This window comes from Dipodomys merriami, unplaced genomic scaffold (genome assembly GCF_024711535.1).
Source record: "Dipodomys merriami isolate MVZ:Mamm:240054 unplaced genomic scaffold, mDipMer1.0.p SCAF_1, whole genome shotgun sequence".
NCBI classification, from domain to species: Eukaryota; Metazoa; Chordata; class Mammalia; order Rodentia; family Heteromyidae; genus Dipodomys; species Dipodomys merriami.
In genome coordinates this window covers 135,563,458-135,698,962 of record NW_027202270.1, presented here as the reverse complement: position 1 = coordinate 135,698,962, position 135,505 = coordinate 135,563,458, and the positions used below count along the sequence as shown (strand labels likewise).

At 43.5% G+C, this 135,505-nt stretch overlaps 4 protein-coding genes across 8 annotated transcripts; 3 read left to right on the top strand and 1 right to left on the bottom strand.

Annotated features, from left to right (window-relative positions):
- Positions 1 to 15,027: 15,027 nt before the first annotated feature.
- Zbtb25 (zinc finger and BTB domain containing 25) lies at positions 15,028 to 39,364 on the bottom strand. Its single transcript, XM_070031977.1, has 3 exons — positions 39,184 to 39,364; positions 21,471 to 21,650; positions 15,028 to 18,416 (listed from the first exon to the last, which is right to left on the bottom strand). The coding sequence occupies exons 2-3, from the start codon at positions 21,641 to 21,643 to the stop codon at positions 17,282 to 17,284; spliced, it is 1,308 nt and encodes a 435-aa protein (XP_069888078.1). The 5' UTR covers positions 21,644 to 21,650; positions 39,184 to 39,364; the 3' UTR covers positions 15,028 to 17,281.
- Positions 39,365 to 39,971: 607 nt separating this feature from the next.
- On the top strand, positions 39,972 to 72,475 carry Zbtb1 (zinc finger and BTB domain containing 1). Of its 4 annotated transcripts, XM_070031966.1 has the most exons (5): positions 39,972 to 40,438; positions 55,841 to 56,007; positions 56,381 to 56,438; positions 59,309 to 61,224; positions 70,860 to 72,475. In XM_070031966.1, the coding sequence occupies exons 4-5, from the start codon at positions 59,327 to 59,329 to the stop codon at positions 70,894 to 70,896; spliced, it is 1,935 nt and encodes a 644-aa protein (XP_069888067.1). In that variant the 5' UTR covers positions 39,972 to 40,438; positions 55,841 to 56,007; positions 56,381 to 56,438; positions 59,309 to 59,326; the 3' UTR covers positions 70,897 to 72,475. The 4 variants fall into 4 exon arrangements, with proteins under 4 accessions (XP_069888067.1, XP_069888042.1, XP_069888050.1 ...); XM_070031941.1 differs by lacking the exon at positions 70,860 to 72,475 and having other exon boundaries at positions 59,309 to 65,691; XM_070031949.1 differs by lacking the exons at positions 55,841 to 56,007; positions 70,860 to 72,475 and having other exon boundaries at positions 59,309 to 65,691.
- Positions 72,476 to 80,627: 8,152 nt separating this feature from the next.
- Hspa2 (heat shock protein family A (Hsp70) member 2) lies at positions 80,628 to 83,889 on the top strand. The gene is made up of 2 exons (XM_070031893.1): positions 80,628 to 80,729; positions 81,039 to 83,889. Exon 2 carries the CDS (start codon positions 81,044 to 81,046, stop codon positions 82,946 to 82,948), a length of 1,905 nt encoding a protein of 634 aa, XP_069887994.1. The 5' UTR covers positions 80,628 to 80,729; positions 81,039 to 81,043; the 3' UTR covers positions 82,949 to 83,889.
- Positions 83,890 to 88,550: 4,661 nt separating this feature from the next.
- Ppp1r36 (protein phosphatase 1 regulatory subunit 36) lies at positions 88,551 to 107,042 on the top strand. 2 transcript variants are annotated; one of them, XM_070031874.1, is made up of 11 exons: positions 88,554 to 88,866; positions 89,405 to 89,469; positions 91,666 to 91,752; positions 92,833 to 92,930; positions 93,033 to 93,099; positions 95,847 to 95,945; positions 100,635 to 100,769; positions 103,944 to 103,986; positions 104,828 to 105,006; positions 105,465 to 105,653; positions 106,748 to 107,042. In XM_070031874.1, the coding sequence occupies exons 1-11, from the start codon at positions 88,807 to 88,809 to the stop codon at positions 106,926 to 106,928; spliced, it is 1,203 nt and encodes a 400-aa protein (XP_069887975.1). In that variant the 5' UTR covers positions 88,554 to 88,806; the 3' UTR covers positions 106,929 to 107,042. The 2 variants fall into 2 exon arrangements, with proteins under 2 accessions (XP_069887983.1, XP_069887975.1); XM_070031882.1 differs by lacking the exon at positions 100,635 to 100,769 and having other exon boundaries at positions 88,551 to 88,866.
- Positions 107,043 to 135,505: the final 28,463 nt, after the last annotated feature.

Sequence of the window (135,505 nt, the reverse complement as noted above, 5' to 3'; positions counted from 1 at the left end):
TTGCATGCCTTTTCTCCTGCACTTTCAAAATGCTCGCTCAAGAAAAGGGCACAGGAATCTGGGAGCTCATGGCTGTAAGGTATATTAAATAGGTAGGTTTCATTAGGTAGCCAATGAAGAGAACACCATGCGCTATTCAGGCAGGAGAAGTTTATTTACCGAACGGCTGCCCTCGCCATGCATGATGGAGAAACATGGCTGAAAAAGTAAGGGGGTGGGGGGTAGGGGGGCAACCTACTCCTGGGCCAGGACTTATCTAGGCCAGGGACAGAAAGAGGTGTGGCCACACTGGATCTGGATGTGACCTCAGGGTCTAGGACCCTCCTAAGGTCAGATGGGAGGTGCATGATCAGAGGTGGCCCAGGTTGTGACCTAGCAGGAGGGGAAGGTGACTGCTTCCAGGTCTGCCAGTTACCTAGGTAACAGATCTGGGCGGAGACTTAGCCAAGATGGAGGGAGGTGTCCCTGTTCACACCTTATAATAGCCCTACACTCTGTACATCTGTGAGAAACGAGCAGTGTTGGGAAATGGGAACTGGCCCTATAAGAAAATAATTTGAGGTTCAGCCCCCTGGAATCTTTAGGCTACATTTAAAAACTTTTCCCTTGCCTTTGCAAGTTCTGCATTTTTTCCTTCAAAAAGTTAAGATGTGGGCTGGGAAGGTGGCTCAGTGGTAGAGTGCTTGCCTTGCATGCCTGAGGCCCTGGGTTCGATTCCTCAGCACCACATAAGAAAAAAGCCGGAAGTGGCACTGTGGCTCAAGTGGTAGAGCACTAGCCTTGAACTGAAGAGCTGAGGGACAACGCCCAGTCCCAGAGTACCGGCCCCACGATTGCCCCCCCCAAAAAAAAGAGTCTCACGGGGTGACACAATGCAAAAAGAAATGCATGCATTACCTGACTTAAGTAATTGTAACCCCTCTATACATCACCTTTATAAAAACAATAAAAAAAAATAGCAAGCGGCGCTGTAGCTCAAGTGGTAGAGCGCTAGCCTTGAGCACAAAGCAGCTCAAGGACAGTGCGTAGGCCCTGAGCTCAATCTTCAGGACTGGCAAATACATAAGTAAATAAATAAGCAAATAAATGTCTCACAGACTTTCTGTCTGGGCTGTCTTGGAACCCTGATCTTCACACCTCTGATTCCAGAGTAGCTAGGATTGTAGGCATGAGCCACTTGACTTGGCTGGGCCTCTCCTTTCCCAGAAGAGCCAGGGTAGTACAGTGGGAAAGTATCCTCCCATAACACTTATCATTCCTTCAGACTGACAGGACAGATCCAGCTGTTCTTATAGCCCGAGGGACACTTATTTCTGCTGTAGTGGGGAGGGGCAGTGAGACCACTCAGTCCGCAGTGAAGATGTAAAGATTTTATTGAGTGAAAGTGCTGACGCGCTAGGACCGCACCTGGAGTCAGGATCCCAGGAAACAGCCCGAGTGCCAGCCCACATGGGCTTTTAAGTAATTTGGACTAGTGTGGGGAAATGGGGACGCTGGGTATTGGTTTTAGCCAATGATTGTTACAAGAAATACACACCTTAAGTTTAAATTTCTCGCCAAGGTTTTGCTGGTGGGAAGCAGGGGAAGAGAACAAAAAGGGTGGTGATGGCCCTCTGGGTTAGGGCTGGCATTGCTCAGAACACAGCAAAAGAAGAGTTACAGAGTTACAGGGTTAGGGAGTTACAGAGTTACAATTACAGTTACTAGCTAAAGCAATGAGTTACCAGGGAAGTCTTATCCACAGCACACTTACATTTACATCTTAAAAATCATTCATTATCCATTTTATACAATCCAAGTCAAATATCATATTCCATCTTTACATCCTCCACCATATCACTGCTATTTTGATATAACACTAAATTGTTTCAATAGGAAGAGTTTTAATACTGTATAACCATTAGAAAAATGGACTATTTCCCAAATTGGTTGTCAGCTATAAAATACACCTATGAAAGGCAATTGATGATTAGGTACTAAGTACTTGGGAAGTAGGTACTAAGTACTCAGAACAGGAAGACAAGAACTCTGTAAGAGAACTCTTACAGTGGTGGCTGTGGCGAAAAGAAAAGAAAAAGCAAGAAACAGCAGATTTGGTATTTGATTCTAAGAGTTTGTAGGATTGGATTAAGACTTCATGACATTAATGACTTGTAAAAATCCTCAGAAATGCTCCTCAGTGCTATAAATGTAATAAATATCTTCAAAAGTTATCTGAAATGTTTACAAGTAAATCAGAGGCAATCGTTAAAATTTAGGTAATCATTAAAATTTAGTGTGTTAAGAGTAACACTAAATTTGGATATAATGTACATCATTAAAAGGTACATTGGTGCCACCTTTTGGCCAGATTAAAATATACACAAACTATAACTCCAAAATCTCATTTTATCTAGGCACCAGTTGGGCACACATTTGGAATCCTAGTTCCTAAGGCGGCTGAAATCTGGAGGATGGAGGTTCCAGGCTAGCCCAGACAGAAAAGTTAGCTAGGCTCCATTTCCAAAATAACCAGCAAAAAAAGCAGAGCTGGAGGTATAGATCAAGTGGTAAAGTGTCAGCAAGCACAAGGCCCTGATTTCAAATTCTAGTACTCTAATTTGTGTGTGTGTGTGTGTGTGTGTGTGTGTGAAAATACCATACAGAGGGGTTACAATTATATGGGAAAGGTAATGAGTGCATTTCTTATCAAGCACTGTTGCCTTCTCCTTTGTTTCCCCTTACCAACCCTTCCCCCTTCCCATCTCTTCCCCAACCCCCCACCAAAGTTGTAAAGTTCGTTTTTCAACATAATGTCTTGTACATCTCATTAGTTTTTCCCTTCCCCTCCACAAATTATACCAACATCAAGTACAGTGAAAACAGGGGTTATACAGAGGGGGAGGGACATACAAAGCAACAAAGAAATATCTTATAAATATATTAGAAACAATAGCAAGAAAGAAAAACCATTTGAATCCTTATCTTGGGGTTCATTTTGCCTAATAGCAACTTATCTGACCATTTCTGCTTGTCTCAGACATATGCTAGTTATTGCAAATAAGGGAAACCATGGGACCTGTTTCTTTGGGCCTGGCTTACTTCACTTAATATAATTTTTTCCAAGTCTTTCCATTTCCTAACAAATGGGGCAATGTCATTCTTTCAAATGGAGGGATAGAACTCTAAATTAAAAAAATAATGATTTTAAGCCATCACATTAAAATTTGTGTATGTGTGTGTGTGTGTGTGTGTGTGTGCTGGTTCTGGGGCTTGAACTTAGGCTTTGGCACCATCCCTGAGCTTCCTCCTCCCCCTCCCCCAAGCCTTCCCTCCCCCACAAAGTTAGCACTCTACCACTGAGCCACCAGCTCCACTTTCAGCTTCTTGGTAGTTTATTGGAGATAACGATTGTTAGGTTTTTAAAAAGAGGTAGCCGAGTAAGAACAGCACTACGCGCGTGGTATTCAGGTAAGGGATAGATTTATTCATCGTTCTGGCTGGCACCGGGCCCTGTTGTCCCTCCATGCCGCTGGGAAAGACCTAGGAAAGAGCTGGGAAAGAGAACTGGGAAAGAGAGCTGGGAAAGAGCTGGGAGAGAGCTGGGAAAGAGCTTCTGGGCCTGGGCTAGGCCTTATCTAGGGTATGGGCGGAGAAAGGTGTGGCCACATCAAATTCAGATGTGACCTCTTCCAGGTGTGCCAGCTGCCTAAGTAACACAGGTACTGGGAGAAGACTTTGCTGTGAGAAGGGTGGAATCTGCTCACCATCCAGGAGCGGACCTTACAAGGTCTCACACACTTTCCTGCTGACTGACTTTGAACCACAATCCTCAGATCTGTCTCCCGGGGAGCTAGGACTACAGGTATAAGCCACCAGTCCCTGGATCACTTTTTAATCTTTTTTTTTTTTTTTTTTTGGTCATGGGGCTTGGGCCATGTCTCTGTGCTCTTCAGCTCAAGGCGAACACTCTACCACTTGAGCAACAGTGCCACTTCCAGTTTTCTGGTGGCTTATTGGAGATAAGAGTCTCACAGGACTTTCCTGCTTGGGCTGGCTTTGAACCGTGACTCTGAGCAACTAGGATTACAGGTGTGAGCCACCAGTGCCCAGCTTTTTTAAACTTTAAAAAGCTGAAATATGAGCCTTTCTTTACTCTCATTTCATTAATGGAGAACATGAACATGAAGTATTTCTTTCTTTGTCCCTTTCCCCATTTCTTCCTGCTTTTATCCTGTTATATTAAAATAAATCTGTAAGGTATATTAAGTAGGTATAGGTTTCATTAGTTAGCCCATGAAGAGAACACCATGTGATATTCAGGCAGGAAAAGAAATTTATTTACCAAACTGCTGATCGCACCTTGTATGGTGGAGAGGCATGGCTGAAAAGGGAGACCCACCCCAGGCCAGGACTTATCTAGGCCAGGGACAGGAAGAGGTATGGCCAGGCGAGGGAAAGGTGTGGCCACACTGGATCCAGATGTGACCTCAAGACCTAGGACTCTCATGTAGTCAAATGGGAGGCATGTGAGCAGAGGTGGCCCAGGATGTGACCTAGCAGGAGGGGAAGGAAGGTGACTGCTTCCAGGTGTGCCAGTTACCTAGGTAACAGATACTGGGTGGAAATTTAGCCAAGAGGTAGGGAGGTGTTCCTGTGCAGACCTTACAAAATCCACGCTAAAACTTATACATTCTGTGGCTTTTTTATGTATGACATTCCTGGAGCTTGGGGCCTGGGTGCTGTCCCTGAGCCTTTTCACATAAGGTTAACACTCTATCACTAGAGCCATAGCTCCTCTTCTGGCTTTTTGGAGGTGAATAATTGGAGATAAGAGTCTCATGGAGAGCTGGGCACTGGTTGCTTACATCTGTAATTCTAGCTACTCAGGAAGCTGAGATCTGAGGATTGCAGTTCAAAACTAGTAGGGGCAGGAAAGTCTTTGAGACTCTTACTTCCAATTAACCACCAGAAAACCAGAAGTAGAGCTGTGACTCAAAGTGATAGAGTACTAGCCTTAAGCAAAAGAGCTCAGGGACACAGCCCAGGGCCTGAATTCAAGCCCCACAACCCACCAATAGAAAAAAAGTCTCATGGACTTTCCTGCCCAGGCTTTGAAATGTAATCCCCAGATCTCAGTCTCCCAAGTAGCTAGGATTACAGGCATAATCACCAGCACTCAGCTTTGAGACTCTTATGAGACATCTTGAAATGCTTTTCAGATGTGGATTCAAGTTCTTGTGATTGTGGATAGAAACAGGGAAGCTGAAGAAACCCTTTTCCCTCATATGGTAAAAGAAGATTGGTGAACCAGGGCCAGAGCTCAAGTCTCACAAATAAAAGAACAATATTGTCTTCTGGGGCTAATCACAGCAGCCTGTCAACTGAATTTCCTGCCAACCAAATTCCCCTGAAATTTTTGCTAGGTAGGCCCAGCACTCAATTTCAGCTCAGAAACAGCTACAGAAAATGAACCATCAACCCTCTGAACCCCTTCAAGATTAAAAGGGACAAAAGTTGTTCAGGATAAATTAAATTATTTTTAACAAAGATTAAAGGCACTAGACTCAGAAATTAAGAAATAGAAAGTAAACTGAAAAAAGAAAGGAAAATGCAGTTGTTTTTTCACCACTTCCTTTTAGGTTAACTCACAAGAATAAGGATAGAGAAGCTGCTCTTCTTATCCTAGTCTTTGCTAATTTAGTTTGGAAAGAAGATATCACATATTCCATTATATCAACATTAATTCCAGAATGATGAGCTAGAAATTCCCAAATTACTGTCAATCACCATAAAGTATATTTGAGTTTTCAGATCAGGTTAAACCCCTGCCACTACTGGTATTTTAGGTTGAACAATTCATTGTGGGACTGTCCTCTGCATTGTAAGATGTTTAACAGTACCATTGACCTCTATCCACTAGATACCAGTAGCAACCTCCTTGTGCTTCATCCAACAATCAAAAACAGCTCACCCAATTTAAATAATTGTTGATGTGTGTGTGTGTGTGTGTGTGTGTGTGTGTGTGTGTGTGTGTGTGTGTGTGTGCACGCTGGTCCACGGACTTGAACTCAGGGCCTAGGCACTGTCCTGAGCTTTTTTGTTTATGGCTAGCACTCTACTGCTTCAGCCACAGCTTCACTTCTGGTTTTTTGGTGATTAATTGGCGATGTCTCATAGACTTTGCTGCCCCAGTTGAGATCAGATCTCAGCCTCCTGAGTAACTAGGATTATAGGGATGAGCCACCAGTGCCTAGCTCTGTTCCTTTATTTGTCTGGCACTGCAACTTGAACTCAGGGGCTCATGCTCTCATGCTTGACTTTATGGCAGAAGGCTGACACTCTACCATTGAGCACACTTCCATTTCTGGTTGTGTGTGTGTGTGGCGGGGGAGGGTACCCAACCTGGGGCTTGAACTCAGGGAGTGGGCACTGTCCCTGAGCGCTGTGGTCAAGGCTAACACTTTACCACTTTAGCTACAGTTCCACATCTGGTTTTTTTGATAGTTTATTTGTGAGAAGATTTTACCAGCCGGGGCTGGCTTCCAACTGCAATCCTCAGATCTCAGTCTCTTCTGAGTTGTTAGGATTAGAGGTATGAGCCACTAGGACCCAGCCACTTCTGACGTTTGGGTGGTTAAGGGGAGTTAATAATCTCATTGACTTGCTCAAGTTGGCTTCAAACTGCAATCCTCTGATCTCAGTCTCCTGATGCTGGTTCTTTTTTCCTGGAGACCTCTGGCTAATATACCCTGGTTAGGGACCACTGCAATAGATTGTTGCTGGAGGCAGGAGATGCAGTAGAGTATAAACAGGTAAAACAAAAGAACAAAGCAAAAAACTTCTAGGAAATGACATCACTTTTCTTTCCAGAGAAGTTGGTTGGAAAACATTTACTACGATACTACTCTTGTATCACTGCAGATTATGGTTGTCAAGAATTGCCCACTGATGCTTTTTTGTTGTTGTTGTTGTGGGGCTTGAACTTAGGGCCTGAGTGCTGTCCCTGAGCTCTTTTTGCTCAAGGCTAGTGCTCTACCACTTTGAGCCACAGCTCTACTTTCTGTTTTCTGATGGTTCATTGAAGTTAAGAGTCTCACAGACTTTCCTGACTGGGCTAGCTTTGAACCATGATCCTCAGATGTCAGCTTCCTTAGGGCTAGGATTACAGGCATGAGCCACCAGCACCAGGCTCATCACTGATGCTCTTCCTCCTCCTTTTTTTTTTTTTTTTAGTCGGTTGTAGGGCTTGAACTCTGGGTTTGGGCACAGTCCTTGAGCTCTTCAGCTCAAGGCTGGCGCTCCACCACTTGAGCCAGAACACCACTTCCTGTTTTCTGGTGTTTAATTGGAGATAAGAGTCTCATGAACTTTCCCTGCCCAGGTTGGCTTTGAACCGTGATCCTCAGATCTCAGCCTTCTGAGCAGCTAGGACTACAGGCGGGAGCCACTGGGGCCGCCTCATTGATGCTTTCTTGCATCACACCTCCAAAATATTATCCAACAGATTCCTTACTGTAACACGAGAAAGACAATATTTGGCAGACATTGTTGTAAAATAAGAACACAATCTATAAGTTGAGCTACTAAAAAGATTTTGTTTTGCTTAAATCACATTTTATTTGACTTGATAAAATACATGAACTCCACTGTTTCCATTTCAACTAGAGGATACAAAATTTCTAAATTCACAAAGCAGTGTATCATACATTTGGTGGAAAAGCTCAACCATACAGAGTATTATTGATTTCTGTCTCTACTTTTTGTTATGTATTATTTTGAAATTTAAAGATTGCTTCATTGAGTCATTTATATTATACAAGATTTTGTAATACAAGTTCTTTTAAAGCATTTTTAGTTTATACTTTGATCTATTCTGACATTAAGTGACTTTATTTGGCACAGAAGAATTGATGACTTGGATGTCAATTGCACTGGAACAATATCTACTAAGTAATTAAATGTGGCACAGACACATATTGAAACACAATGATTTTTTCCAAGTCTGGAAAGTAACAATCACAATTTGGGATTACTTGTATTTCAGACATATAGGCTTGGGATTGTGTAACTTTACCGTAGTTTTCAAAAGACCACTATATAAGGACAGTTCAGCAGAGAATAGTCATTTACAGCAATATTACTCTTACACATTATGATAAAACACCATAGACACATTTGGTGTTAAACACACAAGGACACCAATTACATTATGAAAACTTTAAATGACCTGTTTTTATCTTAATTACTATAAAAAATGATACTTATTAGCAAAGATCCAAGTTTCAACATTGAAGATTTTTCTATACAAGCTGAGGCATCACTCAAGTAGTAGAACTCCAGCCTACCAAGCATGAGGCCTGAGTTCAAATCCTAGTACCATAAAAAATAATAAAAATGAATGTCTATATAAACAAATTTTAATAGAGTTATATATTTTATATATTTTTCAATTATTTATTTTGGTGGTACTGAAGTTTGAACTCAGGGCCTCAATTTTGCTTGGTCTGCTTTCTTGAATGGAGCTCTAGCACTTGAGCCAAGACTCCAGTTCTATTTGCTAGGGTTCTTTTGGAGACAGAGCTTCATGGACTTTTCTGTCCTCACTATCATCTTCTTAGATCCTCTAGTTCTCAGTCTCTTTAATAGCTAGTGTGAGCCACTGGCACTTGGCTTGAATATATATATATATATATATATATATATATATATATATTCATATTTCTAGTTTATCTTTTTAAACCACTGTGGGGCTTGAACTCAGGGTCTGGGCACTGTCTCTGCACTCTTCTGCTCAAGGTTAGTGCTCTACCACTTTGAGCCACAGATCCACTTCCAGCTTTTGAGTGATTAATTGGAGATAAGAGTCTCACTATGGGCTGGGAAGTTGGCTCAGTGGTAGAGCGCTTGCCTTGCATGCCTGAGGCCCTGGGTTCCATTCCTCAGTACCACATAAGCAAAAAAAGAAAAAACCTGGAAGTGGCACTATGACTCAAGTGGTAAAGCGCTAGCCTTGATCTAAAGAGCCGAGGGACAGCGCCCAGGCCTAGAGTTCAGGCCCCATGACCGAAACCCCCCCCCCCCAAAAAAAAAGAGTCTCACAGGGACTTTTCTGTCCAGGATGGCCTTGAACCTTGATCCTCAGGTCTCAGCCTCATGAGTAGCTAGGATTATGGGCGTGAGCCACCAGCACCTGGCTATTTCTAGATTATCTTTTACCATGACTCATAGGCATTTCCTTCAGCTTTCAGTGAAAACATATCTAATACTATTTTAAAAGAACATTGTGGGTCTGGGAATGTGGTTTAGTGTTAGAGTGTTTGCCTAACATGCATGAAGCCCCGAGTTTGATTCCTCAGTACAACATACACAGAAAGATCTGGAAGTGGTGCTGTGGCTCAATTGGTAGTGTGTTAGCCTTGAGCAAAAGCAGCTCAGGGACAATGCCCTGAGTTCTAGCAAAAAGAAAAAAGAAAGAAAAAACATTATGTATTATACTTGCTCCATTTCCTGTCCCTACTATTTATCTTCAGCAAATAAATAAAATGATATTGATTCATTGCCTTTTCTTTTTTCTTTTTTTTTGGGGGGGAGGGGGATATAGTCATAGGGCCTGAACTCTGGGCCTGGGCGCTGTCCCTCAGCTCTTCAGCTCAAGGCTAGCACTCTACCACTTGAGCCACAGCGCCACTTCTGGCTTTCTTTTTGCTTATGTGGTGCTGAGGAATCGAACCCAGGGCCTCATGCATGCAAGGCAAGCGCTCTACCAATGAGCCACCTTCCCAGCCCCTCATTGCCTTTTCTTTTTTGGTGCTGGTAACAGGATTTGAACTCAGGGTTTAGGTGTTGTCCCTTAGCTTTTTCACTCAAGTCTGGTACTTTACCATTTGAGCCACAGTGCCACTTCCAGATTTTTGTTGATTCATTGGAAATAAAGAGTCATCGATATTTCTACCTGAGGTGGCTTAGAATTGAGATCCTAAGATCGCAGCCTCCTAAGTAGGATTACAGGCATGAGCTACCAGCACCCAGCTCTCAACTGCTTTTTGTTTCTTTTGTTATATAAAAACAATTAATTTGAGAAAACTTTCAATAACACTGAAACTGGCAAGGTTTCATTTCCAAAAATGCCAAAAACCTAATATATCCTTGATAAAGGCTTAAGAGAAATAAGGATAAATTGCAGAATAGAAATAATTCAACTTCTGCTGGGCACTGGTGGCTCACGCCTGTAATCCTAGCTACTCAGGAGGCTGAGATCTGAGGATCACGGTTCAAAACCAGCCCGGGTAGGAAAGTCCATAAGACTCTTATCTCCAATAAACCACTAGAAAACTGGAAGTGGTGCTATGGCTCAAGTTGCAGAGCGCTCACCTTGAGCTGAAGAGTGCAGGGACAGTGCCCAAGCCCAGAGTTCAAGCCCCACGACCGACCAAAAAAGAAAAGGAAGAATTCAACTTCTGAAAGCTTTGTAAAAAGGAATTATTGAATTGTCATTTAGTTAAATACTGCTGCATGCCTACTTTTATGGTTTTATGTTTTGCTTTGTTTTTGCTGGTCCTCCTGTTTGAACTCAGGCCTTGCACTTGCTAAGCAGATACTCTACCACTTAAGCCACAACCTCAGTCCCTAATATTTTAAAATTTATAAAATGGAATTCTGAAGTCAATAGTTTAGCTACAGAATAAGTGTTTTCTCTCTTTTATTCTTGCCTTTTTTTTTTTTTGTGCTGGTCCTGGGGCTTGAACTCAGGACCTAGATTACTCTAACACTTGAGTCACAGCTCTACTTCTGGCTTAACTGGATGGAGATAAAGAGTCTCATGGATTTTTCTGCCCAGGCTGACTTTGAACCACAACCCTCAGATCTCAGCCTCCTGAATAGCTAGGGATTACAGATGTGAGCCACTAGCATATGGCTAATAAGTATTCTTCATATGGTTAGTTTTTGTCTTTAATGTTGACAAAAAATACTGGCTTTATCAGTATTTTCATATAAACCCTCACACCATTCTGTGATGGAGGTATTACTCATTCACTTTACAGTTAGGAAGGCAGAGCAAGATGTTACAATCACAAAAGTGATACAGTAAGACATTTCTGTTTTAAGACAGATTGTCCTGATTTCATAATGAGTTCTGATAATATAAACAAATCCTGAAACTTCCTCTAGTTTTCTCAAGCAATCAAGTATATGTAGAAACTGGACAGAAGGGAAAACCTATGAGCTGATACACTGAGAAAAATACGTATGGCAATCCCAGCTTCAAGCTTGCTAATCAATATGTGAGCCACAGTGTATTGTTAAGATTCTAGCTAAGACTATAGCTCCATTTTCCATATGAGATGGTCAGAAGTAAAGGTTTTACTTACATAAAAAGCAGGGGTTTATTTTGATTTAAAGTTAGGAATTGTATCTTAATAATAATAATACACAGAAGCTGAGTATGGTGTTATTCCTGCATATAATCCCAGCACTTGGGAGGAGAGAGAGGATCATCTTAAAAACCTAAATAAAATTAAAACTAAAAAGCTGATAGCTCACAACTATAATCCTAACTACTCAACAAGCTGAGATCTGAGTATCCAAGTTCTAAATCGGCCTGAACAGGGAAGTCCATAAGACTCCTATCTCCAATTAACCAGCAAAAGCTAAAAGTGGAGCAATGGATCAAGTGGTAAAGTGCTAGCCTTGAACAGGAAAGGTCAGGGACAATGCCCAGGCCAATTTCAGGCCCCGCTAAAGAAAAAAAACAAAAAAGACAAAAATTAATCTTACTATTTTGTATATATCTAAATCATTGTTTACCCAGAGAAAATCTTTGTTTTAGAATTCGGTGCATTACACTTTACATTCTGAGCTTGGCTGTGTTATGTTTTCAAAAGTGTGCATGGTCAAGGAGGGAGCCCAAAGATGTACATGTGGCTAAATGTCAGAAATCAAATTCATTAGATGTATTTAAACATCTCTGAGGCCAGATATGGTGTACACGCCGATAGTGCTGGTTATTCAGTAGGCTGAGGCAGGAATATTGTTTGAGGACAAGATTTTGATGCTAGCCTGGGTAATACTGTAAGACCCTTTTTGAAAAGAAAGAAAGCAGAGAAAGAGAGACAAAGAGACAGAGAGACAGAGACAGAGAGAGATATTCTTAAATGTTCTTGCTTAGAATAGGGTGGCACAGAGAAAAAAAGACTATTGTAGAAGCCTCTCCTATTTTCTTCTCCTCCTCCTTCTTCTTTTCTTCTGCTTCCTCCTCCTCTTCTTCCTCCTCCTCCTCCTTTTTTGCCAGTCCTGGAGCTTGAACTCAGGGCCTGGGTGAGCTTCTTTTTGCTCAAGGCTAGCACTCTACCACTTAAGCCACAGAACCACTTCTGGCTTTTTCTTTTTTTGTTGTTTTTGGGTCCGGTCGTGGGGCCTGAACTCTGGGCATGGGTGCTGTCCCTCAGCTCTTCAGCTCAAGGCTAGTGCTCTACCACTTGAGCCACAGCGCCACTTCTGGCTTTTTTTCTTTTTGCTTATGTGGTGCTGAGGAATTGAACCCAGGGCCTCAGCATGCAAGGCAAGCGCTCTACCACTGAGCCACCTTCCCAGCCCCACTTCTGGCTTTTTCTGTGTATGTGGTACTAAGGAATTGAACCCAGAGGTTCATGCATGCTAGGCAAGCACTCTACCACTAAGCAGCATTCCCAGACCTCTCTTATGTTATTCTTGACTATCTGTAAATGAAATTGCAATACTTCAGAAAAAATTCAGATCTATTTTTTGTGGTGAATTTTGTGGCTATTTTTAGGTACAGAGAATAAGAGAATCTGGCCCTTATTCCTTCAAATTTTTTTTTCTGGAATTTTATTTATTTATTTATTTAGTTGGTCGTGGGGCCTGAATTCTGGGCCTGGGCACTATTCCTCAGCTCTTCAGCTCAAGGTTAGCGCTCTACTACTTGAGCCACAGCACCACTTCTGGCTTTTTTTGCTTATTTGGTGCTGAGGAACTGAACCCAGGACCTCATGCATACAAGGCAAGCTCTTTACACACTGAGCCATCTTCCCAGCCCAAAGGGATTTTGGCTAAGCTAAGTATAACCATTAAAAAGCAAAGTAGGTTTATTCAGAGAGAACATTACCATCATGGATTTTAAATACATTTCTAAACACTGAATGTATCTACTCTGCTGGATTTATGGGAAAGAAAAAGTGAAAACTATGCTACTAAAAAAAAATTACATTTTCAAGTGATTTTTTTGAAAACTAATATCAACTCAAGCAGCCTGGAAAATCACTGGGGATAGAAAAGCATTTTCTTTTTTTATTTTTGGTTATGGTCTTAGGGCTTGAATGCAAGTCTTGGGTGCTATCCCTGAACTTTTTTGCTAAAGGCTGGCACTCTACCATTTAGGCCACCGCTCCACTTCCAGCCTTTTGGTTAATTAGAGGTAAGAGTCTCACTGACTTTCTTGCCTGGGCTGGCTTTAAGCAATGATCCTTAGATTTCAGCTCCTGAGTAGCTATGATTACAGGCACCTAGCTTATTTTCTTCTTTAAACTTAAGTAAACCTCAATTGAGGCCAATAGGGAGAGGGCATAGCTCAAGTGGCAGAAAGACTGCCTGGCAAGTATAAGCTCCTGAATTCAAACTTCAGTACCACCCAAAAAAAAAAAAAAATCTCAAACTGTTCTTAAGGTTACTAGGAAAAAGTTCTAGATTAAGGTGATGATCCTGAGTGTTAGGCGTTAGTGAATGTAGATGATACATCTGAATCCCCATCTCTATTCATTTTAAGATCTTTTTCTATCTGACTCTTGTCAAGATTTTCTTTTTTGGTCAGTTGTTGAGCTGGAACTCAGGGTCTGGGCACTGCCCCTGAGCTCCATCAGCTCATGGCTAGTGCTCTACCACTTTGAGCCACAGATCCACTTCTGGTTTCCTGGTTGTTAATTGGAGATGATTCGCAAGGATTTTCCTGGCTTTGAACAGTGATCCTCAAAGTAGCTAGGATTATAAGCATGAGCCACTAGTGCCCAGAAAGATTTTTTTTTTTGCTAGTACTATAGCTTGAACTCTGTGCCTCAAAGGTTTTTACTAGGCTTTCTTGCTCATGGCTGTTGCTTTACCAATTGAGACATGCATCCATCATTTTTCTGGTTAAATGAAGACAGTCTTTTTTTTTTTGTCGGTCGTGGGGCTTGAACTCTGGGCCTGGGCGCTGTCCCTCAGCTCTTCAGCTCAAGGCGAGCGCTCTACCACTTGAGCTACAGCGCCACTTCCGGTTTTCTGGTGGTTTATTGGAGATAGGAGTCTCACGGTCTCTCCTGCCCGGGCTGGCTTTGAACCGCGATCCTCAGATCTCAGCCTCCTGAGTAGCTAGGATTACAGGCGTGAGCCACCAGCGCCCGGCGAAGACAGTCTTATAGACAATGATACTTGGGGTCTTAGACTTCTGAGTATGTGTGTATATGTGTGTGTGTGTGTGTGTGTGTGTGTGTGTGTGTGTGTGTGTGTGTGTGTGTGTGTGTGTGTGTGTGTGTGTGTGTGTGTGTGTGTGTGTGTGTGTGTGTGTGTGTGTGTGTGTGTGTGTGTGTGTGTGATAGAAATAGAGAGAGAGAGAGATTAGTGGGGATTGAACTCTGAGCTGGCACTCCCTTTTCTGCTCAAAGCTGGCATTTTGCCACGTGAGCCACACCACTTCTGGCTTTTTTTTTTTTTTGTTTGTTTGTTTGTTTGTTTGGGTCCAGTCATGGGGCCTGAACTCTGGGTCTGGGTGCAGCTCAAGGCTAGCGCTCTACCTCTTGAGCCACAGCGCCACTTCTGGCTTTTTTCTTTTTGCTTATGTGGTGCTGAGGAATCGAACCCAGGGCTTCAGGCATGCAAGGCAAGCACTCTACCACTGAGCCACCTTCCCAGCCCCACTTCTGGCTTTTTGCTGGTTAACTGTATAAGAGTCTCGGGGCTGGGAAGGTGGCTCAGTGGTGGAGCGCTTGCCTTGCATGCCTGAGGCCCTGGGTTCGATTCCCTAGCACCACATAAGCAAAAAGAAAAAAGCTGGAAGTGGCACTGTAGCTCAAGTGGTGGAGCACTAGCCTTGAGCTGAAGAGCTGAGGGACAGCGTTCAGGCCCCACGACTGGACCCCCCCCAAAACAAAACAAAACAAAACAAAACAAAAACTGTATAAGAGTCTCATGGACTTTTCTACCTAGGCTGGCTTCAAACCATGATCCTCAGGTCTCAGTCTTCTGAGTAGCTAGAATTATAGTGTGAGCAACTAGAACCTAGCAGTCTTCTTCTTTTTTATTTTTTTGGTCGGACATGGGGCCTGAACTCTGGGCCTGGGCACTGTCCCTCAGCTCTAGGCTCTACCACTTGAGCCACAGTGCCACTTCCGGCTTTTTGTTTACGTGGTGCTGAGGAATGGAACACAGGGCCTCATGTATGCAAGGCAAGCACTCTACCACTAAGCCACCTTCCAAGCCCAGCAGTACTCTCTTTTAACTTAAAAAGTGGTTTTTGTTTTGCTGGTCTGAGGACTTGAACTTAGGGCCTGGGTGATGTTGCCTCCTAAGGAGCTAGGATTGTATGCATAAGCCCTGCCACCTGGCTTAAATTTTCTTCTTAAAAAGGAGATATACTCAATGCTAAGTAAATAAAAGCTAGGTAAGATGTTGCAGAGCTAGTAAATAAAAAGTTTAAACTACTTGTGATTTTGGTATAGCATAACCATGTCTTAAAATTCACTTTTTTTTTTGGTCATGGGGCTTGAACTCTGGGCCTGGGTGCTGTCCCTGAGCTCTTCAGTTCAAGAGAAGCACTCTACTACTTGAGCCATGACACCACTTCCAGTTTTCTGGTAGTTAGCTGGAGATAAGTCGCATGTCTTTCCTACCTAGGCTGGCTTTGAATCATGATCCTCAAATCTCAGCCTCCTGATTAGCTAGGATTACAGGTGTGAGCCACTGGCACCCGGCTAAAATTCACTTTTAAAAGTATAACACACACATAATAAAATAATTACCAGTCTCCTCTGACAGAACATATTTATAAATAATCCTCATAAGAACTTAATTCATGTAAAATATGTCAATGGTGATATTTAAGACATATTTATTTATTTACTTATTTATTTATTCTCCCTTCCCCCATCCTATTTGGAAAGTGGACACCGGAGAATCACAATTTGAAGCTAGGTAAAAATTATGTGAGGCTAGGCAAAAAAAAAAAAAGGTGAGAGCTTCTCACTAGTAAGTATGGTGGGACATACCTGTAACCCCAGGTATTTAGGAGGCAGAGACAAGAGGACTATGGTCTGAATTTGGCTGCATGCAAAATTTGAGATTATTCCTAAAAAACACTAAAGCAAAAAAATGTGGGAGGGTGGTTGAAATGTTGGCTAACAAGTGCAATGTACCAAGTATCAAGTACAAAACTCAGTACTGCCAAAAGAAAAAATAATATCTATGTATGGTTAATTAAAGGTTTGTTTTTTTAGTACTGGGTATTGAACTGAGGCCTCCAAACATGCTTACCAAACTACTACTGAGCTATATCCCCAGTCTCTAGAATATTCTCTAATTTTTTTCATATTTTCATCATATTCAAATTTACTGATTCTGCAACCTGGAAAACTTAATTACTCTGAAGTTTCCATATTTCTACTACTCCTGTTTTTTTCTGTTGTTTTTTTTTTTTTTGTTGTTGTTGTTGTTACTTCATCAGCCCCTTTTTGTAGTATTTTCAAGACAGAATCCCTTTATGCTTGGACTGCGATCTTCTTTTTTTTTTTGGGTCCGGTCGTGGGGCCTGAACTCTGGGCCTGGACGCTGTCCCTCTTCAGCTCAAGGCTAGCGCTCTACCACTTGAGCCATAGCGCCACTTCCGTCTTTTTTCTTTTTTCTTTTGTGGTGCTGAGGAATTGAACCCAGGGCCTCATGCATGCAAAGCAAGCGCTCTACCACTGAGCCACCTTCCCAGCCCCCTGCGATCTTCTTATTTGTACTTTCTTTTGATGCTTGGATGACAGGTATGCACCGCAGTGTCACTACAACCAGCTATTGACTGGAATGAGAATTGATATGCCCAGACTGACCTTGAACCACCATCCCCCAATCTCTATCTCCCAAGCTGTTAGGAGTAAAGGCTTCAGTTACTAGGACCAGCTTGAACCTCTGATTTCTAACATATGATTTAATTATAAGAAGTTTATAAGACTAGACTAACTGAAAGTTAGTTCTTAAAAGTCAATAGAATCTGAGGAAAATAATTTATGAATAAAAAAAATGCCTAAGTGTAAAAATTCTGAAGAAGCTGCTACTCAACTAGGATAGTGTCCACATTTTCTTGTGTGAGTTCTGACTCTAAGGCGCAAGGCAAATCTAAATGTTCTTGTGATAAGCGAGCACTTTTCAGGGGGACATCAGACCAGTTGTCCCAATATGGCTGAAATCTCTGAGCCAATGCGTTACCCAACCTTTGGCATCGGTTGTATCGGTAAGATTTACCTTTGTGTATGTACATGTGTTCTAGTAACTGACTCTTTCGAGGAAATTTGTGACCACAGATGGTACAGCTGATTTTTCTTTTCCTTGAAAATGAAAAATTACAGTTCAATTCTACTGGCTCTGTGTCTTTGGAGATCAAAGACACCTGACTGATCTGCAAAGGCTCTGCAGAACCTCGATTTGAGTGATCAGGCTGATGTTCGTTCTCCTTCACAATGAAGGAGCTGAGCCTATGGCATTCAAGAGCCTCACTGTTTTCATTTAGTGGATGGACTTCACCAAGGTCATTACTTTCCAAAATGGAAGCAGGAACACCAAATGGGAGTGATCCAGACACGTGGGTATGGAGATGTTGTCTTAAGTTATTACGGGACTCAAAACGCTCCCCACAGTAATGACATATGTGGACTTTGATACTGTTTTCTGTAAAAGAAGGGCCTGTTACCTCTGGTGAAGGGGAGGGGCGGCCCTGGGAGATCAGAGACTCTGGATCACATCTTTCCTGCTTGACGGACACTGGAGGCTTCTGGGACTCCTCTAAAGCCTGAGTGGAAGGATGGGTCCTCTGCTGGTCTGCAGTACCATCATCCAGCCCAATAGCAAGAGAGAGTTGCAGCTGGGGGTGGTCACCCTGGACAGAACCTCTGTTTCCACTGGTATTGGCAGGAGTATCTTTGACCTCCAGCCCTTGTTTGACAGCTGTTTTATGGGTTGTTGAAATCTGAATGCCATACAGATTTGAAGACTGCACCGTCTCTGGTGAGAACACTTGGTTCATTTCAGTTGCAATATGAGAAAGATAGTCTGCGTGAAGAAATCGAATCCCTTCTTCCAAACGACTATGATCCACAATCTGTTTTGGCCCTTTCCCCGTGTACATAATATGCAACAAATAGCTGAATATGTCAGGTTGGATGTCAGTTGGTTGTATTTTTATGCATTCACTGTTAAAACAAAAACAGACCCACACAATATGAATCATAACCTATTGGCTGTTTAGTTAACAGCAGAATATTAAGTTAAAGCAATTTTTTGAAACACAGTTAACAGAAGCATACTGTTTCATTTTATGCCACTTTTATGATCTACCAACAAGCCTTCATGTATTCAATTCACTGACTACAGAAAGAAACTTAGATTCCTAAGCCATATGCTTTATACTAGGTACATGGGGTAGAAAAATTATGATAAAAATAGATACCCTGCTCTTAAGGATATAATCTATTAAGTACATAATTAAAAGAACTGACCACAGGGACCCCAACAGATGACAATGTTCAGTGAAGCATTATTACTACAGCCAACAGGTAGAAACAATCTAAATTCCATCAAAAGATGAATGGGTAAGCAAGATGTGGCTTATATATGCAATAGAATATTATTCAGCCATCAAAAAGAATGAAGTATGAAGTTCTGCTGGTGTTGGTAGCTCACATCTATAATATAGCTCACATCTATAATTCTAGCAAATCAGGAGGCTGAGATCTTAGTTAGAGGATCTTAGTTGGAGAAGGTAAGTCCTGAGACTCTTATCTCCAATTAACCAGAAAAAAGCAGGAAGTGGAGGTGTGGATCAAGTGGTTAGAGCACCAGTCATGAGAAAAAAGCCAAGTAGGGGAACTAGACCCTGAATTCAAGCCTTAGAAATGGGGTATGTGTGCATGCACACAAATGTGTGCACACACAGACACAGAATAAAGTTCTGATACATATCATCCTTATTGGATGAACCCCTAGAAACATTATATTATGTAAAATCAGCCAGCCATAAAAGGAGAAATATTAAGATTCTACTTATAGCCAGGCACTGGTGGCTCAGGCCTGTAATTCTAGCTAATCAGGAGGCTGAAATCTGAGGATCATGGTTCCAAGCCAGCCTGGGAAGGAAAGTCCATGATTCTCCTATCTCCAATCAACCACTAGAAAAATAGAAGTGGCTCTGTTTCTCAAAGTTGTAGAGCACTAGCCTTGAGCGAGAGTTCAGGGACAGTACCCAGGCCTGGAGTTCAAGCCCTATGACCAACAACAACAACAACAAAAGATTCTACTTATGTAAAATATCTAGAGTACAGAAATTCTTTTTTTTTTTTTTTTTTTTTTTGGTCGGTCGTGGGGCTTGAACTCAGCCTGGCCCTGTCCCTCAGCTCTTCAGCTCAAGGCGAGCGCTCTACCACTTGAGCTACAGTGCCACTTCTGGTTTTCTGGTGGTTTATTGGAGATAGGAGTCTCACAGTCTTTCCTGCCTGGGCTGGCTTTGAACCGTGATCCTTAGATCTCAGCCTCCTGAGTAGCTAGGATTACAGGCGTGAGCCACCAGCACCCGGCTTAGAGTACAGAAATTCTAAGAGACGGGGCTGGGAAGGTGGCTCAGTGGTAGAGCGCTTGCCTTGCATGCCTGAGGCCCTGGGTTCGATTCCCCAGCACCACATAAGCAAAAAGGAAAAAGCCGGAAGTGGTGCTGTGGCTCAAGTGGTAGAGTGTTAGCCTTGAGCTGAAGAGCTGAGGGGACAGCGCCCAGGCCCAGAGTTCAGGCCCCACGACCGGACTCCCCCCCACCCCCCCCCAAAAAAAAAAAAAAGAAATTCTAAGAGACAGGAATTAGATTATAGGGTATTCAGGGAGAGCACTGCTTAATGGGTACAGAGTTTCTCAAAACTGTGAACAATAGTTGGGTGCCAGTGGCTCACGCCTGTAATCTTAGCTACTCAGGAGGCTGAGATCTGAGGATCTTGGTTCAAAGCAGAAAAGTCCGTGAGGCTCTTATCTCCAAGAAAAAGCCAGAAGTGGTGCTGTGGCTCAAGTGGCAGAGTGCTCACCTTGAGCTGAAGAGCTCAGGGAGAGTGGCCAGGATCAAAGTTCAAGCCTTACAACTGACAAAAACAACAACAAAAACTGTGAATGTAATTACTGCTATTGAATTTTGTTAAAAATGGTTGAGTCAGGTGGTGGTGGCTCATGCTTGCAAATCAGGTAGCTGAGATCTGAGGATCATAGTTCAAAGCTAGCCTGGGCAGAAAAGACTGTAAAACTCTTATCTCTAATTAACCAGTAAAAAGCCTGGAGTAGAGGTATGGGTATGGCTCAAATGGTAGATTGTCAGCCTTGAGCAAAAAATCCAAGGCCTTTGAGTTCAAACTCCAGTATGGGCACAAAAAAAAAAAAGGTTGAAGTGAGTGGGGTGCTGTAATCCTAGCTACTTTGGAAGTGGAGGTGAGAAGGATTGTGGTTCCAGGCCAGCCTAGGCATAAACAAGAGATCCTGTCTCAATTGGTAGCTGGATGCAGTACCACGTGCCTATCATCCTAGCTACATGGGAAGTATAAATAGATGAATTACAGACCAGACTGGCCAGGGCGTACATGTGAGACCCAATTCAAAAAATGATGAAGGATCTGGGCGCTGGTGGCTTATGCCTATAATCCTAGCTACTTAGAAGGCTGAGGTATGAGAACTGAGGTTCAGAGCCAGACTGACCAGGAAAGTCCAGGAGACTTATCTCCAAATAACTACCCCCAAAAGCCAGAAATAGAGCTGTTACACAAGTGGTAGAGTGTTAACCTTGAGCACAAAGGCTCAGAGACAGTACGACAGCATGTAGGTCCTAAGTACAAGCCCCAGGAGCAATGCCCAAAAAAAAGGCAGGGGGGCTGGGCGCCAGTGGCTCACATCTGTAATCCTAACTACTCAGGAGGCTGAGATCTGAGGATCATGGTTCAAAGCCAGCCCGGGCAGGAAAGTCCGTGAGACCCTTATCTCCAATAAAACTACTAGAAAACTAGAAGTGGCACTGTGGCTCAAGCGGTAGAACACGCGCCTTGAGCTGAAGAGCTGGACAGTGCCCAAGCCCAGAGTTCAAGCCCACGACCGACAAAAAGAAAAGGAGGGGGCTGGGAGTGGGGAGTGTGGTTCAAGAGGTATAAAAATATATGTGCACATGTGCACACATACGTATCACAAGATTTAAAAAATTCTTATTTACAAAAATAATATACCCTTACCTTGTTTGGTGAATAAATATCATCTTAAAATAGTTAGAAAAAGCAGCAAGCACGGCTCTGTGGGCTTTGAAGTACACATCTCCAATAGCAACAGTGCAATCACAGAGAAAACCAAATTCTCGCTGCATGTTCAACTGCTGTAGAAGGACAAGGCTATGGCTGGTATTATCCATTGTGACTCTGAAAAAAAGAGCAACATAAACATACCTATGTTTGGATATATCTATATAATTTTATATAAAATTCATTATAAACCAAGAATACCTAAGTACCATAAACCAAGGAGACCTAAATTTAAATGAAATTATTCAATAATTTTAATAGTGTTAATTTACCTCAAACTTAGCTAACATTACATTTTCCCCCTTATGACAACTGATACAAACTGCTAAGCCGTCAATTACGGACTGTTTCAGCATAGTAAGAAGGTAGCTTAATATAAGTGAAACACTAGTGAAAGGAAGGCCTGTTCTTTTTTTGGGGGGGTCCGGTCGTGGGGCCTCAACTCTGAACTCTGGGCTTGGGCGCTGTCCCTCAGCTCTTCAGCTCAAGGCAAGCGCTCTACCACTGAGCCACCTTCCCAGCCCAGGCCTGTTCTTTTTCATCTATGTAATAATGTTTCTTTTTCTTTTCCTTTCTTCCTCCTCCTTTTCTTCCTCCTTTTTTAGTGTTGGGATCAAACCCAGAGCTTTGTACACACTACCACTGAGCTACAGCCCACAGCTCAGGACCAGGCTTTTAATAATGTTTCCTAATTTAAAAAATAAAAATGAGGTAATGATTCCTGCCTCAGAGTCAAATGAGGTAACTCAGGTGGAAATCATGTTGTAATGGAAACTATGACTGAAATGTTAGCTATAAATGAGCGTAACATGACAGGGATCCTGTCCCAACTAGAGCTAGGACTAGATCCTAGTCCTCTCTAAGCTAGAGCTGTCACTGTTCTTAGGGATCCTGTTGCTGGGAGGACAGACTTCCCAACTATTAGAAAATGTTTGTGGGAGCCTGTAATCCTAGCTACTTAGGAGATTGAGATCTGAGGATCAAGGCTCAAAGCCAGCCTGAGCAAGGAGTCTGTGAGACTCATATCTCCAATTAGCCACCAGAAAACGGGAAGTGGTGCTGTGGTCAAGTGATAGAGTACTAACCTTGAGCTGAAGAGCTGAGGGAGACAACATGCAAGCCCAGAGTTCAAGCCCCATGACCGACCAAAAAAAAAAAAAAAGTTTGTGGGAACTTATCACAGGAAGTTCAGGAACCCTTAATATATGAAGCCCAGGAATCCTACAAGGGAGGATCTAAACCCTGACCTCAACTATGATACGCACATAGGTTCCTGAAAGAGAAGGCAGAAGAGGCAAATAAGGGAGGGCAGGAAAGAATTTTGCATGCGGAAGAAAATGCAGAAGGACTCTGGCCATGACGCCCATTGTGAACAGCAAGGGCATTCAGGCATTCCAGGCAGGTGAGAGGCCACACTGTACTACCTTTACTACCCTAGTTGGCAGAGAGCTTTGGATAGTTGGGAGAAGAACCTTTGGAGGGGTGAAGCTTTAAAAAGGGAATGAGGTAAAAAAAAAAAAAAGGGAATGAGGTTTCTCACTTAGCCAGACAGATCAAGGTCTAAGCATGGTGCAGGATAGGTTTAAGTGTCTGGAGACAGAAGCATGTGCAGCAGACAGATTGGCAATGGTATAATAAAAGTAGCTAATATTTAATTATACTTTTCACTTATTTTTTAAACTCAGCTTCTTCCCACCCCCATTTGCCAAGCAAACACTCCACCACTTGGTCCATGCCCCCAGTCCCACTCATTCAACCCTACAAACAAGAAGAAAGGGAATACTAACTGTCTCCCATAGCCCTCGCACAGGAGCTGAATGGACAGAGTTAGAAGTAATTTGCTTTCTGCTGGTAAAGTGGGAAAGCAAAGAATTCAAACCCAGGCTCCAGAGGCCAAACATGCTTTCTTCTTAGTACTTCCGGTTTGTTGTGGTATAATGAGCAGAGGGTTATTGACAAAATACCCCCTGGCTATGAATGCTTACTAGCAAGTCCAGAATATTACTAGTAAAGACAATAATTTTACTGAGAAAAAGTAGAATATGTTTCTATTAAAACTACATATTTATTGATATATCTCTAAGATACACTATCAAGTAAAAAACATAGTATAAAATTGAATAGGGAATACTCTGTACATAAAAGGACAGAGGGCTGGGAATGTGGCTTAGCTGGTAGAGTGCTCACCTAGCATGCATGAAGCCCTGGGTTTGATTCCTCCGTACCACATAAACAGAAAAAGCTGGAAGTGTCTCTGAAGCTCAAGGGGTAGAGTGCTAGCCTTGAGCAAAAGAAGCTCAGGGACAGGGCCCAGGTCCTGAGGTCAAGCCTCAAAACTGGCAAAAAAAGAAAGAAAGAGCCGGGTGCTGGTGGCTCACGCCTATAATCCTAGCTACTCAGGAGGCTGAGATCTGAGGATCGGGGTTCAAAGCCAGCCCGGGCAGGAGAGACTGTGAGACTCCTATCTCCAATAAAAACCACCAGAAAACCGGAAGTGGTGCTGTAGCTCAAGTGGTAGAGCGTTCACCTTGAGCTGAAGAGCTGAGGGACAGCGCCCAGGCCCAGAGTTCAAGCCCCACGACCGACAAAAAAAAAAAGAAAGAAAGGAAGGAAGGAAGGAAGAATTTATTTACTTAGTCCTGGTACTGGGGCTTGAACTCAGGGCCTGAGTGCTATTCTTTAGCTATTTTGCTCAATGCTGGCACTCTGCCACCTGAGCTACACCTCCATTTCTGGCTTTTTGGTGGTTAATTGGTGTTGAGAATCTCATGTACTCATGTACTTTCCTGCCTGGGCTGGCTCTAAACTGAGATCCTCAGATCTCAGCCTCCTGAGTAGTTAGGATTATAGGCAGGAGCTATCAGCAAAAGGCTGGTTATTTTTACATTTGTCTATTCTTTTTTTTTTGGTCGGTTGTGGGGCTTGAACTCTGGGCCTGAGCACTGACCCTGTGCTCTTCAGCTCAAGGCGAGCACTCTAACTCTTGAGCCACAGTGCCACTTCTGATTTTCTGGTGGTTTATTGGAGATCAGAGTCTCACGGACTTTTTTTTTTTTTTTTTTTTTGTCGGTCGTGGGGCTTGAACTCTGGGCCTGGGCGTTGTCCCTTAGCTCTTCAGCTCAAGGCGAGCGCTCTACCACTTGAGCTACTGCGCCACTTCCGGTTTTCTGGTGGTTTTATTGGAGATAGGAGTCTCACGGTCTCTCCTGCCCGGGCTGGCTTTGAACCGCGATCCTCAGATCTCAGCCTCCTGAGTAGCTAGGATTACAGGCGTGAGCCACCAGCGCCCGGCTCGGACTTTTTTTTTTTTGTCAGTCATGGGGCTTGAACTCTGGGCCTGGGTGCTGTCCCTCAGCTCTTCAGCTCAAGGCAAGCGCTCTACCACTTGAGCTACAGTGCCACTTCCGGTTTTCTGGTGGTTTATTGGAAATAGGAGTCTCATGTTCTTTCCTGCCCTGGCTGGCTTTGAACCACGATCCTCAGATCTCAGCCTCCTGAATAGCTATGATTACAGGTGTGAGCCACCAGCGCCTGGCTCTCATGGACTTTTCTGCCCGGGTTGGCTTTGAGCTGTGATCCTCAGATCTCAGCCTCCTGAGTAGCTAGGATTACAGGCATGAGCCATTGGCGCCCAGCTTTGTCTATTCTTATTTAATAGCTGTACCAAGGAGTTTCAATTTCAGAAGTCAGGATGACTATAATGTATTTGATCAATGTCACCCCCTTCCTTGTTCTCCCCATCTCTTCTTGTCCCATAGTTCTATTTTTATATAATAAAGGACTTCATTTGTTCACCCTTCCTCCCTCCATTCATGTTCTTCCTCTTAGCCCCAGAACATGTTTCAACTTCTGGTATTCATTGTGATACAGTTTGTTACTTGAACAGAGCAGTTACATAATTGGATTCCTCCCTTAAGTCTAACATTTTTTAGTCAAGTTGTGTATATATACATATGATGACATAAATGTCATCATGTATGTTTGTATTCCACATATGAGAGAAACTGTGGTTTTGTCTCTCAGAATTTGACTTACTTCATTTAACGTTTTCTAGGTCCATCTATTTTCCTGCAAATGACATATTATTTTTTCTGATAGATGAGTAAAATTCCATTGAATACATTCATGTTCCATATTTTGATTTATTTTATTTTAAAAGAGGGATAATTTATAAATAAGCATGTTGGGGCTGGGAAGGTGGCTCAGTGGTAGAGCACTTGCCTTGCATGCATGAGGCCCTGGGTTCGATTCCTCAGCACCACATAAGCAGAAGAAAAAAAAAAGCCAGAATTGGCACTGTGGCTCAAGTGGTGAGTGCTAGCCTTGAGCTGAAGAGCTGAGGGAGAGCGCCCAGGCCCAGAGTTCAGGCCTCATAACCGGACCCCCCCCCCCTCAAAAAAAAGAAGTAGATACTGAAAGCAATGAAAAATCCCCAAATCCCTACTACTTGGAGCAGAAAACAAACATCACAAACTTGGTGGTTACTCTTTAGCGTCTCTCCATTTTATTCCCTGATCTACGCGTTACCCTCAAAGGTAGCCACGTGCCAAACTTGGTGTTTATGATTTTTATATAATATATCAAAATGCTCTTATTGGTTACATATATTTGTGTGTGTGATATATATATATATATATAAATATATATAGATTTACATATATAGATTTCTGGTTTTTTCTGAGTAGTTTATTGGAGATTAGAGTCTCATGGGATGCCTTTGAACTGTGATCCTCAGATCTCAGGTGTAAGCCACTGGCGCCAGGCAAGCATTTTTTCTTTTTTTTGTTGGTCATGGGGCCTGAACTCTAGGCCTGGATGCTCTCCCTCAGCTCTTCAGCTCACAGCAAGTACGCTACCACTTGAGCCAAAGTGTTACTTCTGGCTTTTTCTGCTATGTGGTGCTGAGGAATCAAACCCAGGGCTTCATGCATGCAAGGCAAGCACTCTACCACTGTGCTACCTTCCCAGCTTGAGGCAAGCATTGCTTATTTTTTTTTTTTTTTGTCGGTCATGGGGCTTGAACTCTGGGCCTGGGTGCTGTCCCTCAGCTCTTCAGCTCAAGGCGAGCGCTCTACCACTTGAGCTACAGCGCCACTTCCGGCTTTCTGATGGTTTATTGGAGATAGGAGTCTCACAGTCTCTCCTGCCCGGGCTGGCTTTGAACCGCGATCCTCAGATTTCAGCCTCCTGAGTAGCTAGGATTACAGGCGTGAGCCACCAGCACCCGGCTGAGGCAAGCATTTCTTTAATGACATGGCTCAAACTGAAATATGTTTCTTTTTTTTTTTTTTGGTTGGTCATGGGGCTTGAACTGTCGGCCTGAGCGCTGTCCCTCAGCTCTTCAGCTCAAGGCCAGCACCCTACCACTTGAGCTACAGCACCACTTCTGGTTTTCTGGTGGTTTTTATTGGAGATAAGAGTTTCGCGGACTTTCCTGCCTGGACTGGCTTTGAACCGTGATCCTCAGATCCCAGCCTCCTGAGTAGCTAGGATTACAGGCATGAGCCACCGGCACCTAGCTGAAGTATGTTTCTATAGTACTGAGAATTGAACCCAAGGCCTCATATCATGCTAATTATTCTACCATTGAGCCCTAATCCTAACCCTCAAACCCAGTTTTACAATCAAACAACCAACCATGTATCATGAACGTTTTCACCAGTACTTCCTGTCTAAATTGTGAGTTGGTATAATGAACCACTGAATAATATGGGAAAAAGTGCCACAAAACAAAAAAATCTTGTAGTTAATGGTCTGAGTAACAGTTACTTTTTTTTTTTTTTTCTGGGTCAGTTCTGGGGCTTGAATTCTGGACAGCACTGGGTGCTGACCCTGAACTTTTGTGCTCAAGTACTTTAGTGCTCCACTTGAGCAACAGCTCCACTTTTTGTGGTTAATTGGAGATCAGTGTCTCATGAGTGACACTCCAGCTTTTCCTGGTTAATTGAAGATAAGCCTCATAGATTTTCTTGCCTGGGATGGTTTCAAACCTCGATCCATAGATCTCAGCCACTTGAGTAGCAAAGATTACAGGCGTGAACCACTGGTGCCTGGCGCAGCTACTTTGTATGAGTGTGTATGCTGGTACTAAAGACTGAACACAGGGCCTTGAGCTCTGGCTTAGCTTTGTCATTAAAGGCTGGCACTCTACTACTTGAGTCACACCTTCACTTCTGGCTTTTTTGTAGTTAACTGAAGATAAGAATGTCATGGACTTTTCTGCCCAGACTGGTTGGAACCGAGATACTCAGATTTCAGCCTAACAGTTTTTGTTTTGTTTTGCTTTTTAATTTACTCAACAAATACTCCTGAAAACAAATGTAACAAAAATATTGAATGTATAACACTGTACAAGGCTTGTAGCAAGGAAAAAAATGACACAGATGCTAAAGTCAAGAAGATTACAGATAATGGAGATAAAACTTATTAAGGAATATGAAACAATAGTCAATAGGAAATAGAAGTGTTCTATGCCACCCATCAGAGCAGTTCAGAGAACATGTGAAGAAGGGGAGATAAGATAACTCAGAAAGAGAATAAAACATTCAAACTAATCTTACTTGAACAGACAAAAATTAATAAAATGAATGGAAGGAATGTGATTATTTAGGTAACAGAAGAATTCAGTTCGGCACAGAAAAACCAGTAAACAAAAGCTAGGTTTAGCTCAAGGGGATACTGAGTTAAGACTAAAATGTAATTGTTTGCAATGAGAACAGCAGATGTTTGTATAAAAACAGCATCAGTTACTTATTCTGTACAAAGGTGAAAATCACAGTAGTGAAAGCTTGGACCTTGCAATCTAAACAGCTTAAAATTTCCAGCTCTGCAACTTATTAGCTGTGTGATCCAGGCAGGACATTCACTATACCGTCTGAGCCTGTTTCATTTACAAAACATGCGTAGTGACAGTAGCTACCTTAAGGTGTTATGAGTGTAATCAGATGATGCATATAATAACTTAGAAACAGTGGAGCCCTTGTCAAAACCAGCTTTACAATGTCGGTGTGTGGGGGGGGTATGATTGGGTGGGGGGAGGGGGGAGGCTGGGAAGGGAGGTGAAGGGTAAACAAAGGAGGAGGCTGCAATGCTTGGTAAGAAATGTATACATTATCCTGCCCATGTAATTGTAACCCCTCTGTACAGTATGTTCTCAAATAAAATAAAATTAAATTAAAAAAAAAAAAGAAACAGTGGAGCCCTTATTAGTAGTATTCAGTATGCTATCATCCAAAAGCCAATGAATTGATATTGCTCTAGTGGCAACACATAAAAGATTAGCGAAGTAAACCATTTGCCTTTTCCTCAAATTTCTGTCTTCAGTAAAGTCTGAAACACACACACACACACACACACACACGCATGCAGGCAGGCACGCGCGCACACACACACACATCACACACCACTGGTGGCTCTTGCCTGTTATTCTAGCTTCTGGGGAGGCCAAAACATAGAGGATCAAAGTTCAAAGTCAGTGAAGGGAGGGAGGGAATCTGGAAGACTCTATCTCCAATTAACCAGCCAAAGACACAGACTAGAGGTATAGTTCTAGTGTACAGCACAAGCTATAAGCAAAAAAGGCCCAACTGAGGAACTTGAGGCCAAAAAAAAAAAGAATAATCAGGAGCCTACTACAATAGCCAAGTGAAAGCAGTTGGGAATGAAGGAATACATAATACAAGAGGTATACTTGACAGCAGACTAGATGAGGTCAGCCAGAAACTGAGTTGAAGGCAGGGTAAATGGGAGAATTCATCCATTTCTTCAGAATGTATTTCCAGAGTAGCTGTCATTTTGTTGACATAAAGGCGAAGCCCCACCAGAGCTAAGGCACAGAAACTGACTTTAGTAAAGGTTTCATTTTGGATACAGTGAGTTCAAAGTGTATACTCCAGGACATAGAAGTAGAAACGCCTGATGATCAGTAGAAGGAATAGGTGGGACAAAGCTCATGTGAGAAAAACTAGACGGAATGACACAATAACACACAATGAAATTAAGAGGGGAAAAAAATGGAAGCCAGTGCTGGGGTGGCTCATGCCTATAATCCTAGCTGCTCAGGAACTGAGATCTGAGGATCTCGGTTCAAAAGCCAGCCCTGGCAGGAAAGTTTGTGAGACTCTCCAATTAACCACCAAAAAGTTGGAAGAGGCACTGTGGCTCAAATGGTAGAGTGCTAGCCTTGAGCACAAAGAAGCTCAGGAACAATGTCCAGGCCCTGGGTTCAAGCCCCATGGTGGGAAAAAAAAAAATTAAATCTAAGTAGGAATCTTTGCATAGAAAAGATACAATAAAACAGAAGGAGAATTAAGAAAACACTATCACTGAGGGAAGGTAAGGAAGGTGAGAAAAGGCAAGAACTTCAGAGGCAAGAGGTGCAATGAAACAAAATATTGAAGAAAAATGTGGGTGAGGCTCACTAAAAACACCTCTAAGTGTGGGGACACAGAGATAACTGGTAGCCTCTGACAAGTTCAGGAAAGCAGCAAAGACAAACTACTTGACTCAAGGGACTTTAGAAAGCAGATGGGCACAGATAGGATGGGATGTTGAAGGAGCTGCAGATCTAAGGAAGACCTGTGGGCTGGAGAAAGCAGTCTAAGAGCCACAAGTGAGGAGACCTAGTGCCGTAGTTATCTGTGGAGAAAAGAAGCATCTATTTCTTATTGAAGAAAAGGACTAGGGTGAGTACAGCATGTAACAGGAAGAGTCTAAGACTTTAGGAAACCTGGAATAACAAACTTGACACCCATATAAAGCACTGATCTTTAGAGTTAATAAAAATTTCAGATTAATTTCTATTAATCTACCCTTAAATTCATACTCTTTGACTAAAGCTAATAACTGACTAAAGTAATACTTTATGATTTCAGATATTCTAATTTCAGGCCTAAAATTTTCATTTCATTTCCTTTTTGAGATTTTACTTCTATGCTACAACTTCTTATTTATTCATGTTTACTTTGCTTTCTCTTTTTTTTTTTTTTTTTGGGTCCGGTCATGGGGCCTGAACTCTGGGCCTGGCACTGTCTCTCAGCTCTTCAGCTCAAGGCTAGTGCTCTACCACTTGAGTCACAGCACCACTTCTGGCTTTTTTCTTTTTTGCTTATGTGGTGCTGAGGAATTGAACCCAGGACCTCAGGCATGCAAGACAAGCGCTCTACCACTGAGCCACCTTCCCAGCCCTTGCTTTCTCTTCTTATGCATTGCCATAATAACTGTTTTAAATCTTCTGTGTTAACCTTTTGGTCACTGTGGCATTAATCTCTATAATAGGTGATTTTTTATTTTTGTCATGTCTAGTCATTTTAGATTAAATCCTAAAAAGTGTGATTATGGACTGTGGACATTGTAAGATTCCTCCAAAGAGTACTATTTTCATTTTTGTTAACTAACTTAGGCTGGATTTATACTCTGTTATGTGCCCTTCATGTGGGCAGCAGCTAGCATCTCTGTTCAGCTTTTTTAGCCTTAGATGTGCTATGTGGACACTGATCTACAGTATACATATAGGATGTCCCCTTCACTTCCCAAATGGTATTCTGAATTCTGGTCCCTTTTCAAGCAAGAGTCTATTAGCTCTATTTTAGCCATTTCATGCCACCAACTGAGGGACTTTCCCTCAGACTAGAAGCCATAGAAATTGAAACATCTATGGCTAGCCAGTCCTGGAATTTGAACTCAGGGCCTGAACTTTTTTGGACATGGCTAGCACTCTACCACTTGAGCCACAGCTCTACTTCTAGCTTTATGGTGGTTAACTGGAGAGTCTCACAGACTTTCCTGCCAGGGCTAGATTTGAACCATGATCCTCAGATCTCAGCTTCCTGAGTAGGTAGGATTACAGGCATGAGCCATTAGCACCTAGCTCATGTATTCATTTTTTAAAAAAATCTTTTCTTCAAGTTTATTGTTTTAGTCTGTGGAACTACTTCAATAGAAATTAATCATCTATCATTCTTTATCAGCTGTCCTAAAAAGTTTTAGTCTCAGGATCCATTCACATTGTAATAAAAAGTATTGCCTAGTTGGTGGGAGGTAGCTCAGTAGTAGAGTACTTGCATAACATGAGCAAGGTCCTGGGTTTGATACTAAGCATTATTAAAAAAAGATTATGAAAATCTGAGTAGCTGGATTACAGGCTAAGCATATTGAGAAGTTGGATTTACAAAAGGTAGATCCTAGTCAGGCACCAGCAGCTCACACCTGTAATTCTAGCTACTCAAGACACTGGTATCAAGATTGAGAAGTGAGCCTGGGCAGGAAAGTCCATGAGACTCTTATCTCCAATTAACCAACAAGCTAAAAATGGTGGTGTGGCTCAAGTGGTAGCATACCAGCCTTAGAGAAAAAGTTAAAAACAGCTCCCAGGCCAAGTTCAAGCTCCAGTAATGGCTCAACAAAAACAAAAAACCTTTTGCCATTTTAACACATAATCATTTTGTCTCAGCCTACAGTTTCGATCCACTGCAAAGCTATTGGACTTTTGTTTTCTTTTTTTGTACCAGGACTTGAAGCCTCATATTCTCGTTTGGCTTGCTTGCTCACTCAGATGGCACTCTACCACTTGAGCAATGCTTCCAACCTGGCTTTTTGTTGGTTAATTGGAATGAAATCTCTCCAACTTCTCTGCTGGAGTAAAAACCACAGGGGCTTTGAACCTGGTCCTTCTAGGTCTCAGTCTTCTGGGTAGTTAGAATTATAGGCATGTGCCACTACTGCCTAGCTTAGAATATTTTCTAATAAACCTATTTTGCAAATTATTAGCTAAGCTTTTTCTTCCTCTCTTTTCCTTCCCCTCCTTTCTTTCTGCTGGGATTAACCCAAGCCTTTATGGTGCATGTACTCTACTACTGAAAAAACTTCTAGGGGCTGGGAAGGTGGCTCAGTGGTAGAGTGCTTGCCTTGCATGCATGAGGACTTGGGTTTGATTCCTCAGCACCACATAAGCAAAAAGAAAAAAAAAGCCGGAAGTGGTGCTGTGGCTCAAGTGGTAGAGCGCTAGCCTTGAGCTGAAGAGCTGAGGGACAGTGTCCAAGCCCAGAGCTCAGGCCCCACGACTGGACCCAAAAAAAAAAAAAACAAAAAAACCTTCTAGCCCTATCTAGGATTTTTATATAACCTTTGCTAATCATTTGACCATGCATGTTTTTTTTTTTGGTCCGGTCCTCTGGGCCTGGGCACTGTCCCTCAGCTCTTCAGCTCAAGGCTAGCCCTCTACCACTTGAGACACATCACTTCTGGGTTTTTTCTTTTTGCTTATGTGGTCCTGAGGAATCGAACCCAGGGCCTCATGCATGCAAGGCAAGCACTCTACCATGTTAGTTTTTGTGCCATGTGGAATGGCCAAAATTTCCCACACATATAGAAAGATCTTAAAAATTACATTTAAGAAATTTTGGTAGAAATTCTAAGATGCGAGAGAGATTACAGGAAAACTTAAAAGAAACAAAACTTATTTAAAAAATTTATCTGTCATCAAAGCAACATTAATAACAACAGGCTTAGTACTAGTATTTAAAAGACAACAAAAACCTTTACCTTTTTTTTTTTGGTCATGGGGCTTGAACTCTGGGCCTGGGTGCTGTTGCAGAGCTCTTCGCCTCAAAGAGAGAACTCTACAACTTGATCCACAGCACCACTTCTGATTTTCTGAGTGGTTTATTGGAGATAAGAGTCTCACTGACTTCCCTGCCTGGGCTGGCTTTGAACCGGGATCCTCAGATCTCAGCCTCCTGAGTAACTTGGATTACAGGCCTGAGCCACTAGTACCTGGCTTTATTTACTTTCTAAAGTCTAGTAACTCTTGATCAGTTCAAACTAAGTAAGATGAAACAAGCTTATAATAATCTTTATGTTTAATTGGTTATTTGCTTGACAATCAACATCATTGGTTTTGTTTAAAAAAATCCACTGCAGGGGGCTGGGAAGGTGGCTCAGTGGTAGAGCGCTTGCCTTGCATGCTCAAGGCCCTGGGTTCGATTCCTCAGCACCACATAAGCAAAAAGAAAAAAAGCCGGAAGTGGCGCTTTGGCTCAAGTGGTAGAGCGCTAGCCCTGAGCTGAAGAGCTGAGGGACAGCGCTCAGGCCCAGAGTTCAGGCCCCACGACCGGACCCAAAAAAAAAAAAAAAATCCACTGCATTGGACTGTGCTCTCAGATCTAAGTAGCCAGAATGATATTCTGGATCACACTGCTTTTCATTCTGTCAGGATGTTAAGAATCCTTGTAAAAAATAAACAAAAAAGAATAAAGGGATTAAAGTGCTCTTTTTGAGGAAAAACTTATTTTCTCTGTGTCACTGAGATTTGATGCTTGCTTAAGATGAGAAAATTGTCAGAGAAATGTTTATGATTTCTAACCTACTTACTATGGCTATAAAATAAAAACTATTCTAAGTGCTATATTATAAAAGACATAATTTGCCAGGCGTTGGTGGCTCACACCTGTAATCCTAGCTACTCAGGAAGGCTGAGATCTGAGGATCACAGTTCAAAGCCAGCCCAGGCAAAAAAGTCCATGAGACTTTTATCTCCAATAAACCACTAGAAAAAACAGAAAGTGGTTCTCTGGCTCAAGTGGTAGAGCACTCGCCTTGAGCTGAAAAGTGCAGGGACAGAACCCAACCCCAGAGTTCAAAGGCCCACGACCAATCAAATAAAAAAAAAGACCTAATTTTTTTTGTCAGTCCTGGTGCTTGAACTGGAGGCCTTGCCACTGCCTCTGAGCTTTTTTGCTCAATGTTAGTGCTCTACCACTTTGAGCCTCAGCACCGCTTCTGGTTTTCTGGTGGGTAATTGTAGATAAGAGTCTCACAGACTTTTCTACTTTGGCTGGCTTTGAACCATGATCCTCAGATCTCAGCCTTCTGACTAGCTAGGATTACAGGCGTGAGCCACCCACACCCAGCTACACATATATTTTTTTGTGAGTGCTGGTTTTAGGGCTTGAACTCAGGGCCTAAGTGTTGTCTTTGAACTTTTTTTCTTTCTTTTTTTTCAAGGCTAGCACTCTACCACTTGGGCCACAGCTCCCCTTCCAACTCTTCTGAAGTTCACTGGAAGTAAAAGTCTCATGGATTTTCCTGCCTGGGCTGGCTTTGAACCTTAATCCTTATATCTCAGCCGCCTACATAGTGAAAATTATAGGCATGAGCAACTGGCATCTGGCTGAAAAAAAATTAAGAATTATGTCCATATTCCTTTATACTTACTTCCATAATATCTAAAAATGATATAGCTACCCCATATCTGAAACTAGGACCTGAGGTAGAATTGGTCCTATATCCTAGACATATATTTATGAAAATGTACAGATGTTAGAGAAGTAGTGTAGATGATACAGGAAGAGCAGTTACGCTCTAGCAACTTTTAACTGTTAGTATGGGCCTCCTGTCTGTTGACAGACACCAACAGCCTTCTCTGTCTCCAACCCTGCTGTGGAAAGCCTGATAAAGCCATAGCACCAGGTCAACAAAGGGTAACACAGAGTGTACACTGTAAGAACTTAAAGCAAAACAAAACAAAAAATACAGAACCCTGTGAGGAAGATTCTTCTTAGCCCATAGATAGATAGATAGATAGATAGATAGATAGATAGATAGATAGATAGACAGACAGACGGATGGATGTAGGTATTTCTGACAGAAAAAAAAATCAGGTACTCACGCTAGTAGAACTGGAGAGCACAGTGAGCAAGAGCAATGATAATTTATGGGAGTAAGTCAAACACTTCTTTTGGCAGAGAATCACAGTTCCATGAACATATTACCCACGAGGACTAATGAAACCCTTTGCTTAAAGGGCCTACCTTTTTCAGAAGAAATGAAACATCTATGTATAACTTATTTATAACCAGGGAAGAAATGAATTAGAAAAATTTAAAAAACTTAACACTATGAATACTTTTCCTCCAAATTGGAAAAAATATTTTTCAAAATGGGGGGGTGGGGAGAGCTAGGAGCCAGTGGCTCACACCTATAATCCTAGCTACTCAGGAGGCTACTCAGATTTGAGAATCATAGTTCAAAACCAGCCTGGGCAGGAAGGTCTGTGAGAACCCCCCCCCTCCTTTTTTTTTGGTCGGTCGTGGGGCTTGAACTCTGAGCTTGGGCGCTGTCCCTGTGCTCTTCAGCTCAAGGCAAGCGCTCTACCGCTTGAGCCACAGTGCTACTACCAGTTTTCTAGTGGTTTTTATTGGAGGTAAGAGTCTCACAGACTTTCCTACCCGGGCTGGCTTTGAACTGTGATCCTCAGATCTCAGACTCCTGAGTATCTAGGATTACAGGCATGAGCCACCCAGCGCCCAGCTTCTGTGAGACTCTTTTCTCCAATTAACCACCAGAAAACCAGAAGTGGCACTATGGCTGGCACTATGGCTCAAAGTTATTGAGCACTAACCTTGAGCAAAAAAGCTCAGGGACAGGGTCCAGATCTTAAGTTCAAGCCCCAAGACCAGAGGGCAGTGTATATGGGAGAAACAAGTAAAAATAAAACCAAGTAATAATCCTCAAATTTATGATTGCTTTACTTCTTCCACTTTTTTTCAAAAGTTCAAGTAGCAGTATCTTTCCTATGGTAGGGGAATATAGTACTATTTTCAATATCTACTATTATGAAGAGTAATACTATATCCAAAGCCTTGTGATAAATGCCTTACATACAATCTTTTTTTTGCCAGTCCTAGGCCTTGAACTCAGGGTCTAGACACTGATCCTGAGCTTCTTTTGCTTAAGGATAATACTCTACCACTTGATCCACAGCACCACTTACAGCCTTTTCTCTTTATGTGGCACTAAGGAATTGAACCAATGGCTTCATGCATGCTAGGCAAGCACTCTACCACTGAGCCATATTCCCAGCCCATACAATTTCTTTCAAACCTCATGGTACTAATGTATTATTTTCACTATTTGTATTTTGCAGATAAGGACGAAATTTATATTTAGGACACACAACTAAAAATGCCATGAAGCAGAGATCAAAAAACCCCATCTAGCCGGGCGCTGGTGGCTCACGCCTGTAATCCTAGCTACTCAGGAGGCTGAGATCTGAGGATCGCGGTTCAAAGCCAGCCCGGGCAAGACAGACCGTGAGACTCTTATCTCCAATAAACCACCAGAAAACCGGAAGTGGTGCTGTAGCTCAAGTGGTAGAGCGCTTGCCTTGAGCTGAAGAGCTGAGGGACAACGCCCAGGCCCCAGAGTTCAAGCCCCACGACCGACAAAAAAAAAAAAAAAAAAAAAAAAAACCCATCTAACTCCATTGCTTGTGCTGGTAACTAGCAAAAAGAACACCTTTTCCTCTCAAAGGGCTGGACTTTGCAAGTTCTGTGGATTAAATAAACAGAAATGAGTGGTGTAAAAGTATTTTACATTTTCAAGGTCAAAGCACCTTGCATTGTTTTTTGTTTGGTTGTGAGGCTTTAACTCTGGGCCTGGGCACTGTCCCTGAGCTCTTTCAGCTCAAGGCTAGTGCTCTACCACTTGAGCTACAGCGCCACTACCAGTTTTCTGGTGGTTAATTGGAGATAAGAGTCTCATGGACTTTCCTGCTCAGACTCCTTAGTAGCTAGGATTACAGGCATGAGCCACCAGCGCCAGGCTTGCACTTTAACTTTAAAAAAAGGGAGGGAGGGGGAATCTACAATATGAAATTTCCAACTCTTTTCTGGCCATTACTACTGAAATGGACAAGTTGGTGAAACACTACCTACAGATTATAGCGAATAAATCACTTTGGTTCAGTAGTAGGAGGGCATTATGCAATACTTCCCAGCACTGCCCTGGCTAGAATATTTTATGGCCAAGGCCCTTGGGCCCCTCCTCCCCAGCTAGACAGCCTGGCTCCTTAGCATTCCCCTCAGGAGATAGGGTGGAAGCACATAGCTCCACTTTCTAAACGTAGAGGGCAGCTGAAAGTCCTAGTTGGCCTCTCTGGGCAACCACAGGCGCCAATAAATCAGCCACAGGCGATTCTCTCACTCCCTTCCTGGTTTGAAGTGGGAGCTCGATATAATGCATAAGGGCACTGACTAGACTTGAAAGATAAGTGATCTAGGCTTAAATTCCTCTGCAAATGATTACATCAGCACAGTCAGGTAAATCTCTCTGACCTCATTTCCTCAGGCTCCTAACATTATTTGTAACACAGAGACAACAAGACCTTCTCTTTTTAGTAAGGCTTCAAAATTCACCCATGAAAGCAGCGGGAATGGAAGTTGGCCTACTGATGGTACTTAATAAATATGAACCAAACTTGAGAAATCATCTTTACTATGTCCAAAAAGACGTCTAGGGTGGGTCTGGGCAAAAAAGGTAGGGTGGGTCTTGTGGACTCCCTTCTTGTTTTCTTGCTATCCCATTATGTATTATGATTTCCTGATGGCATCTCTAGCCATCAAACTGAATTTATGTCTAGCACACCAGCAGCACTCCATAATGGGTAAAGGCCTTTGCCTTTAAGTCAAACACATCCAGACTGCTAAGAGAATGTGATGCCTTAACCTAAAGGAACAACCAACTGTCTGTGACAACTGTCTATGATTCTTGCAGACACCAGGAATGAAGAGATGTGTGGTATGGGCTCCAAAATCATTACAGTCTATCCTAGACACTGGGCCACTTCAACTGGCCGAGCCTGATTTCTCAATGAACTTGAGAAATTTTCAAGGCAACTGTAATCACCGCTGGTGGATACACTGCCCAGAGCAGGTTAAACTGGCAGCTTCATTCTTGGTTCAGAGGTGAATGACACGACAAAAGTGACTGCAGATGTCAGGTTCAGCTATTGAGAGGTAAGACCCAGAGTAAGCAACGAAGTGCTCATCAGGTCTGAAAAGGAAAAGGATGAACTGGATTTTATATGAGGTCTAATGTTTGGCGAGATTCTAAAGTTGACAGAATATATGAGAGAATCAACAGCCCCTTCAAAAGCACTTGAGTTTCAAAGGAAAGAATGCCAAGTTGGATCCCTTTGCAATGGAGGAAGAACACCGGTGTTAATTTATAAAACACGTTTGTTAGCTGCGGTCAGTTCCCAGATACTTTGCTAGGCGTTGCCAAAGCAACTGATAACAGCTTGATTTCTTCAAATAATGACGGCGATGATAAGATGGTTCAGGCTTCAAAACGAAACACTGGGTTTGCATGAGAGCTAAACATTTAAAAAAGAAAGAAAGAAGAGAATAGTCGGAGTAGGTGGGCCTCCTCCCCTAGAATCTGGGAGCTCACACACTGGAGGGGGAGGAAGGGCAGTGGGCGCTCCGTCCCCGAAGCCCAGCCAGCAAATCCGCGCAGGCCCGGGCGCCCAGGGGAAGCAGCCTCGGGCCTCGCCCGTGCGGGGGCGCAGCAGGCCCCGCAGCCAACAGGACTCCATGCCTCTGCGAAGGCCCCGCGCGCCATCCCCGCCAGCGTCAGGCCCCGGCGGCCCGCAGCGAAGGTAGGTCAGGGCATCCATTGCGCCCCGAGCTCTGCCGCGGTTGCCATTTTCCTCCTGCGCCCAGACTGACATCTCAAACGGACCAGAAACACCCTTCACCCCGGCTACTTGCATCGGTCCCCGCGACCCGTGCAGCAGCCGCCGCCCCGGGTGATTCGCGGCGGGAGGGACTGAGCCCGGAGCAGCCCACAGGGGCTGGGCCGGGACGCTTACCCAGACTCCGCCGCGGCGGCGGGCCGGCTCCTCCGTGCGGGAGGGGCGGGCTCCCGCGCGGCGCACAGCACGCAAAGGCGCCGTTCACGCACCCCGGGGCCCGCTCTCGCGCGGCTTCCCGCGCCAGCCGCCGTGCGGTGGAACCACGTGACCGTGCGCCTGGTAGCCGAAGAACCCGCGGCGCCGGAGCTGGTGTGCGTGCGTACGTGCGTGCGTACGTGCGCGCCAGCCCGCCGGAGTGGCCGGGCGGGGGTCGGCCCGCGCGCAGAGTACCGCCGCCACAAGTCCCCTGTCGTGACTCTGGGCGGAAGCGTGGGGACGAGTCTGAGCGTCACGGGCTCCCCACACACCGCCGCGTGACCCGGGGACTTTCCCCGGGGTGTGCAAAAACACGGGCGCCCCTTCAGTCCGGGCGGGGGCGGGGAGAATGCGCCCGCGTGTTCGGCGGGACCGGGGTGAGGGCGCGGGGCCAGCGAGGCCGAGCGGCGGGGTGGGGAGGCGGGCTGGGCGGGGTGGGGCATGGCGGGGGAAGTGACTCAGGCCCCGAGGCGGACGGGCCCACGGAAGGCGGGGTGGGGGGGGGGAGCGTGGGGCATGGGCGGCCCGGGGCGGGCGAGGGTGCCGGCGCCCCCAGAACACCCGGGGAGGCGGGGGTACGGCGGGGGCGGGCCCAGCTGCGGAGCGGTGCGGGGCCGGGGTCCGACATCTGGGCGGGGTGGGGCCGCGGCTTCGAGCCCTTGGGGAGTCGGGAGGAGCCCCGCGCTTTCCAGCTGTGCAAACAGGAGGAGGTCCCCAGCCTAGCCTCGGGAGAGGGGAGAGAGGGGTGGTCAGGCCGCCCCGCGCCGGCCCCCGCCGTGCGGGCCGTGCCAGCCTCCCCCGCGCCCGACGCTGAAACTTGTTGCAACAAACAGGCGGCTGCGGGTGCCCCTAGCCGCCAGCGGCGGAGTGGGTGGGCGGGCGAGAGGGAGGGGAAGGCTGGCGGACGCCGCGGCGAGCTGGTGGGCAGACCCGGAGTCGCCGCGTAAGCGGGGCCGGCTCAGTGCGGTGCGGCAGGCGCGGCTGTGCGGCAGCGGAAGTCCTTTGTTGCAGCGCAGTCCCTGGCAGAGCCGGAGCGTCTCCGCGCCGCCCAGCCCGAGCGCCGCGCGCCGCCGCCGCCTCGGCCGCTCGCCGTCCCCGCGCCGCCGCCCGCCTCGCCCGCGGCCGAGTTGCCTTAAACTCCCCAAAATCTCCACAGCCCTGGTTCCTGCTGCGGCCGGTGAGTATTTGCCCGCTGTGGTGTTCATTTGCGCAACTTTAGCCCGGTCGGGAAGACGACGGGGCCGCGCGGGCCTGACAGGAGTGCGGAGCCGGAGCGGCGCCGGACCCGTGCGGGGAGCCGGAGCGCGGCAGCGGACGCCTGGTGGGGACCCGGCGTCGGGCCGGCTGAGGGCCGCCTGCTCCACCGCGGCGTCCGGGTCCTGAGCGCGCGGCCCCCGCGGGTCGGAGGCGAAGCCCCGGTACCGACGACTTGGCAAATTAGTTACTGTCCTCCCCCACCCCCGCTCCCACCGCCGGTATTTTATTTTTTTGGAGGGGGGGAGGGGAGGTGTAGCCGGGAGGCGGGAGGACTCGGGTGATTGACGGGCCCGGAGCCCGCTTCTCTCAACTTACAGCTGCGGCGGGTGGGAGGGGAAGCGTCCCGGAGCCCGAGGCCGCAGACTTGGGCGAGCTCCGAGGGTGGAGGCGTCCGAGCCGCGCGAATTCTGGCGACGCGCTTTCCCACCCTCTTCCTCCCCCTCCCCCCCTCTTCTGGCCGGCACACTTGGGGTTTTGTTCCGTTAAAAAGTCGTAGGTCTGGGCAAGTTCGGGGGCTTCTCTCTGTGGGAAGAAAGTGTGCTGGCTTCCTCCAGCGGTGGCGCTCACTAGAGTTGAGCTGGTGTGTCGGGGAGCGCGGCGGTGGCTGCGGATCCGGAGTCGGTGGCGCTCCCGTGTGCGGGCTGGAGTCGGGCGCAGCCCCTTCCCGGCCTCAGTCCGCCCCACCGAGTGTGCACGCGGTCTGAGGCCTTGACAGCCCCCTCATTGCAAGATAGGAAGAGGTTAATGGCAGTCCTGGACGGCTGGGGGTAGGGCGTGTGTACGTGTGAGGGTGTTCCCTTAGTGCGGAAGGAAGGTGCGCGCGGGTCTCCACGGGTTGCCATCCCTACGTTAAGCCTCGAGACAGGAACAACTTTTCCTTCCGACTTTCGAACCCGCACAGTGTTCCGAGTCCCTCCCCCACTACTTACGTTATCCACACCCCCCCCCCCCCCCCGCCTCCGTATTGCTGTGTAGCCCAGGCTTCGAACTCGTCATCCTCTTCCCTGCCTGAGCGCCCCTCTCCAATCCCTCTTCCTAGGGTTACAGGCGTGCACCATGACACCCCGATTTGTATTCGGATGACACGTGATACATTGAGAATTTTGGGGGGCGACCTCGAGGCACTTTGAAGCAGATTGGGGGAAAGAGTGCAAATCGGATGACAGCTTTAACTACAGTCGTCTTTGGAGAACGGAGAAATTTATATTCTATAAAATTTTGTCAGTGTAAACGACATGATGAAGAGCATTCACGCAAACTTCATTTTTGAGTCACTTTCTGAAACTTAATGTCTCAGTAATAACTGAATGGCTTTGGGAACTACAGGTCACATCCTCCTCTTAAAGAAACAGTAAACAAGCATAGTTTGAGGTAAAAGGCTATTCTGAAGCTTTTTAATAATCAGCTGTTTAACAGCAGAGTTTCTCATTAAGACTAAATTGCCACCAGGTGTAATCCCAGTACTTGGGAGGCCAAAGTAGGATTGCAAGTTCCTAGTCAAGCCTGAGAGCTACAGAACTGGAGACAGTATCTCAAGCAAACAAAAAGAGACCAAAATTTCATGATCTTAACTCAGATTGAACAGTCATTGCCAAAGACTTTCTGTTCTTTCCATCTCTATAACTAGTCTACTTAACACCGCTTGTGGGGGGGAGTGAAAGGAGATGGCAGATCGTTGTCAGAGAAAAAAGAGAAATCATGTTTTAACAAGACAATGTGAACGACCACATGCTTTTGACCTTGTGTTTTCTTTTCCTGTTGATTTATTTAGGGACTAAGCTTCACTATGTAGCTCTGATTGGCCTTGAACTTGCTTCTCTTTCTGCCTCTTGTCTCCCTAGGGTTGGGATTATAGGTCTGCTGCCACCACACTCAGCTTCTGACCTTGTATTTCGATTTCATTGTAACTTCTAAATTTTTACTGCTTCCTTCTTCTTCTTCTTCTTCTTCTTCTTCTTCTTCTTCTTCTTCTTCTTCTTCTTCTTCTTCTTCTTCTTCTTCTTCTTCTTCTCCTTCTCCTTCTTCTCCTTCTTCTCCTTCTTTTTTTTTTTTGCCAAGCTCTTAAGAAGGTGCATCAAAGGGATCTTTTTCAAAATGTGTCTGTTCTTTGCAATCCTGTTTCTCTGTCTAAAGTGCCTACTTTCACACTTGTCCTCTGGTTGGGAGAGGCATGAAGCCTTTGTTGTTCACCTGCCTAGAGGGAAGGATACTATGTGTGATAGAAATTCACAAAAAAGTCAATACATTTATATTCTTAAGCTATAATCTGTTGGTATCAATGCATATTTGTGAAATTTCTGCTTGAGAGTTCACTTTGGTCTCTATAGAATGTTTCTTGCTGACATTTCTTAATGCTAGAATTTCTGGTGATAAAGTAATGAGATTAGCTTTCTTTGTTCTTAAAGTCTACTGGAACCAAATTAAGTTACTTATGCCTATTCTCAAAGTAGAAACACTTTTAAAATAATAAAATCCATGCTTATTGTAAAAATTCAACTACACTAATACATGAAATACAAAAAATGAAGCCTGACACGAGTGGCTCACCCCAGTAATCCTAGTTATTCAGGAAGTTGAGGTCTGAGGATTGTGGTTCAAAGCCAGCTTGGGCAGGAAGGCCTGTGAGAGTCTTCTCTCCAATTAACTCCCCAAAAGCCAGAAGAGGAGCACAGGTGGTAGAGTACTAACCTTGAGCAAAAAAGCTCTGGGACTAGCTGGGTGTCAGTTGCTCATGCCTGTTCATGGTAGCAACTCAGGAGGCTGAGCTTTGAGGATAGCAGTTCAAAGCCAGCCTAGGCAGGAACATCTGTGAGACTCCTATCTCCAATTTAAAAAAAAAGTTGTAAGTGAAGCTGTGGCTCAAGGGGTAGAATACTAGCCTTGAGCAACAAAGCTGTGAGTTCAAGCCCCAGATCTGTGCACACAGGCACACATACAAAAATGAAAGTCATTCTAACTCCCACTCCCCAGAGCTAATCACTGAACAGTTAGTTCCTTGTTTTAAGAGAGAAGCACCACTTGAACATAGCTGTGCTGCGTTGTGCCTACTCTTGGACTGACATGTTTCTAGGCTGATGTTTTTTTTTGGGGGGGGGGTCCGGTCGCGGGGCCTGAACTCTGGCCCAGGGCGCTGTCCCTCAGCTCTTCAGCTCAAGGCTAGCGCCCTACCACTTGAGCCATAGCTCCACTTCCGGCTTTTTTCTTTTTGCTTATGTGGTGCTGGGGAATCAAACCCAGGGCTTCAGGCATACAAGGCAAGCGCTCTACCACTGAGCCACCTTCCCAGCCCTCTAGGCTGATGTTCTGTATTACTACTTGGTTGGTGACAGTAGCCAGGTATTGTTTTGCACTGGGCTGATATTTCTCTTGTTAGCTAACAGACATGAGAGTTATGTGTAGTAGGGCTAATATTTTATGTTTGTTCTCATGCAGTATCCCTTGGTGGGCTGGTCCTCACATTTAGTTAATGTTAATACCCAGGCTCTAATGTATTGATTTATACCTTACATCAGCCAGACTGGCTAATAACCCCTCACATATGAAAAGTTCCCTAATTCATAATTGGGAATAAATATGAACACTTGATACAGAGACCTTGTACATGATGTCCCTGTGCTGATAACAGATGGTGGGTCTCCTCCTGATGAGTATCCATAAGTAGCAAGCTAAATGTTGTGACAAAAAAATTAGAGGAAAGAGAGGCATGATATTTCCAGATGTTGCTCAGGAATGACTGGGATTGAGGAAGAGTGCAGGGACTCTGGACTGAATGCCACTTATAATAGGCATATATTTAAGGTAGATTCTGAAAATATTAGGTATACTTACTTGTATATTAATGGCAAGAGACTAACATATAGAATTACTTATTCCTTAGGTTGTCACATTCAAGAAGAATGAACAGTGAAGTAAAGCCCCCAAATAGTCATAACATTTAGCCATAACATTATTTGAGGTGAAGATGATGTGGGTGTTGTATATACACTACTCTGTCTTTAAGTTGTTTTCAAATAAAATTTGAAGCTTAATGCCAATGCTCACATTTGTAGCTGTTCAGGAGGCTGAGATATGAGAATCTAGGTTCAAAGCCAAGCCTGTGCAGAAAAGTCTGAGATTCTTAGTCTCCAAGTAAGCACCCAAAAAGCATGAAGTAGAGCTGAGGAACAAGTGGTAGAGCACTACCCTTGAGCTTTAGAAAAGCTCAGGAACAATACCCAGAACCTGAGTCAAGTCCCAGGACTGGCATAAGTACTGAAGCCAAGTAGAACACTTGGCTACCATGTGGGAGGTCCTAGGTTCCATCCTCAATGCTGTAAGAAAAAAGCACGTGCGCTAAAAGAATGAGATCAGCTAGATCTTTCTGGTAGCTGTGTCTATGTGAGATGTATGTAATCCTTTTTAGAGATAACTGACAAGCTTTAGCTCCCCTCCCCCCCTTTTAAATCTAGTATTAGAGGCAGACGTTTTCTGGTGGGCCTTAGAAGTCAGCAAATAGAAGAGGAGATGCAAAATGGGGCATTAAGAATGCTAAGTGTTGCCAGGTGCTGGTGGCTCACGCCTGTAATCCTAGCTACTCAAGAGGCTAAGATCTAAGGATCGTGGTTCAAAGCCAACCTGGGCAATAAAGTCCATAAGATTCTTATCTCCAATAAACCACTAGAAAACTAGAAGTGGCTCAAGTGGTAGAGTGCTTGCCCTCAGCTGAAGAGCTCAGGGACAGCTCCCAAACCCAGAGTTCAAGCCCCATGACCCCCCCCTCCCACCCCCCAAACAAAGATGAGTGTTAAGATTTGTGGAAAAAGGTGACTAGACAGCTAAAAGATAGCTCAGTTCATCATCATGACCAAAAAGAGTGAATGTTATACACTTTAAAAAGCTAAAACCTAGGACTTTGAGTCAAAAGACAGAGTTTTGACTCCTATCCTCTACTTGGACTCAATGAGCAATTAACTAGTGGACCTATTTCTTCACTCACAAAATGAATATAATTTAAAAAATGCCTATCAAGGGTGATTCTGAGAGTCAGTTGAATAATGTATGAAAAATACTCTGACTTTTCAACTACTATATGAAAGTTGTAACTGAAAAAAATGCCAAAAAATTGATAAGTAAAATAAAACTTAAACCCTGATTCATTCAAAACCTATCAACTAAGGGTTAAGCAACTATTAGAGGTTCAAAGGTGACAGTAATGACTAAGACAGTGCCTTGGTCTCAAAACCTTACAGTAAAATGGAGGAGCCAAATAATTACAGTATCTGTCTTTAATGTAGCATCCCTGCTTGGATGATGCAGTCTTTGTCACCATATAGTTGCATGTATAATAGGCTACACAGAAGAAAGGCATCTGCCTCCTCTCTGGGACCAGAAAGAATTTCCCAAAGAGAATGAGTTAGATATGGAAAACATTCTAAAGAAAGGAAACAGGAAGAAGGAAAGTTTTCATTGTTAGGTAATATGGGATCAAGGGAAATCTTTTTTTTTTTTTTTAATTTTGTATTGAGATTAAGTGATTATATAAATTTCACAAATTTGGGGCTGGGAAGGTGGCTCATGGTAGAGTGCTTGCCTTGCATGCATGAGGCCCTGGGTTCGATTCCTCAGCACCACATAAGCAGAAAAAGCTGGAAGTAGCGCTTTGGCTTAAGTGGTAGGGTGCTAGCCTTGAGTTGAAGAGCTGAGGGACAGTGCTCAGGCCCAGAGTTCAGGCCCCATGACCGACAAAAAAATAAAAAAAATAAAAAAAAAATAAATTTCACAGTATTGTGAGATAGTGATACTTAAAGTCACAAACACATTTTAACTTTCACGAGGCAAATTGTCATTATCATGGTCTGAACTATGTTTGTGAATTCTATGAGCTTTGACAATACAACTGTTTCTTCCACATTGGGTGATATATACTTTTCATTCCTTTTGCTTAATGTAAGCTGTTCCTCTTTCCCTCTCATTCCCTCCCTCCCATCGCTGCCCTTGAGTTGCTTAGTTTGTTTTCATCAATGCCCAATGCAGCTCTTGGGCCCCTCTGTTGTGTTTTCCCCTGTTTCCCTTGGATTCTGTGTCCTTCTCTTAGCTTCAAGGGAAATCTTAAAGGAGATTTAAAGCTTAAACATTGAGCTAGGATTCTTAAGATGAACACATTTTATGATCTTGTTTATTGGCTTCATTTCATTAAATTTTAAATTAAAGTGAAATTTTCAAGATTTTGGTTAAGATTAAACACAAAAATTCCTGGGAGCCACAATAGTGGGCATAATACTCTTTCCTCTTTTTTTTTTTTTTTTGCCAGTCCAAGGGCTTGGGACTCAGGGCCTAGATGCTGTCCTTGTGCTTTTTTGTTCAAGCCTAGCACTCTACCACATGAGCCACAGATCCACTTCTGGCTTTTTGGTGGTTAATTGGAGATAAGATTCTCATGACTTTCCTGTCTGGACTGGCTTTGAACCAGGATCCAACTTCCTAAGGAGCTAGGCTTACAGATGTGAGCTATTGGTGCCCAGCTGCAATACAGTTTCTTTTTAAGTTTGTTATTATAAATATGTTTAGAGAGATTACTATTTCATAAGTCAGGTAATGAATGCATTTCTTTTTAGGCAATGTCATCCCTTGCAATACAGTTTTCTAAAAGATGTATAGGGTCTGCTGAAATAAGGATAGTTTGTAACCAATGACTGACTAACAAACTCAAAATACCAAGAAAAGTTTCTACCCTCTCTTAGGTAGGGATTGAAACACAAATTGGTGGAGCAACCTACTCAAGGCCACATACCTAATAAGTGGAAGAACCAAAATTTGAACCGTGGTGCTTAGTCTAGTTAGTCTGTGCTTGCCGATTTTACATTGGTGTTTTGGTTATTAAGTGAAAAAAATGAAGAGATGTTACATGTTAATTCTTAAACAGTAGGAGAGGAAGTTGCTACAGAGGCTTTTAGGAGGAGGTAGTATACTGGTTCTTAGCTGATTCCTAGGAGGTTCAGACAGAAGAACCAGTCAGCATGGGTAACACCAGAGATAAGAAAGTTTGATGCTGAAAGTAGAAGTAGCACTATAAGAATAGAAGGTGGGGAAACCAGGCACTGGTGGCTCACACCTGTAATCCTAGCTACTCAGGAGGTAGAGATCTGAGGATCACAGTTGCAAAGCCAGCCCCGGCTGGAAAAGTCTGTGAAACTTATCTCCAGTAAACCACCAGGAAGCCAGAAGTGGTGCTGTGGCTCAAGTAGTAGAGCACTCACCTTGAGCTGAAGAGCTCAGGGACAGTGCGCTGGCCCAGAGTTCAAGCCCCATGACGACAAAAAAAAGGGTGGGTTAGTAAGGTGGCTCAGTGGCAGAGTGCTTGCTTTGCATACATGAGGCCCTGGTTTCAATTCCTCTAGCACCACATAAGCAGAAAAAGCCGGAAGTGGCCTGTGGCTCATGTGGTAGAGTGCTAGCTTTGAGCTGAAGAGCTGAGGGACAGCGCCCAGGCCGAGTTCAGGCCCCATGACCGAGCAAAAAAAAAAAAAAAAAAAAAAAAAAAGATGGGCGGGCACTGCTCATCTATGTCTAGACTAAGGAGTTTATACTTTAGCTTGAAGATATATGAAAAGGGAATTGTAGCAAGGGAACTGACTTGGCCTAATTTGTTTGTGTGTGTGCATGTCAGTCTTAGGACTTCAATTTTCAGGGCCTGGGTACTATGCTGTCTCTGAGTTTTTTGCTCATGACTAGCACTCTACTACTTGAGCCACAGTTCCATTTGCAGTTTTTTTTGTGTGTGTAGGCAGGGTGGTGGTGGTGGTAGTGAATTGGAGATAAGAGTCTCATGGACTGTACTGCTGGGCCTGGCTTTAAACCATAATCCTCAGATCTCGGCCTACTGAGTTAACTAGCATTATAGATGTGAGCCACTGGTGCCAGGTCTACTTTTTTGTTCTTTATCAGTCTCCAGACAATGAGTGGTAGATTGGTTCAGTCCTGAGTTACAGGACTGATTTGAGGTTTTATAGGAGTTGGATAGGTAGGAGAGGAGAGGACAGAATAAAGAGCAAGTTTGGGAAATACTGAGTGGGAAAATTGTCAGGACTTAATAGTTATGAGGTTAAGTCCCAACCAGCCTGGGTATTTGCTGAGACAGGATGTAGAGAGCGAAGTGGTTTTCCGTGGGCCCCAGTCTGGGTACACAGAATGAGAAAGGGGTACTTTGAAATAGATAGTACTACAGAATGAACCCTAAAAATACAAATGCCACGTGCAAAAAGTCACTTCCTGGTGAACCTGCTTTTAGCTGAGAGGCCTGAGCTGTTTACAGAGTGCCCTCTGGTGGTTGAAGACACTATTCTACTTCTCTTTAGAATGTATGGCTGAAAATACTAATTTTGAGGGAAAGATTATTCCAAGATTCTTCCCTCTGCTTTTTGTGTGGATGAATTCACTTCCTAGATTATAATTCAGGCTAACTAAAGAGCCATCTTACTTATTCATAAGTTATCCGTTAGGCAACTTTAGCTATCCATTGCCCTGACATGAAGCAAAAGAGGGCAATTTGATTTCCTGCTAATGAAGTACAGGAATTAAAATCTTACGTCTTCCTCATAGAGTTCTCGCCTGAGTCCTCACAGAAAATTAAAACATGTAGATTTACCTTCAATGAGTTTTGTCTGGTTCCACAGTCCATAACATATTGAAATGGTGAGCAGCAGATTAGTACACCTTTTAGAAGTAATTTGTCAGCTTGACAGAGAGACAAAAATATCAACGAACCAGAGTCTCAAAAGCATGACAAGTTTGAGGACCTTTCATTTGGTAGCAAACAGTTCTTTGCAAGTTGGAGCAGCTTCTGCATGTCCAGCAAAAAAGCCTGATACAGAGAACAGAAACAGGTTGTACTATACAGAGGAGCTGCATTTATCCTGGAGCTGGAGAGCCCTAGGCCAGCATTAGAAAGACAAAGACTTGGGGCTGGGAAGGTGGCTCAGTGGTAGAGTGCTTGTCTCACATGCATGAGGCCCTGAGTTCAATTCCTCAGCGCCACATAAACAGAAAAAGCCTCAAGTGGCACTGTGACTCAAGTGGTAGAGTGCTAGTCTTGAACTGAAGAGCGGCGGGACAGCGCCCAGGCCCACGACTGACCAAAAAAAAAAAAAGGAAGACAAGGTCTTACTCGAGCCATTAAAATTAGATGTGACTTCAAGCATGTCACTGAACACTCAAGAGCCTCAGTTTGCTGTCTGGTTTACAAAACACCAGAACTGATGATATGGTTCAAATTGTAGCAAAAACACTAAGGGACAGCCTCAGGCTCTTAGTTCAAGCCCTACTACTAGCGTGCGCACACACACACAACAACAACAACAACAACAACGGTGGACTGAACCTGGTCATTTCATATAGTTATATAAATCATGTCACAAGGACAATATTTTTAAAAATTTTATAGTACTGGAAAAGGCAAAAAAAAAAAAGTCTTAATTTATGAAAGAATCCTTTTTTTGGGCGGGGGGTCCGGTCATGGGGCCTGAACTCTGGGCCTGGGCGCTGTCCCTCAGCTCTTCAGCTCAAGACTAGCGCTCTACCACTTGAGCCACAGCGCCACTTCTGGCTTTTTTCTTTTTGCTTATGTGGTGCTGAGGAATTGAACCCAGGGCCTTGAGCACGCAAGGCAAGCGCTCTACCACTGAGCCACCTTCCCAGCCCCCCAGCCCTACTTTTTTAGGTTCCAACTAATTATACTCCTCAAAGGATTCTTTCAGGGAGCTGGGAAGGTGGCTCAGTGGTAGAGCGCTTGCCTTGCATGCATGAGGCCCTGGGTTCGATTCCTCAGCACCACATAAGCAAAAAGAAAAAAGCTGGAAATGGCCCTGTGGCTCAAGTGGTAGAGTGCTAGCCTTGAGCTGAAGAGCTGAGGGACAAGCGCCCAGGCCCAGAGTTCAGGCCCCATGACCAGACCCCCCCCCCAAAAAAAAAAAAAAGTAGGGCTGGGAATGTGTAGTGGTAGAGCTTGCCTAGCATGCATGAAGGCCTGGGTTTGATTCTTCAGTACTGCATAAACAGAAAAGGCCAGGAGTGGTGCTGTGGCTCAAGTGGTAGAGTGCTAGCCTTGAGCAAAAGCAGCTCAGGGACCTGAATCCAAGCCCAGGTCTGGTTCCCCCCCAAAAAAGATTAAAAAAAAAAGTTTGCTGATAAGTGGTAGAACTGGTCTTTACATCTAGCAGTGCCTGTTTCCTGTAATGGCTTTTAATTCTTTCATTTAACAAACTTGTACTAAGTGCCAACTGTGTGGGAAGAGTGTGCTAGGCACAAGGAACACTAAGGCTATTAAGCCTCATCCCTATCCCCCTGTCCTTGAAGGCTTAGTATAGTAGGCAGTACTGTACACTATTGCTCCTTAGAGTCTTGTCAGTACTAACAACACAAGTCATAATATAGCATTGTCAGGATTAATACATAGCTACAGTATGTTTTAACAGATTTAGGGTAGGAGCATGAAACTGAGCCACCATTTACAGGATTGTTTCTATGGGAATATGTATTTCAGGTTCCAAATAACTTAAAAATAAGCTTTGGAACATAATTATAATTTTAGGACTTCCTGTACTAAGTACTGAATCTGAAATCTAATAACTAGCCTGAATGCTAGGTTGAAAGTAGTGAATAAAATTTTCTACATTTTATTGAATGTCACTTATGTAGCTTACAATAGTATCTTTTTATCTTCAGGAGTCTATACAACTGGTTATTCTCAGAAATTTCAAGGAGAGAGCTGGGAAGGTGGCTCAGTGATAGAGTGCTTGCCTTGTATGCATGAGGCCCTGGGTTTGATTCCCCAGCACCACATAAGCAAAAAGGAAAAAAGCCGGAAGTGGCGCTGTGTCTCAAGTGGTAGAGCACTAGCCTTGAGCTGAAGAGCAGAGGGACAGCGCCTTGGCCCAGAGTTCAGGCCCACGACCGGACCTCCCCCAAAAAAAGAAATTTCAAGGAGAAAACCTCTGGAGAATTTAGTTTTAGTTGTTGGTGTATACTCTTGACAAATGGTATTCAAGGAAAAAAATTTTGCTGATGTGGTATCTTTATAGGTGGTAAAAGCTTGAGAAATGTTGCTTGTATTCTGATCCCAAGAATTCCTCTTTGGGGCATACATATAACACTGTATACCTCTGTTTTGGTCAGTTTTTCATTTCTACAATAAGATACCTAAGGATGAGTAACTTACAAAGCAAAGCAATGTATATCATAATTTTGGTGGCTGAAAGCCCAAGCAGCATGGTTCTGGCCTTACTGGGGGCTTCCCTGGTTGTGTTACCTTATGGCAGATAGGTTCCAACACCTCTTAAAATTGCCATGCTGAGGATGAAGTTTCTGACATATTAAACTTAAGAGAGTGCACTTAAACCATATCTAAACCAAACTCTGCTTTTCAGTCTGCAAAATGGGTCTTATAGCCAGGTCTGGTGGTGCACATCTAATCCCAACTACTCAGGAGGCTGAGATCCAGAGTATTGTGGTTCAAATCTAATTGGGAAGAAAAATCCACAAGACTCCTTTTTCCAAAAGTAATCAGCAAAAAGAGGTTTAAGTGGAAGAGTGATTGGTAGGCAAGCAGGCTGAGAAAGTGTGAAGCCTTAGTTCAAGTTCTGGCACTGGCAAAAAAAAAAAAAAAAGATCTTAGGATAGTATACACTTTGTACAGTTTATTATAAGGATTAAATGCTAACATGATAAGTAGAGTTACATGTATACATATATGAACAATTACAGATGTATATGTACATGTATTTCATTTATTTTTTTGTCGGTCGTGGGGCTTTGAACTCTGGGCTTTGGTGCTGTGCTTGCGCTTTTCAACTCAGGGCGAGTGCTCTACCGCTTGAGCCACAGTGCCATTTTCAGTTTTTTCTAGTGGTTTATTGGAGATAAGAGTCTCACAGACTTTTTTGCCTGGGCTTGCTTTGAACTGTGATCCTCAGGTCTCAGCCTTCTGAGTAGCTAGGATTATAGACATGAGCCACTGGCGCCCGGCTTGTACATGTATTTTATATATATTGTCCCTAGAATAATGCATGATATACAAGTGCTAGCTAATGTATTATAGTTGTCATTTATCCTAGTAAAGCAAAATCTACCTTTTCTTACTTTCCTTTTAAAAATCTTTTATCTATTTTTATTATTTTAGTTTGTACAAAGGGGTTTCACTTTAATATCAGTCTATGAGTACAGTGCATCTTGATCAGTGTTAGCCCTTTCCATTATTTTCTAGCCAACCTGTTGCATAGTCCTCCTTATTACTTACATATCTGTACAGATACCTGAAATGTCCTTCTCATTGCTTTCTGTTCTCTAACCCTATTATTTATTTATCCGTTCATGGGGCCTGAACTCTGGGCCTGGGCGCTGTCCCTCAGCTCTTCAACTCAAAGCTAGTGCTCTACCACTTGAGCCACAGCGCCACTTCCGGTTTTTTCCTTTTTGCTTATGTGGTGCTGAGGAATCGAATCCAGGGCCTCATGCATGCAAGGCATGTGCTCTACCACTGAGCCACCTTCCCAGCCCCGCTAACCCTATTTATTTACCAACATCTCACCATAAACCTGTTCTGTTCTGGTATATAATTCATTGTTTTCTTCCAAACTTTTACTGAGCTTCATCCAACATAAGTTAGCATCAGTTCTCAAATTGTTTCATGGTTTGAAATTTAACCCCTCATGTTTAAGTAGCTCTACTGTACTCTACCCTTGGCCTTTCACCCCACTGGTTTGTCTAGTGTTAGGATGTTCAATACATTCTTTACTCTGATTTAAAACAAGGGAAAGCTTTCATTCCATTTCAGCCTTTTCAAGAAGATTGTATCTTCAAATTAAGTCCATGCATACATTCAGTCATATAAAACATAAAAGTACTTAAAAGAAATTAGTGTATGTATACAGGTCAAATATCCTTTATCTGAAATGCTTAAGACCAGAAATATTTGAGATTTTTAGATGGAGTTTCCTTAGATTTCTGAATGTTTATATAGTCTTTAATGGTTGAGCATCCCTAATCTGAAAAAAATAAAATTCTAAATTTGAAACTTTGGGGTTTTTTTGGTGCCAGTACTAGGGCTTAAACTCAAGTCCTGAGTGTGTCCCTGATTTCTTTTGCTCAAGGCTAGTGCTCTACCACTTGAGACATAGCTCTGCTTCCAGCTTTTTGTGTCTAATTGGAGATTAAGAGTCTCTTAGACTTTTTTTGCCCAGACTGGCTTTGTACTGCAATTCTCAGATCTCAGCATCCTGAGTAGATAAGATTACAGGTGTGAGCCACGGGCACCCAGCTCAAAATTCTAAACTTGTAAAATGACATGCTGGCATTAAAAGCATTTGGGATTTTTTTTTTCTTAATGGGAGATAAGAGTCTTACTTTCCTGCCTGGACTGGCTTCAAACTGTGATCCTCAGATATCAGCTTCCTAAGTAGCTAGGATTATAGATGTAAGCCACTGGTTCCTGGTTAGATCTCCCTTTTGACAGTCCAAATTCTCAGTATACTCAGCTTGTAATCCCAGCTACTCAGCTCCTCATGTTTTTAAAAAAAATAGTGCTTTAGGGTTTTAGAGTAGTTGGAATTCAGATTTTCATGTTATTGTGCTCACCGGGGTAACTATAAATGGTGCAGAAGGGGGTACTAAATTGGGAGTTCTCTGCTAGCTCTCCTCTAGACTATACAAATTACCTTGAGCCTGAAATATAATGCAAGTCTCACACAATTTGCAATGATTATTTATTTCTCTGGAGTCTCTTGAAAATTTTGTTACTTATTCATTCACGTTACATCCTTATAGACCTTGTCATTTTTCCCAGATAGTGTTATTTCCAACTTAAAGAGATTTAGCCATAGAGGAAATTATTTCTAAAATCTTACTATGGGTAGAAATTTTCTGAAATGGCTTACTCAGTATGTTTTGGGAACATGACTATTCAGTAAGTTAACATGGATATGTACAGATGAAACCATATCCATAGTATTCAGTTGGGATAGATAACAGCACCTGGCCAGTGGCCACTGAATTAAGAACCCACACCTAGTACTTGAGTTTTCTTTGAGAACACCCACCTCACCTTACGAAAGAAGTGGTTGTTAGTACCACGTAGGTGGACATAAGTCTCTTCTGTAGTCCTAGTACCTACTTTACCACATCTAACCATCCTGATATATTGATTATACTGTCCTATGTCTTTGTTTTTATTAAATTAAGAATGTTGGATTAAGATCTAAGCTCTAAAAGTCTTATTACTAATAAATTACTTCATCTGTTGAGTGTGCTTGGCTTTGACTTTGAGATAAGCAGATAAAAGTTTTTCCAACTTTTTTTTTTTTTTTTCACAGTTGCAGGGCTTGAACTCAGGGCTGGGATGCCGTCCCTGAGCCTCTTTGTGTTCAAGGCTAGTTCTCTACCACTTGAGCAGTAGTACCACTTCAGGTTTTTGAGTGGTTAAGTGGAGATGAGTCTCATGGGGACTTTCTGCCAGGGCGAGTTTCTAACCATGATTCTCAGAACTCAGCCTCTTGGGTAGCTAGGATAATAGGCATGAGCCACCATTACGTGTTTAATAAGTTTTTAAGATTTTTTTTTGTAGTTTTATTAAGGATGTCAAGAAATTGAGAAAGCAAACTTGAAGTTTGAAATTACTTAATAAAGTAAATGAATTATAAAAATTCTCTTCAAGAGATCAGCTTTTAAAATCTCTCAAGAATTTAGATGCTTATTTTTCCATGCCTCCTGGGTGAAACGATACAGTAGCATAATGACATTGTCTAGAAGTTATAGGTTAATCTTTAAAATGAAGTCTAGCTCTTGTTTAGCTTCCTATGCTATGATGGGAAGACAGAAATACTGGTAGACATCTGGAGGATTCATATCCAGCTCCATGGGACATAGACTGTGTTCTTTACAGCATGATACTGTAGGGTGGGCACTTTGTGCATGTTGAATGAAATCACTAGTCTGGAAAAAGTATTCATGGTATCCTGGAGATTATGCCCATGCTACTGCTGATTCTCAGTAGTTTAAACAGTGGTTAAGGGGCTGGGAAGGTGGCTCAGTGGTAGAGCGCTTGCCTTGCATGCCTGAGGCCCTGGGTCGATTCCTCAGCACCACATGAGCAAAAAGAAAAAAGCCAGAAGTGGCACTGTGGCTCAAGTGGTAGAGCGCTAGCCTTGAGCTGAAGAGCTGAGGGATAGCGCCCAGGCCCAGAGTTCAAGCCCCACGACCGGACCAAAAAAAATTTTTTTTAAAAGTGTTTAATAATATTTGTTGAGGCTGGATGCTGTGGCTCATGTTGTAATCCCAGCTTCTCTTCTCTGTGTAGAGAACAGAAGGATCATGGTTCAAGGCCAACCCAGGCAAAATATGAGATTCGCAAACCAATAAGGCTTCAAAGGTGCACAGGGAATCATAGGAAGTTCACCACCCAAGGCTGATCCTAGGCATAAGCAAGAAACCCTATCTGGAAAAATAACTCAAGCCAAAAATAAGGTATGCCACCTGCTTAGCAAGTGTGTATCCCCCAAGTTCAAATCCCAGGACAGCCAATAAAAAAGTTTGTTTAGTATTCTATTTTTACTAATTTGAGTAGTGAATATAGCTTCAGATGTGCCTATATAGTTGGCATTCTATGTATTTTTGTTTAACTGTTATGTGATAAGCATTACATTTTACTCATCTGTGAAATATCATGTTTGATGTTATTTGAGGTCGTATTCTCTCCTTGAAACTTGGGGTTAGTGAGGATACTCCAGTTGCATAATTAGATTTGAACCCAGGTATGTTGGGTGTAAATGAGGCCTGTGCTCTTTGCACTGGGCTGTGTACTATACTGTTCTTAATAACATTTCCTTCTTGGCTTTAGTGTGATCATTCAGAATCTTCCAAGTTTGTTTCAGCTTTGAACAACTCATAACTAGAAAGTAAGTCTTTTCATTTCCTTTTTCTTTTCTTTCTTCTTTCTTTCTTTTTTTGGAGAGGGTTGCTGGGGGGAGCTTGAACTAAGAACCTTGAGCTCAAGCCGGGCGCTGGTGGCTCACGCCTGTAATCCTAGCTACTCAGGAGGCTGAGATCTGAGGATCACGGTTCAAAGCCAGCCCGGGCAGGAAAGACTGTGAGACTCCTATCTCCAATAATCACCAGAAAACCGAAAGTGCCTCTGTAGCTCAAGTGGTAGAGAGCTCGCCTTGAGCTGAAGAGCTGAGGGACAGCTCCCAGGCCCAGAGTTCAAGCCCCATGACCGACAAAAAAAAAAAAAAAAAAAAGAACCTTGAGCTCAATCAAGGCTTGGTGCTTAATCACTTGAACCATACCTCCACTTCTGACTTTTTCCTGGTTAACTGTAGATAAAAGTCTCATATTTGTCTGCCTGTCTGGCTTCAAACCTGGATCCTCAGATCTCAGCCTCCAGAGTACCTGGGATTAAAGGAGTGAGCCACCAGCACTCTGCTTGGTTTTATATAATTTTAATTGTAACTAGTTTGTATTTATGCTTGAACTCCATCCTGAATCATCATCTGTTGTCTTCATAAATATTTTTGAAGGTTAGTGAACGTTAAAAGATGTATTCTAGGAAGATTTACCTTAGCAGGCACTCATTATAAAAAAACATTGATGAGTATGTGTGCATACATTGTTCTGAAGTTAGATGCATGGTGAACAGACTTCTTCACAGTTTGGGTACAGATATCCAAGATACAGAGGTTTGAAAAAAATGTACCAACTTTAAGTCTTTCTTGTTGTTGAGGTCCAGGGGCTTAAACTCAGGGTCTGGATACTATTCCTGGACTTTTTTTTTTTTTGCTGGTCCTGGGGCTTGAACTGAGCCTGGGCACTATCCCTGAGCTTCTTTTGCTCAAGGCTAGCACTCTGCCACTTGATCCACAGCACCATGTCTGGCTTTTTCTGTTAATGTGGTCCTGAGGAATTGAACCCCGGGCTGCATGCATGCTAGGCAAGCATTTAAGCCACATTCCCAGCCCATTCCTGAGCTTTTTTGCTCAAGACTAGTGCTCTTCCAGATGAGCCATAGTTGCAGTTTCAACTTTTTGATGGTTAATTGGAGCTGAGTCTCCTGGACTTTCCTCAGATCTCAGCCTCCTGAGTAGCTAGGCTTACAGGTGTGAGTCATTGGCACTGGGCCAGAGTAAGAGGTGTTTTTTAGTCTGGATACTTTGCTTGAAGTTTTTCATTTGAAGTTTTTGTTGTATGCATATGTTCTTTTGTACTTTTTTCTTTTGTGAACCAGTAAGAAGTAGGGCTTTTGAATTTAAGGCCTCCTGTTTACACTTGACTTTTTCACTCAAGGCTGGCATTCTACCACTTGAGCCAGACCTCTACTTCTGTCTTTTTGCTAGTTAATTGTAGAAAAGAATCTTTGGGATTTTTTTTCTCCTCAGGCTGACTTTGAGCCATAGTCCTCAGATCTCAGCCTCCTGAGTAGCTAGTATTACAGCCCTGAGTCACCTAGCTTGTGTGTGTGTTTTTTTTAATAATTAAAAAAATAAAAGAAGCCAGGCACCAGTGGCTCACACCTGTAATTGTAGCTATTCAGGAGGCAAGATCCAAGGATCACAGTTCAAAGATAGCCCAGGCAGGAAAGTTCATGAGACACTTATCTCCAATAAACCACCAGAAAACCAGAAGTGGCGCTGTGGCTCAATAGAGCGCTAGCTTTGAGCTGAAGAGCTCAAGGAAAGTGCTCAGGCCCAGAGTTCAAGCTCTACGTCTACATCATCATCATCATCATCATCATCATCATCATCATCATCATCATCATCATCATAATAGAAAGCCAGGTGCTGGTGGCTCCCACCAGCTGAGTTCTGAGGGTTGCGGTTCAATGTCAGCCTGTGCAGGAAAGTCTATTGAGAGTCTCGTCTCCAGTTAACCAGAAAATTGCAAGTGGTGCTGTGGTGCAAAGTGGTAGAGCACTAGTTTGAGGAAAAGAGTCCAAGAACAGCTCCCAGTCCCTGAGTTCAAGTGCCACAACCAAATATATATAACAAGAAAAATAATCTAAGGATGGATACTTTCTTTCTAATAAACTCCTTTACTCCTTTATGTCTCAAGTTTAATGCTAATCAGTATAATATTTGTTCTAATTACAGGATTATTGCTTCTCTAGTAATTCAAGAAAAGCATTAATCAAACCTATTTGGTGCAGTTTTTCTTTTTTCTTTTTTTTTTTTGTCAGTCGTGGGGATTGAACTCTGGGCCTGGGCGCTGTCCCTCAGCTCTTCAGCTCAAGGCGAGCGCTCTACCACTTGAGCTACAGTGCCACTTCCGGTTTTCTGGTGGTTTATTGGAGATAGGAGTCTCACGGTCTCTCCTGCCCGGGCTGGCTTTGAACCACGATCCTCAGACCTCAGCCTCCTGAGTATTATAGGCGTGAGCCACCAGCGCCTGGCTCCGGCTTTTTTCTTTTTGCTTATGTGGTGCTGGGGAATCAAACTCAGGGCCTCATGCATGCAAGGCAAGCACTCTATCACTGAGCCACCTTCCCAACCTCTTGGTGCAGTTTTTCTAAATGGAGCTATTTACATATACTTTCTTGAGTATATGTAAAAATAGAATTCTTACCTCCCAGTTCAATAACTATCAATACAGTAATAGTTACCACCAAAATTAAAAAGAGAAAATTCAGGTACATATTACTGGGTTTACATTAGGATGGAAATCCTACCTTAATTATATAATAGTAAAGTTAAACAAGTCATAATTGCTAATAAAGTTGTTCTCTTTTAAGTGTTCTAGATATCTTGTCTGACATCAATATTTTTGTTTTATATAGGTCTCTAATTAATAGAAGATGGCAAAGCCTACTCACAGCAGCTACGTCCTTCAGCAGCTAAACAACCAAAGAGAATGGGGTTTTCTCTGTGACTGTTGTATTGCAATTGATGACATTTACTTTCAAGCACACAAAGCAGTTTTAGCTGCTTGTAGCTCCTATTTTAGAATGTTTTTCATGAACCATCAGCATAGTACTGCACAATTGAATCTCAGCAACATGAAAATTAGTGCTGAGTGTTTTGATCTCATTTTGCAGTTTATGTACCTAGGAAAGATTATGACAGCACCATCTAGTTTTGAGCAGTTCAAAGTGGCAATGAACTACCTACAGCTGTACAATGTTCCTGACTGCTTAGAAGACATACAGGATGCAGATTGTTCTAGTTCAAAATGTTCGTCTTCTGCTTCCAGCAAGCAGAACAACAAAATGATTTTTGGGGTAAGAATGTATGAAGACACTGTGGCTAGAAATGGCAGTGAAACGAACCGGTGGTATACGGAACCAAGTTCAACAGTAAATACGCCACATATTAGAGAGCCAGAGGAAGAATCTATACCATTAGGTAATTTTCCTGAACCACTATTTGATGTGTGTAAAAAGAGTTCTGTGTCCAAATTATCTACTCCAAAAGAACGTGTGTCACGACGCTTTGGACGGAGTTTTACCTGTGATAGCTGTGGCTTTGGCTTCAGCTGTGAAAAACTACTAGATGAACACGTGCTGACCTGTACTAACAGGCATTCATACCAAAACTCAAGATCCTACCACCGAATAGTAGACATTAGAGAGGGGAAAGACAGTAACATCAAAGCTGAATTTGGTGACAAGGATTCTTCTAAACCATTTTCTGCACAGACAGACAAGTATAGAGGAGACACAAGCCAGGCTCCTGATGATTCCGCTTCAACTACTGGCACCAGAAAAAGTAGCACAGTGGAGTCTGAAGTAGTCAGTGAAGAAAAAAGCAGAGCAGCTGAAAGGAAAAGAATCATTATCAAGATGGAACCTGAAGATATTCCTACTGATGAGCTGAAAGACTATAACATTATTAAAGTTAATGATAAAGACTGTAATGAATCCACTGACAATGATGAATTAGAAGATGAACCTGAGGAGCCATTTTATAGATACTATGTTGAAGAAGATGTCAGCATTAAAAAAAGTGGTAGGAAAGCCCTAAAACCTCGGATGTCTATAAATGTTGAGGAAAGAGGTGGTTTAGAAAATATGAGGCCTCCTACCAACAGCAGTCCAGCACAAGAGGATACTGAAAATGCATCTTGTGAGTTGTGTGGACTCACGATAACGGAGGAGGACTTGTCCTCTCATTACTTAGCCAAACACATTGAAAATATCTGTGCATGTGGTAAATGTGGACAAATCCTTGTAAAGGGCAGACAGCTTCAGGAACATGCTCAAAGATGTGGAGAGCCTCAAGATCTGACAATGAATGGGTTAGGAAATACTGAGGAGAAAATGGACATGGAAGAAAATCCTGATGAGCAATCTGAAATAAGAGATATGTTTGTTGAAATGTTGGATGACTTTAGGGACAATCACTACCAGATAAGCAGTATCCAAAAAAAGCAGTTGTTTAAACATTCTACCTGTCCTTTTCGATGTCCTAATTGTGGCCAGCGTTTCGAAACTGAAAATCTAGTGGTTGAACATATGTCTAGTTGCCTAGACCAAGATATGTTTAAGAGTGCCATCATGGAAGAAAATGAAAGAGATCACAGGCGAAAGCATTTTTGTAATCTGTGTGGAAAAGGATTTTACCAGCGGTGTCATTTAAGAGAACACTACACTGTTCATACTAAGGAAAAACAGTTTGTTTGTCAAACATGTGGAAAGCAGTTTTTAAGAGAACGTCAGTTGCGTCTGCACAATGATATGCACAAAGGCATGGCCAGGTATGTCTGTTCCATTTGTGATCAAGGAAACTTCCGAAAACATGACCATGTACGGCATATGATTTCTCATTTATCTGCTGGTGAGACTATATGCCAGGTCTGCTTTCAGATATTCCCAAATAATGAACAGTTGGAGCAGCACATGGATGTTCATCTGTATACATGTGGAATATGTGGAGCAAAATTTAATTTGAGGAAAGATATGAGATCACATTATAATGCCAAGCATTTGAAAAGAACCTAAGTGGTTTTCTACTGTACTAATGTCTAGTTGATAGCAGATGAAAACACCAAAGCCAACAGGATATGAGCTATTTAGAAATTGATTTTATAAGATGAATTGTTGCAAAAAAATTTCAAGGCCCTTTTACCTTCAATATTTTTGTTTAGGACCTTAAGTATCCATATTTTAGGTGTTAAATGTTTTATCACTTTTGTTGTTTCTTAATAGCATTGTTTCTAGTTTTCTTAGCTGTGATAAAATTTAAATGTAGACTGTAAGTGGCTGTTACCCCCTTCATTGACTATTAAACTTTAGGGTTTTTTTTTTATCAGTAAGGTGATAACTTCACTCTTTCTTTTCTTTTTTTTTTTTTTTAAGAGTGTCCTATGAAATTTTAAGCCCAACATCACTGGCCATTCTTATTTCAAGTTTTAGTTTAGTTTTTAGTTTTGGACAGTGGGTTAACTGCATCATTCTCCCTTATTAATGAAATTTATAGTCTTAAATTGACACACTTATTAGGCAAGTTAGGTGTACTAAATCTAACCTTTAAGGTTGACATGGGCTCTTACTTGGCCTAAGATGATTGATGGACCTGAGGAAATCCTATAAATGAATGCTTCCTATAATTGATAAAATATTTATCATTTAATAATCACATTTAAAACTTATATTAAGTGTAAATCCCAATGACTTTCCCTCACTTGAAAACTTAAGTGGGGATAAGCCATTTTGCTTTGTGATATTAAATTTAACTATGATAGTTAATTTTAATTAAAAAGACATCTTGTATTCATTAAAAGTATTTTAATTTAAAATATTCTGATTTCTAAAGTGTGTTAGTTTGTCAATTATTTTGTTTATAAATAGATTTTAATCTAGGAATATGACATCTAAAGAAAAATGATTTTTCACTTTTTAAATTACATACTTTTGGAACTTTGAGATTTGAGAAAGCTGCCATGTATATTGATAAATCTAATAAAATAATGAAATCAATTATTAATCTGGTTGTTCTATAAAAAGTAGAGTGCACAAAAATTGTGTTGTGTTTTATACTATCTATGATTTGAAGATGTGTTGTGACAAATGCAGTTTATCACTATGCTTCATTTTTTTCTGTAAAGGCTATTAAATTTGAGAACTATAAGATAATCACAGCTTATAAATGGACCAGTTTATAATTTTTAGATAAAATAGTAGTATTGCTAGTTTTTGACATAAAGTCTACAATGAGTACATGTGACTTAAAACACTGGCAAAACTACTGACCCACCAATAAACACCTACTGAATAGAATGCTTTTAATGTGAATTACTTGCAATACAATACCTTTCTCACAATGAAAGGGATTTAATTAACTCATTTAAAAACACAGTTGTGATTATGAATAGACAGTTAAGGCTTCTTTTTTATTCATTTTTTAAGATACACAAATCATTTTCTATATAATTCACATAAAAGAACAAGTTGCCAAAAGAGTTGAGAAACATTGGCTATTATAGATTAGTTGAAAATATTGCAGCACAATGAGCACAAGAGATTTATTGGGGATGAGTTAAAATGTTCAGTGAGGACAGAAAAAGTACAGCCAGTGTAAAATTAAAATAATGGGAGCAAAGAGTCCCACAGTTGATAGTCACATGGCTAACAGGAAAAGTCATTCATCTTTGTCTTGGATACAGTAATCTATCAGATAGACATAGTTAAGTCTGAAATGTAACTTGAAACCTAAGATACCTGTGTGTATACTGCTAGAAACCTGATAAAAGTTCTTAACAAAACCAGAGACCATCAGTACAGTATGAGAAAACAAATGCAAGCCAGATTTTTAAAACATATAGTATCTCCTTGTACATAATTTTCTTTGGATCATTTTATTCCACCCTCATCAAAATTTTTTTTATTTTCAGTGGCTTTTTTTTTCTTAAAAAATATTGCCACTCTTATTCCAATAGGAAGAAGATTTCATTTACATGACCTCTAAATTTACCTGAGATAATAAAGTCTCACAAAACCACACTTCATAATGTTTTCTCTGATTTTGTATTACACACAGAGATACACATTTATCTTAGAATTAACCTTAGGGTTAATGGAAGGTACAAGTGTTCTAATAGAGGCATGTTCATTTAAAGGTTACCTGGCTTTAATATTAGGGGGAATGAAAAAAATATCTAACCACTTCCTAACCAGTTTCCTTTCTCTCCTGAGATGGAGTTAGCTCTAACTTTTTTGCTGTTAGACTGGGAAGAGAATGAACCAAGACTGGAAGTTCTCTGCTGCTTCCACTTTTTTTTTCCAACCAATTAAAAAAAATATTGTTAAGTAGTTGTACAAAGTTCCAATTCTTTAAGTCAGGGTATAAGTACAGTGCATTTTGATGAATGTCACCTTCCATTCTAGTCCACACTTTTTTTTTTTTTTTTGTGCCATTTCCAGGGCTTGAATGCAGGGCATAGGTGCTGTCCCTTAGCTTTTTCTGTTAAGGCTAGCACTCTACCACTTGAGCCCCAGCTCCACTTCGTGTGTGTGTGTGTGTGTGTGTGTGTGTGTGTGTGTGTGTGTGTGTGTGTGTGTGTGTGTGTGTGTGTGTGTGTGTGTGTGTGTGTGTGTGTGTGTGTGTGTGTGTAAATTGGGAGATAAGAATCTCACAAGACTTCAAGGCTAGCACTCTACCATTCTATCACTTGAGCCCCAGCCTCACTTCCAGGTGTGTGTGTGTGTATGTGTGGTTAATTGGAGATAGAGTCTCAAGACTTTCCTGCCCCACCAGATATCAGCCTCCTGAGTAGCTAGGATTACAGGAGTGAACTTCTGGCAACTCATTCTTCCCTCACAGTTAATTCTCTCCCTCCCTCCCTCCCTCTCTTTCTTTCCTTTCTTTCTTTTCTTTCTTTCTTTCCTTTTCTTCTGGTACTAAGGTTTGAATTCAGGGCCTCCTGCTTTGCTCATGACTAGTGTTCCACCATTTGAATCACACCTCCTCCCAGCTTTTTATTCATTTTGGAGATGGAGTTTTGATTTTTCTCCCTAATCTGGCTTTGAACCTTGGTCCTCTGGATCTCAGCCTCGTAACTAGCTAAGATTACAAGCATGTGTCATCAACATCCAGCCTGTAGTATATAGCCTCCAAATCTTTAGTTTTGAAAATAATTTTGTTTGTGTTAGTGCTAGAAACCAGAGCACCTTGACATGTCAGGCAAGTGTTCCATCCCCAGCCCTCCTTTTGTTTCAAACAGAAATCCTAAGGGTATACAGTTGACTTAACAATTGCCACAGTGCAACTTTAAAGTACTTTGTTTTAGTAACTAGAACTAAGAACTTCAGAAAGTATAACCAAGGCTGCTGTAGGCTTGGACTCAGAAGTTTTGTTTTAATTTCCCATATATTCTGTTTTTGAAGCAGTCTTAACTATGGAGTCAAGGCTACACTTCCTGAGTGCTGAGATTACAGAGAGGCATTATGCTATCATGCCTGAACTCCTGTATTCAGATTCAGAGAAATGACCCATATGAGTAGCATAGTATGTGGCAAATGTTTATTAACTGTAATTAACAATTTATGGAGAGAAATTAAATTCAAAGAAAGTATTCTAGAGGGACTTGTTAAAAAAATTTTAAATAAGCATAGTTTTGCTAGGGCAGGCAGAACGCTTAATTAAAAGGAACAACGGTAGAACACTGTAGTTAAAAATATGGCTAAAGCTGCTAGGTGCTGGTGGCTCACACATGTAATCCTAGCTACTCAGGAGGCTGAGATCTAAGGATCGTGATTCAAAGCCAGTCCAGGAAGGAAAGTCTGTGAGACTCATTCCAATTAACTACCAGAAAACTAAGTGGAGCTGTGGCTCAAAATGATACAGTTCTAGCCTTAACCAAAAAGAGCTTAGGGACAGTGCCCAGGCTTTGAGTTCAAACCCCATGACCAACTCCACCTCCCCTCAAAAAATATATATATATATGTATGTATGTGTGTGTGTGTGTGTGTGTGTGTGTGTGTGTGTGTGTGTAATATGGCTGAAGCCAGGTGTCAATGGCTCATACCTCTAATCCTAGCTACTCAGGAGGCTGAGATCTGAGGATTTGGTTTGAAGCCAGCTGGGGCAGGAAAGTCCGACATTATTATCTCTCATAAACTACTCAGAAAAAGCCAGAAGTGACTCAATGGTAGAGCACTAGCCTTGAGCAGAAAGCAGCTCAAGGATAACACCCAGTCTGAGTTCAAGCCCCAGAACTGGGGGTGGGGGGGGTGGGGAACGGGGAAGGCCGGGTGCTAGTAGCTCACACCTATTCTTGCTACTCAGGAGTCTGAGATCTGAGGTTGGACATTTGAAGCAAGACTGAGCAGGCAAGCTAAGAGACATCTCTCTAGCCAGGAAAAAAGTCTGAGGTATAGGTATGACTCAAGTGGTAGAGCACCAACATGAATGAAAAAGCTGAGCAAGAGTTTAAATCTCTGAGTCTCGTCCTAGTACTGTCACCTGCATGTATGTATACACACACACACACACACACACATATACATATGTGCTGAACTAAAACATTTGAAAACTACAGGTGAGATTAGGAGGAACTAATTTTATTAAAATAATTCTAGGGGCTGGGAAGGTGGCTCAGTGGTAGAGTGCTTGCCTTGCATGCATGAGGCCCTGGGCTCGATTCCTCAGCACCACATAAGCAGAGAAAAAAAAATAAAATAATTCTAATTAATTATAGAATTCCTAATGCAACAATGGTTTTGAACATGCCAACAATATACCTAGAAAGTGGGGAAGGTTGGTGGTAGTTGGCAATTTTCTCACTGCTCACATCACCTTCCACATTATCATTAAGTAGCTTCCATATTTAATCTATAGAATTGCTTCTAAAGAATCAGTAGCAGGGAATGTGGCTTAGGTGGTAGAATGCTTGCTACGTATGCATGAAGCCCTGTGTTTGATTCCTGAGTACCACATAAACAGAAAAAGCTAGAAGTGGCTCAAGTGTTAAAGTGCTAGCCTGAATGAAAGAAGCTCAGGGACAGTGCCCAGGCCCTGAGTTCAAACCCCAGGACTGGCAAAAACAAAAACACAAACTAGTAGCAGTTGTTGTATTAAGTAACTGGGCTCTAGTGGCTCACACCTGTAATCCTAGCTACTCAGGAGGTTGAGATCTGAGGATCATGGTTTGAAGCCAACCCGGGCAGTAAAGTCTGTGAGACTCATCTCCAATTAACCATCAGAAAACTGGAAGTGGCACTGTGGCTCAAAGTGGTTGAGGGCAAAACCAGAGAAAAAGCTCAGCTCCCAAGCCCTGAGTTCAAGCTCCATGACTGACAAAAGTAAAAGAAAAAAGACAATGACTTGCTATTGTTAGTGAGAAGCTAAATGAGTAGCAAAACTAAAACAAACCACACAAAACTGTCTGGAACTGGTGGCTCATGTTTTTAATCCTAGCTACCCAGGAGTCTTAAGATCTGAGGTCATGCTTCAAAACCAGCCTGGTCAGAAAAGACAGCCTCTTATCTAAAATTAACCACCTCAAAGCAAGAAGTAGGGCTGTGACTTAAGTGAAAAAGCCAAGTAAGAGTGCCTGTCCTGCCGGGTACTGGTGGCTCACTCCTGTAATCCTAGCTACTCAGGAGGCTGAGATCTGAGGATCACAGTTCAAAGCCAGCTTGGGCAGGAAAGCCCAGGAGACTTCAATTAACCATCAGAAAACCAGAAGTGGTGCTGTGGCTTAAGTGGTAGAGTGCTAGCTTTGAGCTGATGAACAGAGCGACAGCGGCCAGGCCCAGAGTTCAAGCTATAGTTGAGAATAAAGAAATTGGCATATCTACTTTTATGATCCTCACATCTCAGCCTTCTGAGTAGATAGGATTTCAAGTGTGAGCCACTGGTGCCTGGTGAAAGGCTTACACTTAATATCACAATTGCTCCTCGTTCTTTTAGGAGCAGTTCTATAGATCTACTAAATAGGGAAGCTACTTAGTGATACAGTGGAATGAGTGTTACTCATTCCAGTGAGAAAGTTGCAGTGAGAAAGTTGCCAACCACCACCAACCTTTCCCACTTTTTAGAATATATTTAGGTATATCCTTGGCATATTGCATTAGGAATGGGTTTTATGAATTACAATTTTTGGCCATTAATCTATTTTGGTGAGTTCAACTTTTCCATCCTCTTCATTGTATGTCATTTATAGAAGCCTCCTTGTAACCTGATACTTGAGGTTAGTAATGTAGTCAGGAACCTAAGTAGAGTACACTTAGTGTTAAGTACTTGAAAGTTTGGGGGCGGGGAGGTTTTTTTTTTTTTCTTTTTCTGGCTTGAACTCAGGGTCTGGGCATTGTCCCAAAGCTACTTTTGCTTAAGGCTAGCATACCACCACTTGAGCCATGGCTCCATTTTTGGCTTTTTGCTGGTTAGCGATGAAAGTCTTACAGACTTTCCTACCCAGGCAAGCTTCAAACTGAAGTCCTCAGATCTCAGCCTCCTGAGTAACTAGGATTACAGGTGTGAACCACTGGTGCCCAGCAGCAGTTGAAGTTTATATCCAAACTTGGGAACCTGTAAGCTAACACTAGGACTCTCAGTAAGCCCTACACTCATTTTTTAGTACTCCATACTCAGAACTTTACAGGCATAATTTTAATTCCTCACAATCTGAGGTAAGTGTCATACTAACTTTCTGGATGGTGGATCTATGTTTAAAGATAATATTTTCTCTAAAATCACTCAGAAACTATATGTTAGGCCTGGATTTTGAACCTATAACTCTACTTAGCCTACATTTCTGTGCCATTAAGCTACCTGCCCCACCTACCAGTACAAAGAATGGCCTTTTCAGAATAGGGACACATGGTAAAGGTCCTGTGAGGCTGTGCTCCTAAGGCATGCCTGGTAATGTGGGTGTTAATTGTGGGTACCTAATGAACATTCTAGGCTCATGGTTCAAAGCCAACCTGGGTAGGAAAGTACATGAAACTCTTATCTCACATTAGCCGCAAAAAGTGGGAAGTAGAACTATGGCTGAAGTGGCAGAGTGCTATTGTTGAGCAAAAAAAAAGCTAAAGGACAGCACCCAGCCCCACGTTCAAATCCCAGGACCAGCACTCATTAAAAAAAAAAGATTACTTGGAATTTCCATATTTCTATGTCTGTGGCTTTTCCCTTTTATTTTCCTTTGTGTTTTTAAAATTATTTATTGTTGTATGCCAGTACTAGGGTTTGAACTCGGGCCTGGGCGCTGTCCCTCAGCTTTCTTGCTCAAAACTAGCACTCTACCACTTGAGCCACAGCTTCATTTCCAGCTTTTGGTGGTTAATTGGAGCTAAGAGTCTCACATGACTTTTCTGCCTGGGTTATATGCTACTGTGCCAAACCTACTGATTTTTGGTACCATCTGTCAGATGTTATTTTTCAAGATGGATGAAATGGAGAAGATTCTGTGAACAATGTCTAAGGATCATTTGCATGGCTCACTTTCCACTTCTATCAATTACAATGATATTTTACTTGGTAACATGGACATAATTTCACAAAAACCAGATGAAATTTACACTTATTCTCTAGCAAGAGGCAAAAAAGTGAGAGTTTGGAATGTTTACACCTGTAAATGACAATTGGTAAATGTAAAGTAAGCAAATGACAATAACAGCTTGTAAAATCACACTGGTTTTGAATAAATACAACTTAATATGCATACAGGTAGTTGAATTTAGCATTAACTTTAACTCATTTCTTTACCAAATCATTCGAGTTAGCAGTGAAAATTGTTCTCTCACTTTTCTATTGAATTTGCTGGCAAAAAGGAATATTATAATTTAATACTGAGCATGAATCAAATGTATCAATGTATCAGCCACCACTATACTAAGAAGTCACAAGAAAGGCTAACTTGAAGGACAACAGAAATGCTAGACAATTTCATTCAAGAGCCAGAAGTTAATGTTATGTGAGAAAATTAGCCTAACACTACTGACTTGAGAAAATAACTATACAGTCAACAAAGTTTGTTTTTAGGCTTTATTTAAAAAGAAATTGTTAAGGAAGGGGCGCTATGGCTCAAAGTGGTAGAGTGCTAGCCTTGAGCAAAAGAGCTGAGGGACAGTGCCCAGGCCCTGAGTTCAAGTCCCACAACTGACAAAAAGAAAAAAAAAAGTGTGAGCCAGGTGCCAGTGGCTTATGCCTATAATCCTAGTAACTCAGAAGGCTGAGATCTGAGGATTGTGGTTCGAAGCCATCCTGAGCAGAAAAGTCCCAGTGAGACTCTTATCTCCAGTTAACTACCAAAAAAGCCAGAAGTGAGCTATGGCTCAAGAAATAGTCAGCCTTGAGTTAAAAAAAAAAAAAAAAGCCCAGGGACAGCACCCAAGCACTGCATTGAAGCCCTAGGACTGGCACAGTACTTAAACCAATAGTATATACCAGTTGAAACAGCAGAGCTCAGATCTCAGGATGTTTTTGTTTGTTCAGGTTTTGTGTGTGTGTGTGTGTGTGTGTGTGTGTGTGTGTGTGTGTGTGTGTGTGTGTGTGTGTGTGTGTGTGTGTGTGTGTGTGTGTGTGTGTGTGTGTGTGTGTGTGTGTGTGTGTGTGTGTGTGTTGCTTTGTTTTGTTTGCTTTTTGGCAATATTGTGGTTTGAACTCAGGGCGTTGTGTTTGCCAAGGCAGGCTCTATACCAAGCCCTGCCCCAGAGCACCTGAGTTATGAAAAGTCACTTTGTTTTCCAAATGATTGTTCCCTGATGTGAGGAAAACATCCTAAGAGACAGGTCATTTTTTTTAAAAAATCATTGTTATTAGTGCAAAACATTGCTTCAAAAATATATTTCCCCCAGGAATCAATGGGGCAGTTTTGGAGAAATATAAATCTACAGATTCGAAGGAAAACTTGTCCTCTCTTCATACCTTACCCACTTCTGTGTGCACTTGATTCATTTGCCGAGTATACAATACTGCACTTTAGGAGAAAGCAGTGTTAGTGTGATGGCTTGAGACTAAAAAGAACATGTGCTTTACATTTTATTATATGTTTGAAGCAGAATTTTGCCACTACTAAATACATTATAAAACTTTTGATAGAAAACATTTAGCTTTTTCCCTATCCTTTATTTGTCTGACCTACCATCTTTTTGTATGGTACATATTTATGTGCCTATCTATTCTAGCTTACACTATGCAAAAATAAAATGTTGCCTTATGGTTGAAGAATTATATTAGTAATAAGCACATATTTGAAAGGTACAATGAGTTAAGGTTAAGTAAGTAAATTTAAATTTTAGGACCTATTCTTTGTTCCTATTCTCTTAACAATGTGCTAGCTTGGTGCCAAAAACTAAGAAATTCTGACCTAAGAATATGTTGTTATTTTGTAGAGCAGTCACTTTGTAATATTATTTTTCTTGAGTTTTGTCTTTTTCTGTGTGGCAGTGGTGAAATAGGGCCTTCTAACCCCCTGGAGAAGTGACAGATCTGAATTTGGAGAGGACATGGGGAAGACTCAATCTTCATATCAGGTCTGAAGTGGCACCATCTTTTCTGTCTTCCTGACAAACTTCATCAACTCTAAAAGTTCCAGTTTGCAGAAATCCAAGAAAATTCAATAAAAATTACTTTGGGATCACTTGGTTGTAACATAACTGATTCACAGTGACTCTCCTAGTATTTGTGGAAAATCTGCTAAAGAAAAGTTAACTGTAAAATTCATATGATATCAGTGGTTAAAGCTACACTAAAATGAATTTTATATGCTAATTATATTCAAGAGTCCCTTGAGAAATAAGAGGACTAGGCTACTGTAAATATGTTATAAAGAGAGATAATCACATATCTGTAAACACATACAATTCCAAACTTAAAATAACCAGAATTATAGCTTATGTATTATGCAATGATTGTTAGACAACTTAAAATTATACTCAAACTGTGTAGCTTAGAATATAAGTAAAAATAAATTTGTACAATGAAACAGATTTTAAGGCCAATATTTTAATAAAATAATCCATCTATAACACTTGCCCCTCTTCCTTTTGTGCTGTATATTCCAGTCACATGTTTGATTGTTGATAGAAATGAAGCTCTTTTTTAAGGCTGTTAACTTAAAGAGCATTGTTTCAACTGCTAGATTTTCACAAATCATAGACACATTTTTTTCTGAATTGAGCAATATACCTTAATTAGGTAGAATTAATTTTAAACATTTACTATCAACAGTAATATATGATGTCATGCTTTCAGCTTTGAATTTCAAGATAAAATTCAACTACGTATTGCATGAAAGAATGGTTAACATGTTCTTAAAAGCCTTTCAGAGAAAAAAATAATAGTAATATTTTAACCTGCTACAAATGCTTTGCTATAGACACACACAAATACATCTTAACCATATGCATCTTGTGGCCACATTATTTCCTTATTGTGAATATACTTGTATATTTTTATTTTTGTTAACTATTCAATTCCTTATTCGTATTATTTTGTGTAATATCAAAATGTTATATTTTTTTAAATGCCTATTTTATTTTTATGCCTACTTCAAATGTTTTAGCGAGCTGCAACTGGGATCTATCTTTAAGGTATAGTGAATACACAGTTGAGTCACTTAAAATTCTAAATGTAAGTTAGGATAGTAACTTGAATATTCACTCTAACAACTAGACTAACTGAAAATCAAAGGAGTTACAATGAGATAGTGGGTACAAGAGGGAGAAGGGAGACTTCAAATACCATATGAAATGCTTTAAAAGAAAATTCATAGCTGTTAGGGTCTAAGAAAGTACTAGAGTTAATCTCTTTTGGGAACATAGAATTGTAGGCTTCGTAAAATAAATAGGAAATATAAAATATATTATTATTAAAGGTACACCAAATAGAAATAATTCAATAATATTTTGATTGACTAAACTATTGAATTAGATTTACCAAAGAAAAGTGGCTTAAGTTTTGACTATACTAACTATAAGTGTAATGAATTACATTAATTATAAATGGTATTAATGCACGTATAATGTGGTTTTCTATTAGTATAAAATGGACTTTTTGAATTATAAAATACCTTTGTTACATTTTAAATCTATTGCTTTTATCTAATAAAATTTCTTCCTCAATGTTCAGAAGTTAAACTGTCTGTATGTTACTTTCACTTATGCTTTTTTTCAACTTGGCTCTTGTAAAAAGTAATTGGGTCTGGACACCAATAACTCTCGTCTGTAATCCTAGCTACTCAGGAGGCTGAGATCTGAGGATTACAGTTCAAAGCCAGCCAGGGCAGAAAAGTCCCCATGAGACTTTATTTCTAATAAACTACTCAAAAAAAAAAAGCTGGAAGTGGTGGTGTGGCTCAAGCAGTAGAGTGTTAATCTTGAGCACAAAGAGGCTCAGCGACAGTGCTGAGTCCCAGGACTGGCAAAAAAAAAAAATAATAATAATAATAATAATAATAATAATTTCAGAGCTGGACACTGGTGGCTGACCCTTGTAATCCTAGCTACTCAAGAAGCTGAGATCTGAGGATAGTGGCTCAAAGCCAGCCTGGGCAGGAAAGTCCATGAGAGTCTTATCTCCAATTAACTACCAGAAAGCTGGAAGTGGTGTTGTGGTTTAAAGTGGTAGAACACTAGTCTTGAGCAAAAAAGCTCAGAGACAGTGCCCAAGCCCTGAGTTTAAGCCTCACAACTGACTCCCCGCCCCCTAAAAAAATTGGTCTGAAAAGTTACCAACTTTTTCACTCTCTAATGCTATAATAATTGGATAAATGGTATAGTAACTATGTTGTTCTTGCAGAATTTAAGTGTACAAAGAACTAATTTAAAATTCTTATTGCTAAATCCTAATTTCTTTCAATATAAAATGATTAGAAAAATACTTTATGGCAAACACATGGCAACAGATTGATTGGGTTTCCTTCCTTTTTTTTTTTTTTTTCTTTTGTGCCAGTCCTGGGGCTTGAACTCAGGACCTGTGTGCTGTCCCTGAAGCTTTTTTGCTCAACTAGCATTCTGCCACTTGTAAATGTGTATTGTACTGTTCAGTTCCTCTCCTCCAGGCAGGTCTTATATTCATTCGTATGGCATCAGACCTCATCTCATATTCTCAGATACGAATTTGCCTCAATTTTTGGTATTTGTGATGTCTTTTAGTACAGAAACATAAGAGGTAGGCAGTGTATCTGGAGAAAAATGAAGTTATCATTTGTAGTTTTTGGTTAAATATTGTGCCTCAGGGTAACTTGTAATGAACACTGAGGGCTTGGAGATATTGAAAGCTCTTATTTTTTACACTATGGCATCTGTGTGAAACCTGTCTTTGGATTTCAAAAGTGTTTTTTGTTTTGGTTTTTGCCAGTCCTGGGGCTTGAACTCGGGGCCTGGGCATTCAGAGCTCAAGGCTAGCACTCTACCACTTGAGCCACAGAACCACTTACTGGCTTTTTCTATTTATGTGGTACTGAGGAATCGAACCCAGGGCTTCATGCATACTAGGCAAGCACTCTACCACTAAGCCACTAAGCCTGTCAAAAGCAGTTTTTAAATACTCTAGTATTTAAACAAGTGGTTTCACTTGCTGAAAATCAGTATTAGTTTCTGCATAAGTAATCAGATGAGTTAATACTGTTTCAATTGAATGTTAACTACCATTTAAAAACCAATTATAAGGGCTGGGAAGGTGGCTCAGTGGTAGAGTGCTTGCCTTGCATGCATGAGGCCCTGGGTTCGATTCCTCAGCACGACATAAACAGAAAAAGCCAGAAGTGGCGCTGTGGCTCAAGTGGTAGAGTGCTTGCCTTGAGCTGAAGAGCTGAGAGACAGCGCCTAGGCCCAGAGTTCAGGTCCACGACCGACAAAAAAAAAAAAAAAATTATAAGCCAACGCTGGTGACTCACGCCTGTAATCCTAGCTACTCTGGAGGCTGAGATGAGTATCGCAGTTCAAAGCCAGCCCAGACAGGAAAGTCTGTGAGACTCTTATCTACAATAAACCACCAGAAAACCAGAATTGGCGCTGTGGCTCAAGTGGTAGATCACTAGCTTTAAGCTGAATTGCTGAGAGACAGCACCCAGGCCGAGTTCAAGCCCCGCGACCGGCAAACAAAAACAATTATAGCCAGCTCATATATGTAATGCTAGCTACTGGGGGAGGCAGAGATCTGAAGATTGTGGTTCAAAGCCACCCTGGACAGAAAAGTCCCTGTGAGACTCTTATCCCCAAGTAACTGCCCGAAAACCAAAGTGGAGCTGTGGCTCAAAGTAGCAGAGTACTATCCTTGAGGAAAAGAGCTCAGGGACAGCACCCAGGCTTTTAGTTCAAGCCCACAACCACCACCACCAACAACAAAAAATTATAGGACTAGAAAAGCATGGTTCAGTGGTGCCAGGCAAAGCTTACTAAGCCTGAGGTGCTGAGTTCAAACCCTAGTACCACTACCAGGTACTAGAAAAAAATAAATCAGCTGTAAAAATACAAGGAAAAATTGCTGATAATCTTGTCATCTAGACTTTTATTGACTTTTCACAAGGTTACATACACAGGATAACATACAAATGCATAACTTTAACTTCTCACATACTTTCTATGCCCTTAAAACAATTTTATGGCTGCATAATAACTCATATGTATGTATTATAGCCTATGTAATAATTCTTAGTGATAGATATTTAAAACCTTTATATTTTCTTATTGACATAGTACTTATATTTTTATTTTTTTCTGCAAAGCAGCACAATACTTCATTTATTTATTATATAATTTTGCCAAACAGCACAAAATTCTAGCAACATTTTAAACATGTAAAAAAGTCAAATGTTAAACAGTATTTTGTTTTAAAACAGCATTAGAAATAATGAATACACTTTAAAATTCTAATTATTTCTTTAAGATGAAACCCAGAGAGTAATTTTAAAGGATATCATCATTCTTTACAAAAATATTGTCACATAGCCTTCCAGGAGTATTGTACTACTTGACATTTTCACTGGTAGGGTTTACCTATTTTGCTGCAACAAGGAATGTTATTTGATTAATATATTTGATTATAAATTTGCTTATTAGATCATTTATAATTGTTATTTATGAATTGAGTCAAAACTATTAAAAATAAACAATTTTTAAAAATCAATAAGGAAAATGCAAAAAAAAGAAACAATATTCCATGATTAAAGAACTTTCTTTCTAATTGTTATACAAGTGCTATACAGTCAGGCACTGGTTGCTCACACCTGTAATCCTAGCGACTAAGAAGGCTGAGATCTGACGAACACAGTTCAAAGCCAGCACAAGCAAGAAAGTCTGTGAGACTCTAGTCTCCAGTAAACCAACAGAAAACTGGAAGTCAAGCTGTGGCTCAAAGTGATAGAGCACTAGGCTGGAGCACGAAAGCTCAGGAAAGCACCCAGGTCCTGATTCAAGCCCACAAAGACACCCCCCCCCCAAAAAAAAAGTCATGTTCAGGGGAGTTACCATTTCATAACTCAGATAATGAGCACATTTCTTTTTTGATAATGTCACCCCTTTTCCTAAAGAAGTTCCTTTTTTTTCTTTCTTTTTGCTGTTGGGACCTGGGTGCTATCCCTGAGCCTCTTTGTGCTCAAGGCGGGCACTCTACCACTTGAGCCACAGTACCAAATCTGGCTGCTATTTCTTTTTGGCCAGTCCTAGGGCTTGAACTCAGGGCCTGAGCACTGTCTCTGAGCTTCTTTTGCTAAAGGCTAGCACTCTACCACATGAGTCACAGTGTCACTTCCCTTTTTTTCTGCTTAAATGGTACTGAGGAATCGAACCCAGGGCTTCATGCATGCTAGACAAGCACTCTACCACTGAGTCACATTCCCAGCCATGGCTTTTTTATAATTGGTTAATTGGAGATAAGAGTCTCAGGAACTTTCCTGCCCAGGCTGGCTTCAAACCATGATCCTCATATTAGCCTTCTGAGTAGCTACGATTACAGGCTTGCTGGCACTGGCAAAAGTTTCTTATTTTTTTTTTAATTTTTATTATTATATCTTGAAGTAGTTGTACAAAGAAGTTCCCATTCTATAAAACAGTATATGAGTACAGTGTCTGACAACATTGTCACCCATCGCTACTAACCCATCCCTTCTCTCACTTTTTTTTAAAATTGAGATTAGGTGATTACATAATTTCACATAAGCCAGAAGTGGCGCTGTGGCTCAAGTGGTAGAACGCTAGCTTTGAGTTGAAGAGCTGAGGGACAGTGACAGGGCCCAGAGTTCAGGCCCTACGACCGACAAAAGAAAAAAAAATGTGGGGGGCTGGGAAGGTGGCCCAGTGGTAGAGTGCTTGCCTTGCATGCATGAGGCCCTGGGTTCGATTCCTCAGCACCGCATAAGCAAAAAGCCGGAAGTAGCACTGTGGCTCAAGTGGTAGAGCGCTAGCCTTGAGCTGAAGAGCTGAGGGACAGCGCTCAGGCCCAGAGTTCAGGCCCCACAACCAGACCCAAAAAAAAAAAATGTGGTATCTATATACAGTAGAATTTTACATAGCCATTAGATTGAAATAATGTCATTCACAGGGAAATGGATGGAACTAGAACAAATAATGTTCAGAGAGAGAAGCAGTGCAAGCTCTGACATGTGGAAATTAGATCTAAAATATACTGGGATATGATAAATCATACAGGATTCTAGATACTCATACAATGAGACCAAAACAGGATATTCTCAAGAGAGCAGCACAAAGATGCAATGCCTAAGTGCCTCTTCCTATGAACATAATATATACACATTGAAATGAGCTCCAAGATATGGAAACAAGTGACTTCTCTTTTCTGATTTTTCCTTTTTTTATATTTTTATTTTTCAGGCAATTCTTCTTTTCCTTATATATGGTATATTCAAGTGTTTGCCTTCAGGAGGGTTGTGGGAATAGTAAAGAACTAGAGGGAAAGGAGTGAAGAAGTGCAGCAGCGTGGAGCTCACTGGATACTGGTGAAAGTGAAGCATACAACTTGTGGGTAGAGACAGAAGAGAGGGTCTGGGAGAGAGTGAAGGATGGGAAAACACTGTATGAAAGGGAATGTACTCATTACCTGACTCATGTAATTGTAATCCCTCTGTACATCACCTCTATAATAATAAAGTAAAAAAAAAAAAATTTAAAGCCATAAGTGGAGCTGTGGCTCCTTGAACAAAAAAAAAACTCAGGGACAGTGCCCAGCCCTAGTTCAAGCCCTGGGACTTGAACTCAAAATCAAAACATAGATACTGCAGATACTGCATCTTTTTTTTTTTCCTGGGGGTGGGGGGGAGGGGAGGGAGGGAAGCTCATGATGCCATGTAAAGTGCGAAACATGAAACCACACAACAAATTAGAGCAGATATACATAAATGAAAATGAAGAAATAGTTGCTGTGATTTCAGAAAGCTGTGTTGAATTACAAGATTTGATTACAAGATTTGTAATAACTGTATACAGAGGTAAGACATAGGACACAAAAGAACCTCTCCTTTTAAAGTTCTAAGTTTAGCATTTGTGTGGGAGAGGTTGGGCCTGCCTGCCTGATTTTTTTTTTTTTTTTTTTTTTTGGCATGTTGCTTTGCTTGAAATGGGGGAGGGCTGATTGAATATAAGAACTTGGGAGAGTTTGTACTTCTCAATTCTGTCAGTTGTAGTTGACTCCCTATTCCTAAATCACAGTTAGTATTGCTTTCCAGCCTACTATTTTCCTTCTTCCTTTGTTTTTTCCTTCCTTCTTTCCTTGCTTCCCTTTCTCCCTCCTCTCCTTCCCCAACTATTGTGAAACAAACTCTCATTGTGTAGTCCCGGCTGGCTTTTAACTCTGATCCTGCTGTCTCAGCTTCCAGAGTACTGGGATCATATGTACCAGGAACATCACACTTGGCTAAGTCTCTCCTTTCTTAAAGAAAAACAAAATAATAGACTAAAGACAATAATTTCCATGAATAAAATCGTGAGATTGATATGATTAGTTATGTAAGTATGTAAGTATATACAGGGTAGCTTCAGTTAGAAATGTTTTGGTTTTGTGCCAGTTTTCTTAATATTTTCTTTAAACATTTTTCTATTACATTTTTTTTGTCCCTTTCAGTTTCTTTCATGGAAAAGACGGTGGGAATTGCTGTTGAAACTAGTGCTGTTTGAGGGGTGCCAATCACTCATGCCTGTAATCCTAGCTACTCAGGCGGTTGAAATCTGAGTATCTCAGTTCAAAGCCAGCCTGGGCAGAAGTCTCCATGTCCATTTCCAATCAACCACCAGAAAATAAACCGAAGTGGCGCTGTGGCTTAAAGCAGTAGAGTGCTAGTCTTGAGCAAACAAACAAAAAGACCCTCAGGGACAGGGCCCAGGCCTTGAGTTCAAGCCCATGACCAAAAAACAAACAAAACAAACGTCCCCAGTACAGTCTCATGCAACTATTGTATGGGTAACACTCACATTACCAGCCTGCTTGAAGCATTGCCCTTCCCACCTTTAGCTTCAAAGAAAAACGACTGCATTAAAAGGCAGCAGGTGGGCCTAGCATGCATGAAACCTTGGGTTCGATTCCTCAGTACCACATACACAGAAAAAGGTGGAAGTGGCCCTGTGGCTCAAGTGATAGAGTGCTAGCCTTGAACAAAAGAAGCTCAGAGACATGCCCAGACCCTGAGTTCAAGCCACAGGACTGAAAATAAAATAAAATGTTCCTAATGTATGCTGTCCACATGTGGAGAATTTTGTCAGGATCTCTCCCCCCACTTGCCACTCATCTTCAATTTAGAACTCTACTACAACAATGTGTTTCTTAACCGGGCACTGGGGGCTTACATTTGTAATCCAAGCTACTCTGGAGGCTGACATCTGAGGCTCGCAGTTCAAAACCAGCCCAGGCATGAAAGTCCATGAGACTCTTATCTCCAATCAACCACCAAAAAGTCAGAAATGGAGCTGTGAATCAAGCGGTAGAGTGCCAGCCTTAAGTGGAAAAAGCTACGAAAATCAGCGCTCAGGACCTGAGTTCTTCAAGCCTCAGAACTGGCAGTAATCATGTATTTTCTACCAATCTGCTGGCAAACTTCACCACCTGGTGTAGTCTCCACGGCTTCTTCCAAGAAGCCCTCTGGATCACATCTCCCACAAACTGCATGCTTCTGCGTTCTTCTGGAATCTCTCCCTCCTTCCCACCCCCAGAACCTCCCTAAAATATCGGACAGTCAACCTCACAGGAGCAGATCCACCCCCCCCCACTACTTGTTAGGGGTGTTAGGGATGACCCCCAGAAAGTGACAGCCGCGGTCACTCCTGTCACCTGGTGCCAGGTAGTACTTTCCAGAGCTATCTTCCTCGTCCTGTTCAACCACAGCGAAAACATGACTCTTCATCTACCGTCCCTAGCCAGTGCGCCCAGACTGCAGATCCCTCGTGGGGAAGAGAGTCATCGCGACCAAGGCGCGGTCATAAACACAACTCGGTCATAAAGGCGATCGCGTGTGCACAGGCCGGGGCGGGGGGGGGGGAGGCACCACGCGGGGAGCGGGGCTGCCACGCGGGACTTGGGATTGGCTTCCCCGTGAAGAATTCAAAGTCGGCGGGGACCGCATTTAAAAGCAAATATAAGGAAAGCAGCGCCGCGAACGGGGCGTGGGGGGGTGGGGGGCTGACAGGCCAGGAAGGGCAGGGGTCGCCAGGGCGTGCAGGTCAGCGTCGAGGCGGTCCCCCGAGCCCTCTCGGGACAGCTGCCCCCGCCCCGCCCGACACGCCGCTCACAGCCCCCCCCCGAACACGTGACCTCCCGGACCCACTGAGCACCCAGCCCACTTCATTTTCATATTCTGTCCCCGCCCAAGGGAGCCGCCCCCAAGTCCCAGCCCGGCCCGGGCCGTATCCCCTCAGTTTGAACGGCACCGGTTCCGGCCGTATTTATTCAGTATAACCAACCCCAGACGAGTTCCCCTCTTCTGCAATGCTAGGTTAATCCATACACCCAGTGACGATGCCCACTTGACGCCTTAGCACTGAGCCAACAGTCCAAGACAAGTTCGCCACGTCCAGCTCCCCTTCCACGTTCTCTCCGCCCAGCAGGCCCTTTCATTCCCACCCCCCGCCTAGGAGTCTGAGCTATTCATTGGCCATCTGCCCTGTCAATCCACTGGACGTAGACGAATCCCGCTTTAGAAAAGTCAACGATAGTGGGGGGGCGGGGCAAAAAGCGAGTACGCCTGGCTTTGGGGGCGCGCGCCTAACGCCCCCAAGCGGCCGACGGCCCTGGGGGAGGATCTCATTTGCATAACGGCCGCCCCTGGGTTTCCTGGCTCGGGCTGGGGTCCCGCCCCTCACTGCACTAGAGGTCTGTTGAGCCCGGGGCGGATCCCTGGGGAGCCGGGCAAGCCGGAGGCGGGGCCGGCAGGGCTGGTGGGGGCGGGCCCGGCCGCAGATTGGCTCTGGGAGTTCGCCGGAGGCGGTGGCGGGGAGGCGGCGGCGGGGAGGAGGCTTATAAGAGCCGGGCACCGCGCCGGGGGAGCGGGGAGCGATTGAGGTGGTGGAGCAGCTCGCGGAGCGTGGTGCAGGCGGCCGTTAGGTGGGCGCCGCAGGGCGGGGGACTTTCTTCCCTACTTCGTGGTCTTCACGTCGCTTGCTTGTTGGTTCGCCTTTTCAGTCAAGATGTCAGCCCGCGGCCCGGCTATCGGCATCGACCTGGGCACCACCTACTCGTGCGTGGGGGTCTTCCAACATGGCAAGGTGGAGATCATCGCCAACGACCAGGGCAACCGCACCACCCCCAGCTACGTGGCCTTCACCGACACCGAGCGGCTCATCGGCGACGCCGCCAAGAACCAGGTGGCCATGAACCCCACCAACACCATCTTCGACGCCAAGAGGCTGATCGGGCGCAAGTTCGAGGACGCCACGGTGCAGTCGGACATGAAGCACTGGCCGTTCCGGGTGGTGAGCGAGGGGGGCAAGCCCAAAGTGCAGGTGGAGTACAAGGGGGAGATGAAGACCTTCTTCCCGGAGGAGATCTCCTCCATGGTCCTCACCAAGATGAAGGAGATCGCCGAGGCCTACCTCGGGGGCAAGGTGCAGAGCGCCGTCATCACCGTGCCGGCCTACTTCAACGACTCGCAGCGCCAGGCCACCAAGGACGCGGGCACCATCACGGGCCTCAACGTGCTGCGCATCATCAACGAGCCCACGGCGGCGGCCATCGCCTACGGCCTGGACAAGAAGGGCTGCGCGGGCGGCGAGAAGAACGTGCTCATCTTTGACCTGGGCGGCGGCACTTTCGACGTGTCCATCCTGACCATCGAGGACGGCATCTTCGAGGTCAAGTCCACGGCCGGCGACACCCACCTGGGGGGCGAAGACTTCGACAACCGCATGGTCAGCCACCTGGCGGAGGAGTTCAAGCGCAAGCACAAGAAGGACATTGGGCCCAACAAGCGCGCCGTGCGGCGGCTGCGCACGGCCTGCGAGCGCGCCAAGCGCACCCTGAGCTCGTCCACGCAGGCGAGCATCGAGATCGACTCGCTCTACGAAGGCGTGGATTTCTACACGTCCATCACCCGCGCCCGCTTCGAGGAGCTCAACGCCGACCTCTTCCGCGGGACCCTGGAGCCCGTGGAGAAGGCGCTGCGCGATGCCAAGCTAGACAAAGGTCAGATCCAGGAGATCGTGCTGGTGGGCGGCTCGACCCGCATCCCCAAGATCCAGAAGCTGCTGCAGGATTTCTTCAACGGCAAGGAGCTGAACAAGAGCATCAACCCCGACGAGGCGGTGGCCTACGGCGCGGCTGTGCAGGCGGCCATCCTCATCGGGGACAAGTCTGAGAACGTGCAGGACTTGCTGCTGCTCGACGTGACTCCGCTGTCGCTGGGCATCGAGACGGCCGGCGGCGTCATGACTCCGCTCATCAAGCGGAACACCACGATCCCCACCAAGCAGACGCAGACCTTCACCACCTACTCGGACAACCAGAGCAGTGTCCTGGTGCAGGTGTACGAGGGCGAACGGGCCATGACCAAGGACAATAACCTGCTGGGCAAGTTCGACCTGACCGGGATCCCCCCGGCACCCCGCGGGGTCCCCCAGATCGAGGTCACCTTCGACATCGATGCCAATGGCATCCTCAACGTCACCGCCGCCGACAAGAGCACCGGGAAGGAAAACAAAATCACCATCACTAACGACAAGGGCCGTCTGAGCAAGGACGACATTGACCGGATGGTGCAGGAGGCGGAGCGGTACAAGTCGGAGGATGAAGCTAATCGCGATCGGGTCGCAGCCAAAAACGCGGTGGAGTCCTATACCTACAACATCAAGCAGACAGTGGAAGACGAGAAACTGAGGGGCAAGATTAGCGAGCAGGACAAAAACAAGATCCTCGACAAGTGTCAGGAGGTGATCAGCTGGCTCGATCGAAACCAGATGGCAGAGAAAGACGAGTACGAACACAAGCAGAAGGAGCTTGAAAGAGTGTGCAACCCCATCATCAGCAAACTTTACCAAGGCGGTCCTGGCGGCGGTTCCGGAGCCTCCGGGGGACCCACCATCGAAGAAGTGGACTAAGCTTACACGCAGTCAGCAGCGTAAAGCTCTTTTCCTTTCTCTCCCCCCCCCCGCCCTCTTTCCCCCTTTCCCCTTTTTGTTTTGGTTTCTTTGAAATATCCTTGTGCCAAGTATGAGACCTATTGTTGGAAGTGTATGCATATGAAAGGAAAGGTGCAACAACTTAGTTTATAAAATTTTATCCTTATAAAAGGTTAGTTCCAAAGTTTGATTTTGAAAAAAGAAAGGTTTCTCTTTAATGCATTTTGAATGCTGATTTGAGTATTCCTTGGTTAGTGCATGGAGATTTGTTTGAGCTGAGAAACCGAAGTTTGCACACCTGTCCTGTGGAAGCTTGGTAACAAGATATAGAGAAGCTTGAATTGTTTATTTTATGTACGACTTTAAGATTAAAGCAAATCTGCAGTAATCTTAAGGACAGGTATCTTTCTGCAAACATGCATAAATGCAAATTTAAAGTAAAGTTGAACTTGATCTCAAAATTACTGTCTTGGAGTTTTCAATTTTCTCTTTCCAATGTTTTAGTTATTGATCTTTACGATAGTAGAATAACAAGAAATTTCTCTAATGCAATCTTCTCTAATTCTCAGATGAAGTTCCTGCCTTGAAATACCAGCAACTTAAGGGGAGAAGAATCTGGGTAAAATTTTCTCCTCCTTTGATACAGAAACCTGAATGGGTTTTGTAGTGTACCCAAACTCCTGAGACCTGTTTAGGGGAAAGTCCACCTGAGTATTTTGGGGTTCTCTACAATAAGAAAAATGGGGTCAGGAGTTAACTTTTAGTAACTTCCAGAAGTATTGGGGAAACAGGTTGTGTTTGTGTGACATCAAGAGTGCTGGAGACAAGAGCCAGCAGGCAAACTTTAAAATGTCTTTAGATTCTAAATCTAGTGAAACTTGTTTTAACTTTAATTTTCTAATAAAACAGTTCTGAACTTATGACTAAGAACATGTTGTAATTATATAAGAACAGTTGCAATTTTACTCTCTTGGAGTTTTCAATTTGGAGGTATACGTATTTTCTCTCATCCTTTTCCTTTTCCTTTTTAGTAGGTAGTAGGGATTGAAAGCAGAACATGCCAGAGAAGCACTCTCCGCTGGGAGTGTCAGCCTCTCTTTTCCTGTTTGAAGAACAGAATGACTTTGTAATGCCTGCCTTAAATTGCCAGACTAGATTGTTTTGTTTACTTTTATCTTTAAGTAGTAGATTTATTTTTTAAAGGTGTACTACAAGGTGGTACTAGGCTTTGTTCATATCCAATTTGATAATTTTCCCATATATCTGATTATAGGTAGAAATATCTCAAATTTTGGAGATCCATTTTCCTGGGTTTAAGCTTTAAAGTTAGTCACATCCTCTGGAGAAGGAGGTTGGGTTTGATTCTTTAGTGGAATGACACTTCTGCTTTCTTCTGCTTTACTTTTTATCTTTTTGCCTTATTTTTTTTAAGGGACGTGGGAGAAAAAAATTAGGCTGATTTGAAATATATAGTTTTAACCTAATATTCTTCTTTCATTGTACATTTCTTTTGAAATGATAAAGGTTTGCATTATTTTGTTCTTAATAGTGAATTATAGAAGTTGTTTTCAGTTTGGAAGTGGATCCTTCTATCTCATGCAGAAAGATTAAATTTTGGGATAGTTGTTTATTTTTGCACTGGTCCTGGGGCCTAAACTCAGGGCCTGGGTGCTGCCTCTGAGCTTTTATGTTCAAGGTTAGTGTTCGACCACTTGAGCTACAGCTCCACTTCTGACTTTTTTTGTTTGTTTGTTTGTTTGTTTGTTTTGTTTGGTGGTTAATTGAAGAGTCTCATGGACATTCCTGTCCTGGCTGGCTATGAACCATGATTCTCAGATCTCAGCCTCCAAGATTACAGGCCTTAGCCACCAATACCCAGTCTTGGAGTGACTTTTGACATGAGTTTTAATACAATATGAATTATATTACTTTTTCTAGTCCTTTATTTTTTAAGGTGTTTTTCCTGCTCTGTCTTCAAAATATAATGGTTTCTTTCCATTTTATACCATTATACCACAATTTGGTATTAGTATGATGCATTTTAGGACTCAATTTAGAAGAAATTAGCCTCTGAAATTTCAATGACTCATAGTAGGTAATCTTTGATCCTATGGCCTGACTTCCTATAACTTAGTTTACACTAACCTATTCTATTTCCTGTTACTTTGAAAAGTAATTTGTAAAACTAGGCTGCTTAAGTTTCATTTTTGTTTTGTTTTAACTAAAGCTTACTCTAGTTATAGAGGGAAGATTTTTTTTAAAATTTAAATCTATCTCCTCAATTTAGATATAAACATTACTAAGATAAAAACCACCAAAGTGGCCATAAGAACTGGTAACATAAGAACTCCTAGGAACTCCTTAGCAGATGCTAGGCCAGCCATAGTCAAATAACAATGGAAAAAGTACTTGATGTTACAATTCGGGTAAATTTCAGTTCACTGATTAGCATCACTTCAACTTAAAAGTAATGAGTTAGGATACTTATTAGTAGTCATGACTAAAGCAAATACACACACACATATATCTATAACTATGCTATATATAACATATATGCAAATATTATCACACACACACAGACACACACAGATATTTGATAAGTGCTGGTGGCTCATGCCTATAATCCTAGCTACTAAGGAGGCTGAGATCTGAGGATTGTGGTTCAAAGCCAGGAGGACCATCAATGTCTGTGAGACTCTTATTTGCCAATTAACCAAAAAGCTAGAGGTGGCTTATAGAGCACTAACTAGTCTTGAGCAAAAAAGCTGAGGGACAGTGCCCAGGCACTGAGTTAAAGCCTCAATACTAAGAACCAAAAAAAAGAAGAAACAGAATATTCAGTTGTTTTTGTGTGTTTGTAAGTAGGCACAAGTAAACTTGAATTACAGAATTAACTGCAGAATTAATGATACTAGGGCTTGAATTGAGGGCCTCATACTCTTGCTTGGCTTTTTGTTCAAGGCAGGTGCTGGTTAGTTGGAGATAAGAGGCTTTTAAGATTTGTTGGCTCTGGATAGCTTTGAACTGAGATCCTCAGATTTCAGCCTCCTGAGTTGCTAGGATTATAGGCATGAGCCCCTTGCACCGTGCTACTTTATAGCATGACTTTTTTTTTTTAAGGAATAACTTGAAAAATTAGTTCCTTTGTTATGAGTTTCTAATATGTTTCTAATATGATTTTTATCTTAAAAAACCCTAATTGTTAAAAAATACGCAGTAAGATAGGTCACTTTTTAGAATAAGTGATTTAGAACTATTATAAATCTCTCTTTTAAGGTAAGATAACAGAAATGTAAGAGTTACTAAAGTTTTCCCATAGAAAGCAGAGAGGTTTTTTTTTTTTTGCCTGACAGCAGTCTATTTTAACATATACACAACACCTCATGTACCTTTTTTTGAGCAAGGTAGCAGTTGTAGTTCAGGCTAGCCTCCAAGTCACCATCTTTCTCCCTCACTGTCAAGAGATGTAATCTGTAACTTGTAATCCCACTATGTAATCTGTAATTATAACATGCTCAAGTATTTATATTACTTTTAGTAGATAATGTTTTTTGGAGGTATTGAGGTTTGAACTCAGAGCCTAATGGCTTGCTGGGCCTGTGCTCCACCACTTGAGCCACACTCCTAGCATAAGTAATTTTTTTTTTTTGGGTCCGGTCATGGGGCCTGAACTCTGGGCCTGGGCGCTGTCCCTCAGCTCTTCAGCTCAAGGCTAGCACTCTACCACTTGAGCCACAGTGCCACTTCCGGCTTTTTTCTTATGTGGTGCTGAGGAATCGAACCCAGGGCCTCGAGCATGCATGCAAGGCAAGTGCTCTACCACTGAGCCACCTTCCCAGCCCATAAGTAATTTTTTTGTTATTGTCGTTGGTTGTGGGATTGAACTCACGGTCTGGATGCTGAACCTGCGCTCTACCACCTTGAGCCACAGCTCAATTTTGAATGGTTAATTGGAGATAAGAGTCTCACAGGGACTTTTTAGCCTGAGCTGGCTTTGAACTGAGATCCTTAGATCTCAGCTTCCTGAGTAGCTAGGATTACATGGCATGAACCACCAGGGCCCAGCAATCCAGCAATAACTCTTTTTTTTTTTTTTTTTTTTTTGGTCCTGAGGCCTGGGCACTGTCCCTGAGTTTCTTTTGCTCAACACTAGCACTCTACCACTTGAGCCACAGCACCACTTTTGCCTTTTTCTGTGTATGTAGTACTGAGGAATTGAACTCAGGGCTTCATGCATGCTAGGCAAGCACTCTATCACTGAGCCACATTCCCAGCCCAACTCTTATTTTTAAATCTTAGGTACATTAGACTGAATTTAGGCCATGATGAGAGATATAAGACCTTTGGTTTTCTATTAGCACTTGATGGATTTTGAGGGTAAATTGAAGAGGTTTACTGAGCACAGTTCTAGTAACAAATGTGACATAACTAGATTCCATCCAGATTCCTTGGTCTTCTTTGTCTCCTCTCGAACTTTACCTTATTTTCTTGTAATTCTTACATCAGGTATTAAACACACTGGTTGGGGAAAAGCCCTTGGTATGTTGGTTGTTCTCATTTCTTCCCAAGTTGTAAGCAAGCTTGTCCACAGCTTCAGGCAAGCATTGCCAGTCCATTTGAGCCAATCTGACAGCACAGGAGCAGACTCAGTTGAGTAGAACACGAATCTTGAATTTGCAATTTTTTTGCCACTATAAACAGTGATTGTCTGTTACCAAGTAGACTGGGAGGGTAGAGGAAGCAATGGGGTGTCTATTATCATTGTAAACTGTGTGGAGTGAGTACTCACTACTACCCAGCATGCCATGCACAGTAACCATGGGGATGCAGAAGCAGACTACATGAAGCATTCTCAATCATGGCATCATCTAACATTGTTTATAATGATGTTGGAGAATACAGTCTGCACAACGCCGCCATTAAGAAAGGAAAGCCCAAGCTGAGTGTTGTCTCATGCCTGTCATCCTAGCTACTCAGGAGGCTGAGATCTGAGGGTTAGGGCAGGAAAGACTCATCTCCAAGTGGTCACTAGAAGACGGGAAGTGGTGCTGTGGCTCAAGAATGCTCACCTTGAGCTGAGGAGCACAGGGACAGCGCCCAAGCCGAGAGTTCAAGTCCCACAACTGGCAAGAAAAAAATGTCAATTGAGTATGCACCAGGCTCCCCCCCCCCCCCCCGTAGAAAACACTTTAAGCTGGAGCGCTGCATGTATTGCTCTTAAGAGTCGGCATGCCTTGAGTTCATTTTCAGCAGGAGTATCCGAGTTGTCGAGGCGGACATTCCACAAGTAGTTACAGACAGGAATGTCTGCAACTCGCCTCCAGGCCCCCGATTTCTCCCACCTGCTCTCCCCCCAAGCCCCAGCAAACCGCGCTCGCTGCGGCGACGTGCAGCTCGCTTTTACCGAGGTGCTCTGGGAGTCCCTGTAGGGCTTTTCGGTACACCTCCCAAGCACCGTCCCTGCGGGACAACCGAACGGCCTGGGCGGGAGCCGCCAGCGCGGAGGCGCCCCGGGCGGGTGTGGACGCGGGCGGTAGCCGGGGCAACGAGCGGGGACGCCGAAGCTCAGGCCCGAGTCCCAGCGCCCGCGGCGGTTGGAAGCCGCGCCTCCCCCGCGGGCCGGGCGGAGCGCAGCCGCGCAGGGCCCCAGGGCCGCGGGGAAGCCGGGCCTGGCGGGCGACGCCCAGAACCCCTCGGCCCAGCGGAGCGTCCTCGCCCCGTCCGCCGGCGGGTCGTCGCGCGCCCTGAGCCCGCGGACCCCGAGAACAGGCGGAGAGGCGTGAACTCGGCAACCGGCCAGAACTGAGGTCTGGCCCCCCGGGTCGTCTGCGTCCCCGATGAGCTACTTGAAGACCAGGCCTCCTCCCCCGAGCGGGATCATCGTAGAGGACAAATCGGTGGGTCGCCCAATCCCACTCACTCACTAAGGGCGACGTGGAGGCTGCCTTGGACAGGTTCATTTTGTCGAAAAGGCCTTGAGCTCCGTGCAGTCTAAAATTTCCTCCTCCCTTTCCATCCCCTCTCAGCTCTCCCTCCTCCTCCTCCTCAAGAGGAGGATTTAACATGTTTGTGAGTACAAGCTGCGAGTTCAATGTCACCCCTGCCATCCTTAGCCCCTTCTTTCCCAACTCACCCATCCCCTCAATTCACCTAGTTCCACTTTTACATATGTACCTCGAATAATGCAATGACTGCATTCACTTACCCTTCCTCTCTCTATTCATCGGCCCCCCTCATCCTTCTCCTTTTCCTACCTTGCTTCCTTGGTACAGGTGGGTCCCCCTCCCTCCCCCTCCCCCGAAGTCATGCTTAAAAACAAAAAGGTTAAAGTCCTGGTTTGTTAAAAACACAAAGATTCGGCTAGGGATTAGTAATGGCTTATTGTGTATATGGATTGTGAAATTTTATTTTTGCTACAATTATTTCATCTTTCAGCAATTGGGATTACGATTAGGGACGTGGTACTGGAAAGATGACACCAAAACCCTCGAATTCAGAAGGTAAATTTTATGCAAAACTTTACTCAAGCTTTTGTAAAGATGACTTGTGCTTGGGATGAAAAAAGATGAAGCAATAGTAAGAGCATAAAGGATAATGAAACTGGGGTGAAATTCCCCCATCTGAGATGCTCACTGTGCTGCACAGCCTCTGAAAGCTCACTTTCTATCAGCACCATCTCAGCTTCCTAGGAACCAGCTACTGTGTCAGTCACGGGCTGTTTAACCAGCCTTTGAAACCACTGCAGGTTGAATGGTTTACAGAAAAGGAAAGAGGTTTTAAAGGGCTAGTCGATTTGAGGAAAGTGTAGGGACACATTTTCACACAGCTCAGAAGTGACCAAGATGATTTAAATCCAGGAAGATAATATTTCATTCCACATTTACTTAGCAGGGGTGTTTCCAGAGATTGGAGCTGCTGGGTGGAGCAGGGGTGTTTCTAGAGATTGGAGCTGCTTGGTGGAGCTGGGATGACCCCAAGCTGCTTTTGCCTGATTGGAAATTAATGGCCTTGGCCATGATCTTAAACACTGTGATGGTTCAAGGATAAACAACACCACTTTGTCTTGATTAGGAGGGTTATAATAAAGGACAGATGGGGCTGGGAAGGTGGCTCAGTGGTAGAGTGTTTGCCTTGCATGTATGAAGTCCTGGGTTCAATTCCTTAGCACCACATAAGCAGAAAAAAGACGAAGTGGCACTGTGGCTTAAGTGGTAGAGCCATTTCAGCCTTGAGCTGAAGAGCTGAGGGACAGCGCCCAGGTCCAGAGTTCAGGCCCATGACCCCCCCAAAAAAAAACAAAAACAAACAAACAAAAACAATTTATAAAGAACAGATGGTAAAAAAAATCTGTAATTATAAACATCCAGTAAGAGCTATTGAAATATGTCAAAATGCTTCAGAGGTTTGAAGATTTTATTGAATGCTTTCTAAATGGTCAGTAGACACTACTCATATTTCTTCCTCTATATCTGTCAACTTTTTTCAGTTATGTAATAAACTGGCATATTCTTATAAAAATTCTAGCAATGCACAAGTATACAGATACAGAAGATAGCTCTCTTTTTTGGGAGGGGGGCAGTCCTGAGGCTTAAACTCAGGGCCTAGGCACTGTCCCTGAGCTTTTTTTTTTTTTGGGCCCGGTCGTAGGGTCTAAACTCTGGGCCTGGGTGCTGTCCCTCAGCTCTTCAGCTCAAGGCTAGCGCTCTACCACTTGAGCCACAGTGCCACTTCTAGCTTTTTTCTGTTTATGTAGTACTGAGTAATCGAACCTGGAGCTTCATGCATGCTAGGCAAGCACTCTACCACTGTGCCACATTCCACATTCCTTTTTTTTTTTCTTGCTTCCACCCCAAGTATTTAAGCACACTCCCATTCATGAACCCATTCCTTGTAGACAACAATAGGGGAAACACCAGAAAGAATGAAAAGCTTAGAAATCATCTACTGCAAACTAGGTGCCAATGGTCTGAAAAGGAAAGCAAAGGTACAAGGGTACCACTGCCTTATGCCTATAATCCTAGCAACTCAGGAGGCCGAGATCTGAGGATCATGGTTCAAGGCCAGCTTGGCAGGAAAATCCATGAGACCCTTATTTCCAATTACCCACTATAAAGCTGGACGGGGAGCAGTGACTCAAATGGTAGAAGGCTGGCCTTGAAAAAAGAAGCTCAGGGATAGCACCCAGAACCAGCGCGCGCGCGCGCGCGCACACACACACACACACACACACACACACACACACACACACACACACACACACACCACACACACACCACACACAGAGGAATGAAAGGGGGGGGAGAAAAGGAGCAGGAAAGGAAGAAGGAAAGGAAAAGGGAGGAAAGGAAAGGAAAAGAAGAAGGGGAGGAAAGAGGAGAGAGGTGGAAAGGAAGGAAAGGGAAGGAAAGAAGGGAGCTTGTATCTAAAAGCTCCTGGCTCCATAACAAATACTAGATACATTTTTTTTAATTTTGAGATTTCAAATAGAAATGTTTTGTGAATGGTGGTGTTCTGGAGGCTGCCAAGGCTTGCAGGCTGGATGTAAAGGTGAAGCTCTAATCTTCCCCCAGCTAATGGTCCCTAAGGTGATAGATGGGTGCTGCTGTGCACTGCAGAGACGCAGACTCTGCTGATCATGTGATTAGTTTCCCCTTGGGAAGGGTTCAAGTTCCTGATTATCTCCATTTCTTTTGCAGCTTTGTACCTGCGATAGAATACAGGGAAAAAGGAAAGAAAGGCAAAGCGATTCACTTTGCTGAAATAGATGGCTCAGCTGCAGAAAGGTGGCTTGACTTCTCATCCATCCAGTGCGGCTGACTGTGCTTCTCGAAGGACTCTCTTAAGCCTTTACATATGCTACCAGACCCCAGGCTCCCTACACTGAGAGTGCAAAACCCTATCAAAGAAAAAAAAATGCAGAGTTTTGATGCGAATTACAAATAGTCCCTACCAGTGTGTCTCTGTTATAAAGGCTATTTTCATTTGTTTATTTCTTGTACTAGTACTAGGGCTTGAACTCAGGGCCTGGGCACTTTGTCACTTAGCTTTTTCACTCAAGGCTAGTGCTCTACCACTGGAGCCACAGCCCCACTTCCAGCTTTTTGCTGGTTCATTGGAGATGAGTTTCACAGATTTCTTTTCTCTCTGGATTGGCTTTGAACCAGGATTCTCAGATCTCAGTCTACTGAGTAGCTAGAATTATAGTTGTGAACCACTGGCACCTGGCTCACTACTTTCATTTCGTACAGCTTTTTTGTTTTTGTTTATAAATCTGAAACTGGTAGCTACATCAGAACTAAATGATTATTCAGTGATTCTGGGTATTGAATCCAGATCCTTACACATGCAAGATAAGTGCTCCTACCAGTGAGCTCCATTTGCAGCCCTATACATGATTTAAATGATCTAGTTCAGATGCAGTTTATGCTTACATTTGTATCGGCCAGTATGCACACCCCCTACCCTGATGTCATAAATATAATGTTCAATGAAGTACACTGGGGAATGATCTATATTCAATGAGGTCCATGCAGAACAGTCATAAACCCCCCTCCTTTTTTTTTTTTTTTTTGCCAGTCCTGGGGCTTGAACTTAGGGCCTGGGCTCTGTCTCTGAGCCTCTCTGTGCTCAAGGCTAGCACTCTACTACTTGAGGCACAGCACCACTTCTGGCTTTTTCTGTTTATGTGATACTGAGGAATCAAACTCAGGGCTTCATGCTAGGCAAGTGCTCTACCACAAAGCCACATTCCCAGCCCAAGGATCTCATTATTTTTGAGTCCATGCTTCATGCGCCTCAGGATAGATTTAGATACAACTAAAATCTTTTCAAACCCTACTAGAGACTGTTATATTCCAAACCAGGTTAACAGATAAAAGGCATCCTTCAAGAGAGGACAAGTCATCAAAAGCCCTGGAAAAACGAAGCCATCAGGGGCCCGTCACACTGGACGACGTTAAATGTGAGACACTTTCCTCCTCACAGATGTTACTGGATTTTGAACTTCTAAAAACCCATCTCTCTAATTGTCTCTCCTCTAATTGTCTGTCTTTTCTCCTTTCAGTTGTTGCTTTACTTTCATTAGAAGCTACTGAGATGCAGCGGATCTGTTCTTTTACCACATTTCTGAGGTATGTCATGCTTGAACTCTGTATCTCTTCCCTTTTTCTTTTGCAGTCATTTTTTTTTTTTTTTCGGTTGTGGGGGCTTGAACTCTGGGCCTGGGCGCTGTCCCTCAGCTCTTCAGCTCAAGGCGAGTGCTCTACCACTTGAGCTACAGCGCCACTTCCGGTTTTCTGGTGGTTTATCAGAGATAGGAGTCTCACGGTTTCTCCTGCCCGGGCTGGCTTTGAACGGTGATCCTCAGATCTCAGCCTCCTGAGTAGCTAGGATTACAGGCGTGAGCCACCAGCGCCCGGCTTGCAGTCATTTTTGTCTGATAAGTGATGATAGAATGATGTTTAGAGAAGAAGCTCAAGGTTCCTCTCAGCACTGGTCAGGATCCGGGAGAGGAAGTCCAAAGTCATAGAAACCCCTAGTCCCAGATCACACAGTGCAGAGAGTACATTGTCGGAGTCCATACAAAGTGCAGTCTAAACATCCAAAGATATACCCAGTTGCTGGCGAGCAGTTTGTTTGCCAGTAATACTTTGTAGATTCAGTGAGTACTTATATGACTCAGAGTGTTTCTTTACCTTTCTTAAACATCGGTTCCACAAAATTGGGAAGGAACAGGGTGTCCTTTACATAGCAGTATGTGCCTCGTGAGGCACCTCCACTGTGAGTGTTCCGTGAGCATTGGGTACCCAAGGTATTGGCAGTCCTCCCGCATCCTCTGAGCCATTGTGCACTCACATGAAGTCTGCCTGTGGTGAACATCTCAGACTGAGCCTGGAAGGCCCTGTTCTACCATAGGAGCAAGGTCATCCTGAGCACAGGGCAGCAGGTGGAGGCCATGTCAGAGGAGGAGTCAACAGGCAAATATCCAAATGTTTTTTTTTTTGTGGCATCTCCCATGCTATTGTGGTAGGATGGACTCATATTTGTCTGTGGTGATAACTAGTTAGCACCCTTTCACAGGCTTCTTCCCTGTCCTGTCTCATTTCTCTACTCCCCAGCTGATTTTTCCAAGGTTATTACCCCATCAACTATTTACCCTCAGGTCTTTGCTTCAGGGTCTGTTCTGGGGAAACCCAACCAAAGACAAGTAGCCATTAATATCTTGAAAAAGAAAAATCCGGCCAAATGCCCATGGCTCACACCTGTAACCCTAGGTCTTCTGGAAGCTGAGACATGGAGGCTTGAGGTGTGAAGCCAGCCCAGGTAGAAAAATATCTGAGACACTCTATCTCTAATTAACCAGCAAAAATGCTAGACTGGAGGTGTGGATCAAGTAATAGAGTGCTAGCAATGAGGAAGGAAGTGAGTTAATATAAAGCCCTGAGTTCAAGTCCCAGTATTGGCACAAAAAAATAGTTAAAAAAAAAGACCTATCATTTTAAGTCAGTGCAGTGTTTCTGGAGAGCAAGACATGCACATTTAATGTGCACAGCTCTATGTTCTAGCAATTTCACTTCTGTCTGTAATTTTTTTTTTTTGCTCAAGGCTGGCTCTCTAGTATTTGAGACATGCCTTTACTTCCATACCTATAATATTTTTCAATACCTATGTATCAAGAAGAGGACCAGTTAAATAATTTACTATGGAAATGCTGTATTCAGCTATTGGACAGAATAAGGAAGGTTTATACATAAGATTGTAGAAGAGACTCCATTTGCTATCACTGGCAAAAGCAAATTGCAAAGGACCATGTCTATAGCAATATACTATTTATTGTCAAGAAAAAACCAAGAGCTTTAAAGGCCTATCTTCACACACATGTATGTTTGTAAGAGAGAATGCTATATGTGAATGCCTCTGCCTTTTGCTCTTGTTATTTGAAATAGGGTCTTGTTTTATCTCCCTGTCAGCTTTGAATCATTTTCCTTCTACTTACACTTCCTATTGTAGCTGGGATGACAGATACATAGGATTATTCCCAGTTGGTGGTTGAGATATGGAGTCTTGTGAACTTTGTGTCTGGGTTGGCCTCCAACTATCATCCTCCTGATCTCAGCCTTCCCATTAGCTAAGATGAAAGGTGTGAGCCATATCTGGTTTCATTTCAGACTCTTCTTTTTTTTTTTTTGTTGGTCATGGGGCTTGAACTCTGGGCCTGGATGCTGTCCCTCAACTCTTCAGCTCAAGGCGAGCGCTCTACTACTTGAGCCAAACACCACTTACAGTTTTCTGGTGGTTAATTGGAGATAAGAATCTCATGGATGTTCCTGCCCAAGTTTGCTTTGAACCATGAATCTCAGATCTTAGCTTCCTGAGTAGCTAGAATTATAGGCTTGAGCCATCGACACCCCAAGATTTCACTTTTAATAGTAGTTGTGACATTAATAGAATGATGACAGAGAGGTGGGGGTTTTACTTCATACATTTCTGTGCCTTTTGTTGTTGCTGTTTTTTTGTTTTTTGTTTTTTTTTGCCAGTCCTGGGGCTTGAACTCAGAGCCTGCGCGTTGTCCCTGAGCTGCGTTTGCTCAAGGCTAGCACTCTACCACTTGAGCTGAGGAATAAAATCCAGGGCTTCATGCACACTAGGCAAGCACTCTACCACTAAGCCACATTCCCAGCCCCATTTCTGTGCATTTTTAAGACAATAGAAATATTAGTTACATAATAAAAACAACAATAAGCATAATTATTAGAATTTAATGTCTATCTCAAATTTTCTTTTTTTAAGTGAAAATCAGATCTCTTGCATAATCAAGAATTCAGTAGATAAAATTTTAAATGGTAAATTCTTTTTTTTCTTTCTAATTTCTCCATAGAAATAAGAATCTTGACAGTTTCCTCATGGCATTATTATACTATTTATCTCATTACTTGGAAAAAAACTCACTGGAAAAGAAACCCAAAAGCTATATGGTGTAAGTAAGATTTTGCAGTGTGTTTTAAAGTTTATCATTGACAGTTATCAAGAGTGAAAGGATGCTGGAATTTAAAAAAAATCAGGTATACAGAGGGTGATTTTACATGGGAAGTTTTTGCCTGTCTTTAAAGTCACCGAATGACTCATATGGGAATTATCTAACAAAATATTCCAGCTGAAATAGACCAGTATTGCCCAATAATTAGATTTGGAACTGATGGACTAGGTGCTGTCCTTAGCTCTTTTGCTCAAGGCTAGTGCTTTACCACTTGAGCCACAGCTCCACTTCCTGCTTTTTGCTGGTTAATTGGAGATAATCATCTCTCAGATTTGTCTGCTGTGGCTGTCTTCTAACCTCAATCCTCAGATCCCAGCCTCCTGAGTAGCTAGGATTGCAAGTGTGAGCTGCTAGTGTCTAGCTTACTACTTTGATTTCTTACCAAGTTTTGCTGGTTAATTGGAGATGAGAGTCTCTCAGATAGCCTGCCCAGGCTTGGCTTAAAACCTCAATCCTATATTATTATTATTATTTATTTATTTATTTTTTGGTCTGGTCGTGGGGCCTGAACTCTGGGCCTGGGCACTGTCCCTCAGCTCTTCAGTCAAGGCTAGTGCTCTACCACTGGAGCCACAGTGCCACTTCCGGCTTTTTTTCTGCTTATGTGGTGCTGAGGAATTGAATCCAGGGCCTCATGCATGCAAGGCAAGCGCTCTACCACTGAGCCACCTTTCCAGCCCTCAATCCTGGATTATAATTGGCTGGGTTCGATTCCTCAGCACCACATAAACAGAAAAAGCCAGAAGTGGAGCTGTGGCTCAAGTGGCAGAGCACTAGCCTTGAGCTGAAGAGCTGAGGGATAGTGCCCAGTCCCAGAATTCAGGCCCCACTACCAACAAAAAAACAAAACAAAACAACACAAAAAAACCCTCAATCCTCAGATTCCAGCTTCTTTGTTTTTCTTCGGTTGGTCCTGCCGCCTGAACTCTGGGCCTGGGCACTGTCCCTCAGCTCTTCAGCTCAAGGCTAGCGCTCTACCACACAGCACCACTTCGGGCTTTTCCTGCTTGTGTAGTGCTGAGGAATCAAACCCAGAGCCTCATGCAGCCAAGGCAAGCACTCTACCACTGAGCTACCTTCCCAGCCCCAGATTTCAGCTTCTTGAATAGCTAGGGTTATAGGCATGAACAACTGGCCCCCACTGAGATGAATTTTATTTTATTTGGCCCAATGACTCCATTGATTAGCTTTGCAGCATATGTGTTAATACTAGAAATATAGTAATGAGCTGTTTTACTTTTTTTTTTTTTTTTTTGGTCGGTCGTGGAGCCTGAACTCTGAGCCCGGGGGCTGTCCCTCAGCTCTTCAGCTCAAACTAGCGCTCTACCACTTGAGCCACAGTGCCACTACCATTTTTTTCTGCTTATGTGGTGCTGAGAAATCAAACCCAGGACCTCATGCAAGGCAAGCGCTCTACCACTGAGCCACCTTCCCAGCCCCTCTTTATGCGCTTTTTATGCTTACAAAATTCTTGCTAAAGGACTTGTAAGCATTTAATACAAAAAGCTAAGGTTTTTTTTTTTGGGGGGGGGGATGTTATTAGGGTTTGAACTTAGGGCCTTAGCATTTTCTAGGCAGGCACTGCTTTAACCACATTCCTATGGCCTTTTTACCTTTTTGTTTGTTTATTTTTGTCGGTTGTGGGGCTTGAACTCTGGGTTTAGGTGCTGTCCCTGCATTCTTCAGCTCAAGGCCAGTGTTCTACCATTTGTTTGAGCCACAGCGCCACTTCTAGTTTTCTAGTGTTTTTTGTTTTTTTTTTTTAATTGGAGATGAGTCTCACGGACTTTCCTGCCCAGGCTGGCTTTGAACTGTGATCCTCAGATCTCACCCTCATAAGTAGTGAGGATTACCGGCATGAGCCACTGGCCTCAGGCCTTTTTACCTTTTTAAAGTTAGATTTTGATAGGTCCTTAAAGGTTTTTTTTTGTCTGTTTTTAAATTTTATTGTCAAGGTGATATACAGAGGAGTTACAGTTACATAAGTAAGGTAATGATTACATTTCTTGTCTAACTTGTTACCCCTTCCCTCATTTTTCTCCCTCTTCCCTCCCCCACAAGTTGTACAGATCTTTTCCAACATATTGGTCCTTAAGTTTTTGCCCACAGTTGTCTCAGACCTCAATCAGCCTTTCACCTTAAGCTTCCCATGTGGCTGAATGATAGGTATGTATTAGCATACCTGGCTTGTTTAGAGTCTCTTTAACCTTTGCTCAGGCTGGCCTCCAACTTTGATCCTCCCAAATTCTTCCTTCCCACATAGTTTAAATTATAGGTATAAGTCACTGAAACTGGCAAGAATTTTTTTAAAATAGTGGGTTTGGTCAAAATGACATCCTACATCACAGTAAAAACTCCAAGGCTCTTTTTGGTGCTACTTGAAAAGAACTTAATATCGTTAGGCAGAGGTGGCTCAGAGACTTACATCCTGAGTAAAAATCAGGAAACTTGGAGTGCAGAGCAGAGTGGTGCCTCTCAGACTTGGTGACCTTGTACAAGCCATGGAACTTTCCATGTACGCAGACTGCCCTCCCCAGAACACGTGGAGCCAATCCAATGATTTTGCTGTTAGGAATGTGGGGAGAACCATTAATTTGCTGTAGATTTTTTTTTTTAATGCAAAACTCTTGTGTAAAACCAAGCAGGCTGAGGAACATTTCATGTATAGATAACTGTTTCTGACAAGTTTTGGGAAGCCCAGATGCCCTTCAGTAGATAAGTGGATCAAAAAAAAAAATGGTACCTATACACAATGGAATTTTACACAACTATTAGAAAGAATATTATGTTATTTACAGGGAAATGGATGGAACTAGAACAAATCATGTTAAGTAAGATAAGCCACTCTCAGAGAGACAAATGGCCAGAGTTTTTCTCTCATATGTGGAAGGTAGATCTAAAATATACTGAGACATGATAAATCATACAGGACTCTCAGTGAAAGCAAAGGAGGACACTGAATACAAAGGCTCACTGCCTACGTGCCTCTGATCATATAAAATATTTATCACAACGAATTCTAGGAAATGGAAACAAAGAAACAAAAGAACCAAATAAATCATTCAAATGCTGCTTCCTAGGTGAAGCCCTCATAATATACAAGTGTGTTCATGGTGACAACCCAGCCAGCTGAGCCTTAAAAGGCCTGAGGGTTCTAAGTATCCCTAAACCAGACCTAGAGGACTTTGATGGCACTTTGGCTTTTTTTTTTTTGGTGGGGTCATGGGGCTTGAACTCTGGGCCTGGGCACTGTCCCTCAGCTCTTCAGCTCAAGGCTAGCACTCTTCCACTTGAGCACAGCTCCACTTCAGGTTTTCTGAGTGGTTTATTGGAGATAAGAGGCTCAGGGCTTTTCCTGCCTGGGCTGGCTTTGAACTGCAATCCTCAGATCTCAGCCTCCTGAGTAGCTAGGATTACAGGTATGAATCACTGGCACCCAGCTGGCTTGTTATATTTTATGTGGTCATTTCTAACTTTTTGTGTTTTGTTAGGTTTATTGCTAATCTAGTAGAGTTTTGTTTTATATTTTAGTTTCCTGCATTTATGCATTGGAGTGAATTGTGAATAGTATTGTTCCCTATTCTACTGCACTGCAAAAACTTTAAAACTCAGGCTTTAGATATGCTGCAGCCTAAGAACAGATTATCTTTTAGCGAGTCCATTTGCAATTCAGTTGGAACTCCATCTGTGTTTTCATAGCAAAGCAATTTCACTATATTTGATGTCAACGTTCCCATAATGGTGGTAGGTAAATGCTTCCCTACTGGCACAGGTAGGCTGAGTGCTGAGAACACGCCTGTGTTCAGACATGGTGCACCAAACTTGAAAGGAACACCTTGGCCCTGGGGAAGCAGAGGCAGCAGAGTCTCTGAAGCTGCTTTAGAAACAGGCAGGAAGGTAGCCAGGTGGCTACACAGTGGCTCAAGCCTGTAATCCTAGCTACCTGGGAGGTGATCAGGGGATCATGGTTTCAGGCCAGCCTGGGCAAAAGAGTTAATGAGGCTCTGTTGCACAGTGGCGTACCTGTTATACCAGTTACCAGGGAAGCATATTAGTTGGGGTGTGGTAATGTGGGCCTGTCACCCCAGTGACACAAAAAAGCACAAACAGGAGGCTCATAGTCTAGGCCTGCCCGAGCATGAAGCAAGACCCTATCTCAAAAATAACCAACTGGGTAAAGAGCTGGTAGAGTGGCTCAAGTGGTAGATCACCTGCCTTGCAAAACAAGGCCCCCAGTCCAAACTAGTAATTCAACAAAACAAAACAAAACCACAGGAACTTGAGCTACCAGCTACTTTAGCACCCTGTGAACAGTAACTCGTTAGCCGAACTGTTCTGAAGAAGTAGGACTAGTTATATATAACACTGAGGTTATCTAGGTGGCATAAAGTATAGCAATGTGTACACAAGTGAAAATTCACTGTAAAACTTGAGATGCACATTCCAGTGAATGATAATTATCAAGGGACATGGACAATTTGTTGATATCACTGATTGAGTAGAAGTCTGTTGACTCAGGTGCATTTCTTTCAAAGTAGTATAGTAAACTGACATTTTTGCTCCTCAGTATAGACATTTGCCCCAATTAACCCATAATTTTCTCTTTTCTCCCCCACCCTCCACCCCCAGGGGCCTAGTAGAGAAAAAAGAGTTGGAGCTGGTTTTGAGTAAGTTGGAAGCAGCCCAGAAATACTTGGCAAAGAAATACTGTTCCCTGGTGCTGGGCCTGAGCGTGCCTGACAGGCATCACATGGCCTGTGGAAAGTGAGTCATTTTGTCATCACAGCCTTAGGATCCTCCCCCATTTGACTTCTGGTGCCTGGAGACACTGTTGCCCTTTCTGTGGTTCAGAATAATTGGGCTCAGTGAGAATCTGAGCACGTGTGATGTCTACTTTGGGGAAGCCAAGGGTCTATGGAAGGAATTCCAGAGTCTGGGCTGATAGCTTAAACACTGCTCCCATTGCGAGATTAAATAACTCGATAGCTTAGTGGAATCTTGCACTCAGCTGGGCAACATTTCTACTGCCAGGCAAGGGCAGAGGCAGAGTGACTGCCCATGCTGGGGTGGGGTGGAGGTGGGGGTGCAGTGTCTGCTTATTTTTCAGTTGTGAGGGGTGGCTGCCAAGCTGGGAGTACTGAATTGACACCAGCGACCTTGGGGTGATCATGTCTACACAGATGTAATTAAGACAGAATAAGAACACTCATCACAGGAACATTTGGGATCACAGCATAGAAAGATCCAGTCCTTAGCCCCAGAAGATCTGATCAGGCTCACAAGCCCACAAGCCACACCATGTTAGAGCCAGAAGCTAAAACCACAACAAACAGCTGGACAAAGAGTTCAGTACACGATGTCCTGACATTTTCAGAAAGCTTACTTATAAGTTGTTGCTGTGTACTTGGCTGTGCTCTGCAGTGCCTATGTGCTTTCTTCCTCTCTTCTGAGTACAGAATCTTTTCATTGCCATTTCCAATGGCAGATATCATCTCTGTAGTGTCTAGTAGGCCCATTGGCTTAACTATTCTTTATTTTTTGGTGACCATTTATATGCATCTATTTTTTCTGTTATACAACATGTTTCTATTGAATATCTTTATACAAATCACACGAGCTATTTCCTTATAGCTTACTCAGAATGAATTTACCTAAAGGGCACAAAAGTTCTTTTGGGAGAGGGTTCCTGGTGCTTGAACTCAGGGCTTGATGCCCACTTGGCTTTTTTTTTTTTTTGCTCAAGACTGATACTGTATCATTTGAGCTACACCAACACTTCTGACTTTTTACTGGTTAATTGGAGACAGAAACTCACAGACCTTTCTGGCTAGGCTGCCTTCAAACTCTGATCCTCATATCTCTGGCATCCACTGGCATCTGGCATTTGTGCAGACTTTTAAACAGACCTGTTAGGTTTGAAAGTAGGCAATTGCCTCTGGTTAGCACAGCTCATTTCCAAGAAGTACTGGTCACTTTCCTGCAGTGTCATCTGTTTGCCTATTGGATCACAGCTTAGAGAGAAGCATCTTAGGGCTCACTACCCATCATCCACAGACAGAAAAAGCTGTGGGGGGGAAATGGAACAAAGTACTTTTTTTTTTTGTTGGTCGTGGGGCTTGAACTCTGGGCCTGGGCGCTGTCCCTCAGCTCTTCAGCTCAAGGCGAGTGCTCTACCACTTGAACTACAGCACCACTTCCGGTTTTCTGGTGGTTTTATTGGAGATAGGAGTCTCACAGTCTCTCCTGCCTGGGCTGGCTTTGAACCGCGAACCTCAGATCTCAGCCTCCTGAGTAGCTAGGATTACAGGCGTGAGCCACCAGCGCCTGGAGGAACAAAGTACTTGTACCAATGAGTTTGTTGGCTCTGGGTATTGTTATGTTCTTGAATCCAGATTGTTCTAGGTGCTCCTTAAGGAAGAAAAGATAAGGATGTTTTTTGCTGATAAGTGGGTATCTGGTTTTAGTATATATCATTATCTCACTTCTTTTCAGTGTGAATTAGCTAACCTCGACAGGTTTTTCTCTGGAATATGTGCATTCTGAATATTGCATAAACACCTTATGCGATTTATCTTTGGGGTTATGCTGAAGCTTGAGTAGAATTGGTCATTTGGGTGTTGTTAATATGGTGCTCTCATGTCTCTTGAGAAGTAGGTGAACATGCTTCTATTCTAAACACATCTGTGAAAGCTGGGACATCTCAGTGCTTCTGCAAAATTTTGGTGAACACATTCAGTACAAGTCTCTGTGGCTTTGTTTTTCCTTTGGGTTCTGGTTTTTCCTCCTGGGATTTGAACTTGGGGCCTGGTCACTGTCCCTGAGCTTCCTTTGTTCAAGGCTAGTGATCTACCACTTGACCCATAGCTCCACTTCTGTTTTTTGTTTTGTTTTGCTTTTTTCTTTTTGGTAGATAATTGGAGATGAGTTTCACTGACTTTCCTTCCCCAGGCTGACTTGGAACTATGATCCTCAGATCTCAGCCTTCTGAGTAGCTAGGATGACAGGTGTGGCCTCTGTGCTCTTGGATAGACAAGAAAGCATCTTTTGTTTGGTCAGTGCCTGTTCTGACTCCACTCCCAACTGTACTTTGTTATAGCTGTCGACACTTGTTGGGAAACAAAAAGGAAGAGGGTGGTAGGGGATGTGGGAAGGTGGAGAGAAAGGAAATTTCTTGGAAGCTCACACCTATAAATCATCCTTTGTGTATGTGCTGATACTCAGGTCCTCCAGTTCTGGCTTGGCTTCTTTGCTCAAGGCTGGCATGCTACCACTTGAGCCATGTTCACCTTCACCCACCCTCTCTAATCACCCTCCCTCTCTTGCTCATCCAGCCTCCAACAGAACCTGTTTTGCTTTGCTGTCATTCTTTATTTTTGTGGGTATAGCAATTGGCATTTCACCACAGTATTTCACATGTGCATGTATTATAGTTTAATAAGAATGGCTTCTTCTGTTCAGGCCTGGGTTTTAGTACAAGATCTGGTCCTAATTAAATATATGTCTTAGGATTTCAGCCTCACCTTCAGTTTCTTGTATGTTAAGTGAGTATTGTACTGACTATGTCATAGGGGTAACAGGAGGAGTAACTATGAGATAAAGGGTGTAGTGTATTTCTGAGCCTGTCCTGAGGTGGAACATTGTGGTGGGAAGGACATGCTCCCTTCCTGAGGCCCAAGAAGCAGAGAGAGGAAGGGACCAAGGACAAGCCCATCCTTCCACAGAACTTCCACCTAGACCCCACAGCCGAAAGTTGCCTCTGTCTTCCAATAACACCATCAGCTAGCAACCAAGCCTTTAGCCCATGAGCCTTGGGGACATTTCAGATCTCAACCACAGGTCATGGTCCTATTTTGTTTTTGGAGTGGGAAAGGACTAAGAGCTAGATCACTAAAGATTGAGCTTCCTTTTAACCTGAGGTGGTGATTTGTTATATTGTAGGGAAAAAATATCAGACACACAAAAAGACTGGAAATTCTTTGAGGTAAGTCATTTTCTGAGGGTTTGGCGTGCGCGCGTGCATGCGTGCGTGCATGCGTGCATGTGTGTGTGTGTGTGTGTGTGTGTGTGTGTGTGTGTGTGTGTGTGTGTGTGTGAATACTGAGGTATTGAATTCAGGGCCTCATATTCTCACTTGGTTTTCCACTGAAGGATGATACTCTACCATTTGAACCACAAGTCCACTTCTGGCTTTTTGCTGGTTAATTAGAGATGAGAGTCTCGAGTTTGTGCTGGCATTGAACCTAGATCCTCGAGTCTCAGCTTCCACTAGGATTACAGGCATGAGCCATTTTGTTATAAAATGAGACATATAGTAATAACTAATAGCCATTTGTTAGGCACTTACTTTCAGTGACTTATCTTTTCTAAAATGAAGAATGCTGTGTTGCCCTTGGAATTTCAGTTTGACTTTCATTTTGTGAAGGTGAGCACAGGGACAACTTTGCACAACTTTTCAAGGATGTTGAGAAATTGGATTGTCTGAGCTTAGAAGTATTCTATAGTAAGGTTTTTTTAAAAACATAATTTCTGGAGATTGTGATTCAAAACTCTGTTTTTTCTTTTCTTTCTTTTTTTTTGGAGGGGGGGGTGGGTCGTGGGGCCTGAACTCTGGGCCTGGGCGCTGTCCCTCAGCTCTTCAGCTCAAGGCTAGCACTCTGCCACTTGAGCCACAGCGCCGTTTCCGGCTTTTTCTTCTTCTTCTTTTTTTTTTTTTTGCGGCTTTTTCTACTTATGTGGTACTGAGGAATCGAACCCAGGGCCTCATGCATGCAAAGCAAGCACTTGCCACCTTACCAGCCCACAACTCTGTTTTTTCTTTGTAGTCTTTTTATACTTTCTGTACACACATAGCCTGGATTGTCTTCAGACGTCAGAATTTGATAGAAATTGAGGATGAAGTAGGAAGGCTTTTCCGTACCAACATGTTCAACATTGCTCGAAGGAAGCGTGAAGATGCACAATTGGGAGGAGAAAAGAAACGTATGACTTTGGTACAATTCAGGTATGACCTCTGTTTTCTCCCCTCCCTCTCTACTTCTTGTCTTTTTCTTTCTTTCTTTCTTTTTTTTTTTTTTTTTTTTGAGTCCGGTCGTGGGGCCTGAACTCTGGGCCTGGACACTGTCCCTCAGCTCTTCATCTCAAGGCTAGCGCTCTACCACTTGAGCCACAGCGCCACTTCCGGCTTTTTTCTTTTTGCTTATGTGGTGCTGAGGAATCGAACCCAGGGCCTCAGGCATGCAAGGCAAGCACTGAGCCACCTTCCCAGTCCTTCTTGTCTTTTTCTATAGCCTCTGCTGACCTCAAACTTGCAAGCCTCCTACTCCAGTCTCCTAGGTAACTGGGACTACAGGCGTATGCCACTGTGTTGAGTTCAGTTAGGACCTGTTGACTTTTCTATGATAAAGAATGCTTGTCAAAAATAGGACATTGTGACCTAAATGTCATTTTCCCCCTCCACAGGAGAATGATGGCAAAACGCCCAGCAATTAAAAAAGCCATGGACATGCGCTCTCCAGTCATGTCTACCCTGCTACCATCTCTCAGAGAGAAAGCTCAGCATATCATTGAGAGAAAATACCACTCAGGCACCAAACCCCCAGCCTACGCATCCAAGCATGTGATCAGTCCAGAAGCTGTGCCCATGCCAGTGTGAGTGGCCCAAAGAGAGAAACTGGAGGGTCCTGACTACTGCTGCCTGGGGCTGGGGCCGGGCCGGGGCTCAGGGCCTGTTCCAGTGCCAGAAAGATGAAAGCACCTGTTTCTCCATTGCCCTCCGCCACACTGCCCACTCTTCTCCACGTAATTTCTGGTGGGAAGGGCAACATACTCTTTAAGGCTACAAATTTTCTCCCCTTCCTCTTCCCATTCTTCCTCCCCTCCTCTTCCCCTCCTGCTCCCTCCCTCCCTCTTTCCCCCCTCTCTCTCTCTTTTTCTTTCCCTCCCTCCCTGACTTCCTTCCTCTCCTCTGTTCCCTCTCCCTCCCTCACTCCCTTCCCTCCCTCCCTCCTTTCCTTCCTTCCTTCCTTCCTTCCTTCCTTCCTTTCTTTCTTTCTTTTTTTCTTTCTTCCTTCCTTCTTCCTTTCTCTTTCTTTCTTCCTTCCTTCTTCCTTTCTCTTCCTTCCTTCCTTCCTTCCTTCCTTCCTTTCTTTCTTTCTTTCTTTCTTTCTTTCTTTCTTTCTTTCTTTCTTTCTTTCTTTCTTTCTTTTTCTTTCTTTCTTCCTTCTCTTTCTTTCTTCCTTCCTTCCTTCCTTCCTTCCTTCCTTTCTTTCTTCTTTCATCATAGTGGAGTTTGGGACACTCTCAAAGCCCAGGCTATGCTTGAACTTGCAGTCCTTTGGCCTCTGCTAGAAAACTGAGGGTTTTCTATAATAATTTTGCAGAATGTGGGGAGAGCTAGAAGAATCTGGTACTGTGGGTTTAGTTTTCAATTTATGTTTAAGACCATTATGGTAGTTCAAGGAAGCAAGTGTAGAATTTTTAAAAAGTGGGTGTATTAGTTTTCACTTTCTTTTTTTTAGAGCTTTATTTTTTTAATAAGTTTTTTACTGTGAAATACTGTACAGAGGAGGAGGGGTTATGAGCAAGGTAATAAGTACATTGTTGTCTCCTCCTTTGTTTTTCCCTACCATCGCTAGTCTTCACTTTCTTACACACACACACACACACACACCACAGAAGCAACCACACTGTGTACATCCATCTTTGTCCTTGCTGTTCAGCTGTATCAATAATTCTCTTCACAGAGTTGGCATCCTGGGGGAGCCTCGATACATGTTCAACCTGCATACTCTTACCCCCCTTGATCCAGAAGAGAACATGAAGCCATCGGGAAGAAATGCTTCCCTGATAGAGAGAAATAACATGCAGGTGCAGGACTTCCTGGACACGGCTCTGCACACCCTGACCTTCCAAGACCTCAAGTGACGCAGGGCGCTCCCCTCCCTCGCCTCCCTACCGCTGCTGAACTCAACTACTTTTGACCAAATTCATGTAGAACCACTACTACTTATTATGATTAAAATATCTTTAAGCTTGTAAGCTTGTTCAAGCTCTTGTGTAGCCCAAGTTATTTTGTTAAAAGTTCAACAATAGGGCTGGGAAGGTGGCTCCGTGGTAGAGCGCTTGCCTCGCATGCATGAGGCCCTGGCCTTGATTCCTCAGCACCACATAAACAGAAAAATCCAGAATGGCACTGTGGCTCAAGGGGTAGAGCACTATCCTTGAGCTGAAGAGCTCAGAGACAGTGCCCAGGCCCAGAGTTCAGGCCCCATGACCTATGGAAAAAAAAAACAACAACAGCTAACCCTTTTTTGCAGTGGTTATTTTTGAGATAGCATCTTGCTTAAGATCCTCAGGCTAGCCTGGACTTCAATCCTCCCAAACTTAGCCATCAGCATATAGGGATGATGGATATGTGGGGCTAGTAAACTTTTTGTTTGGGTTGGCCTCAGAAATTTATCTGATTTCTGCCTCTTGAGTAGCTACTGAGCTACCACTCCTGGTTTAGTTAGCTAGTGTTCTAACCGAAGCCTTTTGTTCATTTCTAAGTGTATCTTTGCCTATTGGGAAAGCAACTTTGGTACACATGTGAACAAAATTTTCATAAAAGACAAGCTAAAATAGTTTAAACATTAAATCTCATAGCTTCATTATTAATGACATTGAGATAAAAAGTCTGTTTCACTGAAAAGCTCAGCATATATGATCTATTCTTTCATTTATTCATTTTGTAACAAATATGTCTTTGCTTTTCTGAGAGAATATATAAAATATAAGGAACCTATTCTCGGGCTGAAAAGTTGGCTCAACAGTAGACTGCTTGCCTCGTATGCATGTGGGCCTGGGTTCGATTCCTTAGCACCACATAAGCAGAAAAGGCTGGAAGAGGCGCTGTGGCTCAAGTGGTAGAGCGCTAGCCCAGGCCCAGAGTTTAGCCCCACAACCGACAAAAAAAAAAAAAAAAAAAAAAAAAGAAACCTATTCTCAAACATCTTCAGTGGGTCTCCCAGATATATATACAAGTTTTTCAAGCATGAAGAAGTGATATAAACTCCAAGTATAAGGAAGCTCAGACAAGAACAAATGTAGGCCTTGCTTTAACAGTGGTATATTACTTACTAGAAATGTTAGCTATTAAAAAAATCTGTATTTAACTCAGCTGGGACTGACCATTTCCACCATGTTTCTTTATCCTTATTAAATACATAGAAAATATAAAGCAGGAGATAGTAATGCTATGTGGTAATTAGATGTCTTTTAATTCATAACCTTTTGATAAAGAGGAAGATTGTATATATAGGACTAGACATATGCATATATAGAGAGAGCTATGTAATCATGGATATATGTAGACATAGATCTAGGTATGTTTTATAAAGTTCCAAGTGGATTTTATATAAGATTATCTTATTCATGTTTAGATTTTAATATCTTGCAAATACTTTCCTCAGTTTCATTTTGCTTCAGGTATTTTAAAATATAATAATATATTTTAAAGATTTTTCAAACATAAAGAAGAGTTACTATTTTCTTGTGATGTTTTAGGCTTAGAAATATTGATTTAAACACTAAAAACTTGGTTCCTCATTTTATGTTCTTTATTTTGTTATTTAATGCATAGCATGTTTTTTTATATAGTGTGATAATGAAATCAAACATTTTCTTCAGAAAAAAAAGAAACCTATTCTCAAAGGCATCCCAACTCTTCAGTTCATAGTTGCACTGGCTGGCTACCAGAATGCAATAAGTAATAGGAATGTCAGTGTAGGAGCTGGCCAGGGGGCAGGCAGAGCCCTCTCTGTAGCTTCTAGCTCTCCAGGCCAAGCCTTTGCTTCCCAAGAGCATTGCTGTCCCTCCTGTATTTAGACTAAATCCAGCTTTGGTTGTCCAGCAACTGAATCATGGCCTATCTTCAGTATTTCTTTGGATTTGGAAATGAATCTCCATGGTTTCTTCATAAGAAGGAGTACAGTTCAGATAACCAACTGCAGTTCTTGGAAAGGATTAAAATATGAACTAAGCTCACCACTCATCAACTATCTAGAAACCAGAAAAGTGTATTTATGGGAAAAGAGGTTTATATAAATACTTCCTTCAGTGACCCACACGATAGAGTTAAGAGCAGCAACTTGTGTAGAGTGGATGATACCAAATTTGGTGGAGTTGCTAACACCCCAGGCAACGAGAACCAAACTCGGTATGACCCTTCCAGACAGGCCTTGACAAATTAAAAATAGAGCACAATTCATGCCACAAATTTGAGATTGGAATTGACTCATAAGATCTGTTGTTTAAAAAAGACTGTCCTAAGCACAAAATCAATCAGCAATGGAGAAGTACTAGGAGACAAAGGAACACAGTGTTAGAATTTTTTTTTTTTTTTTTTTTTTTTTTGGTCGGTCGTGAGGCTTGAACTCTGGGCCTGGACGCTGTCCCTCAGCTCTTCAGCTCAAGGCGAGAGCTCTACCACTTGAGCTACAGCGCCACTTCCGGTTTTCTGGTGGTTTATTGGAGATAAGAGTCTCACGGTCTCTCCTGCCTGGGCTGGCTGTGAACCGAGATCCTCAGATCTCAGCCTCCTGAGTAGCTAGGATTACAGGCGTGAGCCACCAGCACCCAGCGCAGTGTTAGAATTTTTATCTTGAGACGAGGTCTGCTATATAGCCAGGAGAGGCCTCAAGCTCCTGATCTTTCTGCCTCAGCCTCCCAAGGATCGGGGTTATAGGCAGGTACTACCATGCCTGGCTGATGCTAGGAATATTAATGAGGAAAAGATAACTAAAACTTCTGAGACCTTTTCCCATATATGACATTGATAAGACCTTAACTGGAGAATATTTGTGTCCATTTTTAGGCCTTATAATTTGGATTTGTTGTTGTTGTTGTTGTTGGTGGTGGTGGTGGTGGTGGTGGTGGTGGTTGTGGAACTTGAACTCTAGACCTGGGTGCTATCCCTGAGCTCTTCAGCCAAGGCAAGTGCTGTACCACTTGAGCCACAGCACACTTCGTTTTCTGGTGGTTAATTGAAGATAAGAGTCTCATAGAGCCGGGCGCTGGTGGCTCACGCCTATAATCCTAGCTACTCAGGAGGCTGAGATCTGAGGATCGCGGTTCAAAGCCAGCCCGGGCAGGAAAGACCGCGAGACTCCTATCTCCAATAAACCACCAGAAAACCAGAAGTGGCGCTGTAGCTCAAGTGGTAGAGCGCTCGTCTTGAGCTGAAGAGCTGAGGGACAGCGCCCAGGCCCAGAGTTCAAGCCCCATGACCGACCAAAAAAAAAAAAAAGAGTCTCATAGACTTTCCTGCCCAGGCTGGCTTTGAACCACGATCTTTAGGTCTCAGCCTCCTGAGTAGCTAGGATTACAGGCGTGAGCCACTGGCACCCAGCTAGAAAATATTTATTAAAAAAAATAAAGCATGCCATAAAGAAATAGGGGTGGCTGGGAAGGTGGCTCAGTGGCAGAGTGCTTGACTTGAATGCATGAAGCCTTGAGTTCGATTCCTCAGTACCACATAAGCAGAAAAAGCCGGAAGGGGTGCCGTGAGTCAAATAATAGAGCAATAGCCTTGAGCTGAAAAGCTCAGGGACAGTGCCCAGGACCAGAGTTCAGGCCCCATGACCGACAGAAAAAAGAAAAAAAAAAAAAGAAAGAGGAGTAACTTAAGATATGGAGAGGGGAAGATGGAGAAATTAAAAGCTAACTGGAATTACCTACAGAAAGAAAACTCAGAAATAACTGTTCAAGTATTCACATTGAGATGACCAGAAGAATGTTGGATAGGTTCTGCTCTCTTGGACTCGAGGACACAGGAAGTTAAGGGCTGAATATGAAAAGATTCAGATTACAGCCGGGCACCGGTGGCTCACTCCTGTAATCCTAGCTACTTAGGAGGCTGAGATCTGAAGATTGAGGCTCAAAGCCAGCCCCGGCAGGAAAGACTGTGAGACTCCTATTCCAATAAACCACTAGAAAACCGGAAGTGGTGCTGTAGCTCAAGTGGTAGAGCACCTGCCTTGAGCTGAAGAGCTGAAGAGCTGAGGTACAGCGCCCAGGTCCAGAGTTCAAGCCCCATGACCGACCAAAAAAAAAAAAAATTCAGAGTACACTGAATTCAAAGAAGTGCTGGCTTGGGGCAGCTCAGAGGCCTGGTAACTTAGTGTACAGCATGTGCTGGTCTGCAGTATGTAGACTCTAAATCCAGCCCACCTGAGTTCAGGTCCCAGCTCCACCACTTACCCCGTGAGCTCTTGCATAAGTTACTTCACCTCAAGCTGCCTCAGTTTCCCAATTGGAGAAGCAGGGTTTGTAGAGAGGCTGGTCTGGGGTGCGGTATGGCAAGTGATTATTGAGTTATCACGAAGTATGGAGATTTGCAGAATGGAGTCCCCAGAGGGTTTCCTTGAGACTATTCTGGACGTGTGAAAGACTGTCCTAAACATAGAGTTGAATTCCTAGCTCTAATTTAAATCGAGTCTGTCAACAACACACCATGTCTATGTTAAACAGCTCCCTGTTTCAGTCATCATTTTAGTCATACTTTCAAAACTGCCTCATTCTATCACATAATTAGAAATCTTGCACCCTTCTCCTGGCTGGAGCTGCCTTGCTTGTGGTGTACATAAGTCAGCCACATGGCTGCGTTTCAAATGTGGAGGAGGCTCTGACTTGTTCCTTGGCCTTTGACTATGACAGCAGTATTAACAGTGTTCACAACATACTGTGGATCATACTGACACCGAGCTCTGTTAGTGATCCACTTTAATTCAGATAAATTCCTTTCAGTTCAACTAACCATTATTGAGAGCCTGTGTTTGGCCCCTAGAAACACAAACAACTTGTCCCATGACTTCAGAGATGTCATAGCCTGGCAAGAAAGAGAAGAAACAGGTACAGTTCTATTAATGTCATGTTATAGATGCCCCATTTCAGATGCAAATGGCTATGGGAACAAAGATCTTCACTGATGATTTTTCAAGGGGAAGTCACCAAGGGCCTGCAAAAACCCAGATGCTTAGTGGAGGTAGGACAGCATTAGGGAGAGGAGTTTGAACTACTGGAGTTGGAACTCAGGACCTGTACTTGCTAGGCAGGTACTCTACTGCTTGAACCACATTCCCAGCTTTAGTTATTTTATCATTTTTTTGCCAGTCCTGGGGCTTGAACTCATGGCCTGAGCACTGACCCTGAGCTGTTTTTGTTTTACCACTGAGCAAGGACTCCACTCCAGTGGAGGTTAATTGAAGATAATTTCACAGACTTTCCTGCCCAGGCTGGTTTCAAACTGTGATCCTGAGATCTTAGCCTCCTGAGTAGCTAGGATTACAGATATGAGCCACTGGTGCCCAGCTGGGTTACTTTTTGCCCAGGGCAGGCCCCTCTATGGCTCTCGTGTTACTGGGGTGGTGACAGGTGAATGCCACCACATGTGGTTAGGGTGGGGGTTTTTTGTCCTGGGACTTGAATTCAAGTGTACAACTTAAGACACACTTCCATGTCTAGCTTTTTAATGGTTAATTGGAGATAAGAGTCTCATGGACTTTCCTGCCTGGGCTGGATTCAAATCCTGATCCTCAGATTTCAGCCTCTTGAGTAGCTAGGATTACAGGTGTGAGCCAACAATGCTCCAGTTTAATTCTTCTGAAAAGTTGGGCTCCATTGGCTCCAGTGGCTCTGTAATTCTACCTGCTCAGGAGGCTGAGATGTGAGGATTGCAGTTGGAAGCCAGCCTGGACAGGAAAGTCCATGAAGACATCTCCAATTAACCAGCAAAAAAAGCTGGAAGTAGAGCTGTGGCTTTAGAGTACCAGCCTTGAATGGAAAGGCTCAAGGACAGCACCAAGGCCCTGAGTTCAAATCTTAGTACTGGCAAAAGGATCTCAAGGGGGACCAAGCAGCATAGATACTCCTGGGCATCAGCAACTCCCAACATTATTGGCAGGAAGAAATTTCTCCCAGTGCTGGGCTGGGGAGAGGCAACTGAATGAAGGCTCAGTGCTTTGCTAGGACACAAGGTCAAGGCTCATGTTCCAAGCAAAAGACAGATGGCCCTTTGTCCATCAGGAGCTAAACCATACCCAAGACCCCAGGAGGAATGGCTGGTGCCTGTCAGGATATGCCACACCCTCCTCACATGCTGTGTCTGGCCCTGAAATGAGAATGTGTTGAAACTGCCCAGAGCTCCTGCCCCCCACTTCTGCCTCCCCCCTACTTCCACCCCTCTCCCCTCTTGGGTGTTTGGTTTCACAGTGCCAAATAAAAACCTCATTGATTCAGCATTTTGGGATTCTTGGAGATGAACAAAGAGAAGTTTTCTTTTGCAATTCCTTTCAAGAAGGGTTTGGCAAACAAATGAACGAAGCAAAAAGTTGTTAGAAGGGAGGGATTTGACCCAATTAAAATAATAAATGTGGGGCTGAGAAGGTGGCTCAGTGGTAGAGTGCTTGCCTTGCATGCCTGAGGCCCTGGGTTCGATTCCTCAGCACCACATAAGCAAAAAGAAAAAAAAAGCTGGAAGTGGCACTGTAGCTCAAGTGGTAGAGTGCTAGCCTTGAGCTAAAGAGCTGAGGGACAGTGCCCAGGCCCAGAGTTCAGTCCCCATGACCAGACCCAAAAAAATAAATAAATAAAATAAAATAATAAATGTATTAAAAAGATGGAGTAGGTTGATATGTTAGCCTCTGGTACTGGTAGTAAATAGTTGTTCTTTAAAAATATTACCAGGTACTGGTGGTTCAGGGCTGTAATTCTACCTATTTAGAAGGCTAAGATCTGAGAATTGTAGTTTTAAGCCAGCTCAAGCAGAAAAGTCTGAGACTCTTATTCCCAATTAACCAGTAAAGTCAGAAATGGAACTGTGGTTCAAGTGGTAGAGTGCTAGCCTTGAGCAAAATAAAAGCCCAGGGACTGCCCAGGCCCTGAGTTCAACTACAGGCCCAGTACATACACAGACAGAAAAACTACCATGGCCTGATTCCTATTGACCAAAAAAATACTGAAAGACTGCATTTTTAAAATGGAAAAGAGGGAGGGAGGAAAAGATTGCATCTGAGTGTTTAGGAACATCTCTGTGATTAGCAATGTCTGCTCTAGACTCAGGAAGCGAAGTCCAGTAATGGCAGTCAGAGCAGGTATTTACCTCCTTGACAATGCCTAAATCTTTTAGAAACAGAGATGTATAGAAAACAATCACATAACTAAACCAAAAGAAAATAACATTAAAGAAGCATTTATTATATTCTAGAACCTATGTTGAGGTTGCACCACTTTAAATTGACATTAAATTGACTTGGTGCTCTGAAAAGTATCAAATGGAGAAAGAGAATCCTTCAGATATGAAGTGGATAAAGGCATACAACCAGTTAGTAGTAGAGTCAAATTTTAAGTATAGGTTTGGTGGGCTCTAAAGCTCATATTTTAATTAAAGTAAAATAGGCCTCTCTTGACAGTAAAGTGAATCATTAACTTGGCTTAGTTGGTATGAGACTACTTTCAATTAAAATAGTTTCGGTGAAAATAAAATAGGATAATAAAGTTTACTCAATACAAAAGAAGACAGTGAAAAAAAGAATAACATGAAAGAGATGCGACAAAAACAAGTAGCAATATTTGACATAGTGTAAACCATTCCAAATTAACAGAAAGAATGTCACATATATATGTATATATATACACACATTGTGTATACACACACACACACACACACACACACACCCAGGTCTCTATATACAGTAGTCAGGCTTAGCTATATAACTATCTATAACAAAGACACTTTAAGTATAGAGATGACTAGATTCAACTAGATGCTGGTAGTTCTTGCCTGTAATATTAGCTGCTGATGCAGTTGAACTGAAAGACTCAGGCTTGCAGAAAACTCCTCATGACTCCATCTCTAAAATAACCAGCAAAAAGTCAGGCTGGAGGTGAGGTTCAAATAGTACAGTGCCAGCCTAGCCAGCAAACCAAGCAAGCACAAAGCCTCAAGTTCAAACTCTGAAAAAATAAGTAGATTAAAAGTATGAAAGATGGGGTTGAAGGTGTGGCTCCATTGGTAGAGTGCTAGCCAATGAGCAAAAGCATCAGGTACTAAATTCAAGTCCTGGCCTTAGAACTCCCCCCACCCAAAAAAGAAAAGTATAAAAGAAGGAGGAGGCCATGTGTAATATCTATACTCTCAGCACTTAAGAGACCAAGGAAGGAGGCTTGTGAATTCAAGGCAATCTGAAATACAGATTTTTTTTCTCTTAAGATCTTGCCTTAAGAAAGAAAAGTAAGAATGTAGAGAAGAATAAGTCATAGTAACAGAATATTAAAAACAAAAGGGAATATTAGCCAGACACCATTAGCTATGCCTGTAATCCTATCTGCTCAGGAGGCTGAGATCTGAAGATTGTGGTGTGAAGCCAGCCCAGACAGGAAAATCCATGAGACTCTTCTTGCTAATAAACTACTGAGAAAAAGCCAGAAGTGGCACTGTAGCTCAAGTGGTAGAGCACTAGCCTTGAACAAAAGAAGCTCAGGGACAGTGCCCAGGCCCAGAGTTCAAGCTTCAGAAAGGGCAAAAAAGGAATATTATCCAGGTAAATACATATTATTATATGTTACATAATGAAAAAGGAGGATGGGTGTGAGTGGTTCACACCTGTAATCCTTGCTATTCAGGAGGCTGAGATCTGACTATCAAAATTTGAAGCCAGCCCAGGCAAGTCCCTGAGACTCAATTAACCACCAGAAAAATGGAAGTGGAGCTGTGAGTCAAAGATCAGGGACAATCAAAATCCTAATGATGTTCTTTACTGAAACAGAAAATCCAAAAATTCATATGGAACAATGAAAGACCTAGACTAGCCAAAGCAATTCTAGGTAAAAGAAACAATGTGGGAGGGAATCACAATTCCAGATTTCAAGCTCTACTATAGAGCCATAATAACAAAGATAGCTTGGTATTGGCACAAAAACAGACCCGAAGACTAATGGGACAGATTAGAAGATCCAGAAATAAAATCACATACCTATTGTCAGCTGATATTTGACAAAGGAGCCAAAGACATACAGTGGAAGAAGCAGAGCCTCTTCAACTAATGGTGCTGGGTGCCACATGCAGAAACTAAACATGGACCCTAGCCTGTCACCATGTACTAGCATCAACTCACAATGGATTAAAGACCTTAACATCAAACCTGAAAGTCTGAAACTACTGCAGGACAGAGTAGGAGAGACACTTGAACTTACAGGCATAGGCAGGAACTTCCTGAACAGAGTCCCAGGGTCACAACAAATTGGAGAGACAATCGACAAATGGGACTACCTTAAAATAAAAAGATTCTGCTAAAGACATAGCTACCAAACTAGAAAGACAGCCAACTAACTAGGAAAAAATATTTACCAGCAATATAGCAGACAAAGGCCTAATATCAACTGTATACAGGGAACTCAAGAAACGAATCCCTCCCAAATCTAACAAACCAATCATTAAATGAGCAAGGGAGCTAAAGAGAGACTTTTCAGAGGAAGAGACAAAAATGGCAAAGAAACACATGAGGAAATGTTCATCATCTCTGGCTGTAAAGGAAATGCAAATAGAAAAAACCCTGAGATACCACCTTACCACCAGAATGGCCCACATCCTAAATTCAGCCAACAACAAATGCTGGCAGGGATGAGGAGAAAGAGGAACTCTATTGCATTACTGGTAGGAATGTACACTAATACAGTACACTAATACAACCACTTTGGAAAGCAGTCTGGAGGTACCTCAGAAAACTAAATATAGACCTCCCCTGTGACCCAGCGATACCACGCCTAGTCATTTACCCTGAGCAACAGGAACCAGATACAAGGACACATGCACCTCCATGTTCATTGCAGTACTGTTCACAATAGCCAAGATATGGAAACAACCCAGATGCCCCACTACAGACGAATGGATCCAAAAATTGTGTTACCTATATACAATGGAATATTATGCAGCCATTAGAAAGAACAAAATAATGGCATTCACAGGAAAATGGATAGAACTAGAACTAATCATGTTGATCGAGGTAAGCCAAGAGCAGAGAGACAAATGGCACATGGTCTCCCTGATATGTGGATGTTAAATCCAAAATGCAAGGAGATATGACAAAGTAAACAGGACTCAAGAAACAAAGGACTTCCCCTCAATTTGTTGTATCATTTCTAAATAACTCCATGTTCTTGACCACATATATGGTATATATATACATGTGTGTGTGTGTGTATGTATGTGTGTGTGTGTGTGTGCGTGCACTCTGAGGGATGTGCTAGGAAGAAGGCACAGAATCAGAGGGAAATGGGAAAACATACAACAGAGGGGCTCATCAGTTGCACTGGACATTGATAGAAACAAACTAAACAACTCAAGGGCAGTGATGGGAGGAAGGGAGTGAGAGGGAAAGAGGGAACAGCTTATACTAAGCAAAAGGAAAGAAATGTAGATATCACCCAGTGTGGAAGAAATAGTTGTCGTGCCAAAGCTCATAGAATTCACAAACATTATAGGCCATAATAATGACAATTTGCCTCATGAAGGTTAAACTATGTTTGTGACTTTAAGTATCACCATCTCACAATTCTGTAAAATCTGTGAAATTTATGTAATCACTTAATATCAATAAAAATTATTTTTAAAAAAGAAAAACACTGGGCCCAGGCCCAGTGTTCAGGCCCCATGACCGATGAAAAAAAAAGAAGATCAGGAACAGTGCCCAGGCCCTGAGTTCAAGCCCCACAACCAACAAAAAAGAAAGAAGAAAAAAGAAAAAGAAAGAAAGAGATTTATCCATTCCAAATATATATGCTTCGATAACAAAACTTCAAAATACATAAAATAAAATCTGATCCACATGAAAAAAGAAAAAGAAAAATCCATTCAGATGGAAGATCACAGCAGAACAAGTAGACAAAGCACATGCCAAAATGGTTCAGATGGATGAGACCTGAACTGCTCTACCAGCCAGTTCAGCCCACTTGGTATTCATTAGTCACCCCACTGTACTACAGTAGATGCACACAGAAGATCCCTCACTATAATTTGGGCCATAAACAAACATTACTGAATTTACAAAGAATTGAAATCAAAGCACGGTCTCTGGCTAGAATAAAATTAAGCTAGAAAGCAATAAAAGGAAGATATTAGAAAATCCCTTATTTGGAAATTAAACAACTGGCTTCTCAATATCCCTTGAGTCAAAGAAGCAACTTCAAGGAAAATGAGAAAATGTTTGGAAGTGAGCAAAACAATTTAAAATGCTAACACTTTGTATAAAGTCAACCTGGGTTGAATTAATACAGCCTGTCTGCAGGTTATAAAACAATGCAGCATGGGAGAGATTTTACTAAAACACAGAAGGCAAGGACACTGCTCTCCTCAGTCCTCAGAATGAAGAGCAGATGGGCATTGTCTGGTGGACTTCTTCCTCTTCTCTCTGTATTCCTGACTCTGTTCTTGTTTAGGAGCACAGGTGCTGCTTTTCTGGTGGTTAATTAGAGATAAGAGTCTCATGGACTTTCCTGCCTAGGCTGTTTTTGAATCATGATCCTCAGATCATGATTCCTCCTTGAGTAGCTAGGATTACAGACATGAGCCACTGGTGCCCGGCTTATGAGTCTTAACATACATAATGGAAATAAATTTAAGCATATTTATGGTCCAGCAACTCTACTTGCAGGTATTTAATCAAGAGTTAGGAATAGGAGTGGTTCAAGTGGTAGATCACTTGCCTAGTAAGTGTAAAGCTGTGGGTTCAATTCCCAAGTCCACCAAAGGGGGCGGGGAAGACACTTGTACAAGTACCAGCAGCACATTCTCAGGTAGATGTCCAAGAAAGTGAGAATGACTTGCTTCAGCAGTGTGTACTCCTGAAAAGTATCTCTCTATGGGCTGAAGAAGAAGCTTAAGTAGTAAAGCACCTGTCTAGTTAGTGGTGTAACCATTAGACAAGTTCAAGTTAGAAAAAGAGTTAATTTCTAACTGCCCAGCTAATGCACTAACTATGTTACAGGAAATTCAGAACCATTAGATAACCTCTGTCCTTCTATCCAGTACGACAACAATTCAGGCAAAACAGAAACATAAGTAAAGGTTATAGGAAAGCTTATTAGAAGAGAAATATGAAGAGAAACAGCACATGGCATAGACATGCTATGGAGATGATGGTCTTCAGTTCATCCCGGCCATCTTGGCTTCTTCATTACCCGGCTTGGCCTTGGGTTAAACAGTGAGACCTGGAGTCCTTGAAAATGGTTTTCTGATTGGTGGGTCTGCTTTCCATTTCCTGTGGCATCAAAGACTTACCATCTCATTCTTATTTCTTCATTCCTTCCTCTGTCTTTTTAACTTAATTCTTCTGGCCCTGGGGCTTGAACTCAGGGTCTACATGCTCTCCCTGAGCTTCTTTTGCTCAAGCCACTTCTAGTTTTCTGGTGATTAATCGGAAATAAGAGTCTCACAGACTGACCTGCCCAGGGTGGCTTCAAACGGTGATCCTCAGATCTCAGCCTCCAGAGTAGGTAGGATTATAGGTGTAAGCCACCAGCACCTGGCTTTCTTTTATTTTTTATTTCCTCATTCTTTTATATCCCCCAGCTCTATATTTTTAGTTTGTCAGCAGCACAGCCACATGCAAGCTGTATAGGTCACAAGTCTATAACTGACTGTCTACTAACCTGTATCAGTGAGAGTCTCTGAAGTTAAACCCCAATAATGCCACACAAAAAGTAAATAAAAACATTTCACACATATGTCTGTACAGAGTTGTTCATGGCAGCTTTGGTCATAATTGCTCCAAACTAGAAAAAACCCAAATGGCTATCACTGGGTGACTGGATACAGCTACATTTATATCTATTTGAGGAAAGACTGCTGGGTGAGCTAGAGGAATGAAACAGTGGGAGTGAATCTCAAAACATGGTGCTGAACAAGAAAGCCTCAAGAATGTCTATAGCTTCATCCTATTTGTGTAAGACACTAGAAGGACAAATCTAATTGGTAGGGACAGAAAGCCAATCAGTAACTGCTGACAGGTAAGGACTGAAGGACTACAAAAGGGCATAAGGGAATTTGGGGAGGCAGGGGAACAGGTATTGGTGAGGCAGGAGAGAGTTGGGGATAGGGGGATAGTTGGGGACACAGGGACATTATATTCATTTGAACAAATATCAGAAGGATTAGACTCAAAACTTAAATCCAGAAAGTAAACTGAAAAAGCAGAGAAGCTCCCTTTTTCACTATCCTTTTTTAAAAAGTTATAAAAAGTGTAAGATTAGAAGAGAAGCTATCTAAATGGCTTATTCTTTAAAATATAGCAGGCCTACATAAACCTGATCCTTTGAAATGGTGGAAAGCCAAGAACTTTTCCTGGCTGGGTAAAGGCAGAAAGAATGTAACGCAAGTTGGCCAAAGGCAGTCCCGAAGGTTACTGTTTTGAGTGGACTTTACCCATCTTCCCCACCCAGAGCCCTTCCTCCTTACAGAGGAAGAGTTAATAGACAGCTTGGTGCTGGTATCATTCTAGCTACTCAGGAGACTGAGATCTGAGGATCATGGTCTGAAGCCAGCGTGGGCAGAAAAAGTCTGTGATTATCTCCAATTAACACCCCACACACACCGAAAAAACCCAAATGCAAAAACAGACAAAAACCAGAAGGGGAGCTGTAGCTCAAGTGGTATAGCCTTGAGCATAAAAGTTCAGAGACAGCAACCAGGCCTGGAGCTCAAGCCTGGCACACAAAATTTAAAAAAAAGAAAAGAAAAGAAAAGAAAAAAGTAGACCACATGTATCCATTCAACACAAAACCTATAAAAGCAATAGATAAGAACCGCCATTTTGCCAGGTGCCAGTGGCTCATGCTTGTAATCCTAACTAATCAGGAGGCTGAGATCTGAGGATTACAGTTTAAAACCAGCCAGGGCAGGAATCATTGTGAGACTCTTCCCTCCAATTATCTAGAAAACCAGAAGTGGTACTGTGGCTCAAGTGGTAAAGTACTAGCCTTGACCTGAAGAGCTCAGGGACAGTGCCCAGGCCCAGAGTTCAAGCCCTACAACTGACCAAAAACAACAACAACAACAGCAAAAAAAACCCCTGCCATTTTAAGTCTTGAACTCCTATTTCCTGCCTGGGAAGCAGGAAATGTTTCTCTTTTAAATTCCTCTCTGATTTAACCTTGTTGATTAAATCCTTGTTGGAATGGTTCCCTTATGACAGTCTTATCTTTGTAAGACAGGCAAAAATGCCTTTCTGGAATGAGTGCTCCAAACAAAATGGGAAATTCAGATGAGGCCCGTACATGCTAATCCCTCAGTACTCACCAAGAACCATCCCTTTCCCAGATCCTTTAGGGAGCACACCTGAAGAAATCTCTCAGTTGGTCCTTTGGGAGCCCAGATCTATAAGGAACTCTTTAGAAGCCCCTGGCTATGATTGTTAGGGTATATTAAACTTTGCCAGAAAACCACACAGACATCCAGGTACAAAGAACAAAGAAAAAGTTTATTGCAGCTAAAGGGACTGGCAAGGCCCTTTTCACAAGAGAGAAGTAAGAAGAAGCGCCTGCTATTGTGTGAGGTGACCTCTATAACCTAGGAGATTTAAGAGGGGGTAGAAGGGGCTCGGAGGTGGGGACCCCAGAGTGGATGTATGGACCAGGGGCTTCATCTTGGTGGATTAGGATATATGGCTGCTGGTCAATTAGTGGATTAGGGGCCTTCAGCTACCCAGACCTGAAGGCCTTCTATGGTGGTAGCTGCCCCAGAGGAGAGCCATTCCAAGGTAGAGGGTGGGGTGAAGGCTGATTATTTACTGCCTTTGCTAAATGGGCCTAGTATTGCATAGGAAAGGAGCATGCTAAGCTATGGGAATGGGAAGGAGCGTGTTAAACCATGGGAAGGGAGCGTATTGGCATTGAGATAACAATGACCCTCTCACCAGTCACTTGGGCAGAAAGAGGAAGGCACCCTGGGGCCTCACTCCATGGGGTGATGACTCCTTTTCAGAGGGTCACTCTGAGAGCTGGCTTCCCTTGTGGGATCCCCTCAAAATCATGGGGACCACAGTTTCCTTTTTGGTACTCCTCCACACCCCTCAAGGATCATAGGTAGCCCATGGGTAATTTTATTGCACTAAGTCATGTGTAAAGCTGGTTTTGTGGGAGAAGAAAAGGAGCCATCTTTGATAGGCTTTGATGTTAGGCTCATGGGAGAGGGGTAGCCATGAACCCCAGAGTAGATTGGGTGGAGCTATCACCAAACGGACAGTTTCTGGTCCTTTCCCTCCTCGGTCTATTCATCTACCAGATCTGTTTCTACCCAGACTGGCTCCATCCTGGGAACAGGTTCTCTGGCGTGGCTCCAATCCACGAACAAACTGGCCATTCTGGTTGAAACCTGGCTCAGCAGGCTCAAAACCACTCACAGTAGCTGGCTTTGTGTTTGCTGACCTCACCCCCTGGCCCTTTCTAACTCCCCACTCAGAGATAGCAGAGCAAACCCGGGCATCTGTGTTCCATGGATCCCTGCTGCCCACTACAGGAAAATGGATGTGGCCCTGAGAACACAGAAAGGCCCGCCCACACCCCATGATTACTGGTTATTTGGATGGTCCCTCTGGTACTTGTAGAAGCCAGGATGTGAGCCCTTATCTTTTCTTCCGACAAAACCTTTCTTCTCTGGGCTGCCTTCCTTTGATGAGGTTCTCCTGGGTCTGATGGGTTACTGTGGACTCACCTGACCTCTAATTACTGCCCACACTCCCTTTCCTCTGTGGCTGGGCATGCAAGTGGAGGTGCATGTTCTATTGTCACTCTGCAACACAGGCCTAGAAAAGCAAGAGCCAGGCGCTGGTGGCTCAGGCTTAGAATCCTAGCTTCACAGGAGACAGATCTCAGGATCACAACTGAAGCCATCTCCAGCAGAAAAGTCTTTGAGAGACTCCTATCTCCAAGGGATGGGCAAGAAGCCAGAAGTTGGAGGTGTAGCTCAAGAGCTGGTATCAGCCTAGAGTGAATAAAACTTAAGGGACAGCACTCTGGCCCTGAGTTTAAGCCCCAGTATGGGCACAAAAATGAAAGAAAGAAAGAAAAAGAGGGGACAAAATAACCCAAAGGCATGGGCTGGGAAGGTGGCTCAGTGGTAGAGTGCTAGCCTTGAGCTGAAGAGCTGAGGGACAGTGCCCAGGCCCAGAGTTCAGGCCCCACGACCGAACCCAAAAAAAAACAAAACAAAACAAAAACCAACCCAAAGGCTTTCCTGTATTCTCTACCCCTCCTGGGTTCCAGTCAGCGTGGGTTTTGCTGAAATTGTCCATCAGGCAAAGAACTGACAGGTACCGGCCCCTCCCCAGAACGCCACCTACCTCCTGGTTTTATCTGAAGAGTGAATCAGATGATGGAGCAAGTTTCCACTTTGACATTCCTCCAGTCAGCAAAGAAGCAAACACCACCTACCCATGAAGCAGAGGCCAGAACAGTTCACAGCATAGAAGCTGCCCCCAAGAAGCTCACTCCTTCCCCTACTCACTGGAACATATTGTCACTCCAGACCTTTGTGGCTCAGGAAGAGCAGGCGTGTAACCAACCCAAGAGAAGACGCTCAGCCACTTGGAAATCAATGTGTTGCATTTTCAATGTCAGCTTTATGGATTCAGCAACTGGAAGTTCCTGTGGACCAAGGAAGGGCTCAGAGAATGAGAAGGACAGGTGAACTGAATCTAAATAAGTAAATAATCCAAGATGAGCCAGGTGCTGGAGGCTCACATCTGTAATCTTACTCAGGAGGCTGAGATCTGAGGATTGGTGCAGTTCGAAGCCAGCCTGGACAGGAAAGTCGGTGAGACTTTTATCTCTAATGAACCCCCTCCAAACTAGAAGTAGAGCTTTGGCTCAAAATGTGAGTGCTAAAGTATTGAGCTTAAGAGCTCAGAGATAGTGCCCAGGCCCTGAGTTCAAGCCCCATGACTGACCAAAAAAAAATAATCAAAAGCTAAATGTGGTGGTCACACATTTATGATCCCAGCACTTAGAACTGAGGCAAAGAATCAAGGATTCCAAACTAGCCTGGACTACATAGTGAAACTTAGTCTGGAAAAGAAGAAAACAACAACAAACAAACAAACAAAAACCTCAAGGATGAAGATATTTATTCTTATTTTTTGTCAGTCATGGAGTTGAACTGAGGGCCAGGTGTGGGCATTGTCCCTGAGCTCTTTTGCTCAAGGCTAGAGCCCCACCACTTCAAGCCACAGCACCACTTCTGGTTTTCTGATGGTTAATTGGAGATAAGAGTCTCACACTTTCCTACCCAGGCTGGCTTTGAACCATGATCCTCAGATCTCAGCCTCCTGGGTAGCTAAGATTACAGATGTGAGCCACCAGTGTGCCCAGCAAGATGGTGTGTGTGTGTGTGTGTGTGTGTGTGTGTGTGTGTTTTATTCTTTTGAGATGGGGTCTTTCTGGGTAGCACAAGCTAGTCTGGGACTCGATTTTCCTCTTTCAGCCTCCTGAGTGCTAGGATTATAGGCCTGCATATCCATGCCCACTTCAAGGATGAACATTTAGGTGGCAGGGGAGGAAAGACCACGTGGCCGCTCCATGCTACACAGAAGTAGGTGAGCTGAGCACTTCTTGGCTTTCATGCTCTGGCCACTCCTTGACTGTGAAATTCTCCCAAAGTCTCTCCATCACCTGGTTCAACCAAGTAGGAGAAGCCTGTTGGGCTGCCAGTCTCTAGGAGCGAATCTGGACTTCTGAGGGTGAAGAAGCCCTGAAATACCAACTCCCTTTGCTCCCCAAGTCACACAGGTGTGCATGTACAGCCACTGAAGAGCCCACTGCAGAAGCTGGGGTTGGGAGGGGTAAAAGGAGGTACTATGGGGTGTTGAAAGCTAGTCCAGGAGGAAAGTGGGGGGTGGAAGAGCCCCCCCCAAAAGAGCTTCTGAGGTACACAAAGAATAACTGATCAGATTGCTTTTTGCCTGAAAGAAGTGGGCAGAGCAGCAACTGGAAGAGAAGCATGAAGGACTGATGTCATGCACTTTGTTAGTTTCCATTACTGTAACAAATCACCTGAAGGAAGGTGTGCATTGAGTCAAAAAGATTCCACTCCCTGGTTGTTTTATGTGTGTGTGTGTGTTTTGTTTTTTGTTTTTGCCACTCCTGGGGCTTAAACTCTGGACCTGGGCGCTCTCCCTGAGCTCCTTTTGCTCAAGGCTAGTACTCTCTCACTTGAGCCACTGCACCACTTCCAGCAGCTTTTTCTGTGATTTAATTCAAGAGTCTCACAAACTTTCCTTTCCTGGGCTGGCTTTGAACTGCGACCCTCAGATTTCAGCCTCCTGAGTAGCTAGGATTACAGGTGTGAGCCATTGGTCCCTGGTTGCTCCATTGCTTCTACACGTGCTTATGATGAAACAGCCTATCAATGTGAGCAATAGTGTCAGAGAAAGTCTCCCCTCACTGCCAGGTGTGAAAAAGAGAGAAGAGACCTATAATCTCCATCCTTGGTAGGATGCCACCAACAACCTAAAATCACCTGCTGTGGACCACCTCCCCTGTGACAGAAAAGGCAAGGTCTTTAACACTTGGGCCTCGGGGAGACGTTCTACATCAAACCATCCAGAGAGCATCTGCTGTCTGAGTGCTGTCTGTATGCAGCCTTCAGAATCCAATAACTATGCCTCCTCATCCCTTCCACAGCTTCCAGAAACTTCACAGAAGCAAAACAAGCAATAAGCACACATGCATAGGCTCGGAACCGAGGGTCGCTGGTCAGACTCAGTGCCTCTGTAGTGTTTGCTTGCCTTTGACCTTCAGTGTCCCAGTTACTGCCAACTTTGAGCCAATCCTCCCCTCAGCTTTCCAGCTTCCCCACGCTAGAAACTTGGCTACTCTTCCCCTCTTTGATTCCCAAGCTAATTAAGCAATCCAAGCCAAACGCAGTGTCATAAAGCCTGCCTGGAGTTCTGCCTGGGTCCCGGGTGGAGGAAGAGGGGGCGGGGCCACTCCTCCCTACATAGTTCCAAGGGTGAACTCTAAGAAGGCTGCCTGGAGCCTTTCCTGTCCTGAAGCTCAGACAATCCTGCTCCTGAGACCGAAGCCTGAGCCGTCCATGGGTCCGGCCACTATACTGGGTTAGCTGGTGGGCGAGGAGAACTATTTATTGTTATCTGCATTTTATCTCTGAGAGGACAGACCTTTTTTTTTTTAATTAAAAAATGTATTTTCTTGTCAGTATAAATGTGATGTACATCAGGGCTGGGAAGGTGGCTTAGTGGTAGAGTGCTCGCCTAGAATGCATGAAGCCCTGGGCACAATTCCTCAGTACCACAAAAGCAGAAAAAGCCAGTAGTGGTGCTGTGGCTCAAGTGGTGAGTGCTAGCCTTGAGCAAAAGAAGCTCAGGGACAGAGCCAGGCCCTGAGTTCAAGCCCCAGGACTGGCAAAAAAAAAAAAGGTGATGTAAAGAATAGAGGGGCTGGGAAGGTGGCTCAATGGTAGAGCGCTTGCCTTGCATGCCTGAGGCCCTGGGTTCCATTCCTCAGCACCACATAAGCAAAAAGAAAAAAGCTGAAAGTGGCACTGTGGCTCAAGTGGTAGAGCACTAGCCTTGAGCTGAAGAGCTGAGGGACAGCGCCCAGGCCCAGAGTTTAGGCCCCACAATAGGACCCCCTCCCCCCCAAAAGAATAATTATAATTACATGAGTCAGGTAATGAGTACACTTCCTTTAGTACAGTATTTTCCCTTTCCTCAGTCCCAGCAGGGCAGATCTTTTCTATGGCCCCAGTAAGAGGTACCGCCAGTGGTAGGGAATGATGGAAAGGGAAAAGAATCTCCAGGGTATTTCCTTGATTTATTTTACTGTGTATTTTCAGTGCTTCAGAAACTGAAGGCATTAAATAAATGCTCACTTAGCAGGGCATCACTGGCTCATGCTTGTAATCCTACCTACTCAGGAGGCTGAGATGTGAGTAGAGCACCAGTCAGTCCTGAGGGAAAAGGCACAGGGCCTGAGATCAAGCCCCACTGCCAGCATAAAAACAATACAAACAGCCGGGCCCCTGTGGCTCACACCTGTAATCCTACCTACTCAGTAGATTGAGGTCTGAGGAAAGTCCAGGAAAGTCCATGAGATTCTTTCTCCAATTAACCACCAGAAAACCAGAAGTGGCATTGTGGTTCAAGTGGTAGAGCACTCGCCTTCAACTGAAGAGCTCAGGGACAGCGCCCAGGCCCAGAGTTCAAGCCCCACAACTGACAAAAACAAACAAACAATCAAACAAAGCCAAATGACTATACATGCCAGTCTTTGGGGCTGGTGGGTCTCCTACCCTGGATACCAGGGTCCAGGACACCTCTGTTAACTTGCTGGGCTTGCGCAGGGGCTTGCTGGAGGAAGCAGGCAGGGGAGCTGGCGAGAGGCTGTGAGGCTGGAGCTGTGCTGAGCAGCTAGGGCAGCCGCCAGGCCCCGCTCAGTGCCCTGGCTCAGTGCTCCGGTGAGAAAAACACTCACTTCAGACTCTGAATCATCCCTTGCTATTTCTTTACATATTTTTGCAAGAAAAGAAGGCTTTATTTGGAATGATTTCCTAGTAACTTATAAATCAAGAGACACACAACAGACTCCAAGGAGCTACAGAAATTTACAGACACAGGAGGCTATAAATATGAACTACTGCCAGGCTCCCCACGCAAGGCATGTAAACTCCTCTCCTGAGAACATAGCAGAATGCAATTAAAGAACTGGTCCAGGGGAGAGAGATTAGAGATCTAGCAATGGGGTGTAGTGATTTTCTTTCTTTCTTTTTTAAAATTGGATACTTGGACAGAATGCAAAACAAAAAATGTGGGCAGTCCAAGCAATGAAAGGGAGCAGTCACGTCTCTTTCTACACCGAGTCCCATACCTTAAAGGTTTCTGCTTTTTTTTTTTCCTGTCAGTTATGGGGCTTGAACTCAGGGCCTGGGCGCTATCCCTGAGCTCTTTTTTTTTTTTTTTTTTTTTGCTCAAAGCTAGCACTCTACCACTTTGAGCCACAGCTTCACTTCCAGATTTTGAGTGGTTAATTGGAGATAAGAGTCTCATGGGGATTTTTCTGCTAGGGCTGGCTTTGAACTGCCATCCTCAGACTCAGCCTCCTGAGCAGCTAGGATTACAGGTGTGAGTCACTGGCTCCTGGCTAGGTTTCTTTTTTTTCTTTCTTTCTTTTTTTTTTTTTTTGGTTGGTCATGGGGCTTGAACTCTGGGCCTGGGCACTGTCCCTCAGTGCTTCAGCTCAAGGCAAGTGCTCTACCACTTGAGCCACAGCACCACTTCCAGATTTCTGGTGGCTAATTGGAGATCAGCGTCTCACAAACATTTCTGCCCCGGCTGGCTTTGAACTGTGATCCTCAGATCTCAGCCTCCTAAGTAGCTAGGATTACAGGCATGAGCCACCAGCACCCAGCCTAGGTTTCTGCTTTTATTTATTCTGTTAGTGCCATTTCTGGGGCTATCTCCTAATCTTTAAATAATGTGCTTAATTTCTGTTGTACTACTCTGATAGGCAAAAATTAAGATATACCATGTTTCCTGTGAACTATATCTTCCTTCCTTCCTTCCTTCCTTCCTTCCTTCCTTCCTTCCTTCCTTCCTTCCTCCCTCCCTCCCTCCCTCCCTTCCTTCTTTCCTTCATTCCTTCCTTCCTTCCATCCACTTAAACTAGGGGCTCTCAAACTGTTTATTTACTTACAGCTGGTATTCTACCACTTGAAACATGCCTCCAGTCCAGGTTTTTTTGTCGGTCGTGGGGCTTGAACTCTGGGCCTGGGCGCTGTCCCTCAGCTCTTCAGCTCAAGGCGAGCACTCTACCACTTGAGCCACAGTGCCACTTCCAGTTTTCTAGTGGTTTATTGGAGATAGGAGTCTCATAGTCTTTCCTTCCCGGGTTGGCTTTGAACTGTGATCCTCAGATCTCAGCCTCCTGAGTAGCTAGGATTACAGGCATGAGCCACAGCGCCCGGCTTCAGTCCAGGTTTTTTTTTTTTGGGGGGGGGTCCAGTCTTGGGGCCTGAACTCTGGGCCTGGGCGCTGTCCCTCAGCTCTTCAGCTCAAGGCTAGCGCTCTACCACTTGAGCCACAGCACCATTTCTGGCTTTTTTCTTTTTGCTTTTGTGGTGCTGAGGAATCGAACCCGGGGCCTCAGGCATGCAAGGCAAGCGCTCTACCACTGAGCCACCTTCCCAGCTCAGTCCAGGTTTTTAATGGTTAATCAGAGATAAAATCTCATGGACTTTTCTGCCTGGTATGGCTTCATACCTTAATTTTCAGGTCTCTGCTGCTTTAGTAGCTGCATTTACAGGTGTGAGCCACTGTTGCTTGGCTCTGCCCTGTTCCTTTACAGTTCAATGACCATTTTTGTGAGTATCGCATCAGTTAATATTGTAACTCTGAAACAGACAAATCTTTATCTCTTCATCACCCCACTTTTAGCAGGTTCCCTTGTCTCCTTTCTGCACAGATGAGAAATGGAAGCTTGGAGCAGGTGTCTCTTGCCCTGCCTACATGGCTGGGGAGTAGACAGGCCCAAGTGTAACAAGCCCAAGTCAGCCCTTTGCCCTGAGCTATGCCCCACAGAACAGCTACTGTGGTTCTTGAAACATCTGCCACTGAATGGGGTCACCTGCTATTTTTATACCTGTCACTATGCAAAAAGAGCAATTACCCACCCAGTGTGGTTGTGTACGCCTATCATACCAGCAGGAGGCAGGTAGAGGCAGGAAGATCCTGAATCCACAGAGAAACACTGTCTCAAAAAAAAAAAAAAAAGCAAAGCAAGCTGGGCGCGAGTGGCTCACGCCTGGAATCCCAGCTACTCAGGAGGTTGAGATCTAAGGATCATGGTTCAAAGCCAACTTGGTCAGGAAAGTCCATGAGACTCTTATGTCCAATAAACCACCAGAAAACCAGAAGTGGGGCTGTGACTCAAAGTGGTGGAGTGCTAGCCTTGAGCAGAGAAGCTCAGGGACATTGCTTAGGCCCTGAGTTCAAGCCTCAGGACCGACCAAAAATAATCAGTTGCCCTGAGACTAGATTCTTACCTAGGAGGATGGAGGAGGTGCATGCACTGAGTGCTGTGCAGAGGTCCCCTCCCGTTGAGTCCCCGCATTCTCTAGGAAGCAGACTCAAGGTTGCTCCAGGTATTGGACTGCCACAGGACTGTTAGGCAGACACCATCCACCTCTCTGCCCAATGCTGTCATTCAACAGCAGCTCAACAGCAACGAGGGCTCTTCTGTGAGCAGCTACTTGTTTCGTATCTTTGCTTCCCCAGCGGTAGGAAGGCACGGCTCCTCCGTGTTGTGGCCCTGGCTGGTGAGCACCTCCTCCCAGGAAGCGTGGAGGACTGTGCTTGCTCTCTAGGATTGAAATCCCAGATCAGACCCAGGCTCCACTGAAACCTTGTTTCTCAGCTCGCCCAGCTGCTCTGCTATTTCATCAGAACACAGGGCCCACAGCCCACGTCAGCAACCACGCACTGGAGGGCTGGAGAATGGTTCACAGCGGGCTCTCCTTCGGATCGGGGTAGGTGTGTGGCACTTGCTAATTCCTACAGTACAAATATTCTCATTGTGGGTGACCTGAGCCTCCCACCTGACATTACTGCGCATGCGCCCTGAAGAGGCCCTGCTGTTGGTTACCAGTGTGCCACCAGGAAATCATTAGAAATAGCTCAAGAACATAAGGAAGGGGCTGGGAAGGTGGCTCAGTGGTAGAGCGCTTGCCTTGCATGCATGAGGCCCTGGGTTCGATTCCTCAGCACCACATAAGCAAAAAGAAAAAAGCCGGAAATGGTGCTGTGGCTCAAGTGGTAGAGCGCTAGCCTTGAGCTGAAGAGCTGAGGGACAGCGCCCAGGCCCAGAGTTCAGGCCCCACGACCGGACCTCCCCTCCCCCCCAAAAAAGAACATAAGAAAGCTGGATGCCAGTGGCTCCTGCCTGTAATCCTGGCTCCCCAAGAGGCTGAGATTGGGAGGATGGCGTTCAAGACCAGCCCCAGCAAAAAGTTTCTGAGACTCCATCTCAAGGAGTAGATGAGGTGACAAGTGTCTCTTATAGCCTAAGAGGACTAGGTAGATAGCAACTCAGGCATATGCCTGGGCAGAAAACAAAAATAACCAGGACAAAATATTCCTGGAGGTATGGCTTGTAATAAGTGCTCAAGGACCTGGGTTCAAATCCTAATACAAAAAGCATAGGTAAAAGTGGTACTATGGCTCAAAGTGCTACAGTGCTAGCCTTGAGCAAAAGTGCTCAGGACAGTGTCCAGGCCCTGAGTTCAAGTCCCACAACTGACAAAAAAAAGAAAGGCAGGAAGAAGGAGAAAAAGAAAGAAAGGGGAGAGAGAGAGAGAGAGAGAGAGAAAGAAGGAAGGAAAGGAAAGAGAGAGGGAAAGGAAGGAAGGAAGGAAAGAAAGAAAGAAAAGTAGTTTAAAAATGCTGGGTTCTAGGGCTGGGAAGTTGGCTCAGTGGTAGAGCGCTTGCCTTGCATGCCTGAGGCCCTGGGTTCGATTCCTCAGCACCACATAAGCAAAAAGAAAAAAGCCGGAAGTGGTGCTGTAGCTCAAGTGGTAGAGCGCTAGCCTTGAGCTGAAGAGCTGAGGGACAGCGCCCAGGCCCAGAGTTTAGACCCACGACTGGATAAAAAAAAAAAAAAAAAGAAAAGGATTTCCAGCCAATGCTTCCCATCGGCCTTTCAGACATCCCAGGCGAGGCCATGGTGAAGCTCTACTGCCCCAAGTGCATGGACGTGTACACACCCAAGTCATCAAGGCACCATCACACGGACGGCGCCTACTTCGGCACCGGTTTCCCTCACATGCTCTTCATGGTGCATCCCGAGTACCGGCCCAAGCGACCTGCCAACCAGTTTGTGCCCAGGCTCTACGGTTTCAAGATCCATCCAATGGCTTACCAGCTGCAACTCCAAGCTGCCAGCAACTTCAAGAGCCCAGTCAAGACCATTTGCTGACTCTATACCCCACTTGTCTTTCGGTCTTTGACACCTCCATTCCTTTGCTGCCACCCCTTCAGGAACCCTCTATGGTTTTTAGTTTAAATTAAAGGAGCCATTATTGTGGTGGGAATATGAAATAAAATGGAAGAAAAGGCCACAAAAAAAATGCTGGGTTCTAGAGGCTTACACCTAGAATCCTAGAATCCTAGCTACTTAGGAGGCTGAACAGCATGCCCAACTTGGCTTTGAACCATGATCCTCAGATTTCAGCCTCCTGAGTAGCTGCTAGGATTACAAGCATGAGCTACATTCTCCTGGATCTCACTAAGGGAATTTTTTTCTCTCTCTCTCTCCTTCCTTCCTTCCTTCTTTCTTTCTTTTTTGGTCTGAGACTGAAACTTGAACTATGTACTTGATGCTTTTGCTCATTGGCTAGTGCTCTACCAACTGAGCCATGTCTCCAAGCCCTAAAGGAAGCTTTATTTTTGGTGCTGGTCCTGGGGCTTGAACTCAGCCACCTGGACACTGTCCTGAGCTTATATTCTCAATGTTAATGTGCTACCACTTTGAGCCAGAGCTCTACGTCTGGCTTTGTGACTCTTTAGATAAGAGTCTCAAGGATTTTACTGCCCAAGCTGGCTTTGAACATAGATTCTCAAAGTTCACAGCTCCACTTCCAGTTTTTAGGTAGTTAATTGGAGATCAGAGTCTCATGACTTTTCCTGCCCGGGCTGGCTTCGAACCTCTATCCTCAGCATTCAGCCTCCTGAATAACTAGGATTATAGGTGTGAGCCACCGGCACCCCAGCCCAAAGGACACTTTGAATAAAGGACTTCGGCAGCCAAAGCTGAGCTGTGAACTAATTGCCTCCATGGCGTCTCTCTTACCCTGAAGCATGGAAAGCTGTGGGGTAAATGGGTGGAGCGTGCCGAGCGTCGTGACTGAAGCAGGAGAAACAGACTCACGCTTGGGTTGAATGCATTCAGAGGTGCCAGGCCCCAGCTCCATGGAAACTAAATGCCACTCCCCGCCCTGACTAGGGAGGCCTGTGAGCAGGCCACGCTGCCTGTGCATGCTGTACAACCTGTGCTCTGCTGTCATGTGAGGCCTGATGTGTTCATGCTTGTCATCCCCTGCCCTACTTGGAACTCCAGGGCAGCTAGGCCACCACTGGACCTGTAGGAAGAGCCTGTAGGAGGCAGATCCAGGCAAGGACCAGGGAGTCACTGCCAATATGAAAGGACCCAGGGCTTAGCTACACTGCTCCTTGTCCCACAGTCCAAGCAAGTCCCCACCCCATCCCCGTTTTTGTGCCAATCTTGGGGTTTGAACTCAGGGACTGCTGGGCCTTTTTGCTCAAGGCTAGCACTCTATCACTTGAGCCACAGCTCCACTTGTGGCTTTTTGACTCGAGATCAGAGTCTCAAAGACTTTACTAACCAAGCTGGCTTTGAACTGCGATTTTCAAAGTTTAACCTCCGGAGGAGCTAGGATTATAGGTCTGAGCCATGGGTGCCTGGCTTGTAAATCTCCCTGTTGAATGCTGACCACTTGCTGGTCTACCTGGAACTTTCCAGGTGTGTGATGATTGTAGGTTCAGAAACAGGTCATCCTTAAAAGCACAGTGTTTCCCACATGGGAGCTGTGAGAAGCCTGGGTCAAGGGAATACACAGTACAAACACTACTATTGCAAGAGTAGGATACTTTGGAGATTTCCAGTAACCGGTCACTTCCCCAAGGCTTGTTATGTTGGTTTACTTTGGCAGTGATTGCAATGTGGCCAAGTAGAAAGAACAGGGAGCTTTTTGCTTGCTTGCTTTGGTGGTACTGGTACTTTGGTGGTACTTAGGCTTTTGTGCATGATAAGCTTTCTACATTTAGTCCCCCTTCTACCCCCATCCCTTTCTCTTTCTTTCTTTCTTTTTTCTTTCTTTTTTGTTTTGTTTTGTTTGTCGGTCGTGGGGCCTGAACTCTGGGCCTGAGCACTGTCCCTCAGCTCTTCAGCTCAAGGCTAGCACTCTACCACTTGAGCCACAGCACCACTTCTGGCTTTTTCTGCTTATGTGGTGCTGAGGAATCGAACCCAGGGCCTCATGCTTGCAAGGCAAGCACTCTACCACTGAGCCACCTTCCCAGCCCCTCCCTTTTTCTTATTACAAAGTCTTACTAAATAATCCAGTCTTGTTTGAAACTTGTGATCCTCCAGTCTCCGCCACCTGAGTGCTGGGATTACAAGTGGATATTACCATGCCCAGCTTTTTTTTTTTTTTTTTTTTTTTGTCGGTCCTGGGGCTTGAACCCTGGGCCTGGGCGCTGTCCCTGAGCTCTTCAGCTCAAGGCGAGAGCTCTACCACTTGAGCTACAGCGCCACTTCCGGTTTTCTGGTGGTTTATTGGAGATAGGAGTCTCACGATCTCTCCTGCCCGGGCTGGCTTTGAACCACGATCCTCAGATCTCAGCCTCCTGAGTAGCTAGGATTACAGGCGTGAGCCACCAGCGCCCGGCCACCATGCCCAGCTTTAAGAATAGAAAAGTTTTGGCTACTTCTTATAAATTTGTTGACTTTGGGCAAGTTACCTGCATTAAACCTCTGTTTCCTATTAATAAAATGATCTAATACAAGAATACAATGTATCCATAGAGTTCAATATACAACAGCTGCACACAATAGACATTTAGCAAACCTTATGATTAAACTGTAACCTCTTTGTACATCACATTTATAACAACCATTTAAAACAACTAACAACAAAAATCCCAAAAAAGCTGGGTTCTGGTGGCTCACACCTGTAACCCTAGCTATACAAAAGGTTGAGATCTGAGCATCAGGGTTCAAAGATAGCCTGGGCAGTAAAGTTTTGGGACTCTTATCTTCAATTAATCACAAAACAGAAACAAACAAAAAACCAGAAGTAGAGGTGTGGCTCAAGTGGTAGAGGGCTATCCTTGAGTACAAAACTCAGGGACAACTCTCAGATCCTGAGTTGGAGCCTTAGGACCAGCACCAAAATTATAAATGTTTTAGAGGGGCTGGGAATGTGGCTCAGTGGTAGAGTGCTTGCCGAGCATGCATGAAACCCTGGGTTCCATTCCTCAGTACCACATACACAGAAAAAGCCAGAAGTAGTACTGTGGTTCAAGTGGTAAAGTGCTAGCTTTGAGCAAAACAAGCTCAGGGACAGTGCCCAGGTCCTGAGTTCAAGCCCCAGGACTGGCAAAAAAAAGTTTTGGATTTTCACCAGAAAAATTACCACAGAGTTTCTTGTCATGTTTACCTGCACTTTGCTCATGAACTGTTTTCCTAAATTACCCTCTCATTTCCACACTATTTATGCATCCAAGCCTGAACCATTTACAATTTTGGTAGGAAGATCTTGTAAACTTGACAGTCTTTCAAAATCAAAGGGAGTATCATGTCCACATGGGGAGCTCATATACATATATGAATATGCACATGAAGGCTGAGCATGGAGGGGAGACTGAAGTTTGCGGTTGAGCTGG

Coding starts and splice junctions, on each gene's coding strand:
- Zbtb25 (XM_070031977.1), bottom strand. CDS start 21,643: ATGGATAATACCAGCCATAGCCTTGTCCTTCTACAGCAGTTGAACATG. Junction 18,417..21,470: donor ATATTTATTCACCAAACAAG/GTAAGGGTATAT, acceptor TTGTTTTAACAG/TGAATGCATAAAAATACAAC.
- Zbtb1 (XM_070031957.1), top strand. CDS start 59,327: ATGGCAAAGCCTACTCACAGCAGCTACGTCCTTCAGCAGCTAAACAAC.
- Hspa2 (XM_070031893.1), top strand. CDS start 81,044: ATGTCAGCCCGCGGCCCGGCTATCGGCATCGACCTGGGCACCACCTAC.
- Ppp1r36 (XM_070031874.1), top strand. CDS start 88,807: ATGAGCTACTTGAAGACCAGGCCTCCTCCCCCGAGCGGGATCATCGTA. Junction 91,753..92,832: donor GATGGCTCAGCTGCAGAAAG/GTGGCTTGACTT, acceptor ATTCCAAACCAG/GTTAACAGATAAAAGGCATC. Junction 105,007..105,464: donor ATGACTTTGGTACAATTCAG/GTATGACCTCTG, acceptor CCCCCTCCACAG/GAGAATGATGGCAAAACGCC.